The sequence below is a fragment of the Ovis canadensis genome, chromosome 23 (assembly GCF_042477335.2).
Source record: "Ovis canadensis isolate MfBH-ARS-UI-01 breed Bighorn chromosome 23, ARS-UI_OviCan_v2, whole genome shotgun sequence".
In the NCBI taxonomy this organism is placed as follows: Eukaryota; Metazoa; Chordata; class Mammalia; order Artiodactyla; family Bovidae; genus Ovis; species Ovis canadensis.
The window spans coordinates 47,153,744-47,297,922 of record NC_091267.1 but is presented as its reverse complement, the minus strand read 5'-3'; the positions used below and the strand labels follow the sequence as shown (position 1 = coordinate 47,297,922).

Sequence of the window (144,179 nt, the reverse complement as noted above, 5' to 3'; positions counted from 1 at the left end):
TCTGGCCTGGAGAATTCCATTAACTGTGTAGTCCATGGGTCCCAAAGAGTTGGACATGACTAAGCAAATTTCACTTTCACTTCAGAAACAAAATAAATATTAATCAATATGAAACTAGCTGTGAAAAAGAATGAGACATCTCTCTTTGTATTTTTATGTAGAGATCTCCAGAAAATATCAGTAAATTAAAAACAAGGTGCAAATCACTGTATGTAGTATGTTAACTTTTGTGTAAAAGGAAAGAATAGTAAAATATACACACACTTGCTTTCATTTTCAACATGAATTAATGAAATGCTAAATTGAGGAGGAAAGTGTTATACTGCTCAGTCATGTCCTGACTTTTCCTGACTCAGGAATCAAACCCGGTTCTCCCAAAATTTCGGGCAGATTCTTTATCATTTGAGGTGGCTCAGGAGGTAAAGAATAGGAGACCCGAGTTCAATCACTGGGTGGGGAAGATCCCCTGGAGGGAATGGCTACCCACTCCAGCATTTTTGCCTGGAGAATCCCATGGACAGAGGAGCCTGGTGGGCTACAGTCCCTGGGGTTGCAAAGAGTAGGACAAGACTGAGTGACTAACACAAACTATGAACAAATATAAAGGATATTCAGGGCATGGACAGGTTATTTTTGTTTTCTTTTGTTTTGTTTTTTTTTGCAACACAAGTCAAGCTTTATTGAAAGCTGCAGTATTCAAATTCTTATTATAATAAACATGCTTTAAAATTTTTAAAATCTGAGCTCATCAGATTGCATAAAAAATTAAAATAGCATGAATTTGTGCATATTGGAATTGGCTCAGGATAGATGTCCATTCTTTTGTAATGAAAGGGCATGGGAACAGAATTTCTCTGTACTTTATTTTACAGCATCAAAAGAAAAAGGAGTCACTCTGAAGAGTTTTCACTGGACAAAGGACATTTTTAGCATGAAAAAATAATACTGTCTCCAACCAGTTAAAGTCCAACAAATATATATAAAACTAATTTTAAAAACATCATTTGTTACCATTAGGGGTTTGCTAAGGCACACAAACTTATTATTTGAAAAAAAAAAAATCATGAATAAAAGGAAAGAATCAAGCACTTACCCTGCTTCCATACATAAATTCTATTTTAGAGAACCAAAAAATTGATAAGGAAAAGCTTTTCTTTATAGAATTCCAGCTAATCCATAACCATTTTGGAACCCTAGTGAAATAATGGATGCAAGCAACACTCATCAACGGGTGCTAACCTAAACCCTAGGTTAAAAGCAAATGGAAGTTTTCTAGTGGGTGGATCAGGCAAGCAGCACTAACAATGGGATAATTGTTAGTTATCTCCTGATGTGACGTAATAGGAAGCAAAAGACACCATCCAAGAAACAAACTCAGTTCAGTTCAGTTCAGTTCAGTTGCTCAGTCGTGTCCAACTCTTTGCAACCTTGTGAACTGCAGTACACCAGGTCTCCCTGTCCATCACCAACTCCCGGAGTATACCCAAACTTATGTCCATCGAGTCAGAGATGCCATCCAGCCATCTCATCGTCTGTCATCCCCTTCTCCTCCTGCCCCCAATCCCTCCCAGCATCATAGTCTTTTCCAATGAGTCAACTCTTTGCATGAGGTGGCCAAAGTATTGGAGTTTCAGCTTTGGCATCATTCCTTCCAAAGAAATCCCAGGGCTGATCTCCTTTAGGATGGACTGGTTGGATCTCCTTGCAGTCCAAGGGACTCTCAAGAGTCTTCTCCAACACCACACTTCAAAAGCCTCGATTCTTCGGCACTCAGCTTTCTTCACAGTCCAACTCTCACATCCATACATGACCACAGGAAAAACCATAGCCTTGACTAGATGGACCTTTGTTGGCAAAGTAATGTCTCTGCTTTTGAATATGCTATCTAGGTTGGTCATAACTTTCCTTCCAAAGAGTAAGTGTCTTTTAATTTCATGGCTGCAGTCACCATCTGCAGTGATTTTGGAGCCAAAAAAAAACAAAGTCTGACACTGTTTCCACTGTTTCCCCATCTATTTCCCATGAAGTGATGGGACCGGATGCCATGATCTTCATTTTCTGAATGTTGAGCTTTAAGCCAACTTTTTCACTCTCCTCTTTCACTTTCATCAAGAGGCTTTTTAGTTCTTCTTCACTTTCTGCCATAAGGGTGGCATATGTCATCTGCATATCTGAGGTGATTGATATTTCTCCCGGCAATCTTGATTCCAGCTTGTGCTTCTTCCAGCCCAGCGTTTCTCATGATGTCCTCTGCATATAAGTTAAATAAGCAGGGGGACAATATACAGCCTTAACGTACTCCTTTTCCTATTTGGAACCAGTCTGTTGTTCCATGTCCAGTTCTAACTGTTGCTTCCTGACCTGCATATACATTTCTCAAGAGACAGGTCAGGTGGTCTGGTATTCCCATCTCTTTCAGAATTTTCCACAGTTGATTGTGATCCACACAGTCAAAGGCTTTGGCATAGTCAGTAAAGCAGAAATTGATGTTTTTCTGGAACTCTCTTGCTTTTTCGATGATCCAGTGGATGTAGGCAATCAAACCTGATTATAAACAAGTCAATATAACTTAATACCAGTGTTCAGGAAGTGCGGGATATAGAAGAACAAGTTAAATGACACCAGGAGGTAAAAAATGTGCCAAATGCAGAAGATTCTAGGGAGGAATGAACTGGTTTGTCCAACTAATCAGAAAAGACGAAGAAGTAGGACGATTACAGATTAAAAGAAACTTGGGAAATATAACCACCTGACACAATATATAGACTTTGGATCCTGTTTTCCTATTGCTGCTGTAACAAATTAACAGAAATTTAGTGGTTTTAAAACAACACAAACTGATTACTTTGGGCTTCCCAGGTGACTCAGTGGTAAAGAATCTGTCTGCCAATGCAGGAGATGCAGGTTCAATCCCTGGGTCAGGAAGATCCCCTGGAGAAGGAAATGGCAACCCACTCCAGTATTCTTGCTTGGGAAATCCCATGGACAGAGGAGTCTAGCAGGCTACAGTCCATAGCATCACAAAAGAGTTGGACATGACTTAGCGACTGAACAATAACAACAACCAATTATCTGATAAATTTATTAACTTCTGAAGGTCAGAAGGCCAAACATGGGCCTCTCATGGTAAAAAATCAAAGTATTGGGACTGCGTTCCTTCTGGAGACTTCAGTGGAGAACCAGTCCCTTACCTTTTCTAGCTTCTGAGGGCTGCCTACATTCTCTGCTCACTGGTCCCCTTCCAGCAATGACATCACCCAACATTTACTTCTGCCATCATCTCCTTCTGTGACTCCGACTTCTTACCTCTCACCTCTCTCAATAAGGGCCCTGTGATTACACTGAGCACCCAGATAATCCAGGATAATGTTCTCATCTCAAGATCCTTACGTTAATCATATCTGCAAAGCCCCTACTGCCATGTAACACAGGTTCCAGGCTTTAGGATGTGGACATTTGATGGGAGGTGGGGGGAAAAAAAGGGCACTATTCTGTCTACCACAGATTCTGATTCAAACAAAGAAACTGTTTAAAAAGACACTTTTCACAGAATTGGCAAATATGATCATAGGTTGGGTAACATATATAGGAACTGTTAATTTTTAGGTATGATCATGGCATTTGGGTTGTGTTTTTAGTGTAAGCAATCTGTTGGAGATGCTTACTGAATTATTTATAAATGAGATAATGTGATGTTTGATATTTGCAATAAAATGCATTCTAAAAGAATAAGAAATGAAAACAGCAAAATGCAAAAAAATTGTTAGAGTTGAACTTTGATGACATAGGATTCAGAATATTTTTCTCTCTACTATTGTATATATTTGAAAATGTCCACAATTTTAAAGGTTTTTCTTTTAATCAAAGATAATTTAATGCAGTTTAAAAGAAAAGGAATAGACAGGAAAAGGGAGAATTAAATGCTCCAATGAAGAGTTTTTGTCTATTTATCTTTACATACCAGTGTGAATATATGGTAGGATAAATTCTTAGGCACAGAACTGCATTTAAGATGTTGATAGTAACCTCTTTACACGTATTCTGAAGTTGAACAGTTAAGCCAACAGAATGTGGATGAGCCAGATTTCTCACTGTCAGAGATGAAAGAGGCAGATAAACAAGAAGCGAAGGATGGAATGAACCCTGTGGTGCTGGATCAGAGTCTGAGACATCAGTAGGAACTCATGTTTCAATTAATGTATACTCAGAGAGATAGATACAGACCAATTATAAGTGTACATGCAACATGGGTTAGTATGCATACGTATTAATATATTACCCAGCTCAGTCTACTAAGAGGACCGGGAAACAATCACACCTCCGCAGCCAAGAACAAATGCAGAACCTACTTCTTGGTTTCCAAATACCATTTTCCAATAAAAGGAACTAGGGATCCTTGGGGAAATGGTTAATTCTGGAGTAGGGGCAGGAAATAAAATAAAAGAGAAGTCTGGAGTACCTTGTAGTAACAGAAAGTAAGGAAGCTGACAAAAAACAAAAGACTGGGGCATGTCAAGGCAACACAGGAGCCCACCTGAAAGAGGTCCCATTGGCCAAAGCTGGAACTCTTTGAGCACCAAAATAAATAACCCAGTGTTGGATTGTAATCCCAAACTATAAAATAAATATACATGAGTCACTATTAACATACATAAATGGTTAAATAAACACAGTGAATGGGGACACAAGACAAATTGTACTTATTGTGCATAAATTTTTCCTCAATTAAGTTGAAAAGGAAAACGTAATTGCTGAGTCAATTTACCAGTAGTGTTTAGAGCTTAAGTAAAACTCTTCAGACAGTTTGTATAAATTATATATTCAAATATTAACACCAGGATATTGGAAAAATAGAGTTTTTACCTTTTTCTATCTCAAGGAGTTCAGAGTGCTATTCCCCATGTATCTAGTGTGTAGCCCTTTACTTCAGTTCAGTTCAGTTCAGTTCAGTCACTCAGTCGTGTCCAACTCTTTGCGATCCCATGAATCGCAGCACGCTAGTCCTCCCTGTCCATCACCAACTCCCGGAATTCACTCAGACTCACATCCATCAAGTCAGTGATGCCATCCAACCATCTCATCCTCGGTCGTCCCCTTCTCCTCCTGCTTCCAATCCCTCCCAGCATCACAGTCTTTTCCAATGAGTCAACTCTTCGCATGAGGTGGCCAAAGTTTTGGAGTTTCAGCTTTAGCATCATTCCTTCCAAAGAAATCCCAGGGCTGATCTCCTTCAGAATGGACTTGTTGGATCTCCTTGCAATCCAAGGGACTCTCAAGAGTCTTCTCCAACACCTTTACTTAGTGGACATTAAATAGGAGTTTTGAAATCAGCCAGCTCAAGCAGAAAGCAGGAACCTTTGCTCAAGCACAGCTATAAAAAAGAGAAACTGCGCTTGCATTTAGGTTCCATTCTATAGTCCATGTCAACACTGTGGCCACCATGTTATAGAGGACTGCTAGTAGTAACATGAATACCAAAGTCTGGTCTAAAAGCTACAGGATTCAGTTCAGTTCAGTTCAGTTCAGTTCAGTCGCTCAATCATGTCCGACTCTTTGCGACCCCATGAATCGCAGCACGCCAGGCCTCCCTGTCCATCACCAACCCCCGGAGTTCACCCAGACTCGTGTCCATCGATTCAGTGATGCCATCCAGCCATCTCATCCTCAGTCGTCCCCTTCTTCTCCTGCCCCCAATCCCTCCTAGCATCAAAGTCTTTTCCAATGAGTCAACTCTTTGCATGAGGTGGCCAAAGTACTGGAGCTTCAGCTTTAGCACCATTCCTTCCAAAGAAATCCCAGGGCTGATCTCCTTCAGAATGGACTGGTTGGATCTCCTTGCAGGCCAAGGGACTCTCAAGAGTCTTCTCCAACACCACACTTCAAAAGCATCAATTCTTCAGCACTCAGCCTTCTTCACAGTCGAACTCTCACATCCATACATGACCACAGGAAAAACCATAGCCTTGACTAGACGGACCTTTGTTGGTAAAGTAATGTCTCTGCTTTTGAATATACTATCTAGGTTGGTGGTAACTTTTCTTCCAAGGAGTAAGTATCTTTTAATTTCATGGCTGCAGTCACCATCTGCAGTGATTTTGGAGCCCAAAAGAATAAAGTCTGACACTGTTTCCACTGTTTCCCCATCTATTTCCCATGAAGTGATGGGACCGGATGCCATGATCTTCGTTTTCTGAATGTTGAGCTTTAAGCCAACTTTTTCACTCTCCTCTTTCACTTTCATCAAGAGGCTTTTTAGTTCTTCTTCACTTTCTGCCATAAGGGTGGTGTCATCTGCATATCTGAGGTGATTGATATTTCTCCCAGCAATCTTGATTCCAGCTTGTGTTTCTTCCAGCCCAGTGTTTCTCATGATGTCCTCTGCATATAAGTTAAATAAGCAGGGGGACAATATACAGCCTTGATGTACTCCTTTTCCTATTTGGAACCAGTCTGTTGTTCCATGTGCAGTTCTAACTGTTGCTTCCTGACCTGCATACAGATTTCTCAAGAGGCAGGTGAGGTGGTCTGGTATTCCCATCTCTTTCAGAATTTTCCACAGTTTATTGTGATCCACACAGACTGGAATGTGAAGTCAAGTGGGCCTTAGAAAGCATCACTACGAACAAAGCTAGTGGAGGTGATGGAATTCCAGTTGAGCTCTTTCAAATCCTGAAAGATGATGCTGTGAAAGTGCTGCACTCAATATGCCAGCAAATTTGGAAAACTCAGCAATGGCCACAGGATTGGAAAAGGTCAGTTTTCGTTCCAATCCCAAAGAAAGGCAATGCCAAAGAATGCTCAAACTACTGCACAATTGCACTCATCTCACATGCTAGTAAAGTAATGCTCAAAATTCTCCAAGCCAGGCTTCAGCAATATATGAACCGTGAACTTCCTGATGTTCAAACTGGTTTTAGAAAAGGCAGAGGAACCAGAGATCAAATTGCCAGCATCCGCTGGATCATGGAAAAAGCAAGAGAGTTCCAGAAAAACATCTATTTCTGCTTAATGACTATGCCAAAGCTACAGGATTATCAATCCTAAAATATCAAGTAAAACTGATTTTGAAATTGTTAATTCCTCCAAAAACAGCTTTTTCACACAACTGAAGATATGTGCACTTATTTTTTTAAATGAAGTTGCAACATCATAGAGAAAGTCTACAGACACAACAGAATAATGTGTTTCACAATTAAGTTCAGATCAGTTACATTTGGTAAATTGAACAAAGAGGCAATAATACACATCCCCCAGTGTGTTACAGTCCTCTTTTTAACCAACAAAGAATTGAGCACTTTGTATTAAGCAAAACACTGGAATTAGAGTAAAGAGGATAGCTGATTATTCGCTATTTTTATATAGAGTTTCTAACATTTACAATGGAAGATGAAATTTTTATACCTTTAGACATGAAAGGAATAGGAATAATGAAATCGTAAAATACGCCCTGTATTTACTGAAGTACACCTCAGTAAATGACAGAAAAGGGGGATTATGCAAAAAAAATCTAGAGATATGAATGACAGTAAGGAACTACTTGAAACTTCAAATTACACAGCTAGAAAGTAGAAACTTTGATTAGTAATATCAATTACTGTCTTTTGCATTGAAGAGATGAAGTCTTTAAGTAGTCCTGTCCTCCTTCCCCGCTTCTCAGCTATAGCTTGCCCAGTGATCTGAAATGCATACCATCCTCATTCTCCAAGGAATAACATGAAAGTGATTGTTTGAAAATAAAATGAGGGTTTGAAACCTTATACTTCAGAAGACAGAATCAGTTACCTGACATTTAATCCCAGTCCTCACTGTGTTAAGAATGTCAGTGTTTCACATTCCCTGCTCAGGAAAAAGAGTTGTTTCAAGTACACGCTTCTGTGGTTTCATTCAGTTTGGTTACACCTCAGGGAGTTTAATTTCATGCAAAGCTTTCAGATAGTGCTTTCCAGTGATAGGAGCAAACACAGTATTCTTAGGCAGCAGTTGGAAGTTTTGAAAAAAGCAAAAGCAACCCAGACTGCTAATGCTTCAAGAGAACTTTGGCCTTGTCCTGGAATTAGCCTTCAAGAACTGAGAAAGATGTGGAGTGTCGGCAATTTCAGAGATAATAAAAAATGTAAACATACTGGGATGAAAGACAATCTGGTTGTATGTGGGGCTTATCTTACGGCCATAACGAGAAATGCCAATGAGAAGTGGATGTCAGAGATCTGACTTAACTGATTTCATGAGAGGCTTAAGAGTCAGCCTGACTGGAAAAAGAGACGTAAAACACCTGCGCTACTAGTCCACACACGAACAATGCATTTATTTTCAAACAAAGAGCAGATAATGCTCAAGCTTTCGAAGGGGAGATCCATTCTTCAGAGAAAGTGTGGACACCTGAAAGAAACACAAGGAGCATTGTGTTTAGGAATGAAACATGTGATCTAGGGAAATGCCAGTTTATCCAAGCTTTGGCTGGGTTGCTGCTTTGTTAAGAGAAGGGACATATTTTTGAAACAACTGTGATTAACTGAGGTTTAATGTGCCTTCTTGTAATTACCTATAATTTTCAAAGATTACATTGCAGCTTGTAAGCCTAGTTAAAGAACAAATCAGGTGACGTTTTCTTAAAAATCCTTCATATGTGTTTATCGTCTAGAATTTATCCCCAAATACAGAGGAACTCTTATGTTTTGCTAGTACTAATTTTATTAATACAGTAATTTTGTTGATTCAATCTGGTTTCTCTCTCTGCCTTTGGTTTCTTAATATGGTCATATTGCCATCAGTTATTCCATATTTCTCCAAGTTTATTAGTCATGGTAAGTGACTAAAAAAATCAGTCTGCAAGATTGTGATTTCAAGTAAGATAAGCTTTCACAATTTATCTTGAGTGGGTCTTTTTAAAATTTCTTATTATTTTTTCCTGACTGCGCTGGGTCTTCGTTGCTGCTTGCAGACTTTCATTGTGTCGAGTGGCAGCTTCTCATTGTGGTGGCTTTGCTTGTTGCAAAGCGCGGGCTTCAGGGCACATGGGCCTCAGTAGCCGCGGCGCGCAGCTCAATAGTTGTAGTGCATGGAGTTTAATCACCCCGAAGCATATGGAATCTTCCCAGACCAGGGATCGAACCTGTATCCCCTACAATGGCAGGCAGATTCTTAACCACTGGACCACCAGGGAAGTCCTAGTGGGTCTTCTTGCTCCATGTTCTCCTTAATTCAAAGGATAATACCTGAGTGAATTTTTCTTATGCATTCTAGAGCTCATAGACACAAGAACCCTCTGAGTCACAACTTAACTCAAAGACTGAACATAGACTGCTGGCATTGCTTTTTAGATCTCACGCTATTTCTGAACAAGGGAGTATTCTTCTGGCTCTAGTCTTCTTCAGCTGTGTGACTTCATGAAGTTTGATACCTCACCTCTCCTCCCTTCCTTTCTCCATCTGTAAAAATGGAGAGCCACCTACCATACAGGAGTATTCTTAGTATTATCTTTTTATGGTTAGCACACAAAAATTTACCAATACATTTCATTCTTTTCTTCTGTGTTCAGTTTTCTTCTGACTAAAGTCCATTGCTCGGGTTCTTCTGTCACCCATGCATATCCCATGGGACTGAAAGATCTCTGCTTTAACCTAGTCCTATTCTTGACCCAAACCACCTGATATTTGTCAAAGATGTGTTTCAATTACAACTCTAAAGGAAACACAGTCAACTGCCCTGAACCAGTTCTGGCTGCAAGAGCAGCCCCAGTGCAGAGGAATCCTAGAAATGTCCAAAAGTTGCCTTTGCTTCATTACCCTGCTAAGATCTTTGCCCAAGGCCTTGTATCTTGCTAGGCATGATATCTTCCTTGCACATTAGTGCCATATGCAAGGGAGCTTGAGGGACTGCACGTGGCCCAGCTATTTCTGGAAATCTCTACCCTCTCCGTCAATTTCTTATGACACATCTGCCTTTTACCCCATAAAATTCCCCACTGGGAGAAAAAATTCCCTTCTGGGAGAAAGGGTCTTTATGAATAAAGCTTCTGCTCTGCTTTGCTAAACCTGGTCTTGTTCAATTGGCTCAACTGGCACCAGGCAAGAGAAGGACCAGTTGGGGCCCACCTGGTCTGAGACAGTTGATAACACTTTCAAAAATGATCTGTAACTATATATGATGATGGATGTTAACTAGACATTATGGAGATCATTTTGCAATATATACAAATATCAAATCACCATACTGTATATCTGAAGGTCATATAATGTTATATGTCAATTATACTTCAATTGAAAAAAAAAAGCAGTACATGGTTCACAAAAGATGCTCAATAAAATATTTGCTGAATGAAAAAACTTAAATCTAATCAACAAACCTCTGCCAAGTTCTCATCAAGTATAGAATTGCTAATACTATGAGAAAAATAACATACAAGACTAACTTGCTAGAGTTAACCTCACTCACTGAATAATACTTGAAGAGGACTGTCTAGAAAGAAATGTGACGGATGTCTAGGTCTCAACTTGATGTCGAAAATTTTTTTAATAAAAACAAGAGAGATCTCTAATCAACAACCTTTTTACAACTTACTGAACTAGAAAAAGAAACAAACTAAATCCAAAGCTAGAAGAATGAACAAAATAATAAAGATTAGAGCAAATATAAATAAAATAGAGACTAGGCAGTGGCACCCCACTCCAGCACGCTTGCCTGGAAAATCCCATGGATGGAGGAGCCTGGTGGGCCGCAGTCCATGGGGTCACTAAGAGTCAGACACGACTGAGTGACTTCACTTTCACTTTTCACTTTCATGCATTGGAGAAGGAAATGGCAACCCACTCCAGTGTTCTTGCCTGGAGAATCCCAGGGATGGGGAGCCTGGTGGGCTGCCGTCTATGGGGTCTCACAGAGTCGGACACGACTGAAGCGACTTAGCAGCAGCAGCAGCAGAAACACAATACAGAAAATCAATGAAACCTGAAGTTGGTTCTTCAGAACAATCAACATGACTGAAAATCTTTTCGCTAGATAGACTAAAATTCAATTAATAAAATGAGAAATGAAAATGAGGATATTATTACCAATTCCACATAAATAAAAATGATTATAAGAGAGTACTGTGAACAAGTTCATAGCAGCATTATTCATGCTAAGCCACAGAAGCAATCCAAATGTCTATTGACAGATGACGAGATAAGGAAAGTGGATAAGTGTACAATGGAATGTTATTCAACCTAAAAGAGGAAAGAAATTCTACAATATGCTACAACATGGATGAACTTTGGAGGTATTACACCAAGTGAAACGAGCCAGTCACAAAAGGACAAATGCTCTGATTTCACTTCTATGAGATACTTGGACAGCAAACAAGGAAATGGGGATTTCAGTCATACAACCACAAGAAACCAAATTCTGACACAGCCATATGAGCTTGAAAAAGGATCTCAGCTCTGGATGAACAGATAGTCCAGCCAACACTTGGATCTTTAAACTTGTAAGGCCTTGAGTAAAAGAACAAACAAGAGAATGTGGCCTATAGACAAGAACAAAACTAAACAGTCAATATAAATCAATTTTTTTAATATAAGTCAATTTTGAGATGGTCCAGATGTTGGATTTAATGAAGATTTTCAGAAGCCATTATAAACATATTCATTTATGTAGAAGAAAATATATTCAAAGGGAATATGGACTTAATATGTGAATAGATAGTAAATCTTAGAAGAAAACATAAGCTATTAAAAAAATAAAATCTGTTCTTAGATTAGGCAATGGATTCTTAGACATGGCACCAAAATCATGAGCAACAAAAGAAAATTAGACAAACTAGGAATAATCAAAAATAAAAACTGTTTGTGCTTCAAAGGACCCTATTAAGAAAATAAAAAGATCATCTGCAGAACAGTAAGGTATAAGATTTATGAATCACATACCACTTTTAAAGGTTTTCATTTTATATTGGAATATGGTTGATTTACAGCTCTGTATTAGCTTCAGGTGTACAGCAAACTGATTCAGTTATTCATATACATCCATCTATTCTTTTCTTGTTTAAGTACAGAATATTGAGTATAGTTACCTGTACAAATTATGTATCTGATAAAGGATTTATATCTAGAATATATAAATATCTTACAACTCAATAGTAATGACAAATATCCCAAGTAAAAAGTGGGCAAGGATCAGAACAGAAGATAAACGAAAAACCAAGAAGCATTTGAAAAGATGCTCAACGTCATTAGCCATCAAGCAAATGGAAATCAAAACCACAATGAGAAATCACTCCACATCCACTAGGATGACTTGAATTGAAAAGTCAAATAATTACTACAAGTGTTGGTGAGAATGTGGAGAAATCTGAACCCTCCCATGCTACTAGTGGGAATATGAAATAATGTACCTGCCTTGGAAAACATACTTTCTCAAAAGGGTAAACATAGAGTTAGCGTGCTGCTGCTGCTGCTGCTAAGTCGCTTCAGTTGTGTCTGACCCTGTGCGACCCCGTAGACTGCAGCCCACCAGGCTCCGCCATCCCTGGGATTCTCTAGGCAAGAACACTGGAGTGGGTTGCCATTTCTTTCTCCAATGCGTGAAAGTGAAGTCGCTCAGTCGTGTCCAACTAATTCCACTCCTAGGTTTCTACCCAATAGAAATGAAAATATATACTCACCCAAAAACTTGTCCATAAATGTTTTAGCAATATATTCTTAATAGCCAAAAGGTAGAAACAATTCAAATGTCCATCAGCAAACAAATGAGTACACAAAATGGGGTATATTTATATACTGGAATATTATTTGGCAATATAGAGGAATGAAGTTCTGAGAAACACTGCACCATGGTCGGACCTTAAAAAAAGAAACAAAAAACCATTTTGTGTTTCAATTTATGTGACAGGGCCAGAATAGGCAAATCCATAGAGACAGAAAGTAACTTAATGGTCTAGGCTTAGGGGGGTGGGGTGCTGGAGGTGATAGTTAAAGGATACAGTACTTCTTTTTGAGGTTTCAAAAATGATTGCAGTGATTGATGCACAGAGTTTTGGTGTCATATCTAAAATCGATTGGATGATCCAGAGAGATGATATGGGGTGGGAGGGGGGAGGGAGGTTCAGGATTGGGAACTCATGTACACCCGTGGCTGATTCATGTCAATGTATGGCAAAAACAATACAGTATTGTAAAGCAAAATAAAGCAAAAATAAAAATAAAAAAAAAATAAAATCGATTGAGAGACTTCCCTGGTGCACAATGGATAAGAATCTGCCTGGCAATGTAGGGGACACAGGTTTGATTCCTGGTCCTAGAAGATTCCACATGCCTCGGAGCAGCTAAACCCAGGGCCGCAACTACTGAGGCCCACACACCTAGAGCCTATTTTCTGTAACCAGAGAAGCCATCACAGCGAGAAGCCTGTGCACCACAATGAAGAGTAGCCCACTCTAGCTGCAACTAGAAAAAGCCTGTGCAAAGCAACAAGGGCCCAGCGCTGCTGCTGCTGCTAAGTCACTTCAGTCATGTCCGACACTGTGCGACCCCATAGGCGGCAGCCCACCAGGCTCCCCCGTCCCTGGGATTCTCCAGGCAAGAACCGTGGAGTGGGTTGCCATTTCCTTCTCCAGGCCCAGTGCAGTCAAATGTAAATAAATAAACAAAATTAAAATCCATTGAATTGTACACTTTAAATGAGTGAATTGCATTTTGTGAATTATTTCTCAATAAAGCTATTGTGAGCATAACAGCACACTGGATAGGACAACTGAAAGAGTCAGTGAACATAAAGACAAATCAATAGAAATTACACACTGAGAAGAACAAATATAAAACAATGTAAATACACAAAGTGGTTGAAAGTGAAAGAAGAGAAAATATATGCTATGCAAGTAGGAAATGTAAGAAAGCTGGTATGGCTATATTAATGTTAGACAAATTAAGATTCAAAGAATATAACAAGGGATAAAGTGGGAAATTTCCTGATGATAAAAGGACAGTTCAGAGGGCCTTCCCTGGCTGTCCAGTGGTTAGGACTCTGCTCTCACTGCTAAGGGCCCAGGTTCAATCACGGGTCAAGGAACTAAGATCTCACAAGTCATGTGGTGCAGCCAAAATAAAAGGATGGTTCACTAGGAAGACCTATCAGTCTAAATAAGTACATACCTACTAAGAGCTTCAAAATTCATTAAACAAAAATTAACAGAAATTTTTAAAAAATTTGTTAAAGGAATAGCCAAATCCACAAACAGTATTAAACATTTTTAATAACACTCTCTCAGTAACTGATTAGCCAAGTAAACAAAAAACTCAAAAGGAAGTATCTGATAAATCATATTGACCTAATCAATGTTGATAAAACACTCTAGTCCATAACTACAGAATGCACATTTTACTCAAGTGTACATGGAAAGTACACAAAGGTAAGATACATAGTAGGCTATAAATAAATCCTCAACATTTTCCAAAGGTTTAAGATCTTACACAATTAAATTAGAAACTAACTATAATAAGATATCTAGGAGACCCACAAACATTTTTAAATTAAATAACACAATTTTATGTAATAGTAAAGTCAAAGAAAAAACTCACAGGGTAAATTTAAAACATTTTTGGTGTGCTCTGTGACACCCTTCTGCTGCCTTTTCCAGGGGCAAGGAAACAATGGAGACAGGCTGATGAAGGTCTAATCTAAATTATCTTTGCATTCTTTTAACCTTTATTTTTAAATAATCACAGACTCACAAAAAGTTGCAAAGGTAGTACAGAAAAGTCTCATCTACCCTTCACTCAGTTCCCTCTAATAGTTTCACCTTAGTAACTCTATGTGTTAGTTGCTCAATTGTGACTCTTTCCAATGCCATGAACTATAGCCTGCCAGGCTCCTCTGTCCACACTGGAGTTGGTAGCCACTCCCTTCTCCAGGGGATCTTCCCAATCCAGGGATGGAACCCTGTCTCCTGCATTTCCAGCAAATTCTTTACTGTCTGAGCCTCCAGGGAATCCCCAGTAACTAACTGTATGCTGCTGCTGCTGCTAAGTCGCTTCAGTCGTGTCCAACTCTATGCGACCCCATAGATGGCAGTCCACCAGGCTCCCCCGTCCCTGGGTTTCTCCAGGCAAGAACACTGGAGTGGGTTGCCATTTTCTTCTCCAATGCGTGAAAGTGAAAAGTGAAAGTGAAGTCGCTCAGCCGTGTCTGACTCTTAGCGACCCCATGGACTGCAGCCCACCAGGCTCCTCCATCCATGGGATTTTCCAGGCAAGAGTACTGGAGTGGGGTGTCATTGCCTTCTCCAAACTAACTGTATATAGTTACCCAAAATCAAGATAGTGACATTGTCACATGAATATATTCCCATGTGTACATTTGATCACATATATATTCATGGGGCCATCACCACGTTAATAACTGAACCATCACCCACAACTAAGTCTCTTGTGCTACCCCTTCAGAGTCACACCCTCTCCCACCATCCCTGAACCCTGCTGCTGCTGCTGCCGCCAAGTTGCTTCAGTCGTGTCCGACTCTGTGCAACCCTATACATGGCAGCCTATGAGGCTCCCCATCCCTGGGATTGTCCAGGTAAGAACATTGGATTGGGTTGCCATTTCCTTCTCCAATGCATGAAAGTGAAAAGTGAAGACACTCAGTCGTGTCCGACTCTTAGCGACCCCGTGGACTGCAGCCTACCAGGCTCCTCCGTCCATGAGATTTTCCAGGCAAGAATGCTGGAGTGGGGTGCCATTGCTTTCTCCTCCCTGAACCCTGGCAATCACTAATTTGTTATCTCTATCTCACAATTTTGTCATTTCCAGAATTTTATATAGCTGAAATTCTATAATGTGGCCTTTTAAGACTGATTTTTTTTCACTCAGCATAATGCACTTGAAATCCATCCACACTATTGCATGTGTCAATAATCCATTCTTGTTTATTGCTAGGTAGTATTCCCTGGTATGGATACACCACCATTTGCTTAACTCATCCCCTATTGTAGGACATTTTGATTGTTTGGAGCTCTTACAAATAAAGCCACTGTGAACATTTATGTAAAGTTTTTTGTGTGAAGATAAGTTTTCATTTCTCTGGGATAAATGCCAGGAGTGTGACTGCTGGGTTACATGTTAAATATATGTTTAGCTGGGTAAACACAAGGTGGATATTGAGCTAGGTAGGATTTGGATAGGCAAGTAGCAAGGAAAAGCATTTTGAGCATATACTGTTGTATGTACTCTGTCATTAAGAAACTTTAAGGAGAAAAAAGGAAAAAAAGAAATTTTAAGGAATGCAGCTTCTTACTTAGTCAAAAATGTATAACCAGAATAAAAGATAAGGAGATATGAAGGACAGGCCACACAAATTTCATATAGAAAACCCCCCTGAAAAGGTCCTTTATAAATCTATTTCTCCCAAAACTCACTCCCTCTAGTAATTGCCATATCTTTTCAAGCTCTACTCCTTCTTTTCTTCTCTGCAGCCCTTACACATCAATCTGTCTGTCTTCTCCTTTAGGAAAAGGAGAGTGTTACTTCCCTAACTCCTCCCAAACTCTTCTAACATCAGTCCACAAAAAGCAAAAGGATTATATCATAACTTTCACCCTTGAATGTTAGGAGAGGAAACAAGTTCTGTACGATATGTGAGGTAACCTGAGGGAGGAGCAGAACTTTTACAGATAGAAAGAGATTTTTTTTTTTTTACCAGATTTCAGTATACGGTAGTATATTTCTGTCAGCTACTGCACCTGCTAAGTCGCTTCAGTTGTGTCCGACTCTGTGAGACCCCATAGAGAGCAGCCCACCAGGCTCCTCTGTCCCTGGGATTCTGCAGGCAAGAACACTGGAGTGGGTTGCCATTTCCTTCCCCAGTGCATGAAAGTGAAAAGTGAAAGTGAAGTCGCTCACTCATGTCCGACTCTTCGAGACCCCATGGACTGTAGCCTACCAGGCTCCTCCATCCATGGGATTTTCCAGGCAAGAGTACTGGAGTGGGGTGCCATTGCCTTCTCCATATTTCCGTCTATATGTGCCTAATTAAGTGCATTTATGAATTACTAAACATAACCCTCAAATGATGGCTTTTAAAGGCAAAGGAAAGGCAAAATGAAGATAACACAAACAAACACAAAACCAAACAAGGAAGCAGATAAGTCTCTTCTTCATCAGCCTACCTTCATTTAAAAACCAAAACAGTACAATCAAATCTGGCAAGAAGCCAGCCAAAATAATTTTTAAATTACTTCTTCAATTATTTAAATAATTCCAATTATCATTAACAATGAATTTTATTATGTACTGCGATTTTACCAGTAACAGAGCTACATGTATATAGTTTATGAAGAAATAAAGACTCTGATGGTAGAAAAAATTGTAGGCAAGAGGAGAAGGGGGCAACAGACGATAAGGTGGCTGGATGGCATCACCGACTCGATGGCCATGAACTTGAGCAGGCTCTGGGAGACGGTAAAGAACAGGGAAGTCTGGCATGCTGCAATCCATGCAGTCACAGAGTCAGGTAAAACTCAGTGGCTGAACAACAACAGCAAAGATCAACAATCAGAAAGGTTTAGACACTACTGTGCTAGCACCATTCTCTCCACCTCTTACCCTACCCTACTCCCACACATTAGATTCATTAGATTCATTAGAAGCCTTCACAGATCCTTTGTTGTTGTTCAGTCGCTCAGTCACGTCCGACTCTTTGTGACACCATGGACTCCAGCACACCCTGTGCTTTGCCATCTCCCAGAGCTTGCTCAAACTCACGTCCATTGAGTCGGTGATGCCATCCAACCATCTCGTCTTGCCTTCAATCTTTCCCAGAATCAGGGTCCTCTCCAATGAGTCAGCTCTTCACCTCAGGTGGCAGAAGTATTGGGGCTTCAGTCTCAGAAAGATCCATTGATTTCCTAAGTTCCTCTCTTCCCTCTTCCCACAAGGTGCCTGGAGGAAGTCTGGCCTTGGGTATCAACTGAACAATCTGACACCTGTTTGTCTTTGCCTCAATTCTAGATAGGTTGCCTGAGTTTTCTTTTCACATTCTAGCTCAACTTCCAAAGCTGGGACCAGAGCCAGTCTTCTAGGTTTGTATGGTTCATTATTTTGATACCCACCTGGCTATCCTCTCCCTGGTACCTAGGAAAGAGCCTGGCAGACTGTGCAGCTGGGACAGATCTCAGCACAGGGCAAAGGACAACACCTATAGTTCTAATGAGTCATTTACAATAATTTGCTCTTGGGATAAAGTTCTTAAAATCTAGAGATAAGAATAAACTTTATTTACAGGTGCTTTTAAAAATAATCATGTAGCCTTAATGGAAAAACTAAGAACCAACTGTCAAGTACCAAACGCCTTCCCTATATAAAGATACATTTACACTGATACTTTCAGAGTCTCAAACTCTGTTGGTCTGTGTTCCTTCAAGAGGGACTGTGCTTCATGCATCTTTGTTTCCCCAGGCCTAGCACTGAAAATAATATTTAGCATTATTTGTAACTCTTGCTACTACTTTTAAAACATTGACCTCATGCCAGACTCTTGCTAAACACATTGCAGATATCCCATTTAATCCTTTTAATAATCTTATTATCCCTCTTCATGGATAATGTGACTAATCTCAGAAGCCCAGTAATTTTCCTAAGAATTTAACAACTAACACAGGGTTGAACAGGGATTTGAACCCAAGCCTTTCTCGTTTCGAAGCCCAGGTTCCTACCAACTACACTACGAGGCCAAGGAGGAAAGACCTGGAGTGGTAGGAAGAGAGAAGTTTGCCACTGCCTTCTAAGCCAGAAATAAAAGCACGGTGCTACTTAGAAAATGTTACCTCCAGCCATGTTTCCAAGCTAATTATAACTTCTCTGGCACTAAAGACACTTGGTTATTACACTCTCAGACACTGGAAATCTCTTTCTAATATGTGTCACAGCAAAAAATACACAGGCATAAAGTAAAAAAATATATATATGATATATGAACTTTTATAAAGGTGGCTGAGGTTACCTTTCCTTGGTGAGTCTAGTAATTACTGCTGGCACGTAAAGTGAAGCTATTTGCAAATTCATATCTCTTAATTTGGCACAAGGTAGCAATTTAAAGGAAAAAACTATGGGTGGAAAAAAAAAATCACTGCTTACAGCAGCATTTAGAACCACAGTGATGCAATTTTCATTGCATGTCTCCTCAAGTTGGAGAATTCATTAGCACCTATGTAGTACTTAGGGAATTTTGCACAAAGCAAGTTGCAATATTTAGCCATAAGTTCAGTTTGCTTTGTAGTTCCATGACTTCACATTAGAAGTTTAAGTACACCAATTACATCAACATTAAATACAGATATAAAATACCCAGTTCACCTTCTTTCTCTTTTAAGTCTTGATCAATCATAAAATGTTCTCACTAATAAATTCTCAAGGGTTTGTTCTATTATTTGTTAGTTTTAGTCATAAAAATTGGAACATATACAATATTGCCCTTTTCAGTTCTAAGTACATTTTAATTTACACTATTTATGCTGGTTTTTAATGGTTTTGTTGTTGTTCAGTCTCTAAATCATGTCTGACTCTTTGCAACCCGTGGACAGAAGCACACCAGGTTCCTCGCTCCTCCACTGTCTCCTGGAGTTTGCTCAAATTCATGTCCATTAAGTCCATGATGCTATCTAACCGTTTTATCCTCTGCCACCTCCTTCTCTTTTGACTTCATTCTTTGCCACAAACCACAGTCATTCAGGTAGGCAAGGTTTTCACATCTCTTATATCTTGTGTGTTTTTTTTTTTTATTTTTAAGACTTTATTGAATGTGTTACAGTATTGCTTCTGTTCTGTGTTTTGGTTTTTTGTCTGCAAAGCATGTGAAATCTTAGCTTCCCAACCAGAGATAGAACCCCCTGCATTGGAAGGCAGATTTTGGACCACCAGGGAAGTCCCCCTTGCCTTTAATCTTCCCCAGCATCATAGTCTTTTCCAATACGTCAGCTCTGCACATCAGGTGGCTAAAGTACTGGAGCTTCAGCTTCAGTGTCAGTCCTTCCAATGAATATCCAGGGTTGATTTCTTTTAGGATTGACCGGTTTAACGGTAGATAATGCTTAAGGCTGTATATTGTCACCCTGCTTATTTAACTTATATGCAGAGTACATCATGAGAAACACTGGACTGGAAGAAACACAGCTGGAATCAAGATTGCGGGGAGAAATATCAATAACCGCAGATATGAAGATGACACCACTCTTATGGCAGAAAGTGAAGAGGAACTAAAAAGCTTCTTGATGAAAGTGAAAGAGGAGAGTGAAAAAGTTGGCTTAAAGCTCAACATTCAGAAAACGAAGATCATGGCATCTGGTCCCATCACTTCATGGGAAATAGATGGGGAAACAGTGGAAACAGTGTCAGACTTTATTTTTGGGGGCTCCAAAATCACTGCAGATGGTGATTTCAGCCATGAAATTAAAAGACGCTTCCTCCTTGGAAGGAAAGTTATGACCAACCTAGACAGCATATTCAAAAGCAGAGACGTTACTTTGCCGACTAAGGTCCGTCTAGTCAAGCCTATGGTTTTTTCCTGTGGTCATGTATGGATGTGAGAGTTGGACTGTGGAGAAGGCTGAGTGCTGAAGAATTGATGTGGTGTTGGAGAAGACTCTTGAGAGTCCCTTGGACTGCAACCAATCCAACCAATCCATTCTAAAGGAGATCAGCCCTGGGATTTGGAAGGAATGATGCTAAAGCTGAAACTCCAGTACTTTGGCTACCTCATGTGAAGAGTTGACTCATTGGAAATACTCTGATGCTGGGAGGAATGGGGGGCAGGAGGAGAAGGGGACAACAGAGGATGAGATGGCTGGATGGCATCACTGACTCGATGGATGTGGGTCTGAGTGAACTCCGGGAGTTGGTGATGGACAGGGAGGCCTGGCATGCTGCAATTCATGGGGTCACAAGGAGTCGGACACTACTGAGCGACTGAACTGAACTGAACTGAATGCTTAAGGAGACTGACTAGCTCCTAACTATTCTCACTTCACTGGAAATGGTCTCTGGTCAACCATGATGGGCCCCATCAGCCTGATTTGTACTAAATAATCTCATGCTGGTCAATGCTGACTGATCACAGATGGACATGTTCATAATCTCAGTTCTGTCAATCTGATCCTCAAGATTTGGAATTGGAACCCAATTCCAATCAAATAAAGCTGTTGCTTAAACTGACTTCCTATAGGCAGGACTTTTTCCCCCCAATAAGCACTAAGAAAAAAAAGTAACAAAGATAGAAATTATACTATTTTAGAGACAAATACCAGTGCTATGAGCTGATTTATGAGTCCCCCACCCCTGCTCAAATTCGTGTGTTGAAATAATAATTTTCTGTACCTCAGAATGTAACTGTATTTGGAGATAGATCTTTTAAAAAAAAGCAGTTAAGTTAAAATAAAGTCATTAGGGTGGGCCCTAATCCAATACGATGGGTGTCCTCATAAAACTACGAAATATGGAAAGAGATATGTACAAAAGGAAGGTGTGGGGAGAAGATATCCACCTACTAGCAAAGGAGAGAGTCCTGGAACAGATTCTTCCCTCATGGCCCTCAGAAGAAACCAAGCCTGCCTACAGACTGAGAACAGAAATGTCTTTTTTTAACTCACCTAGTCTGTGCTATCTATTATGGCAGCCCTTGATGTTCAGTCACTAAGCTGTATCCAACTCTTTGTGACCCCATGGACTGTGGCCCACCAAGCTCCCCTATCCTTCACTGTCTCCTGGAGTTTGCTCAGATTCATGCCCATTGAGTCAGTGATGCTCTCTCACCATCTCATCCTAGCAAACTAATAAAACCATAAAGGGATGTGTCTTTGTTTGAGTTGCTTAGGTCAGAGCATAAAACCCTGGAACTTCCCTGGTGGTCCATTGGTTAAGAATCCACCTTGCAGTGTAGGGGATCCCTGGTTGGGGCACTAAGATGCTATGTGCCCCCAGAGCAACTAAGCCCACACACCACAACTACTGAACCCACACGCCACAACTAGACAGTCCACAGCCAAAAATCCTGCAAGACAGAATGTGTTGGCTGCAACTGGGACCTGACACAGCCAAACAAATCGATATTTTTTAAGAACCCTGAGGGCGTAAGTATCAGAAGAGACAGAAACAAAGGAAATAGTAAAGCTACTTGGCCTGACATCAGAAAAAATTACTCCCTCCTGAAAAGAGACAGAGAAAGAATTCAGCAGGGGAAGTCTGAAGTGGAAGGACTATGGTGAGTGAAGGGCCAAAGGAAATTTCTGCAGGAGTGGTTCAAGGTAGGTATTCTCAGCAAACAGTACTGATGATATTGCTGTGATGTAAGCCGCCCCCAAGTCTTCAACAGAGTCTATGACATGTAGAAACAGGGGCCCAGAGCCAGGGGTGACCAGGTGAGCCTCAGTCTGACATTCCCCAGCCCCTTATCTCACTGCCCCTCACCCAGGAATCTGTAGAAGTCACATGGAGGCCTCCAGAGTCTCCACTGGTGCGGAATGTGGTTCCTGCCAACAGTATCTAAATCTCAGATGCTGGGATACTCTAGCTGACATGTGGATCTGCGAAGAAAGAAAAATGAAGCAGATAAGTGAAGAAATGAAAGATCATGTGCTCCAAAGAGGGAGAAAATGAGAGTCATGAGGCTTTCTATTTCCTGGTTCAAATTCCTCATTTGACTAGACTGACTCCCTGCTTTTGAAATACCTACGTTTCTTTATTCTTCTTAGGATAACTTTATAACCTCAAAATAAATCTCTGCTTTTCTTTTTGGCTTAAAATATCTCTAGTTAGTTTCACTTATAACAAAAGAATTTTAACTAAGATTTGTAAAATCTTAGGGCCATGAAAAATAAACAGCAAAACCAGGTAGGTAATCATGGGAGATTTAAATCATGCCTGCTGCTATTCCAGGGAGAATATTTGATATTACAGCAATACAATGAGTAATGGTGCTGTCTAGTTTTTCCAAACTAGTGTCCCACAGACTACTTCACACAGTGGTGGGTAGGAGGTTAACAAGTATGATAGTATGCTATAAAAAAAAGTATTCTGAGGTCAAATATGTTTGGGAAATACTAACACAGAATAAATAGCATGTAAGCAGTAGAAGAGACTTTTTTTTTTTTTTGGAAGGGGGTGAATATAAAACCTTTCTTTCCTACTCATTGAGTGGCAGAAAAAAAGAAGGTATGTTATTGAAAGGAACTTTAAAAGTAATTATCTCCTTAACAGTAACAAATATAAATAAAAGTAGCTAAATAATAGAAAAATCAATTTGAGGACCAAAATCTAGTTCACCTCTAGGGCAGGAAAATGTAATGATTAAACACACGCGTTCTAGCGATAAGCTGCCAAAATTTCTCTACTTCCTCATTCTAAGTAACATGCTTGCATGCTAAGTCGGTTCAGTTGTGTCCAACTCTTTGTGACCCTGTGGACTGTAGCTTGCCAGCTTCCTCTGTCCATGGGATTTCCCGGGGAAGAATACTGGAGTTGGTTGCCATTCCCTTCTCCAGGGGATCTTCCCGATCCAGAGATCAATCCCAGGTCTCCTGCATTGCAGGCATTCTTTACTATCTGAGCCACCAGTGAGGCACTCCAAATAATGACTAACTTAAAACGCTTTACGATTAATTACTGAGTTACTATATAAAAATTGCTTAGAAATGACAGACCTCCTAAAATATTAGTTATGATTATGAAAAATTTATAGTCCCAATACAACATCGAAGGAGAATGAAGTTGGAGGACTGACACTTTGTTGTTGCTGTTGCCCAGTCGCTAAGTCGTGGTCGACTCTTTGTGACCCAGTGGACTGCAGCAGGCCACGCTCCTCTGTCCATGGGATTCTAAAGGCAAGAATACTGGAGTGGGTTGTCATTTCCTTCTCCAGGGAATGTGGGATCTTCCTGGACCAGGGATCAAACCGGTGTACCCTGAATTGCAAGGTGGATTCTTAACCACTGGACCAAGGGAAGTCCCATTGTAGTTTCTTAATGATCCTTAGGATTTGTTAGTTTTAATGTTTCCTTTTTCACTTCTGATTTTGAGTGGTCTCTTCTTTTCTTAGTCTAGCTAAGGGTCAGTCAATTTTTTTTAATCTTTAGAAAAAATAGCTCTTAGTTTCATTGGTCTTTTATATTGCCCTTTTAGTTTCTATTTGCTTTATTCCTGCTTTGATATTTGTTATTTTCTTCATTTTGTTAACTTTGGGCTTTTTATAGTTCCTTAATATATAAAGTTAGGTTGTTTTATTTGAGCTTTTTCTTTTTCCTTAATATAAGTGTCTGTCTCTATAAACTTCCCCCGTAGAACTCCTTTTGTCACATCCTGTACATTTTGGTGTTCTGTGTTTCCATTTTCATTTGCTTTATGATTTTATAAGTTCCCTTTTGAGTTATTCTTTGAGCTGGAGTGATTGTGGGACTCGTTTGTTTACTCTTTCTCTAGAGACAGCTGTTCTCTGTTGACTGATGTACAATGTCTTGAAAACTATTGTTTTATACATTTTACTTCTTCTTCTTTTTTAGGTGGTAAGGGTAAATCTGATTCCTATAACTCCATCTTGGTTGGAAGCAGAAATCTTAATCCTTCACTTTTAATGTTATAGCACCTATAACCTTCTTCAAAGGAATATTCTCAGGTTACTAGAACCACTTCTAGTCGAGAAATGAAAGTGCCTGGAAGTCTACAAATTTCTGGAGCACCCAGGACCCAGTGACTGGTTCGGGGGTATGAAAGCCTGGTTCCTTTGCCTCTCGGTAGGATAAACTCTTTACAATGTATGCTACAGAATTCCCTGGGACCAGGCTGATGCTGAAATCATACCCTTGCTTTTCTTATTCTCCTTTCTGGCCCTGCCTTCCTGTCTCCCTAACTAGTTTCATATCGGAGCACATTTCTAATAAATCACTTGTACGTGAGTACATATTTAAGTGTTAACCTTTGGAGAAAACATCCTAAAATTAAATTGCATTTTTAAATTGCTCTTCTGTAAAATGTCTCCTTGATTGGTCTATCTTGCTTTTGCTCTCACATTTTTTTGAATTGTTCACTTGCCCCAAAGAACTTTAGAATAAAAGTGTTGAGTTGAATAGATATCTAGAATATATCCAATCAAACTCACTCTTTTAATAAACAAAGCAATTGAGGCTCAGGATGTGAAATAAACAACTAACCCATGTTTCCATACTCTAAAGAGAGTTGAGGCAAGTTTCAAAAACGGGTTTCCTGATTTGGCCTTATACAAGTAAAACACGCTCTTAATTTCACTGTGATCAGGTTTTACTAGCTGTTGGGTAGTATGTTGCAAACCTTTATTTATGAACATTGGCAGATATGAATGTTTGTGCAAACTTTTTCTGCAGGTGCAGGTTTGTACTTGTACCAGTTTGTCTGCTTGCCTCATTTTATGATCTGTGAATCTTAACCCTTCGTAAAGTGTAAAGTAAGTGACTACTTGCATTTAAGGAAACCTTTTACATTTAAATCTATAACCGAACACTAATCCTCAGATCTCTTTCTCTCCTCTTCTCTCTTTTCTCCTTCCCCCTCTCTCTCTCTGTCTCTCTCCCTCTGGCCCCCTTCCCTTTTCTTCCCTCAATCTTAGACAATGTGAATTTGAAGTAAAAGTCATGGAATCTTCACACTTCAAACTTACTAGTGTGCTGTGGTCTTAGAACTGGTAGTTGGCCATGTTGAACTCTAAGCAAAGGAAGAAATTGAGCTACTTCCAGATTCCATATTTTCATCTTTTCCAATTTATTCTTATTTTGTGACACATCTTTCAGTACTTTCTTAATTTTACTTTCTGGTAGATTTCCTTAACTGTATCTTCCAACTCGTGTTGACTTAATTTCTGCCATCATATTTTTACTTTCCAACATCTCTCTTTTTTTTAGTAGTCTATTATTTTTTTAATTGGATCATAATTGCTTTACAATGTTGTGTTAGTTTCTGTTGTACAATAATGTGAACCAGCTATATGTTTATATATCCCCTCCTTCGTGAGCCTCCCTCCCACCCCCATCAACTGACTCCTCTAGGTCATCCAATATCTCTTTTTTATCCTCCAGAAGTTCTACTTCTAGATAAGATTCTGTTCTTATTTCATGTAATCAATATCTCCTCTTATTTCTTTGAAGAAATTAATATAGTAGATATTTAAAATTATTACTATTCTATTCCCTACACTGACTATTTTCTGTAAGTTCTTTTTATCTACAGGTTTCTTTTTGTCTCCTTCATGTTAGATACTCTCTATATCTTAGAATAAGGCACAAAAATGCTGATTTGCAAATTTGTGTGCCAAGGCGGGACTTACTTGTTTATATTAGGGTGATGTTGACTGGTAGGCTTAACATTAGAGTAGAGTTTCTCACCTTTGGCACCACTGACATTTTGGATCAGATAATCACGAGAAGAGGTAGTGAGGGAGGTGGAGGATATGCTGTCCTGAGCATTGTAGGATGTTTAGTAGCATCCCTGGCCCCCATCTGATAGATGCCAGTACCATACACCTCCCCTACTTTCCCTGCTGTCGACAATAACAAATTTCTCCAGATATTGCCAAATGGCACTTGGGGGCGAGATCATCCTGGGTTAATAACCCTGGCCTTAGGGTGATGAGAGTTTTGATTTTTGGAGGGAAATTCTCCAGTTTTCTGCTTTCGGAGTGAGGAACATGAACCTGGTCATCAGCATTCAGAAGCCAAGCAGAGGAATGGATCTGGGCATCTCACCATTCAATAGAGAAACTTTGACCTAATCTCTAAGGGAGGCAGAAAAATGGTCTCTCAAAGATGTCCACATCCTCATCCTGGAACCTGTGAATATGTTCTATCATACAGTAGAGGAGAATTAAGATTGCAGATAAAATTAAGATTGATAATCAGTTTACCTTAAAATGGGGTGAATACACCAGAATATACAATTGGATTTAAATATGAAAGAGGAAGGCAGCAGAACCAATGTCAGAATGATGCAATGTAAGAAAGACTGGACTGGCCATTGCTAACTTTGAAGATGGAAAAAGGCCATGAACCAAAAGCACAGGCAGCCTTTAGGAGTTGGAGAAGACAAGAAAACAGATTCTTCCCTGGAGCCTCCAGAAGAGAACTCAACCTCACTGACTCACTATACCTTAGAATGTCAGCCCTGCTGACTTCAACCCAGTGAGACCCATTGTGGACTTCCAACCCCCAGCATTGTAAGATAATAAATTTGGGTCCATTTAAACCACTAAATTTCTGGCAATTTGTTACAGCAGCCATAGGAAACAGATATAATCTCATTACCATTCACCCTCAGCTCTGTCTGCCATTCTCAAGTCCAAAACCAACCTGAGACGATCTCTTCCAGCATGATTCAACAGATGCCGCCTATTGTTCATCAAGGTTGAAGAGGGGCAGTCTCCAGGCTTCTGGACTGGGAAGGGATCTAGGGAGCAAACTGTTCTTTAAGTATATTTTCAACTAATCCTCCATTTTGAGTGTGCCCTCCCCCCCACCTATACCCCAAAACTGTTTAGAAGAACCTGTACCTCCAATTCCTGAAGGTTTCCAAGATTTTGCAGAGGAGACAGACCTGCTTTTATTATTGTAAGTAGACTTCCTCTTTTTCTATCCTGCTATTATCAATGACCACTCATCTTCATTCCTTCTTTCAAAATGTATGGACACTTCTTGCCTGTTACTTCTCTCATTCTTCTTGATCCTTAAGAGTTTATGCTGCTTTTCTATGTGTAGTGTTTTTTTTGTTTGTTTGTTTGTTTGTTTTTACTGCACTGGGTCTTTCTTTGTTGGGATACTTGCACACGCCTTCTCTAGTTGAGGCGAGCAGGGGCTACTCTTCACTGCAGCTTGCGGGCTTCCCATTGTGGTGGCTTCTCGTTGTGGAGCACAGGTTCTAGGTGCAAGGGCTTCAGTAGTTGCAGCATGCGGGCTCAGTAGTTGCGGTGCATAGGCTTAGTTTCTCTGTGGCACATGGAATCTTCCCAGACCAGGGCTCAAACCTGTGTCCCCTACATTGGCTGGAAGATACTTATCCACTGCACCACCAGGGAAGTCTGAGTTCATGCTGTTTTGATTCTTTACTGTCATTTTATCAAATTTTATGAGATAATGGAAGTAAACATCCATGTTCAACTACCATGTTTAACTGGTCTTATTTTTAGCTGACTTTTATTGGACCCTCACTGTGTACTAAGCAAAGAGTCCGACACGACTGAGCATGCACGTGTGCACTCACACACTGTGTACTAAATTTTTGGATAAAGCCTCACGTGAATTATATTATTTGAACTTCACAGTAACCCTAAGGGCTAGTTCCTGTCACTTTCATTCACATAGTATAAATAAAAGGGTTTCCTGGTTTAGGTGACAAAGCTAATATGGAAAAGAATCGGGATGGAATCCAAGTCTTTTCGACTTACAAGCCTATTTTCCTAATCAATTATATAATCTTGTTAATTTTCACAAGTTACACTCTAGAGCAGGGGTCAGATCCAGCCTGCTATTTGTTTATAAAATTTTATTGGAACACAGCCATCCTCATTCATTGACTACCCTTTATATCTGCTTTTGACCTACAATGTTAGATTTGAATAGCTAAACCAGACACAATGTTCCCACAAACCCCAAAATAGTTCATCTCTAATCCTTTATGGAAAAATTTGCTGACCCCTGCAACAGAAAATAACCTTATTACTAAGTTTTGAGGTCATGGTGTACTCAGGTAGCTACAACTTTTGTTGCTATATCAAAGGCATTCCTTTTATTGTTCCTTCAACCTTTGGTTATCCTGCAGATAGCAATCTTTGGTCATGATTAAAAAGGAAAGTCTCTAAACCAATCTCCTTTGTGAAGTCTTTCCCATACTCAGTCACACTGACTCCCTTTTCTTTGTTCCTATCTCAATTATTCTAATTATTCTACTTAATGCAGCTTGATTCACATAACACTAATTGTGATTCCCCCTAGGATCTAGCAATGTTGCCCCTGACTACATATTTACTCAACAAGCATTTATTAAACACTTTCTAAGCATCTGTGCTAGACACCAGAAATATAAAGATGACTATGGCAACCTGTGATTAATATCTAGTCTATTTAATTAGGTACAACAATACAAAGAAGCTGAGCAATGGAGGCTGAGCCTATGTCCCTACAACAACTGCAGCAGGATCACTGTAACTGCTTTGGTAAATCTCTACTCATCAGGATCCCTGTCCATGGGATTCTCCAGGCAAGAATACTAGAGTAGGTTGCCATTCCCTTCTCCAGGGGATCTTCCCAACCCAGGAATCAAACCTAAGTCTCCTGCATCACAAGCAGATTCTTTACTGTCTACGCCACCAGAGAAGACATAAGTAAATAAGTGGTGGTAAGGTCCAGTGTAAACTTCAGATTATACTTTAGCAAGAATGTTGTAGAATCACTCCATCAGTAGATAGGAAAGACTATTTCTAAATGTGCAAGTATAATGAAAGAGTAAGAATAAATCTCATATGATCTCCCTTAATACAAACCAATTTCTGTCAAAATGTGATCTTGTGTACAAATGAACTTAATTACAAAATAGAAACAGACTCAGAACAAACTAACAGTTACCAGGGTGGAAGACTGAGGGGATTGGATAGCTAGGGACTTTGGGATGGACATGTACACTTTGCAGTATTTAAAATGGATAACTAACAAAGACCTACTGTACAGCGCAGGGAAATCTGCTTAACATTCTGTGGCAGCTTGGATGGGAGGGGAGTTTGGGGGAGAATGGATACATGTATATGTATAGCTGAGTCACACTGCTGTCCACCTGAAACTATCACATTGTTGATTGGTTATGTTGTTATTGTTTAGTCACTAAGTTGTGTCTGATTCTTTGTGACCCCATGGACTGTAGCCTGCCAGGCTCCTCTGTCCGTGAAATTTTCCTGGCAAGAATATTAGAATTGATTGCCGTTTCCTTTTCTAGGGATCTTCCTGACCCAGGGATTGAATCCGAATCCCTTGCATTGCAAGCAGATTTACCACTGAGCCACTGGGGAAGCCCATGAAAAGTTAAAACAACTTGTGATCTTGGAAGTGATGTTGCTTACTTCCTCCCCCCAAAGGACCAACAGACAAGCTTCACTGGGAACCTGGACATTTTCCCCATCTCTTACCAAATTTGTCCTTTTTCGCCATTGTAACCCTGGACCTGGCACAGTCTGGCACATAGTAGTTATCAAGAATTTGCATTCCACTGTTGACTATCCAAAGAAAATCCTCTCTAAGTTGTCCCAGTACATAGAACAGGAGTTTTTCCAACTTTAGACTGGAATGGTATGAGGCTCTTTGAGTACAAGGAAGGTAACACCCCAAGCAAATGTTGGGTCCACCCACAGCTTGTTTTCCTCCCTCTAGAAATGCTTCCTTCAAACTCTCAGGGCCACTGCCCTCGTGGGGAATACAAACACCCCCTCAAGGCTGAGCTAGACCAAGTGGACCGGTGGAAAGGCCAGGCATTATGGATTCTTCTTCACTGTAATCTCTTTCTAGAGGCTTTAGTCCGAAGAGCCTTGAAGTAAATTTTTAAAAAGGATTACCTACCTCTGAGGATGAGATATACTCAAGTTATCTACAATGAGAGGTTTATAACAATGGACTCTTGCTGTACCTGACACAGATCTTCCCCTCCCACTGGGACTCTGAATTATTTTGCTGCAGGCTACAACATTCTGAGCAGTATGTTGGGAGTTGACGGGAGGTGGGGATAACTCACCTGTATGAGCTTAGCAGAGCTGAGCCGCTGCAGCTTGTTGGGCTAGCCTTTGATGCAGACTGGTTGGACAGGTTCTGGATCTACAGAAGAACCGGTCTGACTGGCCTGTTGTGCCAACATATTCTGGTTTGATTCCATGTTCCACAGACGGCAGAAACCTGCCCAGCCAGTTAAATGAAAGGCAGATTAGGTTATCCATTGCACACCTTATATAGCTTAGATGCAGCAGAACTCTTCCACACAGCAGTGGTGTCTAGCAGACTCTAGCATGGTCCAGAGAGGTGTCTCCCACTGATTACTGTGTAAGTTCATAGCTTCAGGGAAAGTCCGCAGTGAAACACCTGCTTTTGACCAAGAGCAGAAGTTTTCTAAATAAATTGAAGGGTAAGTTAATATATTTTTTTATCTTTCTCAATTTTCTATGTACTTTTAGAAGGTTAAGAAATTAAGTTTAAGATGATATCTTTTTAACATGGCAATACCTGCATTGCCTCTTTTATATAAATTTGCTTAAATGTTGTTTTATAGTACTTGCATACATATATTTTCATTGATTTGTTTGAATAAAGATTACTTGGCATATAATATACTTTTCTATACTTTTTTGGTAAGTCATGCATGGCTATGGTCATTAAGAAAACTGGGTTGAATAATTTTGCTAAATATATTTCACCTATTAATGTAATGATTCATCTTAAGCCATCTACTCCTTTGATAATATACTATTATGTTTTACAGGCTGTTGCTATATGGTAACATTTTATATGGCAAATCTAATTGTGGATAAAATAATGACTGCCTTTTTAAGGCATTAAAAAAAAAACAGTGTTATTCTTCTTGGTGATCCTCAGCACATTAAAAGAACAATTCACAGCAAGTGAGGAGTGCGAAAAACAAAGACTGCGGAATCTGGTAACTGATTAACTATTGGAGCTCAAAAGCACTTGCTGAGCTGAATAGAAAGGAATGAAGACAGGTTTTGTCATGTCTATTAGGTCTGAAAACCTTTTTAGGTTAAAGAATATTTAGATCTTCTTTTAGTTTATATTTTAAAATAATTATTTTACCTCTCTTTTTCATTGATCCAATTAATTTATCTTAGTAATTTGTGTCATTTAAAATGAAAGTTACCAATCCCTTTAGATTTATGTTGGCATACCAACCTACTCCTTAGTTATTAGTATTAGATTGAACTGAATGCACACATCTTCTGGGCAATTTAATGTAACAGCTGACATATGAACTTTATTGTAGAATTAAAAATTACTTTAAAAAATAGATTTATACTAAATACTTTCCTCTCAAAGACTATCTGCAGATCATCATATGACTCACTTTGAACTGAGCAAGACTGATGCATTCTTTTCACTGTCCCTTTAGAGTCTTCACTTTGTCATTATTTTCAAATTCAAAGGCTTTAAGAGTTTCCTCAGGATGATACTAAAGAATTTTTTTTTTAAGTGAGTAAATGTTCAGATGAGATTCAGCTTTTGCAGGGAAACCTTTTAGATGCTTGCCTACTCCAAGGCAATTCTGCATAAAGCTTCTGATATTCAGCTGAATTTATAAAAAGCTATGTAATGTTGAATCTGCAAAAGGAATGTGCTGATTCAGCAAAGCAAAAAATTAATTTTATTCAGCATAAACTATAGTATGACAATTTTTGAAGAAAATATGGATCAAAAATTTCAGTTGATTGAATTTTTCTCTTTTAAATTAGTTTTCAGGCTAAATATAGATATATGTCAATAGCATATACTTACACTGTTTCTGGTAAATACCTAGTAACTTAAAATTTTTAAATCTTACTATATTTATAATACAGAGCTTATTCTTTAAAGATAAACGTGATTTGGGATTCCACCTTATTTACTAGGTATTTTTTATGTTTATGGTTTTGAGGAAAGCTATTTAGGAAGTAGATATATATTTCATACAAAATTTGTGGGTAAAATTTCAAGTCTAATATTACATTTTGGAGAGGGAGTCTTCAGTTTTCACTTAATGAAATTTTTAGTTTCAAATCTATGATTTCCTATTAAATGTGACTTTTATATATTTTCCATAAATTGATTCCTTTAAAATATTGATACATTGTGATAACTTTGATTAAAAGTAAGGATATACAGATTTATCAATCAAATTAGGAATCTGTGTATGCATCTATATTTTATATAGCCCTGCATTATCTGAGGTCCTAGGTCAAAAACTGTTCTAGTCATTTAATAACCTTTTTACTCTCTAAGTCTAGCTGGGGATGCATTTCTTTATCTTTACTGCTGGCCACACAATTTCACACAATGACTCTTCTTGTCAACCATGCTAGCTTTCTTAACACCTATAACCTTCTTCTTTCCTGAATGTATTCATGGGTTTCCTATCAAAAGCGCTTAGAATCATGACATTTCTAAGCTAGAAGGACTCTTTAAGAATAACTGATGAATTCACTTTTTAGTTGAATGAAAAGCCCCAAAATGTAGCTGAATAACATAGTCTAAGGGTAGAGGTGGTACTAGACCATCCCAGCTTCCTGATACCAGCCCAGACTAATATTTTTTCAGCACTCTACATTGATTCTTCTGACTACTACATAAAATCTACTCTGTGTTCTAAAAGATTCATAAAAAGGTAAAACTGTATAAATTATGTTAAGGAGTATCTGCTGAACCAAGAAACTCTTTGCTTTTGTATTTTAATCTATTTAATTATTGCCCCTGAACTTTTTTGGTATAGTAGTCAAATTTATGGGATTGCTATTGGTAAGCAAGATGACTACCTCTTCAAACCCTAATCTCATAAGACCAACACAAAATGTTGTATCAAACTGATGAGTATCTCACATTACTCCATCTTTATCCAGATTATTTGTGGATAGTGCTGTCATTTTTTAACTTATTATTACTTTATACTGTTTCAACTGTTTATTTTCTTAGTATGTGTATAAGTATATATGTATTTTTGTATTGTTTTAGTCACTCTTACATGGATACAGTTTAGGATTTGCCTAAGAAGGTTGTACTTCTAAAATTTGGTTAGAACTGACAAAAACATTCCAGAAAGTATATGAAGCCCAGGATTACAGGACTCAAAACCCATCTTAAAGGTGAGAGAACCTGTTATATAAAGGGCGATATCTTAATACAGCACTTTGTACACAAGCACTCAAAAATGCTTTAAGTGTTTTTAACTTGAGGAATTCCAAGGTAATATAGGACCACAGAAAGCTTGAAAAAAAAAATGCTGAAAATTTTCAATTCTGATTCTTCAAGCTAAAAGTTAATTCGCCTACGCTTTTTATCTTTTCACAGGTAAAATCTTACCGGGGGATGTTTCTAAATTTGGTAAATTTAGTTCAGTCCAAGTGGACTCTGGAAAATAATTTGTTTCTTATCTTCACACTCAAGAGAAAAGGTAGTATATTGAAAAACATATGGGTTTTTGGCCCAAACTGAGATGGATTTGAATATTCACTCTACTACAAACTAGTTTACCCTTGGGAATTATTTAATGCTGAGTTCTCTTTTCTCCATCAGTAAATGAAGGAAATGGAAATCATTCTCTAAGAGTAGTTGGAAGAATCATATGAGATATTGTATGTAAATACTTAGGAGAGTTTCTAGAACATAGTAGGTATAGCAGTCAATACTCTTCCCACCTTTTTAATAGAATATATAATAAATTTCAACAAATAGCTTAAGAGAAGTCAAAGCTTTAACTTAGAATATACATTTTTGTCAGAGATAAAATTTAATTAGCAATCTTGGAAAACATTAAGATTTAATATTTTAATCTTGTTAAATTAAAAAAAATTAGAAACCCATATAATTGAACCCAATTAAAGAATCATTTCAAAGATATCTTTGTTAAATGTATTTTGAAAGCAATATACCAATGTGATTAAAAGGCTTGGATAACTTTTAAAAATTCGGTCATCTCTACCAAAGGAAGGATGTGACAAAGATAGTGCAAATTATGCCTTATTCGTACCTAGTATCTGTTCTTCAAAGGCATTTTACATCTATTTATATATATCATTTAACATGACATCAGATTAGTTGGCCAAGGGTTTTTATGCGTTCTAAGGATTGTGCTTTCTACTACTGATTGAATTATTTCTTCAGGGCTATAGAGTATGTTTTTTCCTCCAAAAGATTCTCTGATGAATTAACTTACTGTAGATTAATGTGAAATTATATTGCATTCCCTTGATAGTAGACAATGATAGGAAGAGTGTGTCCAAAATTGGATGTAAGAAGTAAGATACAATAGGATTCAACATGTTCTAAAAATAATATTAAATTAGCCACAGATTGATAAACTGATTAGGAAATGGAGCCAATGAACAAAGTTCACTATTGAGATATCTTATCTCATTAGTCAGAAGGGAGTTCAGAATAGTATGATAAAACATTTTAAAAACTTATCTAATGGAAGTTGGGTCAACTGATACATCTTCCAATGTGTGAAGAAGGAACAGGAAAGAGATTATGACTTGATATTAAAATCAGCAAATAGATCCACTTTCTAACACAAACTGATCTTACTGGGCCTTTGCAATCAATTTTAACTTCCTGGAAGCCGTTTAACTGCTATACAAATAAGCTTTATGGGAACAATATAATTTGAATTTATATCCATGGTAAATGCATTAAACTGAAAAGCTTATGTGTATACCTAAAAACAAAAAAACCACTTCACCAATTTAGCCCACTAACTATACATTTTTACTAAAAATATTACATCCATAAGCAATTTAACCTTATATGACTATTCATTAAATTAACATTTAATTTCCATTTAATTTTCATACATTCAAAGTGGATATTACTCTAAACAATTGAAAAGCACACATGTAATTTTTAAATGTTTCTCTATAAATAGTTAATTTGAATAATACAGGACCAAACAAATACAAATAATACAAATAATACAGCAACCAAACTTGCTATGCATCAAAAACTAACTGGGAATTAGAGAATGGTATAGCTCATTATGTTAAAGACATATAATTTTAAAAATAATCAGAAAACTATTAACTTAGAAATTATGTATTATTGACAAAGTGGAAATACAACTTATGAGATGGCTGGATGGCATCACTGACTCGATGGATGTGAGTCTGAGTGAACTCCGGGAGTCAGTGATGGACAGGGAGGCCTGGCGTGCTGCGATTCATGGGGTCGCAAAGAGTCGGACATGACTGAGCGACTGAACTGAACTGAACTGATCTCCTAAGTCTATTCCCTTGAAGGTTCTGCATCTGTTTCTACAATGATTTAAATTAGGAGTGAGAAACACTTCCAACATGAAAATAGTTTAAATGAATGAATTTCTTGAAATGAATAAATGAATCTTAAAACATTAAGAAATAAGGTTTTGATAACTTTCAATAACATTAAGAAATAATGATTGATAACTTTCTGTAGCTTGCAGTATAATATTCATGGACATAGAGCAATATTACAGAGTTCTGTGATGAGGAAAAAATTTACATTTAACATATATAGATTTTCCTCAACTTATAATGATTTGTCAACTTAAGTCTCCATGAATTCACTGTAAACTGAAAATATCACAACTCAAAAATGCGTTTAGGGACTTCCCTGGCAGTCCAGTGGTTGAAACTCTGCTTCCACTACACAAGTTCAATTCCTGGTTGGGGAACAAAGATCCCTCATGCTACATGGTGTGGCCAGAAAATAATCTAAAAAAAATTTTTTTTAATGCATTTAATACATCTAACCTACTACATACACATCATTGCTTAGCCTAGTCTACCTTGAATATGCTCAAAATACTTAAAATAGCCTACAGGTGTGCAAAATCATCTAACACAAAGCCTACTTTATAATAGTGTTGAATATCTTAAATAATTTATTGAATATTGTACTGAAAGAGAAAAACAGAATGTTGGTCTGGGTATGGAATGGTTTAAGGCCACCGACTATTAACCCTCATGATTACATGGCTGAATAGGAGCTGCAGCTCAAGGCAGCTGCCCAGCATCATGAGACAACATCATGCTGCATATTGCTAGCCCGGGAAAAGATCAAAATTCAGAATTAAAATTATGGTTTATGCTGAATGCATATGGTTTTCACAACATTGTAAAGTCAAAAAATCATTAAGGTCAAATCATCTTAAGTCAAGGACCATCCATACAGGTCTACATTTGGAGGTCTTCTAACTGAAAGTAGCTGAAATGCACTCTGAGATAAAAGGATTATTTGCATTTTTGAAAATATTAATATTGTGATCAGTTTTCAATCATATATTGTAATAAGTGTGCATGTATGCTCAGTCCTCAACTGTGTCCAATTCTTTGTGACCCCACGGACTGTAGCCCATCAGTCTCCTCTGTTCACGGGATTTCCCAGGCAAGAGTAACAGAGTGGGTTACCATTTCTTTCTCCAGAGGATCTTCCCCACCTAAGGACTGAACTTTCATCTCTTACATCTCCTGCAACGGCAGGTGGATTCTTTACCACTGCACCACCGGGAAGCCCTCCAAATAAGTACTGAATGGCAAATACCCATCTACATAGAAGTTTAGTGAGCCCTTATCTTCTGCTCTAGTCACTGTCCAAGAACTCGTTTGACAAAAGTTAAGAGATAAATGTTGCTCAGGAACAAGTATACTGTCTTTTAACTGTAATACAGAACCAACCACTAGAACCTGACTATTGGCCAGGAACCTGAACCCTGGACCTGGAAACAGGCAAGAGGCCATTCAGCAAGAAAAACTGAATTTCATTTCAGCACAACAATACCAACCTCTTTTCCCACAGTTTTACTTGTTAAGTTGAATGACGTCATTCTCGTTCCACCAGTAGGTGTAAATTAAACACATTAGTGTAAATTAAATTCTCAGCACTTCCTTTGGTACCACAAAAAACCACATGTTAATACTAAACGTTAAAACCAGAAGTCAGGTGAGGGCTGTCAGGTCCTGGTAGGCACTGCAATGACTGGAGCAGCCTGGGCCCAGGAGGAGTCCAGATACATTACAGAATGAATATGGCAAAACTATTTTTTCGTTAGTTTAACAATATATGTTTAACTAATACACTGTACAACTAAAATGGATTGTTTGAGGAATGAGTATAGCAATTTCAAATGGAAAGTGAGGAACTTTAGCCTATTTTTGTCTGATGTATTTGATCCATTCCCACAAAACCTGAGACGCACGGAAACTTGATCTTCTGTGAGAAAGGTATTTTCTAATAAACTACATTTCATTTCCTGAATTTGGCTGCCAGTTTTTAAAGAGCCAAACAGTCACAGAATGAACAATCAGTATGTACTCTATAAATACTTTTATGTCCAGCATTGATCTGAAGACTTTATTGTTTAAGTCTACATTGGTAAAACTGTAAGCAAAAACAGATTGACTACCTTGCATCCTCAAATAACACTTATCACTATAGTAAAACACAGAATTTTGAATACTACAAGTTTGTCTTGGACTATTTTCAATAGGGTCTGGTTACAAGAACTAATTCATTATAACATTTAATGTGATCCTGGAGCATGGCTCTGAAAAATATGTTAGATGAAGGCTCTAATCAAACTGATTAAAAATAGAAAACTGAATAGCTAGTTATATGCTCTAATTGAGTAAATACCATATTTGTCTGCATAATGATAAGAAATTTAGCTTAGAGAAAATGAGGAAGAAATAGGTACAATTGAAAACGAAATCTGATTAAAATCATATTCTCTTTTCATTTAATTTGAACTATGTCAGAATATAATAATTATCTGAATTTTTTTTAAATAACTCTTAGAAAGTGGTTAAATTAGCTAATGAACTGAAAAAGGGAAACTAGACTGAAGAGGCATTGAAATAAGAAAAAGTGGGAACATAAACTGCTGAACAAAGTCCAATAATAGCAGATACTATTTTCAAAAGGAGTTATCAAACGTACTCAGATCTTCACTAAATTAGCTCAGATCACAGTCAACTTGATCCCAATGTTCCCTCTCCCAAGAAGCTGAACAGATCATAAATCTCTGTTAAATAAATGACTCCTTACAACAATCAATTTCTGAAATAAATGAATAAATTAGTTTCCCCTTTCCTTACAATTCTGCAGTTGGGCAGTTGTTAAAAACCCCCTAGAGAAGAGAATGGCTACTCACTTCAGTATTCTTGCCTGGAGAATTCCATGGACAGAGGAGTCTGGTGGGCCACAGTCCATGTCATCTCAAAGAGTTGGTCACGATCGAGTGACTAACACTTTAACACTTAGAATATAACAGAAATAATATAATAACTACCTGACTATTTAACTACCTGACTTATTTAAACTTAATCATTTGAATCAAGTAAGATATGTAATACCACTTAATAAATTATTATTTAATCCCTTCTATAGTTATAAATCTCTCAAAATTTACATACCAATTCAACAATTTTACTACAATTACATAACATTAGCAATTGGAAACATCTTTTTGATTAGCTATAGCTCTTAAATTTATCTACATTATTAACAGCTTCTTATACTATCTAAATACATACATATAACCATTCAGGCTTACCTGATGGCTCAGTCAGTAAAGAGTCTGCCTGCAACGTGGGAGACCTGGGTTCGATCCCTGGATTGGGAATATCCCTTGGAAGGGCATGGCAACTCACTCCAGTATTCTTGCCTGGAGAATCCCCATGGACAGAGGAGCCTGGCAGGCTATAATCCATGGGGTCTTCAAGAGTTGGACATGACTGAAGCACAGCACGACACATATAACCATTCAGTCCTTAACAATCCTGTGAAATATCCACGGTATATATTATTATCTTCATATCACTGATAAACAACTGAGGCACAGATAGGTTAAATTACTTGCTTTAAAGAGGATTATAGTTAAAAATTATAATTCATTCAAAAAATTAGGTGGAGCTGCTGCTAATTTCCCACTATCAACCTATACAAATACATTGCACGCATGCGTGCTAAGTTGCTTCAATTGTGTCCAACTCTTTGTGACCCTGTGGACTTAGCCCACCAGGCTCCTCTGTCAGGGGGATTCTCCAGGCAAGAATACTGGAGTGGGTTGCCATGCCTTCCCCAGGGTATCTTCCCAACACAGGGATCAAACCTGTGTCCCTCATATATCTGGCATTAGCAGGCAAGGTCTTTACCACTAGCGTCACCTGGGAAGCCTACATAAATACATTACGGTACACTCACAGTTTCTAGAACTCAGCGATTTCCCATAGCAGGACATTTGCACATGCCTTCTGCCTAGAAAGCCTTCTACCACTCTGTTCCCAATAGGCAAGCTGCTTCAAACTTCTGTGATGTGTTCTCCAAGACGTTTCAAGAATAATGTCTCATTTTTACAACAACCCTTTTGGACACAGTGAGGATGAGTAGTCTCATTTTCCAGTTGAGGAAGTAAGACTTGACTAGGAAACATACAAATAACCCGAGGCAGGGCCAGAGCCTAAATCCTGGTCACCTCTCAGCTCAGGACTCACACAGTACCACAGGCTGGGAATATGGCCATATGCCATCAATAACTGTAGAACAAGGCTACAGCTTTTTGGAGCACTTCCTACTCTGGTCCCTTCTGAGGTTACAACATAATTCAAGGCCCTTCAATCTATTTAGTTTTCAAATAGATTGAAAAATCTTACTACATGAAAAATCTAGCTAGGAAAGCTAGAACAAACACTTTCACTAATTCCATTAGAAATCAATTTGTATTCCTCTTTCAAATGTCCACGTCTATTGTAAGCCAAGTGAAAGAATACATGTGCCATAGTTACCAAGAAATAAAATTGTTTTTGCAAAACAGTCTTTAAAAACTGAGATAAAAGTGCTTCACTCCTACCCTGACCAAGAGAACCCCGTTTATTTTCCTTTTTCTCAATGAGACTTAAATTGCCATCAAATTTAAAAGTCCTTTTAGTAAACTTGTATAATGCAAATCTTTCTGAAGTAAATAGGAAAATGCACTGTAACTGTAAATTAGCATTTAGGTAATAATAATTTCTGAATAATTTTTCAGAAACTCTATTTGGTTATTTTCTCAAAACTGTTTTCTAAATTAAAAACAGAAAAATGCAGAATAAGTTTCATATAGAGTCTATTATTAAAAAATAGCAGAGTGTACTGAAAAGATCATAGATACAGGACTCATGTTCGGAAAACTCGGTTTGGAATCTTAGATCAACTTATCTACCAGTTTGTACATATAGTGCTAGTCACGCCACCTAATTTATCAACTTCTCTGAAAAGATGAAAACTGCACCTGTTCTACCTTTATGACATAATTATTTTTAGGTTCAAAAGAGAAGATAAGTAGGAACAGTACTTTGTATTTTTATCATCATAAACTCTTCTTAAATCCATTTTCTAACAGAATTAAATAAACCACTTCTCAACTAATGGGAATTTCAAAGTACTATCAATAAATCAAAAAGTGTAATTCTTTTATGGCTTACATTATCTATATCACAATATTCTTTAAAACAAGTTTAGATAGAGCTGTATATAGCTGAGAGGGAAATATTCCTGCCAACAAAAGGGTCACTTGAATCTTCCCTTTTTTATTATGCTATATTTCAAATTCCCTAAACCTTCTGACCATTTGACTTATCACTCAGCTCAAACCAGGATATTTTTTAGAGTAAATGGGAGCCCTGTTAATAGCTAAGCCAGAAGAATAGACATTAACCAGAACTGTTGATGGTAAGCCAGGCATATGAGCATTGTATATAAGAAGTGTACTAGATTTGGGAAGAGGAATTCTATCTATCCTAAATAGCCTGCAAAACCAAATTGTCTTAAAGGGTGAGAAGTGAATTAAAACATAATTTAATTTCACTTTTCATTTATAATAGTTCATATTCCTAACAAGTAAAATTGAAAAGTATTAGCTAAAACTGAAGGTCTCTGAGAGCTGAATTTTGAACATAAAACATTTTTGAAATGGTAACAATCAAAGCTTCCTTAACCTAAGACTAACATATGGATTAAGAAAAGGAAAAAGTCATTATTTTTTAAAAAGTCTATTTTTCTCAAACATAGTTAGAATAGGGAAAATACGGGGGGGAAAAGTCAGCCAGTGTGTTTGAAGACATAGCTATAATTTGTGAGGCATGAACACACATTAAAGGTCACGACTATTTGCCATCAGTGCATAAATTCACCAGTTTACTGATGGAAAAACCATTATTTAAGATGTGAATCATTATATTTTTAAGTGGAAAAAGCAATGACTATTAAAAGTGCTTGCTTTTGTGAACCTATCAAGGAATGCTTTAATTAATAGACTACAAGTGTTAGTGATTTGTTCCTACAGTTCATATTATTTTCCACTTACATTACTGTAAATAAATATTGTTCCCATAGCTGCCATCATGGTAGCATTATTCATATATATATGTTATATATGTATATATATATTTGTATTTTTATCATCATAAACTTTCCATAAATATATGTATATATATGTGTATACATTATACATATATATGTGTATATATATATCTACACACAGAACACTGTTGTATAGAATGACATCTGCTGAATTAAAATATTAGTTTTTCAAGATTCTGAAAATACAATCCATCTTAATTATGACCTCTACAGATCACCCTACAGTCTTAGTGATCACTCTTAAATTCTTTTATCATTTCTGTAGCAGTTGAGCTCTGAGGTTCTTACAAATGTCAGTGTTACAAAAAGGGTCTAAGGCTTATTCAACAAAATTTCTGGACTTTATAAATCCATATGCAGAGATATAAAATATTGCCCAAGCAGCCACTATATAGAAACAGATGATCTGGAGGAAAAAGACACCCCTTTCCATTAACAATAAATCACTTTGCAATACCAGATCATAAACATTCTTGATCAGCCCACCATCATTTAAACCTATGCCAACAGGCAAACACACGGTATACTGTATAAGACTATCAAGTATAAAGAGATAGTTCCAAAATTGGGAAAACTATGTATTTAATAAAACTTTGCCCATTGCTGATGTGAAATGAAGTAGCTAAGTACTTAAAAGCACAAACAACTTTAATAGCTTATAATGGGAAATGAAGATGCTCTATGTAGCCACAGTGATAATCAAAATAAATAAAGCTTCTTTATCAAAATAAAGTTGGAAGTTGGCTAGACTAATGAAGCTAATTTTTATAATTAGAAAGCAAAATAATAATAATAATCAAAACTATCAAAATAAAAACCGTGATACTGACATCCTCCATGAATGTTAAATATATCTTTAAAACAATTATAAAACTGCTCAACCTAACTGGAATCTTGGCACCATCCACTCAAATCATAAAACATTTTGGCACTTGGGGCAAGATCACTAATTGATGTATACCCCTTCCCCAAAACAACACTTAATAATTACTGTAAACAACTTTTAAAAAATTAAATCAAGTGTTCATTTAGGTTGACATAAATTTTGACAGTTAACATAATTTTCTATTATGTTAATACTTCTCTCTCCTCTTATCTCTTTTATTATACTTAACCTCATTATTTTTATCTCTCTCTGTCTTATTATCTCCTTTGTTTTGCTCTTAAAATAGTTCTGACTCTAGGGATACAGCTCACCCCTAGTATTGTGTGTTCATGTTAGAAGTGCTGGACTTTATTGTAAACAATCATAACGGGTTTAATCACTAAATTTTTTGCCTGAGGATACAGGCCTCAGTGCTGGGAGGGGAGGAGAACATGATGTATAGAGAGGGAGAAGAGATGGGAAATGGCCAGCACAAATAGCAGAAACAGACTATGAATCAGTTCCATCCTGAGTCACCAGGTAAACCATGGAACCTCATTTGTTCATTATATATGATAGTCTTGGGCTGTCCAATATGGTAGCCACTAGTCACATGTGGCTTTGATCACTTGGAATGTGGCTAACCCAAATTAAATGTCCTATAACAGTAAAAGACACATCAGGTTTTGAAGACTCAAATTAATGAAGAAAATTAATGAAAAAGGTCTCATTGATAAATGTGTACATGGATTACATGCTGAAATAATATTTTAGACAAACTAGGTTAAACAAAATATATTAAGTTAATCTCACCTGCTGTGATTTACCTTTCTAAATGTGGCTATTAGAAAATTTAAAATCATATATGTGGCTTTATTAGATAGTGTTGTGCTAAGACTGGAGAAGGGATAGGCTACCCACTCCAGTATTCATGAGCTTCTCTAGTGGCTCAGACAGTAAAGAATCCAATTGCGATGTGGAAGACGTGGGTTTGATCCTTGGGTTGGGAAGATTCCCTGGAAGAGGTCATGGCAACCAACTCCTGTATTCTTGCCTGGAGAATCCCCAAGGACAGAGGAGCCTGTTGGGCTATATAGTCCCTGGGGTCACAAAGAGTTGGACACAACTGAGCAACTAAGCACACACACACACACACACACAAGACTCTCTGGTAAGAACTAGGAACATTGAGAAGAATAAAGAAAGCACAGTCTCTGCTATCAAGGAACCCCTTGGAGTCTAGTTGGGTAAAAGCTGTGAAAATAATTACAATATAATGTCATTAAACGCAGTGATAAAACACATACAAAGAGGAGTATGGGAGAATGAGGAGGGCTATTTAAGGAAGAGGGTAGGAAGGAACAGCAATGAGAGACCTTATAAGGTAGTCTCCTGGAAGCTACACTGCCTGAGCTAAGTGTTAAAGGCTACGTAGAAATATAAAGTATCTGCGTGGAGGTTATTTCAGGAGAAGAGGGTTATATGAGCCAAGACAAAGAAATAGCAAGGAGCTGGAAGGAGGAATATAAGCAGTCTTCCTAGTTGGATGGCATCACCGACTCAATGGACGTGAATCTGAGCAAACACCGGGAGATAGTGAAGGACAAGGAAGCCTGGCGTGCTGCAGTCCATGGGGTCATACACAGTCAGACACAACTTAGCAACTGAACAACAACAACAACCTGTTTTAGAGGGAAAGGATGATGTGGTGGTTAGAGGTGCAAGGTTAAGGGGAACTTCTTTGACATTTTTTTAAATTGTCAATTTTATTTTTTAAAATATTTATTATTTATTTATTTGGTTATGTTGGGTCTTAGTTGCGGCACTTAAGATCTCCAATTCTTGTTGAAGCATGTGGGAACTATTTCCCTGACCAGGGATTGAACCCAGGCCCCCTGCACTACAAGCATGGAGTCTTAGCCACTGGACCACCAGGGAAGTCCCCAGGGATTGAATTTTAATCTTTAGGTAATGGGGAGTTTCTGAAGGGTTTTAAGCAAGGGAGTGCCAAGATCAGAAACAATAGTTGGGTTCTCTGGCAGCTGTGTGGAAACTACATTTAGGAGCAAGATTGGAAGCATGGTCTAGGTAAGAAATATCAGAGCCCAAGCTAGGGCAATAAGAGTGAGGAGGAAAGGAAAACACTAGTTCAGAACTCTATGTAGAAGATAACATCAGTAGAATACAGTAATTGACCTGTCCTGATTCCACAGAAAGGGAGTTGCTTTTATTCTAAAGTGATGGAAAGACCTTGGAATGTCTTAAGCAGGGGAGTATCACGTTCTGACTTAGGTTTTAAAGAATCATTCTGACTGCTATTGCTGAATACACTGTAAAGGGAAAACAGTGTAAGTAGAAAGATAGTTGATTTTTTTTTTTTTTAAGGAAGGCTATCGCTGCACAGGTGGCTCAGTCATCAAGAATCCACCTGCAATACAGGCAGGTTCAATCCCTGAGTCAGGAAGATCCCCTGGAGAAGGGCATGGCAACCCACTCCAGGATTCTTGCCTGAGATATCCCATGGACAGAGGAACCTGGCAGGTTATAGTCCTTGGGGTCGCAGAGTCAGACATGAGTTAGCAACTGAGCATGTATTGCTTCAGAAAATGCTTGAGATGATGGTGGAGAGACCCAGATTGGGTACAGACAAGGTGATGAGAAGCAATTGGATTAGGGTTGCAATTTCACTGCAAAATGGTATTGCCTGATTCAGAGTTGAGAAAGGAAAAAGAAAGTTCAGGAAGATCACGCTTGTAGAGACTTGTTTAACCAGGAGGTGAAGATGTTAGTTGAGAGTGAGTACTCTGTAGAGGCTTGAGGAAACAGTGAAGGTTTGGAAGACAGCAAAGGAAACAGAAGGAACTGAATAAAGGCTACCTGAGAGATTAATTGGTGCCCTATATGAGGTCTAAAACCATGTAATTTTAGTGATGTCAGTCTAATCTGTTATGTGATTTTTCCTTCACAACCCTCAGCTACCCAGCTATAGGAGTTAAGCAGATTGTAGAATGAATCAACAGAGTTTCAGTTGTAAAACGGCTTGAGTTAGATGACTCCAGGGTTTCCCTGGTGGCTCAGTGATAAAGAATCCACCTGTAATGCAGGAAATACAGGTTGCATCTCTGGAAGATCCCCTGGAGGAGGAAATGGCAACCTGCTCCAGTATTCTTGCCTGAGAAATCCCATGGACAGAAGAGCCTGGCAGGCTACAGTCCTTAGGGTTGCAGAGTCAGACATGACTTAGCAACTAAGCACACATGCAGATGACTTCAAAATCTATAGTTTCAAAAGTGTACACTTCTAAGAATCCTAGAGTTTTTAGCGCATGATTTTTCTTATTTCGATTAAATGTACATATACAATTTAACCACTTTCAGTTCAGTTCAGTCACTCAGTCGTGTCCGACTCTTTGCGACCCCTTCATACACATTAAAAATCAAGCATCCTAAGGGCCTCTAATAGGTTATACATATACTAGGAGAGATGGGAATACCAGACCACCTCACCTGCCTCTTGAGAAATCTGTATGCAGGTCAGGAAGCAACAGTTAGAACTGCACATGGAACAACAGACTGGTTCCAAATAGGAAAAGGAGTACGTCAAGGCTGTATATTGTCACCCTGCTTATTTAACTTATATGCAGAGTACATCATGAGAAATGCTGGGCTGGAAGAAACACAAGCTGGAATCAAGATTGCCGGGAGAAATATCAATAACCTCAGGTATGCAGATAACACCACCCTTATGGCAGAAAGTGAAAGCCTCTTGATGAAAGTGAAAGAGGAGAGTGAAAAAGTTGGCTTAAAGCTCAACATTCAGAAAACGAAGATCATGGCATCCGGTCCCGTCACTTCATGGGAAATAGATGGGGAAACAGTGGAAACAGTGGCAGACTTTATTTCTTGGGGCTACAAAATCACTGCAGCTGGTGATTGCAGCCATGAAATTAAAAGACGCTTACTCCCTGGAAGAAAAGTTATGACCAACCTAGATAGTATATTCAAAAGCAGAGACATTACTTTGCCGACTAAGGTCCGTCTAGTCAAGGCTATGGTTTTTCCTGTGGTCATGTATGAATGTGAGAGTTGGACTGTGAAGAAGGCTGAGTGCCAAAGAATTGATGCTTTTGAACTGCAGTGTTGGAGAAGACTCTTGAGAGTCCCTTGGACTGCAGAGAGATCCAACCAGTCCATTCTAAAGGAGATCAACCCTGGGATTTCTTTGGAAGGAATGATGCTAAAGCTGAAACTCCAGTACTTTGGCCACCTCATGTGAAGAGTTGACTCATTGGAAAAGACTGATGCTGGGAGAGATTGGGGGCAGGAGGAGAAGGGGACGACAGAGGATGAGATGGCTGGATGGCATCACGGACTCGATGGACGTGAGTCTGAGTGGACTCCGGGAGATGGTGATGGACAGGGAGGCCTGGCGTGCTGCGATTCATGGGGTCGCAAAGAGTCAGACATGACTGAGCGACTGAACTGAACTGAACTGAACTGAGGAAGTTAAACTCCCAGACCTCAAGGGGGCAGTGCTGGGCATGAGGTCGCTAGACTCCTAATTTCTGTTGCTCTGGGTGGAAGCAGTCTGATCGGTCTTAAAATAGGTAATACAAGTATTCATTTCCCAGGTACCCAATAAGCTTGGAAAGCATTGTTCTAAGTTATAAAATTTGTGAAACGCAAATACTACAAAGAGTTCAAATATCTGCTTCTCTGTTAAAGAAGTTTTCTCAGAGATCTTCAGGATTTCGTAATTTATTTCACCACGCGGGTCTTAAAGCTCCTTATTGGGGGCAAAGATCTAGCGTATGCCCACTGTTTCCACCGTTAAAGAGATTATCCTACAATTCCATACTGAGAATCTAAGGATTTTGAATGGATTCAAAGATACTCTCTGCTTAAATAAAAAGAGGAATCCCTCAACGGATGCCCAATTCATTCATATTTACACGGAGATTGCCTCTCTGGCAGGTACTGAGTTAGTTTCTGGTGATTAAAAAAAAAAGTGAACAGGATGTGGTTTTGATCTTAGGAAGCTTGAGTCTGGTGGAGAGACAGAATTAAATAATGAAAACTGTAATAAGTGTCAGTAGTACAGGGTGTTGTAAGAGGATCTAATCAAAAAGATTCAAACAAGATAAAATTTGGAAATGAATTCTCTAGAGTTGCTTTAGCAGGGTAATTAATGAATGTTCAGCAGCCCCAACAGCATTTGCTAGTATGCTACAGAAACGTCCTGTTATGCTCACTCCCAAGGAGTAAGCTGCGATATTCACCCCTTAAGACTGGGAAAGAATGGGAAAATTACCTTTACATTTTATACCTATGATTTCCTAAATACAACTTTTTTTTTTTTTTACAACTTAACTTTTTAAAGTTTATGATGTTATCCTCTGTGTTCCTCCCAGGTCTTATAAGTATTAAAGTATTTAGTTTAAAAGATATTGTGATTCTTGTCTATTCTGCTTATTTTCTTCACCTTTATTTACAGAATTTCTGATACTAAAAACGCTTCTTTTGGAAACCAAAATAATTAGGAAAACATACTAACAATTTCAGTGTTTACAAACAAGTCCCGACAGAAAACGTCGACTTAAAAAGATTATCTAACAGCGTGTTGTTCCAGTACACAATGCGGAGCTTCTGATTCCGTCTCATTGCAGGTTCGTCAGAAACCGTCTTGAACCTGAGCATAATATACACAGCGTTTATTTTGCTACACGGCCTCGCCACCCAGTCCTGTCACGTCGCATCACTAGACTATAGGTAAGAGCTACGTGGCGGAGAGCGACGTTAGACTGATACATGTCCCTTAACTCAATTATCTTTAACTTTCCATTTGGTACAGGCCACTCAAACATGCTTTCCCAGAAATGGGCTTAAGTCCGACACGTTTGAAAATGCCTCAGGAGAACTCGAAGCTCCGCAGTCAGAACAGCGTGAGCTTTCCCCGGGGTATCTCAAAATCGCTGTGGCGGCCGCCAGCTCTCGGAGCCCCTTCCGACCGCTCAGAGGCGGCGCCCCACCTCGCCAGTCACCGCCCACCGTGGTGGGACTGCTCGCCGACCCGCTCCCTGCCTGGGAGCGACACCTCACACCGCCACGGGAGGAGGAGAAAGGGGCGTGACGTCGCGGGAACTCCCACGCGACGTTGCGTGACGTCACGCGAGGTCCGGGCGGGGCGAGCGGGGTTGGAAGCCCTCGGGCCCTCCCCCAGCCCGGGAAAGCGCGGGCTGCCCCGAGGGGGCGGCTTGGCCGCCGCCAGTTTTGTAGGTTAGTCAGGGAGCGAGGAGAAAAGCAAACGGCCGTCTCAGACTTTCCAGTCTCACAGCGTGTCTGCTTCCCAGCTGGGGGCTTTGGAGAATCTCGAGGCCGTCTTGTAAGCTGTGAGTAGAAGGAATCTTCTTTCCCCCGACCCAGAGCGCTGGGTCCTAGCGACTACTTCCGGTCCGCAGTTGCGGGCTGACCGAAGGCGTTTGGCCCCGGGGTGAGGATGGCTGTTTGGTCATCGGTCTGAGTCGAGGAGTGGGCTGGGGCAGGCCTAAACTCAGCGGGAGGTGGACCTGAGCGCTGACGGGGTACCGCTCGGTGCAGTCCTTGGGTCTCCTCACCAGCTGAGAGCTTGGCTGCCGGCGCGAGCCCGCCCCGCGCATGCGTCGACCTGCGCCCGGGTCGCCCCGCGCGGTCTGGGCGCCAGTCCGGTGGATTGCTTCAATGAGGGCCGCCCACCAGCTCGAACCGCGGGAGAAGCGGCTGATGGCTAAGGGTGCTGGGATGGGAGACTCTGGATCTCTGCTCTGCCCGCGAGAGGACGACTCAGGGTCCCTGTTCAGTGTGTTCAGAACCCTTGTGTGACCCTTACCTCACCTGTGTAAGCATATGCGTGATGTGACAGGAAAGAAATCTCTTGAGCACATTCAGTGTGATGGTTTATGATTTACACCGCAGCAAGATGCGTGGAAATGTGCTAAATGATTGCCGATCTTTCAGCCCAGAATGCAACTTGAGAGGAAAGATGCACATTTCTGAGAAATTGAAGGGCAACGTCGTGCCAATAAATAACGGTTCAATATCAAAAGAGATGCCAGCAATAAGTGCTAAGCTTGCAAACTAGAGTGGAGAGGGTTTTGTGATCCAGACTTTGCAGGTTTAGTATTGATACATTGTTATGTGAGGGGGGGAAAAACCACCTTTTTACTATCTCTGAAGATATATTTATTAAAGGAAGTTTATTTTACACTATTGGCTTTAAACCATTTAATACTAAAATATACAATTTTAAATTGTTCATTAAAGTAACAAATATTGATTTGAACTTTTTTATTAATAGAAGTAATTAGCTTACTTTTTTTTTTTTTTTGGCTTCTTAGAAGTATTTTGGAATTCACTGACATCACAACTTGAGTTCCAGCCATGATGTAGCCTCATAGTGTGACCTTGGGCAAGTCATTTAATCTCTTAAACTTGTTTTCTTCAACTCTAAAATGAAATTAGTAACAGTGGCTATTTCATGCAGTTGCTCTGACGATTAGATTAAAAGAGAATAGAAAATGGCACACTCCATGGTATATGCTGTTGCTGCTAAGTCGCTTCAGTCGTGTCCGACTCAGTGCGACCCCATAGACGGCAGCCCACCAGCCTCCCCCGTCCTCGTGATTCTCCAGGCAAGAATACTGGAGTGGGTTGCCATTTACTTCTCCAATGGTATATAGTGAACACTTAATAAATGGTGGCTTATATTGACGATAGAAGAGACCCATTGCTTTATCTTTTAGAACAGGCCTCTTTGAAGATAAAGCTGTATTAATTCAACGCACCCACTTTTAAAAACTTTATTATATAAATAATATAGTAATGGATTACTATAGTATAGTAATAATATTTGTAATACTTAATATGATGTATATTGTGTAAATGATAATAATATAATACACACTAGAGAAACACTAGAATTATGAAACCTTCATATACCTATCTGGTTGTCCAGCTTCAATAATTATGATAGTTCAACCCTTCTTGATTTATCTGTCCACCCAACATTTATTTATTTTCACTAGAGCATTTTAACACAAGTCCCAGTGAACCATCAGTTTACCTATAGAGACCACAGTATTTATCACTTTAATAGATAAAGAAAGGGCTTTCTTTTTAACATGATCATCTTATTATCATAAACAAGAAAATTTAAAAATTAACATTATCTAAAATCTAGTACTTGTTCATTTTCACTATCTTTAAAAAGTGTAGTCACGATTTTGGAAAGGCTTAATAAATGTATTTTTATTTCTTTAGTGCTTTATAGTTTACCAAGTGACTCTGCACATATATTGCTCCCTTTGGAAATGGCCATTGCTTATCTTAGCCTCTTCATCAGAGACAAGAAATAGCAAGAGACACTTAAATCTATTTGGGTACTTGTTAGCAATGGTAAGGCATTGGCTAAGGAGCCAGATGTGAGGTTTAATAGACTTGTTAATCATTTAATTTTTTTTAGTAGTAACTAGTTAATGGTTTCAGTGTAAGAACACATATTAAAATATTTATTAATTCACTTGAACTTCCTAATAGCCTTTTGCTTCCTTCAGGGGTTACACAAATAATGATCCTTCACTTTTACGCTGAGAGGCACAAAATAACTTTTCCCTAGTTGCTTTATTATTAGTTGTTTCTGTCTCCATAGATCTTTGCTGTGTTTCTTGTTCACGGATTTCTCTTATGAAAAAGCTGTTCAAATACTTGCATTATGTCAGTCATCTTTCTTGCTCTTTTACAATGTATGTGTGTGTCTAGATGTGAATGCCTAAGTCAAGAATACTTCAGAATGCTTTCCAGTTTTTGGTTCAAAATGTTGTATTCCCTATCAGCTCAGAAGTTTAAAAAGCAATAAATTCTTTAAGAATGGTCAATTGGTTCTGACCATGAATGATTACAAACCTCTCTATGTAAGAGTCCTTTCAGTATAACACAATGTAGGTAATTTCTTCCTTTTTGGCAAAATAAGAAAAAATTCACCTGAAAAAACTGTGTGTGACTTAAGGCCAGATAACTGAAATTGGGACTTTTCTCTCCATAATCATCTTTTTTTCCTAACTTCTGCCTCCTCAAATTCTAAAGTGATTGATCATAGGTTAAGAAAGAAAACTTGAGTATAGCTGGGCTTAGCTTGAAGTCATCCTGTTTTCAAATTACATAAAGATAAATGTAGAATTCATTTATGTTGTAACCTGTTGTTTCAGATATTTCGACTGGCTAAAGGCAACTTCAGACTTATATAATGTAACAGAAAAGGTCAGGAAACATTAACCAGTAGAAGCGTGGAGGATATTAAGCAAGATGAACCTCTCAGGAAGCAGTTGTGGAAGCCCTAGTTCTGCGGATGTATCTAATGATTTCAAGGATCTTTGGACAAAACTGAAGGAGTATCATGATAAGGAAGTACAAGGTAATTTTTTTTCTTAAATACCTATAGCATTATCTTGCTGAGACATAGTAGTAATAACTAGTCTGTGTGACCGTTCAAAGATCTCCTTCTTAAGGGACCTTTACTGTTCTAATTTTGGGGGATTCATATTCATGGTTGAGTTGTTGCTTTCTGACTACAGATAGTACCATAGGCTGTAGCTCTTGCACAACTTGTAGTACTTGCGTTAATGTGTATGGCGTGGTGGAAGGCGCATAGAAATGGTTGATTGAACATCTTTATTTGAATTCTGATTTCATTTATCTACGTGCTCTGTGATCTCAGCCAAGTTATATAACTGCTACAGTTAATTTTCTTCTGTGAATTTATTTACAGGATTTTTTTATACACTTCTTAAGTCCAACAAACCTTGAGAATTTGTTTCTCAGTGCTTGGCTTTGCCACCAAGCCCTGTGATCCAAAAATAAATAGCAGTTTGCCTTCAGAGAGCCTGCATTTTGGTAGAGAGAAAGTCATATGAACAGATAATTACAGTGTAATAAGAACTAAAACATTTATATGAAATGTAGTGAGCTTACGGATGATTGAGCTGTTGTGGCTGGATAAGTATATAAATATTATATGTGATTGTTAAAATGTACTATGAAAGCTGATCTCAAGTTTGATATTAAACCTTAGTATACCTATCTAATTCTGTGACTTTAATGTAATACATTTGTCCCATGTGTGGAAATGCTTTGTTTTACATGTTTTTCTTGATTACGTGTTGCCACCGTAGGTTTGCTAATACAGTGCTTTGTAAGTCACATAGCTTTTTCTTTTTTTAACTGAAGTATATTTAATTTACAGTTGTGTTGGTTTTAAGTGTACAGCACAGTGATTCAGTTATACGTAAATATGTATTCTTTTTCAGGTTCTTTCCCATTATAGTTTATTATAAAATGTTACTCACCTGTGCTACACAGTAGGTCCTTGTTGTTTACCTATTTATAGTATATATAGTAATGTGTATGTGTTAATCCTGAACTGTTAATTTATCTCACCCCATCCATCCTCTTTGGTAACCATAAGGTTGTTATTTGTGTCTGTGACTCTCTTTCTGTTTTGTATCTGTATCATTTTTTTTAGATTCAAGTATAAGTGATATGATATTTGTCCTTCTCTGACTTATTTCACTTAATATGATACTCTCTAGGTCCATCCATGTTGCTGCAAATGGCACTGTTTGATTCTTTTTTTATAACTGAGTAATATTTCATTGTATATCTGTACCACATCATCTTTAACCATTCATCCGTCAGTGAACACTAGATGCTTCCATATCTTGAGTATTGTAAATAGTGCTGCTGTGAACATTGGGATGTATGTATCTTTTCAAATTAGTTTTCTCCTGCTGTATGCCCAGGAGTTGGATTGCAGGATCATATGATAACTCTTTTTTTAGTTTTTTAAGAAAACTCCATACTCTTTATTTCCCTAATGATTAGTAATGTTGTCTTTTCATGCTTATTGGCTATATTATCTTTTCCTGTTTATTGGCTATTTGTGTACATTTGAAGAAATGTCTGTTCAAATTTTTTGCCTATTTTTAATCAGATTGGGTTTTTTTGTAGTTGAGTTGTAGAAGTTCTTTGTATATTTTGGATATTAATCTCTTATCTAATACGTGATTTTCAAATATTTTCTGCCATTCTGTGAGTTGCTTCTTCACTCTGTCAATCGTGTCCTGTGATGCATAGAAGTTTTAACTTTTGGTAGAGTCTAAATTATCTACTTTTTTTATTTGTTGCCTATACTTTTGTCCCAAGAAATCATTGCCAAATCCATTGCCATTAAGCTTTTCCCTTGTGTTTTCTTCTAAGAGTTTTACAGTTTCAGCTTTTATGTCTAGGTCCTTGATCCATTTGAGTTAAAGTTTGTATTTAGTGTAATTTAAGAGTCTAACTTCCTTCTTTTGCTTGTGAATATGTCACTTGCCCAGCACCATGTGTTGAAAAGACTGTCCTTTCCTCTCTGAATGGTTTTGGAATCCTTCTCAAAAACCATTTCATCATATCTGTAAGAGTTTATTTCTGGGTTGTATTATAATTGGTCTATATGTCTATCCTTATGCCAGTACCACATTGTTCTAATTATTGTAGCTTTTTATTTTGTTTTGAAGTCAAGAAATATGTGGTGTCCAGCCTTGTTCTTTTTCAAGATTGTTGTGGTTATTTGGAGTCCCTTGAGATTTCATATGAATTTTAGGACAGATTTTTCTAGTTCTGCAAAAAAAATCATTGGGATTTCAATACAGATTACATTGTATCTGTAGATCACATTGAGTAGTGTTGACATCTTAACAATGTTAAGTCTTCTGTTCCACAAACATAAGATGTCTTACCTTTTTAAAATTTCTTCCAGCAATGTTTTGTAGTTTTCATCACACAAGTCTCATCTCCTTAGTTAAGCTTATTCCTTAATTTTGTATTGGATGCTTTTGGATGCTACCGTAAATGGAATTTTCTTGATTACCTTTTCAGATTGCTCATTGTTAATATAAAGAAACACCACTGATTTTTTTTATTATTATTATTTTTTTACTTTACAATATTGTATTGGTTTTGCCATACATCAACATGAATCCGCCATGGGTGTACACGTGTTCCCAATCCTGAACACCCCTCCCACCTCCCTCCCTGCACCATCCCTCTGGGTCATCCCAGTGCACCAGCCCCAAGCATCCTGTATCCTGCATCGAACCTGGACTGGCAGTTCGTTTCTCATATGATAGTATACATGTTTCAATGCCATTCTCCCAAATCATCTCACCCTCTCCCTCTCCCTCAGAGTCCAAAATTCCGTTCTATACACCTGTGTCTCTTTTGCTGTCTCGCATACAGGGTTATCCTTACCATCTTTCTCAATTCCATATATATGTGTTAGTATACTGTATTGGTGTTTTTCTTTCTGGCTTACTTCACTCTGTATAATCGGCTCCAGTTTCTCCATTGTGTATATGTACCACAGCTTTCTTATCCATTCATCTGCTGATGGACATTTAGGTTGCTCCATGTCCTGGCTGTTGTAAACAGTGCTTTGATGAACATTGGGATACATGTGTCTCTTTCAATTCTGGTTTCCTTGGTGTGTATGCCCAGCAGTGGGATTGCTGGGTCATAAGGCAGTTCTGTTTCCAGTTTTTTAAGGAATCTCCACACTGTTCTCCATAGTGGCTGTACTAGTTTGCGTTCCCACCAACAGTGTAAGAGGGTTCCCTTTTCTTCACACCCTCTCCAGCATTTATTGCTTGTAGACTTTTGGATCGTAGCCATTCTGACTGGCGTGAAATGGTACCTCATTGTGGTTTTGATTTGCATTTCTCTGATAATGAGTGATGTTGAGCATCTTTTCATGATGTATGTCTTCCTTGGAGAAATGTCTGTTTAGTTCTTTGGCCCATTTTTTGGTTGGGTTGTTTCTTTTTCTGAAATTGAGCTGCAGGAGTTGCTTGTATATTTTTGAGATTAGTTGTTTGTCAGTTGCTTCATTTGCTATTATTTTCTCCCATTCTGAAGGCTGTCTTTTCACCATGCTTATAGTTTCCTTTGTTGTGCAGAAGCTTTTAATTTTAATTAGGTCCCATTTGTTTATTTTTGCTTTTATTTCCAATATTCTGGGAGGTGGGTCATAGAGGATCCTGCTGTGATGTATGTCGGGGAGTGTTTTGCCTATGTTCTTCTCTAGGAGTTTTATAGTTTCTGGTCTTAAATTTAGATCTTTAATCCATTTTGAGTTTATTTTTGTGTATGGTATTAGAAAGTGATCGTTTCATTCTTTTACAAGTGGTTGACCAGTTTTCCCAGCACCACTTGTTAGAGATTGTCTTTAATCCATTGTATATTCATGCCTCCTTTGTCAAAGATAAGGTGCCCATAGGTATGTGGATTTATCTCTGGGCTTTCTATTTTGTTCCATTGATCTATATTTCTGTCTTTGTGCCAGTACCATACTGTCTTGATGATTGTGGTTTTGTAGTAGAGCCTGAAGTCAGGCAAGTTGATTCCTCCAGTTCCATTCTTCTTTCTCAAGATTGCTTTGGCTATTTGAAGTTTTTTGTATTTCCATACAAATTGTGAAATTATTTGTTCTAGCTCTTTGAAAAATACCGCTGGTAGCTTGATAGGGATTGCATTGAATCTATAGATTGCTTTGGGTAGTATACTCATTTTCACTATATTGATTCTTCCAATCCATGAACATGGTATATTTCTCCATCTGTTGCTGTCCTCTTTGATTTCTTTCACCAGTGTTTTATAGTTTTCTATATATAGGTCTTTAGTTTCTTTAGGTAGATGTTTTCCTAAGTATTTTTTTCTTTTTGTTGCAATGGTGAATGGAATTGTTTCCTTAAATTCTTTTTCTATTTTCTCATTATTAGTGTATAGGAATACAAGGGATTTCTGTGTGTTGATTTTATATCCTGCAACTTTACTGTATTCATTGATTAGCTCTAGTAATTTTCTGGTGGAGTCGTTAGGGTTTTCTATGTAGAGGATCATGTCATCTGCAAACAGTGAGAGTTTTCTTTTTCTGCTCTGATTGCTGTGGCCAAAACTTCCAGAACTATGTTGAATAGTAGTGGTGAAAATGGGCACCCTTGTCTTGTTCCTGACTTTAAGGGAAATGCTTTCAATTTTTCACCATTGAGGATAATGTTTGCTGTGGGTTTGTCATATATAGCTTTTATTATGTTGAGGTATGTTCCTTCTATTCCTGCTTTCTGGAGAGTTTTTATCATAAATGGATGTTGAATTTTCTCAAAGGTTTTCTCTGCATCAATTGAGATAATCATATGGCTTTTGTTTTTCAATTTATTAATGTAACACCACTGATTTTTGTGTGTTGACTTTGTATCCTACAACTTTACTGAAACTATTTCTTAACTGTAGTTTTTAAATTCGTGGCTGAGATAAACATTAAAAACTCTTTAATTTTATTATGAAAGGTTGGAGTTTCAATACATCTCCCAGTTCACTTGCATACTTTACTGCTCTGTTATGCTCATTCTTTGATAAATTATTCTGATCTGTGTTTCCTTTAAAGCTCTCTTTCAGCATATTAGGATTGCTGATGTAGTCTTGGTACATTAGTGTTCATTTAGAAATACGGGTATCAGTGGAGTTACTCTTGTTTGTGTTTTTTTAATTATTATTTAAACTTTTTTTTCTAAAATTGTCTAAGTACAAAATAAACAGTAAAAATTTAGCCCTGTCCTCCCCACACACTAAAGGTAACCACTTTTTATTACCTTTTGTGTTATTTTCTATTTTTTTAATTTGAATTTTAAGGCTAATTTTAGGAAATATTACCCACTTACAGAAGTAAAGACAATTGTATAAAGAACTCTTGCTTACCCATCACTCAGCTTCAGCCAACATGGCCAGTCTTTAGCCATATTCCATTTGCATCTTTATCCCTCTCCTACTCAATTATGTTGAAGTTTCTGACATAATTTCATATATAAACATTTCAGTATATTCCAGTCATGTTCAACTTTACCCAGTTACCTAAAATGTCTGTTTATAGTTAGTTTGTTCTAATCTGTATCTAAAACATATCTCCATGTTGTATTTTATTAACATATCTACTGAAAAGTATAGTTTTAATTTATATTTCCCTTATGAGTGAAATTAAGCATCTTTGCTTACATTTGAGGGTGGTTTGCATTTCTTTTTAAGAACTGTTTATATACCTGATTATTGGATTGTTGGCCTCTTCCCTATCAATTGATAGGAGCTATTTATATCTGAGGCATGTTATTGACTTCAAATATTTAAAAATTTAGAAATTCAAATTTGTTGTTAATGATAAAGATCTGATTTTAAAGTGACTACACTTGTGGTCATATGTCCAGGGACAAATATGAGTATTTTACATTAATTCTACTCTTCACTTGACTACACTATTTTCCCCCAGAAAATATAGTGTGAAATATTGAGGAAGGATTCTGAATTTTAGTACTGACTTGCTATTCATTCAGTGAGTAGTTACTGAATTATGTACTGGGAATCATAGCAGTTGCTGACAATATAACCATGAAGAAGATACAGTGGGTTTCGGGAGCATTGTATTAATTTCTCCTTAGGAAAATACTAATACAGTATAATTATATAATGAAGTGATAACAAAAATAAGCCCAATATAAGATAGTCTGTCTTGGTTATACTAATAATAACAATGAAATCAGCTGCATGAGTTTTTAAATCTGCAAAGGAATAACATCTCCCAACTTCTGTTGAAGAGCAGCCTTATCTTCCTCTTGGTTTATAATACTGTGACCCCACCATGCAAGTTTACCTGTAGGAACAACTTGAAGTTTAAACTATTGTAGGAGCAATACACTATATAAAAGCTTATTCTTTGTGACCTGGAGGTAAAACAAACATAGTATCTCCAAATGATTTAAATAGGACCAGATATACTTGAGTTTTTATTAAACATTTGATAGAGAATTAGCATTCTGCCATCTTCAAGCATAAGGTTAAATTCTTTATCCTTCAAATAATTACTTTCTGTTTTATAACTGCTTTTTAAGATCATTAAAATTTTATCATACAGAGTCCATATCTTACTCATCTTTCTACTTGTATTTCCATAGGTAAAAGTGCTTGGCACATAGTAAGAAATTAGTAAATGGTATCTGAATGAATTGCATAGTTTTTATCTGCATCAATGGAGCATTTTCTTGAACATAAGTTTTCAAAATCCTATAAGAGAATTCCTTGGTTCTCCAGTGGTTGGGACTCAGAGCTTGCACTGCCGTGGCCTGGGTTTAGTCCCCGGTCAGGGAACTAAGATTCCACAAGCCTGTGGCATGGCCTAACAAAATTTCCATAAGATAATGAAAATATTAAAATTTTTTGTCTCTGAAACCCTGAAATACTTTACTACTCATTTACTTTAAATTTTTTATTTTTCGGTGATACTGTACAAGCATCATTTTGTAAGAATGACAGTTGTCTATTCTTTTCTAGTTTTAAGAGAAATGTATGTAGCTTATTGTATTCTTGTGATCTATGTACATACTGTTTTATGTGTGACTTATTTTTGCTGTTATTATTAACCAAACTACTTGTTTTTCATGTGGCACATAATCATCACCATTTTAGAATTTTTATGCATATCCATTTAAAACTGGGACAGTTTTATTTTTTAGGCTCATAACAGGGATAAAATATATGTTAGATTTCTTCATGTTTCTTGGTGTTTCAGGTTCTTCAGGAAACTGTGTTAATATCTGTGTTTTTATGAATCATTTGATATACATGATATATCAAACATCTAACATTGGATATATGTTTGAGTTGAGAGAGGATAACTTCTGGCACATTTTAATATATTGATTAGGCAACTTTTACCAATTTTGAAATTACTTAAAGATTCTTAAAGATTTTAAAAATGATCAAGCACTATTTTTAAAAAATTAGTATTTGGGCTTCCCTGGTGGCTCAGATGGCAAAGAATCCACTTGCAATGTGGGAGACCTGGGTTCGATCCCTGGATTGGGAAGATCCCCTGGAAAAGGGCATGGCAACCCATTCTAGTATTCTTGCCTGGAGAATCCCATGGACAGAGGACCCTGGCAGGCTGCTGTGCATGGTGTCACAAAGAGTCAGACATGACTGAGTGACTAAGCACACATATGTTATTTAAAAATATTTTGGTGGGGCCTGGCAAATTTGCTGAAAGGAAGACTCTTGACAGTCCCTTGTCAGTGTGTTCCACATAGTTCCGTGTAAAATCAGGTCCTATGACTCTTATTATAACATCAAAGACATGCCTGAAGGATACTTTATTTTTTTGTTTGAAAGTAGAGGATCCATTTGGAGAAACCAGTGTAAGAGGCCACTTGAAAGACATCAAACATGGACTTGTCCAGACTTCGCAGGTTTTAAAGTATATACAGGAATCAAAATTGACTCATTACTTCTAAACCTTCATGTCCAGGTTAAAAAAAAAAGGAAAAGTTATTAATGTAATACTTGAGTTACATAATTTTTTTTAGATATGCATACAAACTTAAATACATTTGAATGCAGGGGTTTTTTTTTTGTTTGTTTGTTTTTGTTTTACATTTTAAAATCCCTGTCAGTATCTGGTTTATTATTTTAAAAGCACAAGTTATAAGATGGAATTTAGAATATTTTTCAGAGTGCTACCATTTTAATAGTTTTTTGTCCATGCTACATTCTGTCATCAACATCTCATAATATTTTCTGTATCTGGTAAATATGGTAATCAGTTTCATAGAAAGTGAGGCAGATTTGTGAGGACATAAGTGGATCCCTTTGAAGAAACGGAAAGTACGGAGGCTCTAATATGACAGGATAAATATGTCTTGATTCACTTTTGGATTGCTCCGTTTATTTTCCCATGTTTCATCAAAAATTCCAAAAAGCTAAAATTCGTGTTAAGACTACACAAATTAGCAATGAAAGGAATGACAAGTAATTTTGGTCCATAACAACAGTGTCCTGTTCATTATTATGAAAAGCTAGTCATCAGGAAAATGCAAATCAAAGGGGCAATGAGACATCACCACATACATGTCAGAATGACTTATCATAAAGAACACAACAAATGTTGGTGAGGACGTAGAGAAAAGGGAGCTGTCACACACTGTTAGTGGGACTATAAATCAGTGCAGCTACTGTGGAAAACAGTATGAAGGTGTCTCAAAAATTTGAAAGTAGTGCTACCATGTGACCCAGCCGTTTCATTCCTGGGTGTATATTTGAAAATAAAAACACTAATTTGGAAAGGTAAATGCACACCAGTGTTCACAGCAGTGTTATTTACCATCGCCAAGATATAGAAACAATGTAAGTATCCATCAGCAGATGAATGGATAAAGATGTATGTAAATACACACACACACACACACACAGTAGAATATTGCTCAGCCATGAAAAGAATCAAACGTTGCCATTTGCAGTAACATGGATTTGCTTAGAGGATATTATGCCAAGTGAGAGAAGTCAGACAGAGGGAGGCAAATACTGTATGGTATCACTTCTATGTGGAATCTAAAACATTAAACAAATGAGTGAATATGACAAAAAAAGATGCAGACCCACAGATATAAAGAACAAATTAGTGGTTACCAGTGGGGAGAGGTAAGAGGGGGTCAATATAAGATAAGGGATTAAGAGGTATAAACTATTAGGTATAAAATAAGCTACAAGTGTTTATTGTACAACACATGAAATACAGCCAATATATTATAGTAACTATAAATGGAGTATAATCTTTAAAAATTGGGAATCACCAATTATACACCTGTAACAACAACAACATAATATTGTACATCAGCTATAATTCAGTTTAAAAAAGAATACTGTCATTAACTGTCACATGTATTATTTTCCATTTGTATTAACATAAATTCAATAAAATCTGCAAAAAATTAATTTACCCATTTTGATATAATTAAATCTTAAGAGTAAACTAAGCACACCTTAAAAGTGGCTGCATTTTATAAAGACAAATGTCTTTACTTTGGAGTTGAAATTAATTAGGCAGTTACCGAAATACTAATAGTAATGTTTTTGGTAGAAGTTTAATTATTTAAGCTATATGTAAAGCCACTATTTGTCAAGAAAAATATTATTAGACTTACAATTTATCATTCAAAACCGTAAATAATTTGTTTTACAGTGACAGTATATACATAAATGGTTCTGGGTAGCAAACAAAAATGAGTATAAATTAAGATCGCAATGACTTTGTTTATGACAAGTTGAATTCTTGCCTTATTTCTGAATTCTTACTTAAATTTGTTTCTTCTGTTATGTGAGTACACATGTGGGCCCTTAATTGTTTCATTTTGTCCAAAATTCGTGTACACGTGGGTGTTGGCCGTACAGTGCTTTTGGTCTTTGAGCACTGTTTTCTCATTAGGTGTCTCAGGTTTCCAGTGTTAACAATCCCAAATACTTTTTTGAACAGACTGCCTGTTCATACAGGAGCTGCCTTGTCGTATAGCCTCATTCCTTCCGATGGGTGTGGAGCAGGATTAAAGCACACTTTATAGGGGTTCTAATTGTGGATGCCTAATTGACTTGATGAATAGCAAATGCTAAAATTTAAACACACATACATACACATACAAACATAAACCTGCTTCAGGGCTGGTCTGCATGACAGAACAAATGCCTCGCAGGTGTTGAATGCTTATAAGATAAAAGAGTAGTCTTTCCATGTTTCCCAAGAATTTTCTTTTGAAGTTTTTAAGGATTTTCTATCTCATTGTTCCTTTTCATAAAATGGTTCATAGCAATAATCCATTTCATCTTGGGTGCTACTTTTCACTTCTAAAGGCAGACCCGAGTTTTAGAAGTCAGTCAAAATTAAATTTTCACACACTTTGGGGAGGGTAGAAGAAAGTGGAAAACTGCTAACTCTAGTCTTTGGCCTAGTGGGGTCACAAGTTCTTTTCTTAATTCTTCAAAAATGAGTTAGTGCTTTACTAAGTACTTTAAAAGTCTTCTGAGTAGTCATCATCACCTGAAAAAGAGGAAATCTTCCCCAGCTAGGGAACTAACTAGACAAATGGAGAAGACTTTTTGAAAATCAAAAGATCATACCAGTTTTTATTTTTAACATTAAAACATTTTTCCTTTTATTGTAATGCTTTACATTTTCACAGTATTCCAACTCTCTCAATACTTTTCCATAAATTTTCTTTATTTTGAACTTATTATAGATTCACACTGTATGTATACTCTTTACCCAGTTTACCCCAGTGGTAATAACATCTTGTATGGGCTTCCTGTGTGGCTCAGTGGTAAAGAATCCACCTGCAATGCAGGAGACGCAAGAAACATGGTTCCATCCCTGGGTCAGGAAGATCCCCTGGAGTAGGAAATGGCAACCCACTCGCATATCTTGCCTGGAAAGTCCCATGGACAGAGGAGCCTGGCAGGCTACAGTCCATGAGATGGCAAAGAGTCAGACATGACTGAGCACAGCACAGTAGCATAGGAAGTAGTTTTATATTTTGTTATCTGACTCAAAATTAAAAATACATATAACACATGTAATACATATCTTGAACTAGATACAGTAGTGCCTTTTGTTAAGTACCTTGTCAGCAGTTGTGTTCCTAGTCCAGGACTTCCTGACACAATCTGTTTTAATCCCAGAAGATTTGAGCCTATATAAGCAGTATTGCTATTAGCAAAATACATAGGTTATGCCAGAACATAAACCTTCATTCATAATGAACATCTAATTATATGCTTGCTCATGCTATTAGGAAGTAACTTTAGATGGAGAAAATTTCATTCTATTTGGCTGTCATTCAATAGACTCGGAGCAACAATGTTGCAGATATTTTGTGACTTAAGGGTGCGAGTAAGGGAAGTATATTCTTCAGACTAATGGGACTTGGCTCATTGTTCAGAGACCAGACTCAAGTGATTTAATAGTGTGTCATTAGAGTCATAAAGAAACTTAGATTAACTGCTTTAGAAGTGATAAAATGTATAAATAAAATACTGTGGGTTTTTTTTCTCTTTTTCAGGTTTACAAGTGAAAGTAACCAAACTGAAAAAGGAACGAATTTTGTAAGTATCAGTATATATAATACTGGTGTCTTATTTATAAGGTAACTGATATTGATGTCCTATTTGACCTACTTAGTGTGGACCTTGTATAGTTGACAGCAAGTTACTCAAAATTCTAAAGGAAAAAGAATAATAATTTATCAATAATTATAAGTAATAAGAGTATAGCTTTAGGTATTGTTTTAATATATTTATATTTTAATATAATTTTAATATATAATCTTTTTCCTTGTACTTATTAAGATGGAAACTGATCTATATATCATTTTGATCTGTTAATGGCATTTTTTTTCTCACCTATGGTTAATACCTGTAATTTAAGATACTACAAGATGGGGAGCAGAATAATTGTGGGATTTCTAACTCATAAGAAATGGAAACTAAATGGATATTTTGAGACCCCTTTTAACTAGTTTGAAATTCCCAGCAGTTCCCCTGAATTGTTTTGGTTATTAACCCCAGAATCAGACCTGATTTTCTAAGTCAGGAGCAGATTTTACTCCTGTTTTTTTAGAATGTCTACATTCAGAAATCTGAGACAGATGGCCTAGTAGAATATTATTATTCATGACAAAATTAAACATCATTGTGACTAATAATATTATACTTGTTCTACAATATATATACCAGTAGGTCTCATTTCTTTCATATTCCTGAATCTTCCAAGGCTTTAACCAGAAGCTGGAGTTACCAACTGCTCATCAAAACATGCCTCACTGTTTTTTCTATTATAATCTGAAATTGGAAATTGTGAAGTTTTCCATTACAACTAGAAAGTGATGTTTGGAAGATGACATAGATACAGAAATATGAAATCATAAATTTTTAAAAGTTTTTTTTTAAGAATAATTTTATGATTCTTAATTAGTGGCACTTTTAAATAGTTTGCATGTTGAAAATCAACATGTTCCTACCTTAAAGATGTCATTTTAAACATTTAAATTTCAGGATGTGTATCTTATTAGTTAGGACATATTTTTTATACAAGAGGTATTTCTCCACATGTCTAACCAAACAACCACATGAAAAACCTTAAATTTGTAAATGACTATTGAATATTACTTTCTCAAAAGTCACCTATAACATTTCTAAATCTATGCTTTACTTCACTGTATGTTTCACAGTCATTTGATCTTAGCAGCCTTTTAATATATATTGTGATTACTCTGTGTCTTGCCTACCTCAGGTAGCTTGGGGTTACACATTTTGGAAGCATGGGTAAGTAAGTAAATCCCTCTGAGTAATCAGAGAAGTAAAAGGATGCTTCATTTTTCAGAAGGCTAGGTCATTGCTTTGTGGGACCAGGAACTTGGGTTTACCTGTGTTACCATACCTCCCTTACCAAGTATATTTTGCAATAGACAACCATGGTACAGTAACAAGATCTCTGGTCTCCATATTGTTAGAACAGCTTTATTTGTAAAATATCTCAGTCCTTAGGAATTCCCACCTGGAAGAAGCAGTTAGAAAAGAAATCAATAACTATACTATATTTGTCTATCATGTAATTGCTTTAGGCCTGTGTTCTAATGTTAAGTTGTCTCTGTACATAGCTAATGCTTCTCTTTTACACAAATTCATTTACAAAATGATACATGTAGAAATGTTGACTGTTGAATTTTTGCTGAAGGCTTCCAAAATAGGATCAGTAAAAACCTAGTGCTGCTTCTGAATTAAATATATTTTCAAGAAGTATTAGAAGTTTTTTAATTACTAGTTTCAGCTATCTGTTACTTCCAAAATTTAGTATATATACATATGCTATCAGAACAATATTTGTTATATAGCAGGAAACCACTCTTAGATGTACTGGTTTGTCATTCAATATCAAATATTCAACCAATATTTAAGACATACCCTCATTGGTATCTGACATTTTGACTTAGTTGTTTTGCCCATGTGTTTTTTGCTCATACTACATTCATTAGCAATTTTGATACCATCATATGGACATCTCCTTTTTTGTCACCTTTATTTGATTTGATATTTTTGACCCTTGAGAGGTCTTGGGGAAGGTGTTTGAACCACTCTATTATATTGTATTTTCAGCTTCCACATCACACAGAATCCCAATTCAGTTTCTAATGGGTTTTCATAAAATAAATGCATATTTTATATATGTGGTTTTTTATTTTCTGAAGTGTAATGACAGAGGGGTAAAATATGGCACAGCCTTGGAAAATAACTAGATAGTCTACCAGAAGAAAATTTTAGATGTCTTTGTTTTTTCCTGACCATATCAAATAGAACTTATTAAATAGAACTTACTATTTGCCAGCACTGTTCTGCATGCTTTATGTTCATTACTACTTACTCAGTCCTTGCAAATGCCTTATGAGGTAGATATTAATGTATCCACATTTTGGGGAGTATAGAGAGTTTAGATTACTTGCACCAGGTCACAGAGTTGGTACCTGGCAGCTGAGATTCAAACCTAGGAGGCATCAGAATAGGGTTGGTTTGCATCTACTTCACAGTAGACCCTGGCTTAAAAGTAATATCAGGTAAAAGTTTAAGCAACACAAAACTTCGTAAAAACACAAAGTATCAATCCCTCATAGTTGGAATAGAAGCAATATAAGTAAAGTTACCTGCTATTTATATTGATAAATATATATAAAATAATAAAAATAACCAGTAAGTGTACAGTTTAATAGCAGTTTTGACTATGTTGAGTCAGTGGTGGCATCAGAATTCACTCTGTGTTCCAGCATTGTGTAATGAATACCTGATGCTTAGGAAGATACTTCTATAGAACATAAAAATACTGCAGAGCAAATTCTAGTATAATTTGATCTCTGATTGACAAAATATTCAAATCTCACCTTTTATGTTTGTTTTGATACAACAGATTCATAATATGTAAGTGGTGGGATCATGCTTTGGAGTTCTTAATGACAGAACAGTCTTGTTAAGAGTGTTTTTCCCTTAAAAAGGAAAAAAACAACTTACTGCTTGACTTTCAGAGATGCACAAAGACTAGAAGAATTCTTCACCAAAAATCAACAGCTGAGAGAGCAACAGAAAGTCCTTCATGAAACCATTAAAGTGTTAGAAGATCGGTGAGTCTGGTTCTTGGGTCCTTTTGAGTAAGAGGTGGTTTCCCTCTTAATAGAGAATATACATTGGTGTTCATTTGTAATCAGTTCTGAGGCTTAATTAAAGTGATCTTTTTTCCAACTTTAGGTCAACTTTGGATAAATAGCTTATGAAATTAAGGATATTCTCTTATAGGTTTTTTTTTCATTAATTACAGCAACCACATCAGTTTATCCTTTAAATGATGTTTCTTTATCTGGTGTTTGATGTAGGACAAGCTCAAGGGTAGCAGTGTTCTAATGCATTTGGTGCTTTAATTCCATTTTTACTGCTAAATAGGTGGTAACTGCTTCACAGTTCTGTTCTATCTAACTCCTGTCCTGCCATTCTCTTTTCTTCCTTGCATATTTCTCCACTTTCAGGCATTCTAAGGATTCTTTTTACTGAGAATTCCCAAGATAATGCTATTCACCTCCACCTATCAACTTTCTTTTTTCCCACTTCTATGAAGTTAACACTACATTAGAAAAGACTTTGAGATTTTGCTGTTTTCCCTTGTCTGAACTGTAAGTGCTATTTAGGACCTTGAACTATGTACAACAAACAGTGTCTCTTCTTGCTTTATTTATAGTTAATGGTTTTCCTTTATTACCATTTCTGTGTATGTTACAAGAGGGCTGGTGGTTTGATTTTGCTGCTGTGCCTTTACTGGTGGAATAATCTAATATTCCGTATGCATGAAAACCAAAGTTGAGTACTCTGTCATCTACGACTACTATTTCTTTGGATGTACACTTACTGGAATAAGCAGCCTGTTCTGGAATATATAAAACTCCATATGCTTTAAAATCAGAGATACAAATTTGAATTCCAATTTCACACTGTAGCCTTAATTAAATTTAACAATAAATAGTTGAGCCCTGTACCATGTTCTAGGTGTTGCTCTAGGGGCTAGGAATAATACCATCCCTCTAAGTATACCATGGACCTGTCAAATATCCATACATCTAACCCTTTTGAAAAAAAGGGAAAAAGGAAGCTCTTAGGCTGCATTGTATTTTAGGAAAGGTTTGACAAGGCCAGTTGGGGGTTCTGCTCTGCTCATTCATTGGCTGACTTCTGACTGAGATGCTTGGTGTGGTCACCTGTCTGAACAGGTGAAGGATTTCAGAGCACAACAGTTGGAGCCAGTGATTTTACTTCCTACAATAGGAGATATGTTTTCATGGTTGCCACACTCAAAGACTGATTGTATTTATTTCTAGCACTCTTTCTGTTTAGTTGATCATTCACAAATTGCTTAGGACTCAAGGTTAGTACACTGAAGAAAAAATCACAAGGTAAAATTTTCATTATGTTTTGCATGAATTGGCTTAATACAGTTGGCTCTCCATTTCATCCTCAAGCTATAGTCGTCTTCCATTTTAGCTTTTGAAGATATTCCTTTGTAACATATTCAGAACATTTCTTCACTTTGTGATTTAAAGTTTTCACTGTTCTGTTATTCTTTGCATCTTGTGCTGCTTTTCTTAAGCGAGTTGAAATGACAGTGGATGAGTGCCTCTTTCCCGTAGAAGTATTTTCTAAATTACTCTCCTTTATTTGGTGAATACATTTAATTGTTAAAATTACCATTTTTATTCTGCAGTTTTTAAAAATGATTCTTTTCTGTTTATTGGTTGTGGTAACTGATTTCGTGTGGTGTTACACTTCTCCACTGTTTCTTATTCCTAAATGTTCTTGTTGCCTTTCATTCTGATCACCATTGCATTTTTAGGCAGGTGAGCCTATAATTCACTACATGGTGTTAATTTGGGGGTAGGACAAGGAGGGTAGCTCATTTCTTTTTTCACATGCTTTTTCTCTCCTTCAACTCTAAAATTTCCTTCTGGGATTATTTTAAGGTTTGTCCCTCATTTTATGAAGCTTCTTTTAGTGAAACTGAGAATGATCTAGATCTGACCATTATTTTTTTAATGTAGGATGTGATAGGTTTGAGGGCTCATGTTATACCCAGGTATCCAGCACTTGATCTCCACCTTCACCCTGTGAGGTAGATGATAAATCAGTTTTACAAATGAGGAAACAATGCTGACAAAGAGTTAAACTTTCCCAAGATCACATAGCTAATGAATAATTAGGTTCAATTTGATCCCCAAACTTCCGATTTCTACTGTTTGATATGTGTTGTCTTAATTCTATAAATGTTGTATAAATAAATTACAACTTAACTGATTATCTCAGAGTATTTATGTTTGATATCAAGTTACTAAAACAAGTACTCTGAAATATTAAGTCTTCAACATTGCCTGTTATCATAGTCTTGTTTTATTGGAAGGTTGGTTTGTTTTTGGTTATTTTCCTTTTAAATTGCTACTAATTAAATGCTACCTTTAAATGTCAAAGTAGGTACCATTTAGTCAAGTTCTACTTACTTAAAATTTTACTTTAATTTTATGTCATATGTAAGAATGAATGATAGTCTAGAGCAAGTTTTTCTGAGACCTTTAAAAAATAACATATATTTCATTAAAATTTCTTAATGGTAATTCTGCAACTTGCTGTTTTCTCTTCATAAGATGAAGTGATTCTTACTTCGTAGCCTAATATTGTGAAAACATCAAGAGATGTTTAGATGAAAGGAATTAATGCAATAAAGATAAATTAGACAATAAAATGTTCTAATTTAATGTGGCTTGCTTGTTTGTGTTTTACTACTGTTATTATACTTCATTTATAGACTTTCCCTCAAGGAAGCAAAGTATTTCCCTTAATCTAAGGGACAGTCACTGTGCCAAAGAAGTAGAAGACATTTTTTAAAAAATAAAAGAACTAAGCAGTTAAACCATGGTTGTCTGATAGATTTTAACATCTTTAAAAGCTCTTTTGGCAGTCATAGGAAACGCATGTTTCAACCTTTGTTAAAAGGGAAAATCAGTACTCATAATCAGAGGATTTGTGGTTCTCTAGTTTTCAAATACTGAACCAAATGTCTTCTTTTGTCTTGCTAAGTCTTCTTACTCATAGATTTGAATTTAAATGTATTCTTCAGGAGACCTTCCCTGACTTCCTAGACTAGGTTTAGTTCTGCTGTGTGCTCTCATAGTATCCTGTATTTCCACTTTAATGTGAATCCTATGTATGCATGTGTCTGATCAGTCGTGTCCAATTTGGTGTGACACCATGAACTGTAGCCCACCAGGCTCCTGTGGTTTTCTAGGTAAGAATACTGGAGTATGTTGACATTTCCTGAGCCAGGGGGTCATCCTGACCTAGGAATCAAACCCACATCTCTTGCATTGACAGGTGGATTCTTTACCACTGTGCCACCTGGTCATGCTTTATTTTAAATACTTATTATTGTCTGTCTTTTTCTAGTAGACTGTAAGCCCTTTAAAAGAAGTGACATTATCTTGGTCACTGTTGTATTTTAGCACGGACAGGTGTTTAGTGAAACCCTTTTGAATGAAAATGAATAAATCTGAGGAAGTCTTTTTAGGGTATAGCAAACAATTGAACATACTTGTTTATATGGTAAGTTTTACTGCAAAGTAAACACTTTTATTTCTTCATCTCTATGAACAAGGTGGAGTATAACTCAGAATGCCTAACGGCTTTTTGGCCGTTAAAAGTAGAATTACTCTTCTTTCCCTTTTAACCTGCTTATAGCTACTGAAATTGTATTCTTCTGTGAAATTGAAGCTGTTTTTTCTTTCTCTGAAGTAGCAGTTAAAGGTAGGCAAGAGGAAAGAGGTGGAATCCTACTGATGGAAATAGGAGCTATCCTATTTTCTCACATCCATTTAAATTTAAGCTAGGACCAGTGAACGATCAGGAGTTGACTCTTTACAGATACTTTAATACTAAAAGTGGCAGTAAACTGGAGAAAACTAGAAGTAATAAACAAGCTGGGGAATATTCCTTCATTTTATAACTGCCTATATCAGTGACATTTTTAAGCTTGGAAACTAAGGGTTTCAAGAGGTTGTGTTCCATGATATCTTAATGATATTTAATATATCAGAGTTGAATTCTTGGAAACAATAAGGAAAATGGTAGGGTAATGTTTTAAAAATACTTCGTTAGAATTGATTAATGCCACTTAGCTCCTTCAGTGTTTTTCAGTGACCTTTCAATGCCAGTGCTCTTTTTGGCCTCTAGATTTAATAGTTCTAGAGTTTAATAGTTTAAAGTGAATAAATTATTTACCTACAATCAGAACTATTTGAATGTTATTGCATGAAGCCCAAGCTATTAATTTGAATAGATGTTGAAAGAGAAATATGAAATGGGAAGTATTTTTTTTAATAGTTAAAATTAAGTTTCTTCTTATAACAGTTTAACAGTGTCTTGGTTTGGAATAGTTTAGAGAGAACTTTGTCTTTATTTTCCTTTGGAATTTTAAAGGCAAATAGCAAGAACAACAGTAGCAGCAGCTGTTAAGTACAGGATCACAACTAGAGCACCTAATCCTCTGTTTTTATCTTCTCTCTTATTAGTATAATTTATTAAGTTGAAATAGCTTCACGTGGCTTGTGGCTACTATTTTGAACCAGAGTTCTAGACTTTTCCCAGTACTGACTTACGATTCCACATTCTCAGGTTAGTTTCTATTTGTCTACCAGCTCATTGCTTTCAATTTGTCTGTTTGTTTTCTTTCCCATTTCCGTCTTCATGGTCTTGTGTCTTTAAAAATATATATATATGTGCGTGTGTGTGTGTGTGTGTGTGTGTGTATACCTTTACTGTAGCTTTGTGGGATTTGGGGAGGGAGCCATAATAGATGCAGATGTTCACTTTGTCATCTTTTCTTAGATCTTAATTGTCCTAATTCCTGTCTCTAGAATCTACTCCAATTAAACCATGATGCCCAGTTCTTTATCCTTTGTTCTAGACATTTTAGTCCTATTAATGCAACCTATGAGCTCTAATCTTTATTTTTTATATCCGTATCAATACTTGTTGAGTTTTACTTTTACCTAAAAATCTCTAGGTTCTTTTTGTTTCAGTTGTCTAGTTTTTATCTCTTTGTTTTAAAATTCATGGAATGTCCTACCATGCTATTACTTCCATAGACATTTATGTATACTTAGTATCTTTTTAAGTTATTGAGTGAAAATTATTATGTAGAATTTATATTTGCTAAATTCCTTAAGTGGAATGTGTGTCTTATTTTTAACCATATTTTTTTCCTGGTTATATAAATAATGAAATTAGAGAAATTTTGAAAAATAAGCAAAATACTAAGAAGAAAATCTTCTATGTTGGTACTTATAACTATTACTAACATTTTGGAAAACACCTTTCTTTTCATCACCCACTCCTTTCATGTATGTATTCCCTCTTCCTTTCAGCCCTTAAAATAATTAGTAAAATCTATTTCATAATCTAACATTGGAGTCTTTTTTTATTTTTTTATTTTTAATATAAATTTATTTATTTTAATTGGAGGCTAATTACTTTACAATATTGTATTGGTTTTGCCATACATCAACATGAATCCACCACGGGTGTACACATGTTCCCTATCCTGAACCATCCTCCCACCTCCCTCCCCACTGCATCCCTCTGGGTCATCCCAGTGCACCAGCCTCGAGCATCCTGTATCATGCATCGAACCTGGACTGGCGATTCACTTCACATGATATTATACATGTTTCAATGCCATTCTCCCAAATCATCCCCACCCTCGCCTTCTCCCACAGAGCCCAAAAGACTGTTCTATACATCTGTGTCTCTTTTGCTGTCTTGCATACAGGGTTATCATTACCATCTTTCTAAATTCCATATATATGCTTTAGTATACTGTATTGGTGTTTTTCTTTCTGGCTTACTTCACTCTGTATAATAGGCTCCAGTTTCATCCACCTCATTAGAACTGATTCAAATAGATTCTTTTTAATGGCTGAGTAATACTCCATTGTGTATATGTACCACAGCTTTCTTATCCATTCACCTGCTGATGGACATCTAGGTTGCTTCTTGGAGTCTTTTTTAAAACTGAAAGAACATAGCTTTTTTTTAAACTTTGTATTCTTTGACCTTTATTATTCATTCAACTAAAAAAGTTGTTGCATTCATTATGTGTGATATGCTATGCTAGGCAAAGTAGATGCAAGTTTGCATCCAGTCCATTGGTACTGGACTGGGTTCGATTTTTGGGTCTAATAAATTAAAAAACAAGATCAGTTTTTTCAGTAAGTAAGTTCCCCTCAAAGAGTTTAAAATTAGCAGATTTTTATAGAATTGCACTCCGAATTACAGCCTGTAGAAAATGATACAGCATGATTTCAGCCTATATGGAAATATGTGAAAGGCATTATAACTAATTAATTTTCTCTGTATTTTCCAAGTCAGTTCTTTAATTATTCCTAAAGTATAAAAATCCTGAAATTAATATATGGAGCAGTATCTTTTAGTAGTTGAAAAATTTTTTTTATTTCAGTTTAATTGAGGCATAATTGATAAATAAATTGTTTTTAAATGTTTATCATGGTGATTTGATAAATGTATACATTGTGAAAGGATCCCTACCATCTGGTAAATTAATACATCTATCACCTCACATATTTTTATGTTTATTTTTTGATAAGAACATTTTAGTTCTACTCTAAAAATACTTTGTTTTTGTTTCATAGATTAAGAGCAGGATTATGTGATCGCTGTGCAGTAACTGAAGAACATATGCGGAAGAAGCAACAAGAGTTTGAAAATATTCGGCAGCAGAATCTTAAACTTATCACAGAGCTTAGTGAGTTTGCTTTCTTCACATACTAAGTATTTAAAACATAGTATGCTACTGTTAAACACCTATTATTAAATTGGTTACAACCGGATGGGTTGTTTACATGTTTTCTTCATTTAGACACAAGGTCACATGTCGTTTTTTTTCCCTTTTTGTAGATTTAATCTCATGCTTATTTTAGTAAGAAATAGGGTATAGATTGTTTGTTGTTTCATGATCCCATGGACTGTAGCTCCACTGGATAGACTCCTCTGTCCATGGAATTTTTGAGGGTGTAGAAAGGTTGTACAAATACTGTCCATGTTGGCCTTAAAGTCTTACCAGCTGTAAGACAAGAAGCACATTTTCTTTGGATATATCCATATTTACTTCTTTGGTTTTATTTCATGTAATTTGATTATTTATATTTAGTAAATATAGACACAAAGCAGACAATGTAGAATTCTACAAAGATGTGTACTTTCCTGATTTTCACTATTTTTTTACACACTGTTACAAGTATATCATTTCATATTAGTCTACTTACCCATTTCATGTAGGATTATCTTACATTTATCTTCCTTTCCAAACTATATTTCCAAATTATATTGCTATCCTCTGGTTACTCAAACAGAATATATGAATATATGCTCATTATTATAAAATGAGATAGAAAAAACATAGTTTTGTTTTGCTCCCAGAGATAACCACTATCAAGAACATAATAAATGTCTTTCCAGGTCCAGGTTTATCTTTTGTTTACCTCTGTCCCTCACTTTACCCCCTCCTCTCTCTTCGTTTTTAAATTTTAATAGAATCATCTCCAAAATATTCTTCTTGTTCTGACATACATTGTTTTGGACTGTAGGAAATCTTTACATATTTATATAGTTCAGTTCAGTCACTCAGTCATGTCTGACTTTTTGCGACCCCATGAACCACAGCATGCCAGGCCTCCCTGTCCATCACCAACTTCTGGAGTTTACCTAAACTCCTGTCCATTGAGTCAGTGATGCCATCCAACCATTCCATCCTCTGTCATCCCCTTTTTCTCCTGCCCTCGGTCTTTCCCAGCATCAGGGTCTTTTCAAATGAGTCAGCTCTTTGCATCAGGTGGCCAAAGTATTGGAGTTTCAGCTTCAACATCAGTCCTTCCAATGAACACCCAGGACTGATCTCCTTTAGGATGGACTGGTTGGATCTCCTTGCAGTCCAAGGGACTCTCAAGAGTCTTCTCCACGGTTCAAAAGCATCAATTCTTTGGTGCTCAGCTTTCTTTATAGTCCAACTCTCCCAACCATACATGACTACTGGAAAAACCATAGCCTTGACTAAATGGACCTTTGTTGGCAAAGTAACGTCTCTGCTTTTTAATATGCTGTCTAAGTTGGTCATAACTGTCTTTCCAAGGAGTAAGCATCTTTTAATTTCATGGCTGCAATCACCATCTGCAGTGATTTTGGAGCTCCCCCAAAATAAAGTCTAACACTATTTCCACTGTTTCCTCATCTATTTCCGATGAAGTAATGGGACCAGATGCCATGATCTTCGTTTTCTGAATGTTGAGCTTTAAGCCAACTTTTTCACTGTCCTCTTTCACTTTCATCAAGAGGCTTTTTAATTCCTCTTCACTTTCTTCCATAAGGGTGGTGTCATCTGCACATCTGAGGTAATTGATATTTCTCCTGGCAAATCTTGATTCCAGCTTGTGCTTCTTCCAGCCCAGCATTTCTCATGATGTACTCTGCATATGTTAAATAAGCAGGGTGACAAGATACAGCCTTGACGTACTCCTTTTCCTATTTGGAACCAGTCTGTTGTTCCATGTCCAGTTCTAACTGTTGCTTCCTGACCTGTATACAGGTTTCTCAAGAGCCAGGTTTAGACCCATAGATTTTGTGGTGTGTCTGAATACTTGTATGCATGCATTTATTTAGGAATATAAGATTATCAGTGAGTAGAAAACTATTACATTTTCATTTATGACATTAACTTTTGAAGAAGTAGGACTGTTTTCCTAAAATTAAGCCACCCTCTGAATAATCCTCATCATTTTCTTTACCTTGTTTCTTTATTTCCTATAAAATAGAAATTGGATCTGAAAGCTTGATAAGTCCAGATTAAACCTTTTTGACAACCGTACTTCATAGGTAAAATTGTCTACTTTATATTGCATCCTATCAGGATATAGGTATTGTCAGGTTCTTCCGCTCTTTGGGGGCTGATTGTTAGACTTCTCCATTATACAGTTGAATCTTCCCCTGGTACCAAGTAGTCTGAGTTGGAAGGATGGATGTGTGAAATTTTGAAATCTTGCAAAAATACAGTTCTCCCTCAATCTTTAATAATTTTAGTATCCATTGGTGATTCTGGCCTGAATCAATTATTTAATTACAGATTACAAAATGATAATTTTCCATTTCTGTTATTATTCTTACATTCATCAGCTGGTATTTTTCTGTAAATAAGAATTCTCCCTCATCAGTTAGGGCTGCTGGTTACCATAGGATGTAGTTCCTACTAGAAAGGCATGATACATCTTAATATTTTCCCTTTAATTTCCAGTTGTCAGAATTAGATCTTATATATTAGTTACCTATAATGGTGACAAATGAGGTGTTGGGTGTTGCGTATGGTATGTTTTGTTTTGCTTTGGAGGTGAGTGGGGCTTTCTCTGTTTTGAGCATAATAGACACTTGGAATTTTATGTATTTAGTGTGTCAGTTATGTTAATTACTATATTGATACTGATTACCTCAGTCTTGTCTGCGTACTCTCTTTTGGTAATCATTTCTATCATGTTAGTTTGAGGCTTTCCATCTTTTAAATCTTTAAACACTTTATTATTATGTAAAGCAATGCTGTTATCTGAAATACTTGGGAATCTATATATGAGTCATTTTGTACTGACTGTAGTGGTCATTGAATTAGGATCACTCTGGCTCCATTCCAGGAGTTCAGGCTTCAACTGGAAATTTCAAGTTCAGTTCCTCCATGAGTGCTGCTATGAACAACTGCTTGCTTACTCTGCTCGGATTTCACTCACAATTTGTTTTTGTTGTTGATTGTGGCAGTGGTGTGGGAGTCTCTTGGATATCTCTTTCTGTGTCTGGCTCAGGTGTCCTCTCGGATCCTTTCCTGATTTTCTTAACAGCCCAAAGTAAACCTTTTTTTCCTTGGAATTTCATTTAGCATTTTATCTGTGCTTCTCTTAACACCTTTGTTACTTTCAGCAGTTAAAAAAAAAGTTTATATAATATCTTGTGTCTTATTAGACTATACTTTCCTTTAGGTCACTATCATATCTTAAGGTTTTTGTGGAGTTTTTTTCCCGAGCCTCCAAAGGAGGCAGTTTAGTAGCCCTCACATATTGTATATAGTCAACAAATTTTTATTTACTCAATGTAAGAAAATATGTTGAGATTTTAAACCACTAAATTATTAACAGATTTTTGGAGTGTGACTAACTTTCTTTATTAGAGGTTAATTGTACTTATTCTGACTTGATGTCTTTGATATATTCCTCCTAGTAAAACACATGCTTAACCAGTGACATAATATCAAGGATTAATAAAAATTTTGTTCTGGCAGCCATAGGAATTATAGCCCCAAACTGAGTTTTTGCTTCATAGATAAGGATGATAAGAAAATTTAGTCAAGGTAGAGTCAAACAAGGAGATGCTACTTCAGTGGTATATAAAGTTACTGGCGCCATAATTATTCATGCAATATAGAGTATGACTAAGAAAGAAAATCTACTTAAGTGTGCTTCTGTTATAAAAAATTACACTGATATTCACTGTTATATTTTATGATTAGATTTATTTTGAGATAAATGACTCACTAAAATGGTATTGGAAATTAGTAGGACTGAGTAACCAGGTGGAATGCTTTCTTGTCCTCAGTATGAATAATTAAACTATACTGCCCAGTACATGAGGTCCTCTTTCTTTTTTGCCCACAAGCATTACATAAAATTATCAGTTAATCATTTCTGTGAAACTGGCACAGTGTGAGATGTAGTAATCACTACCTAGTAACAAATTAGTTTTGAATAGTAGCATTAACCCTGACTAACATTCAACTTAGAATTTGAAATCCTAATTTCTCTATGACTGTTGAAATTATTGAAAGAGCCTGACATGCATACTAATATAGCTATAATTTATGCTTTCTTTCCATGTTATATTTAAGTGAATGAAAAGAACACTCTACAGGAAGAAAATAAAAAGCTTTCCGAACAGCTGCAGCAGAAAATTGAGTAAGTATTTTTTCTTGATTGTGGCAGAAAATTGAGTATTTTCCCCTATCTTCTCTTTCTTCATTTTGCTTAGCTATGCAAACTGTAAAGGTATATTAAGAATCAAAGATTTCTTTTTTAAAAATTATAAAGTATTCTGCAGTTGAAAATATAAGAAAAATCACTGTATTTTTGTTTCAGAAGTATATATGAAGACTTTGCATGCATCTCTTATCTTATACTTTTAGAATAGTATAAAGAGTATAAAGTATATAAAGAGTATATGCTATAAAAAAAAGTATATGCTATAAAGAGTATAAAGTATAAGAGTATACTCACAAGAGTATACATGTGAATGTATAAATTATCAAAACATTTTAATTTAAAGCATTTTCATTTTTATAACTAATTATAAATAAATTATTCAAATAAATTATTTGAAATACTTCTATTTTAAATAAATACTTGAGTTTTGTTACCACCTTTCCAGCTCTGTCCTAGAAACTTAGTAAAAGTAGTATGAATGATTATTTCCTCTTACATGTTTCTCAGGCCTAGAGAACTTCCTCCTTTTCCTCTCCCCCAGTTTTTGTTAATAAAAATAATAACTTTTATCCTATATACCAGTTACTCTTCTTGGTGTTCTGTGTTTAATTATTTCTAATCCTCACTGTGATTCTTCAAGGTAGTTTTATTGTCTCTACTTTATGGACAAGGAATCCACATCTTACAGAAGTCAAATAACTTGCCATGGTCTCACAACTAGTAGCTAACAAGACATCACTCAGAACCCCATCTTCTGACTTAGAAGACTCTGTTCTCTCTATTATTTGACAGTGTCTCAAAAAAAGAATCCATTTTTCTGGGTCTAGTCTGATACAGAGCAAGAGATATCAAGTTTATGTAATATCTTTTAAGAGTTATAATTCAGGACAGTCTTAATGGTTTCCAAGGTTTTTAAAGACTGTTGAATTTAAGTGGACATCTGCAAAAACTTTGCTAAACTATGTAGACATAACATGATTTTGCCTTAGTTATTGTCTTATGTATAAACACATCTCACAAGTGGAATTAGCTTCTTTAATCATATCACTGCTTTTCTAAGTAGTTGGTGTCCAAAAAGATTTTTATATTTTTGCCATGTTAGCAGTCCACTGAATATTGGTAGGCAAGGAGAATTTTGAGGGGGGATAACAAATGAGGAAAGAAGGATTTGGGGCCAGACTGAGGTTATTAAACAAGTGTGTATGAAGATGTCAGCACTTACTGATTTTACTTGTGCTGAATATTGAAGTGAGGCTAGAACACAAATTCACAGTCGTTTCTATATGATTCCAAAGCCTCAAATGGTTTTTTTGAAACGTTACAACATACCCTCACCTCAACTGACAAGATACTTTTTATTATTGTTGTTCAGTTGCTAAGATGCATCTGACTCTTTGTGACCCATGAAATGTAGCCCACCAGGCTTCTCTATCCTTGGGATTTAACAGGGAAGAATAATGGAGTGGGTTGCCATTTCCTTCTCCAGGGGATCTTCCTGACCCAGGGATCAAACCCACATCTCCTGCATTGGCAGGCAGATTCTTTACCACTGAGCCACCAGGGAAAGCCCAGTTTTTATTATAGTCTTCCTTATTTGTCCCACTTCCTGTGAGCATTCCTGTGCTTTACTGTGATAATATCATTGTGCTTGACTGAAGGGTGATACCTCAGGCTCCACTGAAAGTGTTTTGTAACAAACTGTATATTCTCTGTATTACCCTTCATTTAAAAAAAAAACTTGAGTTCTGAATTGCATCTGGTTCAAAATTTCAGATGAGTGGTGGTTGACCTACATTAATTTATGTTCTGTGATGTAAAGGTCACCCCAATCATATCAGTGAGTTTAGGGCATGTATCTTTTATTTAGTACATGCCTCCCTCAGGACATTATAGGGGATAATCTGTTGTGTCTTTCAGTTCTATCCTGAAATTTAAGACAGCTATTCACATAAGCCAGCTTATTCTCCTCAAACATATTCTCTTTTGCTTTCAATTGGAAAAAAAGCAAGTATTATCTTGTCTGAAGTTTCTCTGAACTTTAGAAAAAGTATTATTTATATTTTTTCTTGCTAAATGTGGTAATTCTGATTCACCTAATCTGGATTAGATGTTACAGATAACCTTTTAAGGTAGGACAGTTGTTCAGTGACAGTATAGTAAATTATTCAGAAAAAGGTTTGCTGTTATGAAATTAAAAATATATATTCAACTGTACCAGTCACAGAAAGAAAATAATTAAGTTTTGAGGACATGACTCACTTTGTTTTGGGAAATGAATGTCCTGGGTGAGTGAAAGTCAGTTTTTTTTTTTAAACCCTCACCCTCAGCATTGAAAGTGCAGAGTCCTGATCACCGGGCCAGGGAAATTCCCTCAGTGTTCTCTTTTAAACTGAATTCCTTGTAAATCACCATTGTTTAAATACCGTTTATATAGGTTCACCGTCTCCCAAGTGAGATGATACTGTTGGTAAGTTCTAAGTCTGGGTAGAGATCACTTTACGGAGTGAAACTTGTTGATTCTGATTTTAACTTCTGGGACCATCTGGAACAAGTTTACCCCTCCTTCTACTTGATGGCCCTTTGTGTGCATTAAAGATAGATATGGGGCCTTCCTGAGTCTTCCTCATAAGTAGGTAAATATGCAGAGTAAATATTTTCTGTTCATTAACTATTCCTCATGAGACATTACTTGAAGACTCTTCAAATTATTTCTCTTTAATGTTTCAGTTTGTCAATATTTTAATTAAGTCAATCCTCTAGGTATAGTCTGACCAGTAGAGTAGTACTGCCCACTCCATTTTTCTGTATCTTTTTACTTACATTGTATGTGCTTGCATGCTCAGTTGTTCAGTCATGTCCAACTCTTTGTGATCCCATGGACTGTAACCTATCAGGCTTCTCTGCCCATGGGATTCTCCAGACAAGAATACTGGATTGGGTTGCTGTTTCCTCCTCCAGGGGATCTCCCTGATGTGGAGATCAAACCCGCATCTCCTATATTTCCTGCATTGAAAGGCAGATTCTTCACCAGTGACCCACCTGGGAAGCCCTAATATTAATGTGGTCAAGATAGATATATTTTGACCTTACTGGGTTTACTGCTAACTAGAACCTTCAAATCAAAGTCTTCCCTTATCCTCTACTTGTAGACTTCTTGTGGTGGTATAAAAATACAGGACTTTAGAGTCATGACTTTGTAGTAGTAGTTGGCGGACACCTTATATCAAAGGAGTCTTCATTGTAAATAAGTGCAATATTGATTAAATACTATTTTCTGGGTGTTGCATTATGTTTTTACATATATCATTTCTTTCAACTTTTCCAGAAAAATGAAGTAGGAAAGTACAGTACTGTATCTACTTTAATAGATGAGGTAACTGAGACTCAGAAAAGTTAACTAACTTACCCAACATGACTAGTAAGTGTGGCTCAGATGGTAAAGAATTCTCCTACAATGTAGGAGACCTGTGCTCAATCCCTAATTAACCAAAAGGTGTGGCATAAACTTTTAACTTTTCTCAGAAAACCAGAATGAGACAAAATGCTTTAAAGAAGAAATTTAGTTAAGATATGGAAAGTTGTATTTTTCCGTTTTTCTTTTATGACAAAGGACAAAGGAGGACAAAGCCAGCACTTGTTTACTTAGTTTAGACACCTCTAGTTAGAGCTGGTTTTTTTTGAGGGGGGGTTCCCTTTTGTGATCCCAGCTACTTCTAGATTGACTGCCAGAAAACCAATTTCTTCTCATGACTCATTCATGTTTCAGGTTGAATTTTTATGACTAATAGGCAGGTAGCCTGTGACGTGATTAGTTAAAGCAAGGTCAGATAGATTTCACACTCCATTAATTTGTAAGAGTTTCTCATATGACTTTAGCTTACTTTGTTTTTTCCAGAATAAAATGGTAATTGTAGGTAGGTATTAGCTCTAAAGATTTTCCTTGGAATGGAGCATAGGATTTAGACCACAATAATACTGATATTATTTAGAAAATTAAGATATAAATCTGTTAGGAAAAATTAATCTCAATTTTAAAAACTGTATTGGTCATAGTTTATAAAAATCTCATTCTTTGGAAATACATAGTCATACAAATTGATAGGACTATATTAGAAAAGACTGGTTTTGTCAGCCTGACAGACTGATAAAAATTATTGGCAAATAAGGTCAACAGTGGTTTGACATGGGAAAGTCAGTTGAGTTAAAATGAATTTATTTTACTCAATACCCACAATTCAGTCATAACCCAGTCTTTGTGTACCTTCAGTCTTTAATTGAATTGGGCAAGAACCTATGCCTAGATCAGTACGAATTTATTTTTCTAGTGGAATCAGGAATCTTCCATATTCATTCATTCAACAAATACTTATTGAGCATGTACCAGGTACCCACTATTGCAGATACTCGTGATGTATCAGTGAGCCAAAAAGAGCCTTAGCCTTTTGGAGCTCACAATTCTGGCCAGTGAGCAGTAGACAGATCAGTTACGTACTAGGTTAGAAAGCAGTAACTGCTATGGATAAAGTAACAGCGGAATAATAATAAGGAATGGGAGTACTAGGGTGTGGGAAGGGGGTTGCAGTTTTAAATAGCATGTTTAAGGCAGGCAATGATAAGAAGGTAAAACTCCAGCGAACACTTGGAAAAGATGAGGTAATTAGCCTTGTGATATCTGGGAGTGAGCATTCCAAGCATATGGGACAGCTGGAGCAAAGAACATAAAGTAGGAACATGCCTGATGTGTCTGAGGAGCCTCGGGGAAGCAAGGGTGGCTGGAGTAGAATATAATTTGAAAGGGGTCAGATGGGTAATAAGGGGAGGGAAATCAATCATTATAAGGACTTTGGCTTGTGTTTTCAGTTAAGTGGGAAGATGTGGCAGGTTTTAATCAGAAGAGTGACATAGTATGACTTGTTTTAATGGAACTGTTTGAGTCCTACTTGTAGTCAGTCATTAGTCCCATGGTCTATACCAAGGATAACGGTATTGTCTTTGGGAGTCTGGCTGCCAGGGTTTAGATCCTATTTCTGTTACTTGCTTTTATTTTAGTAAGTCACTTAATCTCTATATCTTAATTTTTCCCTTTGTAAAGTGAGAGTAATACCTTATGCTTAAACTGATATATGTAGCACTTTGAAGAGTACCTGCCATTGCAAGCCTGCAACTAACATTGGTGCTATCAGTGTTGGTATTACTTCAGTTCAGTTCAGTCACTCAGTCATGTCTGACTCTTTGCGACCCTATGGACTGCAGCACGCCAGGCCTCCCTGTCCATCACCGACTCCCGGAGCTTACTCAAACTACGTCCATTGAGTCGATGATGTCATCCAACCATCTCATCCTCTCTCATCCCGTTCTTCTGTCTTCAGTCTTTCCAGGCATCAGAGTCTTTTCAAATGAGTCAGTTCTTCTCATCAGGTGGCCAAAATGTGGGAGTTTGAGCTTTCAATGAATATTCAGTACTGTTTTCCTTTAGGATGGACTGGTTGGATCTCCTTGCAGTCCAAGGGACTCTCAAGAGTCTTCTCCAGCACCACAGTTCAAAAGCATCAGTTCTTTAGTGCTCAGCTTTTTTTGTAGTTCAACTCTCACATCCATACATGACTACTGGAAAAACCATAGCTTTGACTAGATGGACCTTTGTTGGCAAAGTAATGTCTCTTCTTTTTAATATGCTGTCTAGGTTGGTCATAATTTTTCTTCCAAGGAGCAAATGTCTTTCAATTTCATGGCTGCAGTCGTCATTTGCAGTGATTTTGGAGCCCCCCAAAAATAAAGTCTGTCACTGTTTCCATTGTTTCCCCATCTATTTCCCAGGAAGTGATGGGACCAGATGCCATGATCTTAGTTTTTTGAGTGTTGAGTTGCCAACTTTTTCACTCTCCTCTTTCACTTTCAAGAGGCTCTTTAGTTCTCCTTTGCTTTCTGCCATAGTGTAGTGTCATCTGCATATCTGAGGTTATTGATACTTCTCCCAGGAATCTTTATTCCAGCTTGTGCTTCTTCCAGTACAGCATTTCTTATGATGTACTCTGCATATTCATTAAATAAGCAGAGTGACAGTATACAGCCTTGTATTATTTAAGACACTGAATTTGTTGTTTACCAGTCTTACTGGTGTATGCAGGTCAGGAAGCAACAGTTAGAACTGGACATGGAACAATAACTGGTTCCAAATAGGAGAAGGAGTACGTCAAGGCTGTATATTGTCACCTTGCTTATTTAACTTATATGCAGAGTACATCATGAGAAGCACTGGGCTGGAAGAAACACAAGCTGGAATCAAGATTGCCAGGAGAAATATCAATAACCTCAGATATGCAGATGACACCACCCTTATGGCAGAAAGTGAAGAAGAGCTAAAGAGCCTCTTGATGAAAGTGAAAGAAGAGAGTGAAAAATTTGGCTTAAAGTTCAACATTCAGAAAACGAAGATCATGGCATCTGGTCCCATCACTTCATGGGAAATAGATGGGGAAACAGGGGAAACAGTGTCTGACTTTATTTTTTTTGAGCTCCAAAATCACTGCAGATGGTGACTGCAGCCATGAAATTAAAAAGCATTTACTCCTTGGAAGGAAAGTTATGACCTAGACAACCTAGACAGCATATTAAAAGGCAGAGACATTACTTTGCCAACAAAGGTCCATCTAGTCAAAGCTGTGGTTTTTCTAGTAGTCATGTACGGATGTGAGAGTTGGACTATAAAGAAAGCTGAGTGCCGAAGAATTGATGCTTTTGAACTGTGGTGCTGGAGAAGACTCTTGAGAGTCCCTTGGACTGCAAGGAGATCCAACCAGTCCATCCTAAAGGAGATCAGTCCTGGGTGTTCATTGGAAGGACTGATGTTGAAGCTGAAATTCCAGTACTTTGGCCACCTGATGCAAAGAGCTGACTCATTTGAAAAGACCCTGATGCTGGGAAAGATTGAGGGCAGGCAGAGAAGGGGAGGACAGAGGATGAGATGGTTGGATGGCATCACCAACTCAATGGACGTGAGTTAGGGTAGACTCCGGTGATGGACAGGGAGGCCTGGCGTGCTGCAGTCCGTGGGGTTGCAAAGAGTCGAACACGACTGAGCGACTGAATTGAACTGAAATGAAAACTTACTGATTCTATTTAATACTGGTCCCTTCCTTTCCGTTCCTATCTTCAGAATTCCAGCTCAAACCCACAGATGCTCCTGCCTAGACTATTACAGCCACTGCCGCCTTTCTTTCTGTCCCACTAATCTTGCACAGTCCTGCTGCTAGATTGTCACATTACTGCCATCTCTAAAACCTTAGGTCCTTTCCTCTTGCTTTCTAAATGATGTGCATACTTAACTCTAGGTTCTCCTTCATGTAGTTCCAGTGTGTCCCTCTCTAACACAAGTACATGGTGCTACTGCCTGCCTTTCTCAAACTTGCAGGATCCTCTTTGGATTTTCTCTGCCATTTAAAATTCTTTTAATTTTCGCCTCAAGTACCACCAGCTATACTTTCTACTTCACCACTTTCTACTTCACCTCTCACAATAATATTTTCCACCTGGTATTCTGGTCATTTGAGTATATCTCTGATCCTTGTATTTAGGAATGTTAGATGCAAGGAATTATTTCTCTTCCAGCTTCATACCTGTGTTTGGCTGCTGCTGTTTATTCACTGTCTTCATGTCCTACTCTTTTGCAGTCCCACGGACTGCAGCCCACCAGGCTCCTCTGTCCGTGGGAGTTTCCAGGCAAGGATACTGGAGTGGGGTGCCAAGTCCTCCTTCAGGGGATCTTCCTGAGAGTGTTCTGCTATAGCTCATACCATATGGTAGATGTTTTAATAAATAATTGAACTAATCTATTAATTGTCCTATTTTCCTCTAGGAATGATCAACCACATAAAGCAACTGATCTTGAATCTGAGGAAGATGTTATTCCAGATTCACCAATAACAACCTTTTCATTTTCTGGCACTAATCGGCTACGAAGAAAGGAGAACCTCCGTGTCCGATATATAGAGCAAACACATGCTAAACTGGAGCACTCTGGCTGTGCACATGGTGAGGATTAGAGTTGTAGCTTAGTTACCTAGTTCTGTTAAAAAAAAAAAAAAGAGTTTTCATCTTGTTAGGAAGATAGTCACTGTTCAGGGTAACGTACATTACAACTGTAACCTTAACTTCCATCAGTGAAGTGACTGGGAAGGTATCTTCTGCCTGTGTTATATATAGACATGATTTGCTCATCTGAATATGTAAACACTCAGCATTTTACAAATGTAGGGAATAGTTTTTTCCTTTTGGTTTAAAAAATATCCCTATGTGTATATCTGAGTGGGATACAATGAAAGAGGAAGGTAGGCTAACACTGAGTTCCTCTCCTGTATGCTGGTTATTATGCTGAGTGATTTGAATACATTATTACTGTATTTTAATTCTCATGACAGGTTTGTAGGGTAGCTTCTAGCACCTTCGTTTTATAGATGAGGAAAGATTGTTCCTAAGAGGAGTTAAATAGCCTGTCAAGTGGATGAGTAAAAATTCAAATATAGATCTTCCTGCCTCTAAATTTTTGTGCTTTGGAAGTTTTATCCATAGCTACTCCCATCAAAGCTTTAACTACCTATTTTTAATTTTTCTAATGTGTAGCACTTGGTGGTAAATCAGGAAATGGTTTTATAATGTTTCTAGTTTGTGGCTTATCAGTGGCGTATTTCTTAATTCCAGGCACCATTTCTGGTAAATGCTTTGAAACTAAATTTTCATGTAGTCCTGAAATTTATCCTGTGGTGTGTCACAGTGTTCATTCCTTTTAATATTGATCTAAGTAAATCAGTATTTAGAACTTCCATCTTTAGCCTAAACTCTTTGTAACAAGGAAAGCATTTAAGGAGAAGGAGTATATCTAGTCTTAGAGATATTTTTATAATGCAAATAAATTGTTGACAGTAGCTCTGCCTTTTAAAAAAATAGTAATCTTATATTTTGATATTATAAAATTGACACAGTTTTTCTCCATTTTATATGAGCTTGCATCACCATCTAGTGGAAAACAAAAGCATTGTTAAAAATCTTATACATAATTAGGAGCTAAAGTAAAATGTAACATCTTGGATCTAGAATGAACATATGTGGGCCTTTTAGTCTGGTATCATATAGGACATGAATAACTACAGATAAGCATCAGCATAGTTTAGATCATGTTTAAATCTATCTGAAAGAATATCCAGAAAAACAAATCACAGCAATTTTCTTTTTCAGGAAAGTCATCTTGTACAAATGCTCTTGGTTTATCTCTTTGTTGTATGAGAATAACTTGTAACTGTTTAAAACCATGTCAGTTTTAATCTTGTTCTGATCATTTTTACTTGGACAATGAAATTTTGGTTTTAAAATATCACTTTTGAGCCATGCAAATTATTTTAAAACTAATTTAATGACTAGTTACTCCTTTTCTTTTTCTAACACCCATGCTTGTTTATTTTGAAATGTTTGTTTGTGTGTTAACCACTCAGTCGTGTCCAACTCTTTGCGGCTCCATCGACTATAGCCCACCAGGCTCCTCTGTCCATGGAATTCTCTGCACAAGAATATTGGAGTAGGTTGCCATTTAGTGCTTTGTAAGGATAATTTCTAGTTATAATTAGTAAAAATCTATTCCCCTTTACTTTGTCCTTCTTTTGGTTTTCTTTGAATTAAATCCTTAAATAGTGGAATGATTTCTGATAAAGCATGTTTCAGATTTCCTTCCAGAAAGTGAAAACTCTGAAATAAAGACTGAAAAACGATATGATGCAGTATTCATTGCAGATGAACCCACTGATTTCCACAAGGAAAGGTCACCTTAAAATATTACAACACTAGAAGGCTTAGGTCAGAAGAAGTTTAGATAAACTTCCAGTCCTCTTCTCCCCCACTGTCTTAACTTCCAACTTTTTTTCTTAGTGAAACTAAAGGAATAACCTCTTTATTAGACTGTTAAAGTTATGTCAATAAAATAGACTTCCAGTGCATTTAAAGATAGATTTGTATTGGCATATTAATTTTATCATGATTGTTTGTTTATTTGTAATCTCTCCTTTGTTTTTCCCTTAGAATTGAGAACAGTACCAAAGTCTTCAGCTCATCCACAACATAAACCTCAGGAAAGTGAAATTCTAGTGGCTGACACTTGTGATCAGAGTCAAGCTCCAGTGGCTAGTAAGCAAGATACTAAGATTATAAATTGGTGGGCAAGAGTGGCCAACCATGTGAATTTAGACAATATTTTAAAATACTTTCCGTATAATTTTGTTTGTATTACTTGTTTAATAGTCTTTTTCATATTGGAAAGTAATGTGTCCTGTTTATTAGTTCCTATTAATATCCATGGGCTTCCCTTGTGGCCTAGATGGTAAAAAATCTGCCAGCAGTGCAGGAGACCCAGGTTCGATCCCTGGGTCAGGAAGATCTCCTGGAGAAGGGAATGGCTACCCACTCCAGTATTCTTGCCTGGAAAATTCAATGGACTGAGAAGCCTTATCCATTTTAATACAAATTGTTAGTAATTTTAATAAGGCTTTACTGTGGTTTACTCATTCATTCAACAAATATTTGAGTGCTGACTGTATACTGGGCACTAAACAAAATGTTTAAACTCATAGAGCTTACGATCTCGTTGGGGGAGAAAGAAAGTAAGTATATGTTAGATGAAACAGGAGCTCTAAAGAAAAATAAAGCAGGGTAAGAAGAGATTTTAGTAAGTCTCACCTTAAAAAAAGTAACATTTGAGCAGAGACTGAGAGAGCAGGTGAGTCATGTGGATTTCAGGGCAAAGGGCATCCCAGGTAGAGACATCAGTGAGCACAGAGGCCTTGAGGTGAGGGTGCTCTTTGGTTTGTTTGAAGAACATTAAGGAGCCCTTTGTGGGCAGGACAGAGTGAGTGAACGGGAGATTGTTTTGGGCAACTCTTAAGAGGAAAGAGACTGGTAGCTGGAGGTTTGCAGGATGGAGCTGAGGGTTGCAGGATGGAGCTGAGGGTTGCAGGATGGAGCTGAGGGTTGCAGGATGGAGCTGAGGGTTGCAGGATGGAGCTGAGGGTTGGTTAGAAATCCGGAGTTTGTTTTTGAAAATATATTGTTTCAGATACTGAGTAGACATTTCAGGTAAAGATTTTGATGGGTAGGTGAATGTGAATATAGATGAGTCTAGGACAGAGGTTGTTAGCATGTAGGGGAGATCTGAAGCCATGAGACTGGGTGAGATAATGATGGGAGAAGTAGTTCTGATACTTAGACACAAGGCTGTCCATCATGGAAAGGAGTGATTCTCAACTGTATTGTATTGTCACTCCCAGTCTAAAAGCCGTTTTAGACTTTTTTTCCCCTCCAATTACTTCCTCCATGGAATTTTAATATAGCACAAGAAATCCATTTAATTATATATTTTTAATGATAATTTTTTCAGTGGCAGTAAACCTGCAATGTATTGCAATTTATAGTAGGTATTTTGGGCTTTATAAAACAGAATTTTTAAAATTGTTCAGTGCCATTTTGTAAAGTGGTCCATTGAGCTTTTTCTTTGCTTTTTTGGTATGTTTTCATATGGCTAGTTTCTACAATTGTATAATTGTGTTTTTTTTCCTTAAACTTAGAACCACATGGAAAAAGCAGTTATCCTCCTGATAATTTAGCTACAGTAGTTGCTGAAACACTTGGACTTTGTGTTCAAGAAGAATCTGTAAGTAATTGTTTAGTTTGGTAATAAATATGAAGTAATTAGTGTTCTTTGAGGTCAGTTTTTAGAGAATTAAGAGAAAAAATTTTTTACCCAAAAATTATTAGATAAAGGCCTAGAACAAAATTGATGTCACTAGAAAAGGCCCATTTATAGTATTCACTCCAGGCAGTTGCAGAAAACTCTATCAAGTCTTAGAATTCTTGGGATATAGGTTATGGGTTGAGTCAGAATTTAGATGATTTAATAGGGAACTCTGCTCAGTGTTATGTGGCAACCTGGATGGGAGGGGAGTTTTGGGGAGAATGGATACATGTGTATATATATGGCTAAGTCTCTTTGCTGTCCACCTGAAACTATCACAACATTGTTAATTGGCTATTCTCCAATAAAAAGCTAAATAATGAAAAAAACCTTAGACAGCTTAGAGGGTTTAGCCAAACCTCTTCCCTGTCCCCTCTCCTTTCTACCCTGTTCCAACTTAAAGAGAAGATTTAAACCTTTAGATTGAGTTCAGAATTTATTGGGTCTTTTTGACATCCTTTAAACTGGGCTTTGATTTGGAAAACAGACTAAATTCTTGGTTCTACTAAAGATGCTTTAATTCTTTGTCCTTACAAATGCCAATCCAGTTAGACCACATCCTTAGGGATTGAGTCAGAAATTAACCCCATGATTTTCTTTTCATTATTTAGTGCTTCCTTACATCAGATACATTCACTATTTTTCATAACCAGTCTCTAAAAAATAGAAGCCTTGAATTTGTCAATCTTAAGGAAGCTTCATTTTGATACAGCTTTGAAACATATCCCTTTGCTTTAGTCAGTAAATGCATATAGGCTCTTATAAAGTTTTCTTGCTGTTGAATTTCCAAAATTGAATTGACTTTTGACTACATTTGAAATTTTTTTTTTGTGGCGGGGGTGGGATGAGGTTCTTTCTAGTTTTAAAACTGACTTCAAGTGATGGTGGTTAGTTTTTACCCTTTGAAATCTAAACATGTTTTAACTTTTTAAAATCCCCTTCTACCAATAAACTTGGCATGTCAGTAGTTTAGACACCAAACCTATTGAGGGAACTGATCTCTAAAGATTGCTGCTCAAAGTGTGATCCACAGGCCAACAGCATCTTCATCCCTGGAAGTTTGTGTGAGAGAGAAAATCTTGAATCCAGCCCAGATCTACTGAAAGAGAACTTATGTTTTCATAGGATCCTCAGTTGATCTGTGTGTATGCAAAAGTTTGGGAAGCACTGCTCTTTAAATATCCTTTTAAATTCATCTCCTATAAGTATAAATAATCATCTCTGTTCCCTTCCTCTCATCTAACCAACCTGGTTTTTTAGAATTAGCAACTATCAGTCTGCTTTCTGTCCTTAAGAATTTACGTATTCTGGATGACTCATTTAAATGGAATTATATGTGTCTTTTGGGTCTGGCATCTTTCACTTAGCCTGTTTTCGAGTTCATCTGCATCACAACATGTATCAGTATTTCATTCCTTTTTAAGAATAATCCTCCATTGTATTTATGTACTTTATATTTTATTATTGAAGGAATCTCGAGGCCCTCGGAGCCCTCTTGGTGATGAGCTCTACCACTGTCTGGAAGGAGATCACAAAAAACAAGCTTTTGAGGAATGTAGAAGAAATAGTGAAGATAATTTAAGGTAATTTGGGGCACTTTGGTAAAAACTTATAAACTGTTAATGATATTCCATTGCAGCGAGTTCCACAGATTTAAACTATTTCTCTCCCTCAGCTTGTTATTCTGGTTGTATTTTTATTAAAAAAAAATAATTCCCCCAGTTTATGACCTGTTAAGGGCTTTTTGCGTTACAATAGAGATTGGGATGTTACTTTCTGTACTTCTGACAAGCAGTGCTTCAGAGGTCCCAGCCTCATCTCTTTTTAGGTTCCAGTCATCCCTCCTGGATTTGTATTTTCTAAAACTGAATGTTGTATGAAATCCATCATTAGCTCTGATGAGCATTCAAGATTGGGATACACTGTTGCTTTTACTAATTTTAGAACATCCATTAACTAACAATACTATATTTACGTAGCATTTTGCTTCTTTTTTAAATACATACATCACATTTAATTGTCATTATACTAGGTCATTAAAGTAGGTTTTATTACCCCCATATTTTACAGTCAACAAAAATAAAGCCCCACAGAAGTTAAATGTCTTTAAGACCACACAACTATTAAGTGGGCTTCCCAGGTAGTGCTAGTGGTAAAGAACCTGCCTGCTATTGCAGGAGATGTAAGAGATGCGGTTTAATCCCCGGGTCGGGAAGATTTTCCCTGGAGAAGGGCATGGCAACCCACTCCAGTATTCAGTATTCTTGCCTGGAGAATCCCATGGACAGAGGAGCCTAGTGGGCTACAGTCCATAGGGTCACAAAGAGCCGGACATGACTGAAGCGACTTAGCCTGCACGCACAACTATTAAGTAAGAGAGTCGGAGCTCTTAACCATTCCACTTCTTCACACTTAACCCTAATGATCTTTCTACTACCCCAGCTGTCTGCTACAGGCAGGCTGGGTCATGAGTTATGTTCTGTAGTATAAGAATTTTGTTTCTTGGAGTTACTCTTGATAAGATTTCATAACAACAAAAGAATTTGGGATTTGTTCAAATATTTTCTTATATAGTGAATTCATTTAAGTTACTTTGGAAAAATTTTTATAGATAGGAATATCATGGTTATTGAGGTAGGTTTGCTGTATCGTTTCCCTCTGCTTTCTGTCAGCCAAATAAAAGAGAAGCCAGCAACTGTATCTTAAATTTTGGTCAATGATCTGCTTCTAATATGTGGATAAAACCTTACTGTTAATAATTCTGTATTAGCAAAAGTTTTCTCATTATGCTTATCTTTCCATTTTTACCCTGTTTCTTTAATAGGAAAAAAGTTACCACTCTTTTTACCACTCTTTATTTTTTTAGGTTTTCAGATTCAAAGACTCCTCTTCAAGAAGAATTGACTACTCGGGTATCATCTCCTGTATTTGGAGCTCCCTCTAACGTGAAAAGTAGTTTAGGTTTGAATACAAGTTTGTCCCCTTCTCTTTTAGAGACTGGGAAAAAAACCCATCTGAAAACCGTGCCCCTCAGCAATACTTCTGCTTCTGGACCAGAGAAACCTAGATCAAAATCTGAAGATGGAGCCCTTGTCACACATCATCTTCTTGGGACTGAAGTGAACAAGATCCCTAGTCAGTCATCTTCTAATAAGCAGATACTTATAAATAAAAATACAAGTGAACCTGTAAGTGAGCAGGATAGTATTGATCACATTAAAGATACTGATAAAGATAAATATGTGGTACCACTGAAGTCACTGGGAGGCAGAACCAAAAGGAAGAAAATTGAGGAAGAAAGTGAAGATGAAGTAATCTGTCCCCAAGCCTCCTTTGATAAAGAAAATGCTTTTCCTTTTCCACTGGATAGTCATTCTTCCATGAATGGAGACTACGTGATGGATAAACCTCTGGATCTGTCTGATCGATTTTCAGCTATCCAACGTCAAGAGAAAAGCCAAGGAAGTGAGAACTCTAAAATCAGATTTAGGCAGGTGACTCTCTATGAGGCTCTGAAGCCCATTCCAAGGGACTCTTCCTCAAGCCGCAAGGCCTTGAGCGGGAGCTGTGGGCTAACCAAAGACTCCCCGGAAGAACCCTGTTTACAGGAGTCCCTTTTCCAGTCCTTGAGTAAATCTCCAGATAATAAAACACTGTTACAAATAAAGGAAGAAAACCCAGTATTTAAAATCCCTCTTCGTCCACGTGAAAGTTTGGAGACAGAGAATCTTTTTGATGACACAAAGGTATGTGTTCAATATTCAAAGCCTTTGATTAAAATGGTAGTTTGTGATTTTTCCTAGATGCTAATAATTTTTTCTGTTTTAGGGTGCTGGTTCTCATGGGCCTATAAAGATGAAAACCAGATCAGTCCGTGGAGCATGTGAAGTTGCATCAGTTCTTCAGTTAAATCCATGTAGAATTGCTAAAACAAAATCTCTACAAAACAACCAAGGTATGTAAACTATAAATAGCATTTCCACTCTCTTTTTAATGAATTTATATTGAGTATTATAATTTATTATTTACATTCTTTGGATAGATTTCATTGTTTCTGGAAAAAATAGTTTATCTCTGTGTGTTTCTGTGTTTATAGTACAGTTCTTACTGGTTTCACCTTAAAATTTTCCTGCTCTTCTACTTTTTGAAAAAATAAATTGACATCTTTATACCTACTTTTATAGGTGATTTTATAGATTTAATTCTTTTATGTAGTTGTTTCTTGTTTTCTTTACAAAAAGAAAGCTTTAAAAATTTAAACTATACAGATTTTTAAAGGATAAAAAATAGAAATTTATCATCCAAACCTTGTTCCTCACCATATAGATAGCCAGTCCTTTTTTTTGTATTTACATATATATATATATTATCAGTGGTACCCCACTCCAGTACTCTTGCCTGGAAAATCCCATGGACGGAGGAGCCTGGTAGGCTGCAGTCCATGGGGTCGCTAAGAGTCGGACACGACTGAGCAACTTCACTTTCACTTTTCACTTTCATGCATTGGAGAAGGAAATGACAACCCGCTCCAGTGTTCTTGCCTGGAGAATCCCAGGGATGAGGGAGCCTGGTGGGCTGCCGTCTATGGGATCACACAGAGTCGGACACAACTGAAGCAACTTAGCAGCAGCAGCATGTATATCTCCTAACTATTTGTATATATAAATTTATATGGGTTTTTAAACTTCTTGTTTGAAAACATTGTTTGCTCTTTCATAATTTTGCTGTGTTTTGAAGTCTTTTTGGTTTTTTTAGTGCCCAAATATTTCTGTACTTTATATGCAGTATTTATTCCTTATTGGAAACTTATTCCTTCATCTGCGTTTATTTTCCTTTTTTCCTGAAGCTCATTCTTTAGTAATTCTTCCAGTGAGGGTTTCAGTCTCTATATGAAAACATTTTTTAAACTCTTATCCCTGATTTTTTTTTTAATCTTTTTGTTTTTATTTTTATTTTTTCCATGGTTGCTCTAGGGATTGTGGTGTACTTATTTAACCTTTCACAATCTACTTTGAGTTTATACTGTACCACTTTATGCTCTATAACTGTACCTTATGTAGTTGTCATCTATATTAATGTAATTGAAACCTCCTCCAGTGTTACAGTTTTAACTTAAATTTTTTTTATTGAAATAAAAATCAGTCATTAAAGTGTACAATTCGGTGGTTTTGATGTAGTCACAATTGTGTCACCATCACTGTACTCTTAAGTTTAGAACATTTTCATCACCATACAAAGAACAGTACCTGCTAGCAGTCACCCTCCACTTCTCTCTTGTCTTCACCGGTCCTAAGCAGCCACTTAATCTACTTTCTGTAGCTATAGATTTGCATATTCTGAAGTATTCATATAAATGGAATTGTACAATATATGATATTTCATGACTTCTTTCACTATTTCAGTTTTTCACTGTTACAAGTAATGCTGGTTTGAACAGTTATATACAATTTTGTGTGGATGTAAGTTTCATTTTTCTTGAGTTATACCTAAAAGTAGAATTGGTGGGCCACATGCTAACTCTGTGGCTTCCCTGGTGGCTCAGATGGTAAAGAATCTGCCTGCAATGCGGGAGACCTGGGTTCAAGCCCTGAGTTAAGAAGATCCCCTGGAGGAGAGCATGGCAACCCACTCCAGTATTTTTGCCTGGAGAATCCCCATGGACAGAGGAGCCTGGTGGACTACAGTTCACAGGGTTGCAAAGAGTCAGACAGGACTGAATGACTAAGCACAGCACGCACATGCTAACTTCTCTTTCCAAAGGAGCTACATCAGTTTATATTCCCACCAGCAGCATGTGAGAGTTCCTGTTTCTCCATATTCTCACCAACACTTGTTTTCATTGTCCGTCTTTTTGATTCTAGCCATCCTATGGGTGTGAAGTTATTCATATGTCTCAACTGTGCTTTTGGTTTGCCTTTTCTTTGATGGCTAATGATGTTGAGCTTCTTTTCATGTGCTTTCTGGCCGTTTTCATTTTCTTTGAAGGATTGTCTATTCAGGTCCTTTGCTTATTCTCAGTTGGAGTAATTGTCTTATTATTGAGTTGTGAGAGTTCTTTATGTATCCTCAGTACAAGTCCTGTTTTAGACACATGATTTGGAAATATTTTTCTCATTCTGTGAGTCCTATAATGTTTTAAAGTGATGAGAATTTTAAAAATCTGTTTTTAATTGTGTATTTTTTTCTCCTTATCTAAGATGTATCCTTTGAAAATATCCAGTGGAGTATAGATCCAGGAGCAGACCTTTCTCAGTATAAAATGGATGTTACTGTAGATGATACAAAGGTGAGTTAGAAAGTAGAACCAGAGCCCATGTGGTTATTTCTAGTGTATTGTTAGTAACCCTGCCCCCCTGATTCATTCTGTGACCTTGAGATAGCCACACACTTCTTATAACCTTCATCTATTTATTCAGAAAACTACAAAATAATAACATTTATTTTCCAATTTTATGGTATTTTTGAAAGGGTAATAATACTTTCTGACTTTTTAGAGACGTTTGCTGAAAAATATAGTTTTAAAATAATGTCAAATGCTAATTACATATTAAATAATTTTATTTTTTATCAAAATAATCTATTGTAAGCATTGATTAACTTAACATACCTTTCAAGAAAAAAATTTCATTTTTCCTAGTTGGCTGTTTCTTTAAATGTTGTGTATTTTCTTTTTAGTTAAAATTCATAGCAGAAATTACTTTTTTGGCTTGTATTTAGGTTCTACATAGTTTGAGAAGTTCTCTTGCACATGGTAGCATATTAATAAAATATTTAACAGTTGCTAGAGTAATCCATAGCCATCAAGAAGTCAAATTTGACTTACGAACTTTTCAGTGTATATTGATGTTCATTTCTGTGAAGCAGATTAGGGAAGAAAGGAAGCTTCAGGGATTTTGATAACATACAGTTCTCTCTTCCTTGGCAGCAGTCCTTTTCCTGGACTTGAGAGATGATGCTTGTATATCAAAGCTTGTAAAATATAATATATCTATATTCCTTTGGGTAAAAGTAAATACTACTTAATGCTACTAAGTGTAAGTGTACACTTAAAAAATGGTTAAAATGGTAACACATATGTTATGTATATTTTTACCCCCCCCCCAAAAAAAATAACTATAAGGTCATAAAGGGATAATGGTTAAAATTTTGAATTTTTAAATATTTTTTCAGGATGGCAGTCAGTCAAGATTAGCAGGAGAGACAGTGGACATGGACTGTACGTTGGTTAGTGAAACCATGCTCTTAAAACTGAAGAAGCAAGAGCAGAAGGGAGAAGAGAGTCCAAGTAAGATTTGTTTTGTTTTGTTTTTGTTTTTTAATTTTAATACAAAGTGAAAGGAAGTTTATAGTCATACCATTGCAATGAAGAGCATAAATGACCTTTTCACCATAAACCAGTTTTTTCCCCCTGTTCTACTAATAGTAGACTTCTCTTTAGTAAAGCTTAGTTTCCATATTTCAGAAAAAAAAAAAAAACTTTAGTAAAAATAATTTTTATTTCCAAAAGAATTCAAGTTGTGTCCAGGGGTCAGCAAACTTCAACCACCTGCCAGTTTTGTCAGTAAACTTTTGCTGGAAGCCAGCCTAACTCACTTGTTTAATTCATTGCCTATGGCTGCTTCTGTGACACGGCAGCAGAATTGACTAGTTTCTGCAGAGACCTTATGGCCCCACAGACCTAAAATATTTACTGCCTGACCCTTTAAGAAAAAGTTTCCTGATTCCTCATTAAGATAATTTTTTCATAAAAGGTGTAAAGGGAATCTTGAGAGTCCTGTTTTAGATATATTATTTTCCAAAGCAATTTGATAAGGAGAAAAAGGGGGGATTCTACTAAGAAGTATTAGTTGTTGTTCAGTTGCTAAGTCTTGTCCTGCTCTTTTGAGAAGTATTAGTACAGATTTGCAAATGAGCAGTAAACTCAGACTAATAGTGACGTGATTCTGCCATTTTCTTTTTCTGTAGAAAAGATTTGACTAAACTAGGGGTCTACAGCCCTTTGTAGTAAGAAACTGATAATTCTTCATCTAAAGCCTTGATTTTCTGAAAAGGGTGGGAACCGTGGAAGGATTTGGGTTGGCACCACCTTAGCAATGTTCCTGACTATAGAGGCATGTGACATGAGATCAACTAGACTGTGAATAGTTGTCACTCATCACCCTCAAAGGTTGAAGAGTTAGGACCTGCCACATCAGGATGCAAGGCTAAAAGCAGAGGCATTTTCCCATGATCCTCTGTTAGAAACTGAGGACACTCAGAGTGTGTGTGCATTTCCTGTATTCTGCTGCGAATTCTCCAGTCTACCTGCTCAGGGTCCCAGGTCTTGTTCTTGCTTCTTATAAAACATGTTATTTCTCACTGCAGTAAATGAGAGAAAATTTTAACAGCCTTTTCCTTAATTCTTTGTTCTTTAGTAACAAATGATTATCCATACAATCAAATAGCTGGCTGCCTACAGTGAAAAGGACAGTAGTTACTAAAAGGAAAACCTTAACAGTGACTTAGTCTTTTTATAGTGAATGACACATCACTTTCTTCTTAAGAAGATGACTTTGCTTTTAAGATTATTTTGTTCCTGGTACCAGTTCCTGATGTTTTCCTCAGTTTTGTAGAAAAGGGCAAAACTAAAGTATGGCAGCTTTGGCTTCTAATTTATCTAGTTAATCTAAGATGATAGCTTCCCAAATATATTTGAAACAAGTAACTTATGGAGGTGAAATTAGAACTTAAACTAATGAGTGGAGATAACTTTGGCTAAATAAGGCATAATGAATACTGTTGCTACACAAGAAGTCACTCCAGTAAATCAGAGGATTAGAACAATAACCATTTTTTTTTTAATGTTTCATAGTTTCTGTGCCTCAGGAATTCAGGAAGGGCTGGGCTGGATGGTTCTATCTCAGGGTCTCATACAGATGGTGTCTGGAGCTGGAACAGCAGAGGACTAGACAGATGGGAGACTCTTGGCTCCTCTCTCATCATTCAGTCTCAGGGTTTCGCCATATAGTCTTTCCATGTGGGCTAGTTTGAGTTCCCTACTGCACAGAGACTAGGTTCCCAGAGTAAGCATCCCCAAAGAGCAAGGTAGAGGTGCACAGCATTTTTATGATCTGGACTCAGTAGTTGCTCAGTAGGAGGAGTGCCACTATCACATTTATAAGAACAGCAGGTGGGATAGGAGATATTGTTGAGCCCATACTTAGGAAAAAAACAGTCTGCCCATTCTACCCATAAGGTAGATCTTTTTCATACTTAGAATTGATGAAATATAAACTTAAAGATGAAACATACCGTTAAATGGTACTGCTAATATTCAATTCCAAAAAAAGATTTTATATCTGTGTTCAACTTAGTATATCCTTATATATCAAAAAAGGATGTAGTCTGTCCTCAAGCATTTTACAGTCAGAAGTCAGCAACAAAAAGAAATCATTAAATCATTAACTTACTATGATTTACTGACAGCATATACAGAATGCTTTGGGAATGCCTAGTGCACAGGAATTATTTTTACTTACAAATTTGATCCTCAGAATGAAAAATGAACAAATGTTTCATCATTGAGTAATTATGGAGACACAATTCTATATCAGGAACTGGAGCAAACAGAAAACAAAAGTACCTGCCTCTCATGGAATTTACATTGTAATAGGGGAGAAACAAGCATTGTGTGCTAAATGATGGCAAGTGCTGGAGAAAGATAGCACAGGATGAGGTGCTGGAGCATCTGCCCGGGGGAGGTGGTTGGTGGTGATTATATAGAGTGACCTTGGCAGGTTCCAGTTTTGTCACAGTTGTTAGCCAACTGAATTTCTTTCTATTTTTGGTAAACTGGTATTTTTTTAAAATGTATTCAGTTCAGTTCAGTCGCTCAGTCGTGTCTGACTCTTTGCGACCCCATGAATCGCAGCACGCCAGGCCAGAGTTCACTCAGATTCATGTCCATCGAGTCAGTGATGCCATCCAGCCATCTCATCCTCTGTCGTCCCCTTCTCCTCCTGCCCCTAATCCCTCCCAGCATCAAAGTCTTTTCCAATGAGTCAACTCTTTGCATGAGGTGGCCAAAGTACTGGAGTTTCAGCTTTAGCATCATTCCTTCCAAAGAAATCCCAGGGCTGATCTCCATAGGTTGGCCCGAAAGTTCATTCGGGTTTTTCCATACCATCTTACAGAAAAACCCAAACAAATTTTTTGGCCCACCTAACAGTTAGTACTCTGAAGATGAAATTAGCATTTGCATATCAAATATGGAATTGAATTCATTATTTCTATAACTGAACTACCAGGTGTTCATAATAATGCAAGAAAATACTTTTCTGCTACATTAGAAAAATACAGAACAAAACACTATAGAGGCTTTTATGTCAGTTATTTATATACAGTTTATTTAAACCATATTTTTCACCATTTATTATGCTGTATTTTTCTCTTCCTCACAATTCCTTTGGTAGTTCCTTTTGGTTTACTATGAATTATACATGAGCTGATAGAAAAAGATGTCTTAACATTTATAATAGTAAAAAAAACCCAGCATTCTCGTCACATAAATAAAGGACAGTTGAAGGCATAACATTAAAAACCTTTGGAAATGTACAGTAATTACCCAGACTTGGGGTTTATTCTTGCCTAATACACATCTAAATTATTCTGTGGCAGTTCTTAACAAGTTTCTATGTATTAGTCTACCTAGAAAGCAAAACACTTACTTGTGGCCTAAGCTGATGCTCTTTCACATAGATGGAGAAAGAAAGATGAATGATAGCTTGGAAGATATGTTTGATCGGACGACACATGAAGAATATGAGTCCTGTTTGGCAGAGAGCTTCCCACAGGCAGCAGATGAAGAGAAGGAATTGTCAACTACTACAAAAAAAACAAACAGTAAGGCAGTTTTCCTTCAAATTGTGTTTTTTTTTCCATTACACTGAGTTTAGTAAAGTAAGTTGTCAATCTTATTAACAGAGGCCTAATGAGGTATCTTAACAGTTAAAACTTGATGTTTATTGAATAAATTTTTTTCAGTTTTTTTTAAAGATAATTTCAGATTAGTAGAAGAGTTACCAAAAATAATTCAAAGGGTTATGCTTCAATGAAAAGAAGTATTTGAATGGCCAGTAAGCACATGAAAAGCTGGTCAACACTCTTGAACATCAGGGATGGTAACAATACTTCATACCCACAGAAATGGTTGGATAACATGTATCTCTAGCAAGAGTGAAGAGCAGCTGGAACTCTCGCATTGCTGATGGAGTAGAAAATTGGTTATACTTTGGAAACCAGTTCAGCAGGGGGCTTTTTAAACAGCTTTATTGAGATCAGTCAGTTTTTTGTAAAGTTAAGCATATACCTGTGTTGTGACCTAGCAATTCCACTGCTCGGTATATACCCACAAAAAATGAAAACATGTTCATACTACTTCACAATGAAAAGGAGGTAACTACTAGACTCAGCAACATGGATTAGTCTCCAAAATTTGTTGAGCCAGACAAATGCAAAAGATGGAGAAGAATATATGGTATATCATCTCATTGATATGAAGTTCTAAAACAGACATAACTAAGCTACAGTGATAGAAATTAAATGAGTGACTGTAGAGGAGGGAAGAGACATAAGAGAATGTTCTTGTGCGTGAGAGACAATAGAATAGGTAACTTGCATGGACATGTTCACTATCTTGGTTTGGGTAGCAGTTAAACTGGAATATACACTAGTCAAAATTCATCTTAGTGCACTTAAAATCAGTATGTGTAAATTATGCCTCAATAAAGTAGATGGTTTTAAAGTCTTCAGTGGCTTCTCAGTGCACTTAAAATTCAGACTCCTTCTCTTGGCTCCCAAGACCCATCATGGTCTGGTACCTGCCCACGCAACATCTAACTCTGCCCCCGTCTTTCCCAACACTTCCCTTTTTTGGCAAATTAATCACACTGTCCTCCTTTTACATCATATAATATACCAGACTTTTTTGCCATTGAGGACCTTTACCTAGAACATTCACCATTCGTACTCTTGTCATGACTGACTTCTCTTTAATCATCAGTTATTACCTGAGATATTCAGGTAGCCTTAGCTGTCTGCTTGCTTAATGTCTAATTGCTTCACTGCAGTGTAAATTCCATGAGGACAGCAGACCTGGCCTCCCCTGTTCTACATTAGCACAATGCTCAATAAATTTTCATAATTTGAACAGATGATAGCAATTAGCTATTTCTGAGTCGAGACAACTTGAAATTCAGGTCCATGGGTTTTCATTCTTATTCTGTCACCAGTTTTCTAATAAAATTTTAAAATCTTTTTATTTCCTATTTATCAACTACCTTAAAGTCACATTACAAAAATCAACAGTACTAAGTGTACAGATTAAAACCTATCTTGTTATTGTCATTTGGTGCCAAATGATAATAGGCATCTAAGTAGTTCTTTTAAAGTCTAAAATACTTTTTGTGGTTATGATTTTCATCTCTTCAGTAATTCTGAGGTGAGATAATCAGCACTCTCACTAGGCAGACGAAAAAGAAAGGAAAGAATTCATTACAGAGAACTTAAACTAATTGCCTAGGGCCTAGAGTATGAAATCCAATAAAAATAGATGTTTTGGCCTATGTCTTTTTTTTTCCCCAAAAAGAACCAAATTACTTTTTAGTAAGTTCTACATTAAGTTTGTGGTATGCTTGTTTTGTTTATAGCTCCTGGTGATAAACAAGATAAAGTCAAACAGAAAGCATTTGTGGAGCCATATTTTAAAGGTGATGAAAGGTATGGTGGCTTTGGTTAATACCAGCAATATGATTAGAAGTACAATAGAACTATCTTTGTCAGAGCATCTCTGAACTGTGAAAATTGCTACTTTGGTTAAAATCGAATGCATATCATTTACCTTCTGACCATAACAAAAATGGAACTCAGGTATAAAAAATGACAAATTTTTAAAATAAGGAATTTTTTTATATCACACTTTTTTTTGGATGGTGGTGACAGTTATTTTTTCTGCTTTATTATAACATACTTTATTCTTATCCTATTTTATCATGAACTTTATTTGAACTTCAGGAATTTGTTGAATACTGTAACGTGGGCTTCCCTGGTGACTCAGCTAGTAAAGAATCTGCCTGCAATGTGGGAGACCTGGGTTTGATTCCTGGTTGGGAAGATCCCCTGGAGAAGGGAATGTCTACCCACTCCAGAATTCTGGACTGGAGAATTCCGTGGACTGTATAGTCCATGGGGTCGCAAAGAGTCGGACACGACTAAGTGACTTTCACTCACTAACTAGGTGGCAAACCTTAGGTTTGTGCTTCAGAGTTATTTTAGGAGAATTTTTAAATCTTAAAAAAAATTTAAACAAAAACAGATGAGATTCTGAGCAAAGGACATGACTAAATTCTGTATAAACTTAAGAGTCCATAAACTGTTTGAAAGAAAATATAGTCATAGCAATATTGTTTTATCTCTTCTTTCTTAGTCTTCCTCTTTAAGTTCAGTGTTGATCCATAATTGAGAGTTGTTGGATTTAGCACAGTAAGGACCTAGAATCTTATTTGAAATAAAGCACTTAGAGCTTTCCTTTGAAGAACAGCACTTGCCAACTATCAAAATACCTTAAAAGAGTAGATGTGATACCCACAAGTCATTTTAAAATATCCATTTTTTTGAGTCAGATTGATTAAATTCACTGGGGTTATTTCTATTATAAACAAATTATGATGTTACATAAGTCTTCACTTATAAGTTTGGAGTTTTCTATATTGAACTTCTTAAAGCAGGATGTAAGTATATTAATTAATTAATTCCTGATTGCTTTTTCTGACCAAAGTACTGCATACCTTATTGATCTGTAATACCTCAGTAGCTTTGACCCTTCCTAGGTTTCCAGTGGTTTACAGTAGGATCTGATCCATTTAAAGTGAAAGTGTTAGTCACTCAGTCCAACTCTTTGCAACTCCATGGACTGTAGCCCACCAGGCTCCTCTGTCCATGGAATTCTCCATGGCAATAATACTGGAGTGGGTAGCCATTCCCTTCTCTGGGGGATCTTTTAGATCCAGGGATCAAACCTGGGTCCCCTGCACTGCAGGCGGACTGTTTACTATCCGAACCACCCAAGCACAAATGATAGTTGTGCCTAATATTTTGAAGAATTTAAGGTGGACAGAAGCAACAAAAGAAACCGTTAGAGAAAACAGCAAATTACATGCAGACAAATGGATCTGTTCTTTGGGGAGAAGCAGGTTAGCCCTGATACATGGTTTCATAGTACTAGAAACTGAGTTAACAGAGACAGTAGTCTCTCTCAGTTATATTATTGAATACCAGTTACTGAGTTTAATAATACAGCATCCCTTTTTAATTAGGTTGTTTTATATTTTACCACACAACCTAATAACTAATTTCAGCCAGCCAGAGGGAAAAATAGGAAGTAATAGTTATCTTTTTCAGTTAGAAAAAAGGAGTAGGCACTTAATATTTTAGTGAAGAGAGAATGAAGAAATGCTTTTATCTCTCACATACTGAGGAAGCATTTCAAATAAAATGAATGAATGGGGATTATTTTTCCTCTGGATGCTCACGTTTGCTAATTTAAGATGTAAACCAAAGGTCTCTATAGTAACAGATAAATTTATTTTTTCCCCAGAGAGACTGAATTACAAAATTTTCCTCATATTGAGGTGGTTCGGAAAAAAGAAGAGAGAAGAAAATTGCTTGGACACACATGTAAGGAATGTGAAATTGTAAGTACAAATGTAAACACTGTCATTTGGGGTTTCTTTGAAGATATGACTTCATGTGCATGATTTTAAAATCATAGATATAAACCATATTTGTATCTAGAAGCAAGTTTGAGCCAAGAATAACAGAATATTATAGAGTATACAGACTGGCTGGGACCTGAGAGAGATGAATAGATGGAAAGGAAAGCCTTCATTTCTCTTAGATTCTCTTTAATTGAATGTGGGGCCTCAGTACTAGTTCTTAGTTCTTACTTCCAGCTTAAGACATTTATGCCCTTTTCTTTTTCTATATTTATTTGTATTTCTTTTAATTTTTTCCCCTTGTGTTATAGTAGAGACAAATACATATACTATTGGGGAAAATTTTGATATTTCAGTCAGAAACTTTGCTGTAATATTTTTTACTTAAACACCAGCACTCTCAGGAAATGAGGTATACTCATAATTGTTTTTTCTAAACAACCAGTACAACCATAAGCTCTTTTTTTTTCCCTGAACATTTTCCTTTCTAAAAATACAATGAACAGACTCCACTCTATTCTTAGAACCCACCTGCATTTCCCTTGTTTACTTTGGGTGTCTTGGACTAGATGTGTATCTTGAAGTAGATTGTACTAATTGTCCTCTTACTGAAGAGTCCTGGGCAGGTTCTGTGCTTTTCTGAAACTTGCTGTTTTTTTCTTCCCTTGCTATCCTTTAGCTGTTGGATTGTTTCCAGCAATGTATTTATTTCCCCCTTAAATTTTATTTTTAAAAACCATAGCTAGAAAATCCCATGCACAGAGGAGCCTGGCGGGCTGCAGTCTATAAGGTCACACAGAGTCGCTCATGACTGAAGTGACTTTGTGCGTGCACACGTGCACACACACACACATACACACACATACACAAGCACATTAAAGTTACGTGTGAATAGGTTACAGTGCAGGTAAGCATTTGGTGAGACAAATGCCCTCATAAAATAACAGTGAGAGTGTAAATTGAGATCACTAATTTGGAAAGCAGTTTGGAGATAAGAAGCAAATGTATCTTGAGTATCAATGTATCATGAGTTTTCATAATACAAATTGAATATACCATGATTTCTTAACTAAGGAATATGATCTATACTAACTGAACTTCCCGTTTTTAGTTATTACTGGAACTAAAATTACCAATTAGAAAAGACTCTTTCACTGGAAACTCTTACTTTCCTTCTCTGAAATCATTTTTTGGTGCTGTTATCCAGTCTCTGAAGACATTGTTTCATGCGTTTTATTCCTTCTTTTTTTTTTTTTTAGTTTTTTAAGATAGAGGTTAAATCTGTTCCCTGTTATTCCTTCATGACCAGGAGTGAAAGTGCCAGTCACATGTATCTAAATACTGTCTGTCTGCTTACAGTTCTGAAATATTTCCTATGTCATATTCCCTGTGAGATATTAAGTGAACATGCAGTACACGTGGCTGTGTAATAGTCAACTCAAATTTCACATCATAAAGTGAGCATACACTTGCTACCTCCAGTTCTCAGACCTTACCTCTGAGCCTTCTATATGTCCATTCCCCTAGTTGTTTAAACCAGAGATCTTTTAGATATCTTCTTTCATCTCTCATATCTCAGTAATGGATCTATCAGCAAATCCTATTGATTGTATGTTCAACACAGCAATAAATAGTCTCTTCTTCCAAATGATCTTTTTAGAATAAAAGTTAAGTCATGTCAGTCTTCAGCCCAGAATCCTTAAATGTCATCTCCTCTAAGAATGAAATCAAAGCCCTTATCAAGGACAACAGACTCACCCCCCATTTCCTCTCTGACCTCATCTTCTTGCACTCTCCCACCTGCTCGCTGTGCTGCAGCCACCCTCACCTACTGTTGTCTTGTCTGTGTGAAAGAAAAATATATTAAAAACCCTCACTTAAAAAAAATTCTGATCCTAGTCTGCCACTTGCAATAGGTGATACCATTGGTAAAATATCACTTTGATCTTCAGTTCCTCAAGTGTGAAACAGAATTAGCTGGATTGTGTGATCCAGTCATCTGTGTTTTATCAAACTTTACACCATTGCTTTGTTTTCTTTGGATCTAGAGCTTAAAGACCTGTATAGTTTTCACATATAAGTTTTATCTTTCTTTGCACGAAGTTTAGGTTCTTTATGGTCACAGTTGCAAAAAATAATATGTCTTTGATCCTAATTGATAGATCTAGTTTAAAAGAGCAAAGTCATGAAGGCTACAACCTTCAAAGCTAAACTTTTGTTTTTAAAAATTGTAGTGAAAGGAAAATTACTTCAAAACACACACTATATCCAAATGACAGTTGAGAAATGTGCTGTTCAGAGCACACGCCTTGGCTTTTTTGTTACTGGTCTGAGAAAAATTAAAAGTTTGTATGTATGTAAATCAGCTATACGACTGAGCACACTCACTGTAAAGTTCAGCTGGCTTTTTTTTTTTTTTTCAGCTGGCTTTTTTTTTTAGTTGTAATACTATTGATGAAGAGTACAGTATGTTGCCTTACACTGTGATACAAGCCCTCTTCTTTGTGGAAAAAACATTTCACAGACCACTAATTATTATCAGTAATTTATAGGTAGTAATTTACTCGTAGGTGGTATAACTTACTAATATTATCCATAAGAATTCATTTTCCTTAGCATGCTGAATACTTTAGTAGTTTTTTCAGCTTCTGGTATTTAATCCGTAAGCATAACACTCCATTTATTATTCCTCAGTGGAAAACCTAACCAGTTTTATTATCAGTATTATGCAGATTTTCCAGCAGAAGAAAGAGAAAAGAAGTTGGCTTCCTGCTCAAGACACCGATTTCGCTACATTCCACCCAACACGCCAGAGAATTTCTGGGAAGTTGGTTTTCCTTCTACTCAGACATGTATGGAAAGAGGTGAGAGTATAGCTTACGACATTTTGGAACTTAAAAAAAAAAAATACTGTGTATAATATATATACCCAAGTCTAAACAGTAAACTTTTTCTTCATGGTTCTCTACCTTCTGCTGTAAGTTGAAAGCCAGTTTTGTGGCACAAATACAGTTTCCTAAAGATAAAAGGCTTACGTTTAACTCTTCAAATAACTTCATTGGAATCATTATTTATAAGCATGTTAATGAATTGTGTATGTGTTACCCTGCTTTTTTTATCATTCAAATTTCGGAAAGTAATTTCTCTTCTGTCTAGTCATTGAAATGACTTTTAATAAAGTAACTTTACAAAAGTTGCCAAAGTTACATTGTTGAAAAGCATCTCTTTTTTTTAAAGAGGCTGCTGTGAATTTGGATGTTAAAACTTTACTTATCAAGAATGCTAGTTATTTATAAACCATATTTGAGTAAAAAAGACTTTTGTTTGGGAAACTGTTAACATGCAACTCAGTCCTTCAAAGATAGCACTTACATTTAATAGAATTGAAGAACATATGGGAGCTTTAAAGCTCCAGATTTTTTAGCTGTAAGAAGCTTTTCTAAAAGATGCAAAGTCTATTACAGCTGTTACCATACTTCCACTTTCCCTTTTAGCAGGTCCTCTTTGACGTGACATCTCTGCATCAGATAGTTAGTCTGGATATAGCCTGTGTTTGTACCCCTGATAGGTTCTCAGGGTATGGCAGACACAGTCCTCCCTGAAAAACTGCATCATGGATCAAATAGTCTGAAGAGTAAATACAGGGACCATGTCATCTCATCTAATAGCTACTGAAAAAAAGTCTTCTTAATAAGCACCGAAATTTATCCTAACAATCGAAAGATCATGTTTAACACTTGTCCCCATTTGCACCCAATGGAAGGTAGACTAGGAAAGTGCCTAAGCGCCCCAGTTCTGGAGTCAGATGTTGGCAGAGTCCCCACTCACTTCCTTCCCAGCTTTAGGAACTTGAGTGAGTTATTGGACTTCCCTGGGTCTCCATAAGCTCAGCTGTGAAATAGGCGTAGTGGAAGCTACTGCAGAGGACTGTGAGTTATCCCAGACAACATTGTATATAACACACTTGATAAATGTCTGCTGTTATTTTTAGTACAAATGAGAAAACTGATGCTAAGTAATAAAATCATTCATCATCACAAGCGGCTAATAGAAAAATCATGTGAACTTAAAAGGCATGACATGAGACAGATGTTGATTGGAATATATGCTAAAATATGTATGTTGCAAATACAGTCTTCTAAATTTGTGATTTATTTTTAAGGTTACATTAAAGAAGACCTTGATCCTTGTCCTCGTCCAAAAAGACGGCAGCCTTACAATGCAATGTTTTCTCCAAAAGGCAAAGAGCAGAAGACATAAATGTTGAAGCAAAAACAGAAGAGAGGACAATTTTCTTTTTAGTTATTTATAGTTAAAGTTGGTGTTAAACCTTGATTTTTTTTGATCTTCTGTAAACTGGTTTATAAATCATTTTTCTATTGAAAATGTTTTTAAATGGCATTTACTCATCACACAGACAACTATTTAAAAATGTGGATAAGTTTATGTTGTATTTTCTTGCTTTTGCACCTTGAAAATAAGGTGCTTTTATTTTGCACTCTAAATTAAGAGTTGTTTATTACTTTATTTGGTAATACCTAATTACAATTTTGAAAATATAATTGTTATAGTCTGATTTGTTTCCTCTCTTCTTTTTACTCCATCTTCCCTTGCTATGTACATTCAGCAGTGACTTCATGTTAACATTACAGATTTTTATTCTCCTTTGTAGATCATTCTAATGCCCAACTTTCAAGTCTTTTTAAAAATGCTGAATTTTAATAGTCCTTTAACTTTTCAGCTTCTTTCGTTCATTAACTTGAAGTACTATTCTGTTGGAGCAGGAAATGGCAACTCACTCCAGTATTCTTGCCTGGAGAATCCCATGGACAGAAGAGCCTGGTGGGCTATAATAGTCTTATAGGGTTGCAAAGAGTCAGACACGACTTAAGAAATTTAGCATGCATGCACACACTATTCTGTAGTGAATTCCTTTCCAAGTGACTATAGATAACTTTCTTTCCTTTGCCATGTATTATAGATTAACATCCTATGATCAAAATATTCCAGCCTCATCTTCCTCATTGATCAGGATTTTCATGTGAATTAAATGACATCAGTTTTATGTTTTCACAGGATTAGAAATCACTTATATTTAGTATCTACTTATATGTTAGACCCTCTTTGTACATTGTTTGGCTCTGAATGTGATCTTAGTTCTTTTTATAAACAGCTCTATCATAGCTTCTAGTCAGCACTTCTCTTCCCTTCCCAGATTGTTTATATGTTTGATTTTTGTTCTGTGCTGGCAGTCAACTAATCTCTCCCAATAGTAGCCATTCACTGGTCACCTGCTATATGCCAGGAACTGTGCTACACTCTTCACATAGTTTTTTTCTTTTAATCTTCAAATAATCTTGTGAATTTATGAATCAAGTTAATACTAAGCTGTAAAAAAAAAAATCAACCCCCAAATCATATTAAATAACATGACTAGTTTGTTTTTTTTTTCTCATGTTGAAAAGTTTGGAGATCAGTGGTCCAAAGCTGGTCTGTGCCCTCATGGTAGACCCAGATTTCTTCTAGCTTTCTGCTCTTCGATACTTTATATGTGGCCTCCATCCTTTTATTAGTTATGCCACCTCTAGCATCATGTCCATGTTCTAGGCAGGTAGAAGAGAAAAGAAAAAAAAGCACACATCATTTGTTTTTGTCCCTCTTTAAAAAGTTTTCCAGAAGGCCCTTCCCAGTGACTTGGCTACCTCTAATAACAGATGAAGTTACAGCTCAGGGTTGCCTGATTCAAGAATCAGCTTGTTTAGTGCTTCTGACAGGTGGGAGTCAGAAACACCCGAATTGGGAGAGGGCACCACAGGATGAGCAGTTAGAGCTGTATACGTCTAGTGATTTGTTTTGTTAAAAGGTAACATGAGCAGGGACAATAGGAGATTGTCTACCTGATAGTGGCTTGACAGCATTCCAGCCCCTTAAGCAGCATTTTTCATTTTTCCTTAGTTACCCTGTGAGATTGGGTAAGCTGAGGTCTCTTACCCACCGTTGATCAGCTCTACCTTTAAATGAAGTAATAGACACTTTTTAAAAAACACTTGTTACATACATTTAAATGGAGAAGTGCAGTTTGGTATTTAATATGTATGAAAAGACTGTCTTCATTTGTAAAGCATCATAGATGTTAAACAGTATTTTCATACAAACATGTATCAGTCACTGTATGTAGTTACATAGTTTCAAGTTGCCTGTGAGCTCTTCAAAGTTGAAGACCTGTGATTAAACGTTTGAAAATATGCAAAACCTCTATGTTAGCACTTAACATTAGATTAACAGCTTTCCTGCCTTTGACAGCCATTCTGATTAAACCATCCGAAACCTAAGGTTGTCAGAGGTAGCACTCTGAATGAGTTAATCATGGTACCCAGATACCTACAGAAGATAATAACATGCTACCTACCTAGAGAAAAGAACAAGTGAAGCAGAAGAATATTCCTAACACCTTTCATTTAGTGAAAAATTTCCCCAGATCCAACTGGAAAGGCAGCTATTAGTAGGCTTAACATATTAGTAACTCAGAAACTGTCAGACTTTATTTTGGGGGGCTCCAAAGTCACTGCAGATGGTGACTGCAGCCATGAAATTAAAAGACGCTTACTCCTTGGAAGGAAAGTTATGACCAACCTAGATAGTATATTCAAAAGCAGAGACATTACTTTGCCGACTAAGGTCCGTCTAGTCAAGGCTATGGTTTTTCCAGTAGTCATGTATGGTTGTGAGAGTTGGACTGTGAAGAAGGCTGAGTGCAGAAGAATTGATGCTTTTGAACTGTGATGTTGGAGAAGACTCTTGAGAGTCCCTTGGACTGCAAGGAGATCCAACCAGTCCATTCTGAAGGAGATCAGCCCTGGGATTTCTTTGGAAGGACCGATGCTAAAGCTGAAACTCCAGTACTTTGGCCACCTCATGCGAAGAGTTGATTCATTGGAAAAGACTGTGATGCTGGGAGGGATTGGGGGCAGGAGGAGAAGGGGACGACAGAGGATGAGATGGCTGGATGGCATCACTAACTCGATGGACGTGAATCTGAGTGAACTCCAGGAGTTGGTGATGGACAGGGAGGCCTGGCGTGTTGCGATTCATGGGGTTGCAAAGAGTCGGACACGACTAAGCAACTCAACTCAATTTAAATTGCATCTAGCTTATGTATTTAAAAAATCGGAGAACATTCTTAGGCCCTCTAAAACAAAGATTTAATATCCCTAGGGCATCTTTAATTCATAATGTAATTGCCAAAAAGAAATAGTGTTGCAAAAAGCTGTTACATAACACTAGTAGGTTTAGGTAGCATCACCGACTCAGTGGACATGAATTTGAGCAAACTCTGGGAGATGGTGGAGGACAAAGGAGCCTGGCAGTTCATGGGGTTGCAAAGAGACACAGTTTAGTGACTAAATAACACATTTCTTAAGCACTCATCAAAGCACTTTTATCTTTACCAGGTATAATACATACAAGTATTAGGATCAGGCAAATCTTGACTATTTTTTTTTCCAACGGGGCAAGTTTTAAAGAACACACCTAAGAATCAGTTACTCCTGACCCTAACAAGCATGAGTTTAATTCTGACAAATGCCACTTCAGAATAGGCATTTAAAATAACTCAAGTTTTACCATTCAGGTGTGTATTCTCAGCAAGCCTAGCAGTTTAAAACATCTCAAAATCTTTCTCTTCGCTGAGTTGATGTTAGAATGGTTCCTTAGAAAACTGAAGTGTGCTTGCACTTGGATGCTTTACTATGCACTTAAGGAATTAGTGAAGAAATTGTCTGCTGTCATACCAGCAGAGGCCACAAGAGAGCTATTTTTGGAAAATAATGGGAACTACCGGCTGAACACTTATAGAAGGAAGTTTATAGGCTAAGTGAAGTGAAATTGCTCAGTCGTGTCCGACTTTTTGCGACCCCGTGGACTGTAGCCCTCCAGGCTCCTCCATCCATGGGATTCTCCAGGCAAGAATACTGGAGTGGGTTGCCATTTCCTTCTCCAGGGCATCTTCCTGACCCAGGGATCGAACCCAGGTCTCCCACATTGCGGGCAGATGCTTTAACTTCTGAGCCACCAGGGAAGCCCAAATTTATAGGCTAAATAGGATATAAATTAGAAACCCTTGGTACAGTAATGAGAGCTCAGTTAGCAAAAAGCTTTCAACCTAGTTGCTGTTGATTAAACCAATAACAGGCAAATAATTCATGGTCCTGACAACAAACATGTACTTACTAAGATCATGGCATCTGGTCCCCTCACTTCATGGCAAATAGATGGGAAAACAGTAGAAACAATGAAAAACTTTATTTTGGGGGGCTCCAAAATCACTGCAGATGGTGACTGCAGCCATGAAATTAAAAGACGCTTGCTCTTTGGAAGAAAAGCTATGACCAACCTATACAGCATATTAAAAAGCAGAGACATTACTTTACCAACAAAGGTCCATTTAGTCAAAACTTTGTTTTTTCCAGTAGTCATGTATGAATGTGAGAGTTGGACTATAAAGAAAGCTGAGTGCCAAAGAATTGATGCTTTTGAACTGTGGTGTTGGAAAAGACTCTTGAGAGTCCCTTGGACTGCCAGAAGATCCAACCAGTCCATCCTAAAGGAAATCAGTCCTGAATATTCATTGGAAGGACTAATGCTGAAGCTAAAACTCCAATACTTTGGCCACCTGATGTGAAGAACTGACACTGGAAAAGACCCTGATGCTGGGAAAGATTGAAGGCAGGAGAAGGGACGACAGAGGATGAGATGGTTGGATGGCATCACCAACTCAAGGCACAAGAGTTTAAGTAAACTCTGGGAGTTGGTGATGGACAGGGAGGCCTGGCGTGCTGTAGTCCATGGGGTCGCAAAGAGTTGGACACGACTGAACTTACACACTGGGCATTTATATACAACAGATACGTGACATCAGTTATTATCCAGTAGAAGACCAGACATCAACATACAAAGATGCCCAAGAGGTCAAAGAAGCTTGGACTGAGTGCCAAAGAAATATTAAGGATAATTAGAACTTGAACCATGCCTTTGGATGAGTTAACCTCAAGAAAAAGAGAAAACACAATCTAAGTTGGGAAATGAACCCAAATGTGGAAATGCTAAAATACTAAGGAGTGAAAGTGAAGTCGCTCAGTCGTGTCCAACTCTTTGCGACCCCGTGGACTGTAGCCCACCAGGCTCCTCTGTCCATGGGATTCTCCAGGCAAGAATACTGGAGTGGGTTGCCATTTCCTTCTCCAGGGGATCTTCCCAACCCAGGGATCGAACCCAGGTCTCCCACATTGCAGGCAGACACTTTAACCTCTGAGCCACCAGGGAGCTCTAGACATAATTTGGTTCTGGCCCCTCACTTTATAATGAGGAAAGAAAAGCCCAAAGAGAGTGACTTGCAAGGTCCCAACAGCCTGGGACAAGACTAATCTGGGGCCTCAGTCTGGTGCTCTTTCACCTTGAAGCATACTGCCCAGAGATAAATTAGAGCTTGAGAGGAGGGCCATGTGGCATTATTACTGAGAGACAATAAACTTGCGTTTTAAAGGCAAGTCTTATAAATAGAGTTTGGACTTGAGTCCGTAGTCCTGTGGTTTTCAAACTGTTAATAGCAGATCCCATTATTCAAATTAAATCAGTTTACATAGAATATCAGTAATCAGTATTTTAAATGCACATATTTATGTTAAGCATTCAAATCTGTCCTCTTATAAATCTAATCAGTGTTTGTGTGCCCGCGCGCATGCGCACACAGTCATATCTGACTGTTTACAACCCTATGGACTGTAGCCCGCCAGGCTCTTCTGTCCATGGGATTCTCCAGGCAAGAATACTGGAGTGGTTGCCACTTCCTACTCCAGGGGATCTTCCCAACCCAGGGATGAAACCCACGTCTCAATGCATCCTGCATTGACAGGCAGATTCCTTACCACTGAGCCACCTGGGAAGCCCAAATCACTGAGGCTAGATAAACACAAAATTCTGAGATAAATTATGGACAGCTGATTACATCAGCCTCAGCATCCATGATATCCTAGTCAAATGCTCCTTGTGCCCCAATTCAATTAAATCAGAGTATCTGGGGGTATGATCTAGGCATCAGTTTTCTGGTTTTTTTTTTTTTAACCTTCTTAGGTGATTCTAGTGTGCAGCCACATCTGAGAACCACTACCCTAAGTCACTGTTGCAGGCTAGTTACATTGTATTTGAACTTTAGTGTAGATCAGAATCACATGGAAGATTTATTAAATCATATTTCTTGACCCCAAAGTGCTAAGGGGCCCCAAATTTACATTTTCATACTGTTCCCAGATGATACTAATGCTGCTAGTATAATAACCACAAGTACGTAATTATGAAAGTCACCCAGATACTTAGTAGAGATTCTTGGGCTCGTCTTGTGAGAATTTTGATTCAGGTGTAGCTTGAGCATTTTTAAAAATTCTTATATTATTATGAGTCAAGCCTAAGAAATACTGCTTAAGACAACAGCAAAAACTAAATAGCAACATGCTGAGCTTTCAAACATCCTCTGACAAAAAGATTGAGTTGGGTAATAATGTGTTCATTTAGATATAATCTTCAGGCAGCCATATACATAAGATGAGTTTGGTGAGGGACAAGGAGTAATCACACGTATTACTGCTACTATTTGGTGTCCGGCTGGAAGGACTGAAACAAGCTCTAATACTTTGGCCACCTAAGGCACAGAACTGACTCTAGAAAAGACCCTGATGCTGGGAAAGATTGAAGGCAGGAGGAGAAGGGGACGACAGAGGATGAGATGGGGGTGGCATCACCAACTCGATGGACATGAGTTTGCGCAAGCTCCAGAAGATGGTGAAGGACAGGGAAGACTGACATGCTGCAGTCCATGGGGGTCACAAAAAGTCAGACACAACTGGACAACTGAACAACAAAAACAACAAATTTAGTAATCTGCCAAGGAATCGGGCTTCCCAGGTGGCACTAGTGGTAAAGAACCCGCCTGCCAATTCAGAAGACATAAGAGACGTGGGTTTGATCCCTGGGTTGGGAGGATCCCCTGGAGAAGGCAATGGCAACCCACTCCAGTATTCTTGCCTGGAGAATGCCATGGCCAGGAGCCTGGTGGGCTACGGTCCACAGGGTCGCAAAGAGTCGGACACAACTGAAGAGACTTAGCATGCACACCAAGGACGAAGAACATCTAGGCCAAGAACATGGCAGTAAGAATGGGGAAGAAATTTAAGCCAACACTTTCTGGTTGTTACCAGAACTTGGCAGCTGAGGGAGGATGTGAAGATGAATATGACAGTTTCTCAGTGAGCTGATAACTAACTGAGTGGTAACAAGGGACATAACAGAATCAGTGGGATGGGGTCTACTAGAAATGGGGAGAGACCCCAGTTTACATCATTTATACCGTGAAACACTTCAGTTCAGTCACTCAGTCGTGTCCGACTCTTTGCAACCCCATGAACCACAGCATGCCAGGCCTCCCTGTCCATCACCAACTCCCAGAGTCCACCCAAACCCATGTCCATCGAGTCGCTGATGCCATCCAGCCATCTCAGCCTCTGTCGTCCCCTTCTCCTCCTGCCCCCAATCCCTCCCAGCACCACAGTCTTTTCCAATGAGTCAACCCTTCGCATGAGGTGGCCAAAGTACTGGAGTTTCAACTTCAACATCAGTCCTCCCAATGAACACTCAGGACTGATCTCCTTCAGAATGGACCGGTTGGATCTCCTTTCAGTCCAAGGGACTCTCAAGAGTCTTCTCCAACACCACAGTTCAAAAGCATCGATTCTTCTGCACTCAGCTTTCTTCACAGTCCAACTCTCACATCCATACATGACTACTGGAAACCATAGCCTTGACTAGATGGACATTTGTTGACAAAGTAATGTCTCTGCTTTTTAATATGCTGTCTAGGTTGGTCATAACTTTCCTTCCAAGGAGTAAGCATCTTTTAATTTCATGGCTGCAATCACCATCTGCAGTGATTTTGGAGCCCAGAAAAATAAAGTCAGCCACTGTTTCCATTGTTTTCCTATCTATTTGCCATGAAGTGATGGGACTGGATGCCATGATCTTCGTTTTCTGAATGTTGAGCTTTAAGCCAACTTTTTCACTCTCCTCTTTCACTTTCATCAAGAGGCTTTTTAGCTCCTCTTCACTTTCTGCCATAAGGGTGGTGTCATCTGCATATCTGAGATTATTGATATTTCTCCCGGCAATCTTGTTTCCAGCTGTGTTTCTCCCAGCCCAGCGTTTCTCATGATGTACTCTGTATATAAGATAAATAAGCAGGGTAACAATATACAGCCTTGACGTACTCCTTTTCCTATTTGGAACCAGTCTGTTGTTCCATGTGCAGTTCTTTTTTTTTTTTTTTTTTAGTTTTTTATTTTTTAAATTTTAAAATCTTTACTTCTTACATGTGTTCCCAAACATGAACCCCCCTCCCACCTCCCTCCCCATAACATCTCTCTGGGTCATCCCCATGCACCAGCCCCAAGCATGCTGCATCCTGCGTCAGACATAGACTGGCGATTCAATTCTTACATGATAGTATACATGTTAGAATGTCATTCTCCCAAATCATCCCACCCTCTCCCTCTCCCTCTGAGTCCAAAAGTCCGTTATACACATCTGTGTCTCTTTCCCTGTCTTGCATACAGGGTCGTCATTGCCATCTTCCTAAATTCCATATATATGTGTTAGTATACTGTATTGGTGTTTTTCTTTCTGGCTTACTTCACTCTGTATAATCGGCTCCAGTTTCATCCATCTCATCAGAACTGATTCAAATGAATTCTTTTTTACGGCTGAGTAATACTCCATTGTGTATATGTACCACAGCTTTCTTATCCATTCATCTGCTGATGGACATCTAGGTTGTTTCCATGTCCTGGCTATTATAAACAGTGCTGCAATGAACATTGGGGTACATGTGTCTCTTTCAATTCTGGTTTGCTCGGTGTGTATGCCCAGCAGTGGGATTGCTGGGTCATAAGGTAGTTCTATTTGCAATTTTTAAAGGAATCTCCACACTGTTCTCCATAGTGGCTGTACTAGTTTGCATTCCCACCAACAGTGTAGGAGGGTCCCCTTTTCTCCACACCCTCTCCAGCATTTATTGCTTGCAGATTTTTGGATCGCAGACATTCTGACTGGTGTGAAGTGGTACCTCATTGTGGTTTTGATTTGCATTTCTCTAATAATGAGTGATGTTGAGCATCTTTTCATGTGTTTGTTAGCCATCCGTACGTCTTCTTTGGAGAAATGTCTATTTAGTTCTTTGGTCCATTTTTTGATTGGGTCGTTTATTTTTCTGGAATTGAGCTGCATAAGTTGCTTGTATATTTTTTAGATTAGTTGTTTGTCAGTTGCTTCATTTGCTATTATTTTCTCCCATTCTGAAGGCTGTCTTTTCACCTTGCTTATATTTTCCTTTGTTGTGCAGAAGCTTTTAATTTTAATTAGATCCCATTTGTTTATTTTTGCTTTTACTTCCAGAATTCTGGGAGGTGGATCATAGAGGATCCTGCTGTGATTTATGTCTGAGAGTGTTTTGCCTATGTTCTCCTCTAGGAGTTTTATAGTTTCTGATCTTACATTTAGATCTTTAATCCATTTTGAGTTTATTTTTGTGTGCAGTGTTAGGAAGTGATCTAGTTTCATTCTTTTACAAGTGGTTGACCAGTTTTCCCAGCACCACTTGTTAAAGAGATTGTCTTTACTCCATTGTATATTCTTGCCTCCTTTGTCAAAGATAAGGTGTCCATATGTGTGTGGATTTATCTCTGGGCTTTCTATTTTGTTCCATTGATCTATATGTCTGTCTTTGTGCCAGTACCATACTGTCTTGATGACTGTGGCTTTGTAGTAGAGCCTGAAGTCAGGCAAGTTGATTCCTCCAGTTCCATTCTTCTTTCTCAAGATTGCTTTGGCTATTCGAGGTTTTTTGTATTTCCATACAAATCTTGAAATTATTTGTTCTGGTTCTGTGAAAAATGTGGCTGATAGCTTGATACGGATTGCATTGAATTTGTAAATTGCTTTGGGTAGTATACTCATTTTCACTATATTGATTCTTCTGATCCATGAACATGGTATATTTCTCCATCTATTAGTGTCCTCTTTGATTTCTTTCATCAGTGTTTTATAGTTTTCTATATATAGGTCTTTAGTTTCTTTAGGTAGATATATTCCTAAGTATTTTATTCTTTTCGTTGCAATGGTGAATGGAATTGTTTCCTTAATTTCTTTTTCTACTTTCTCATTATTCGTGTATAGGAATGCAAGGGATTTCTGTGTGTTGATTTTATATCCTGAAACTTTACTATATTCATTGATTAGCTCTAGTAATTTTCTGGTGGAGTCTTTAGGGTTTTCCATGTAGAGGATCATGTCATCTGCAAACAGTGAGAGTTTTACTTCTTCTTTTCCAATTTGGATTCCTTTTATTTCTTTTTCTGCTCTGATTGCTGTGGCCAAAACTTCCAGAACTATGTTGAATAGTAGCGGTGAAAGTGGACACCCTTGTCTTGTTCCTGACTTTAGGGGAAATGCTTTCAATTTTTCACCATTGAGGATAATGTTTGCTGTGGGTTTGTCATAGATAGCTTTTATTATGTTGAGGTATGTTCCTTCTATTCCTGCTTTCTGGAGAGTTTTTATCATAAATGGATGTTGAATTTTGTCAAAGGCCTTCTCTGCATCTATTGAGATAATCATATGGTTTTTATTTTTCAATTTGTTAATGTGGTGAATTACATTGATTGATTTGCAGATATTGAAGAATCCTTGCATCCCTGGGATAAAGCCCACTTGGTCATGGTGTATGATCTTTTTAATGTGTTGTTGGATTCTGATTGTAGAATTTTGTTGAGGATTTTTGCATCTATGTTCATCAGTGATATTGGCCTGTAGTTTTCTTTTTTTGTGACATCTTTGTCAGGTTTTGGTATTAGGGTGATGGTGGCCTCATAGAATGAGTTTGGAAGTTTACCTTCCTCTGCAATTTTCTGGAAGAGTTTGAGGAGGATAGGTGTTAGCTCTTCTCGAAATTTTTGGTAGAATTCAGCTGTGAAGCCGTCTGGACCTGGGCTTTTGTTTGCTGGAAGATTTCTGATTACAGTTTCAATTTCCGTGCTTGTGATGGGTCTGTTAAGATTTTCTATTTCTTCCTGGCTCAGTTTTGGAAAATTGTACTTTTCTAAGAATTTGTCCATTTCTTCCACGTTGTCCATTTTATTGGCATACAACTGCTGATAGTAGTCTCTTATGATCCTTTGTATTTCTGTGTTGTCTGTTGTGATCTCTCCATTTTCATTTCTAATTTTATTGATTTGATTTTTCTCTCTTTGCTTCTTGATGAGTCTGGCTAATGGTTTGTCAATTTTATTTATCCTTTCAAAGAACCAGCTTTTGGCTTTGTTGATTTTTGCTATGGTCTCTTTTGTTTCTTTTGCATTTATTTCTGCCCTAATTTCCATGTGCAGTTCTAACTGTTGCTTCCTGACCTGCATATATATTTCTCAAGAGGCAGGTGAGGTGGTCTGGTATGCCCATCTCTTTCAGAATTTTCCACAGTTTATTGTGATCCACACAGTCAAAAGCTTTGGCATAGTCAATAAAGCAGAAATAGATGTTTTTCTGGAACTCTCTTGCTTTTTCGATGATCCTACAGATGTTGGCAATTTGATCTCTGGTTCCTCTGCCTTTTCTAAAACCAGCTTGAACATCTGGAAGTTCACAGTTCACATATTGCTGAAGGCTGGCTTGGAGAATTTTAAGCATTACTTTACTAGCGTGTGAGATGAGTGCAATTGTGCGGTAGTTTGAGTATTCTTTGGCATTGCCTTTCTTTGGGATTGGAATGAAAACTGACCTTTTCTAGTCCTGTGGCCACTGCTGAGTTTTCCAAATTTGCTGGCATATTGAGTGTAGCACTTTCACAGCACTGTCTTTCAGGATTTGAAATAGCTCAACTGGAATTCCATCACCTCCACTAGCTTTGTTCGTAGTGATGCTTCCTAAGGCCCACTTGACTTCGCATTCCAGGATGTCTGGCTCTCGGTGAGTGATCACACCCTCGTGATTATCTGGGTCATGAAGATCTTTTTTGTACAGTTCTGTGTATTCTTGCCACCTCTTCTTAATATCTTCTGCTTCTCTTAGGTCCCTACCATTTCTGTCCTTTATCGAGCCCATCTTTGCATGAAATGTTCCCTTGGTATCTGTAATTTTCTTGAAGAGATCTCTAGTCTTTCCCATTCTATTGTTTTCCTCTATTTCTTTGCATTGATCGCTGCCCTTAGTCCTCACAGTTCATCCACCCTTAGTCCGAAGGCTAGAGAGGTGGTATACCAACCAGCCACAGGTTAATATTGTACAGTGGTGCCTTTCTCCTGAAGTGGACCTAGATTATTTTAGCAGTCTTACATGGGGCCAAGTAGAAGACAGGTGAAATCTGTAAGTCCCTTTCTAATCCTCTTCCTCTGGGGCAACAAACACAAAGCACTGGGACTTACCTGCCAATCCCAAGGCCACTTTATAACATGTTCCCCTGGCGGGTAGACCTACGGCGAGGACAAAGGTAAGATATTGTCCTGACCAACAGTTGGCAACAGTCCTTCAGTGGTCAATGGGTGATCTCGGCTTGTGTTGACAAGTTGCTTCTGGGTTAACGCGGTGGAGGCTCTTGCTCCTGGACTCTTGCTCCTGGAACATGTCTCATGTTGAGAGCCTGGTTCCTGTCTCATCATTAAGTAATCAGTAAGCAGCCCATCCACTGCCTAGAAGCAGGGGGATAATATCAGCCTATTCCTGAACTTCATGCTCAGTAAAGTGGGTTCCTTGGTCCCTGTCTATGTCCATAGTGGTGGTGGTGGGTGGAGGGGGGTCCCATATGTCATGCACAGCTGTTTTAGCCCCACATGGTGGGTTTTTGTGTTGCTCAACAACTCAAGTAGGCCTTTTGTAACATCTTTCACCTGTTGTGACACACTGTAGGCAACACATGGCTATTGTCCCATCACACTCTGTTGCTGCTCTGCCCCATTTCATAGGTGGGACCAGAAGCCCAGGAATACTCATTCATTGTTTTGCCACTGCCTCAGGCCCCCACCAGCCCCTTCTGGCCTCATCCACAAGCCTGGCCCTGGGTTAATATCCCTAAAGCCACTGTCTAATTGTTTAGGACCAGTGGGTCTGAGGGGTATGCTTGTCTCACCTGACCAAGGAACATCCGATTATTTGATAGACAATCCAGATCCTTGCATTTGGTCTGTATTCACCGGCCATCACCCCACAGTCAGATGAGCTACAAGCCACAGCGCTGCTACTTTTAAACTTGAAAGAGACTCTGAGGTTAACAGGATATCATCAGTATAACGGAAGAGCTTTCATTTCCATCATCTCCCATAGAGGTCAGCGGCCACAGGGCCCCACATGCTAGTAGACGGCCACCTCAGGATTTCCCCAGCAATGTTCCATTCCCCATCCTTATTTCCCACCACCTCAGGGTTTACAGAAGTTTCCTCAGCCTCCTATTTGCTCACCAATTGTTGGGCTGCACCCCAAAGGTCTGAAAGCCTTATGGCTGCCCAGCCTTGCAGTTAGAGAAAAAGCCCAGAGACAATGACTTATCAGACAGGGGGATCTTACACTTCCAAAACAAAGGGTCCTGGAGTGACACTCCACCCTCTCCGGGCAGGCGGGCCATGGTAGCAACTTTGCCACCTGGAGGAGGAGGCTACCATTTATTTACAGGGGAAATTGACCTCAGATTGGCTCATCAGTTACCAGGGCAAACTACCAGGGCAGGTCTCTCCCAGCCCCTCAGATTAACCACCATCACAAGGGTGGATATTTCCACTTCAAAAACTAGCAGGTGGAGTCGTTCTGGCCTAAAGACTAGAACAATCACTAGCCAGGGAAGAGGGCAATCCCATTCATATAAGCAGGATGCTAGTCCATAAAGAAGACAACAGCCATCTTGAGTGGCCTGACCATACAAGACCATACGATCTACTTCAGTAAGATAGCTGAGAGGAAAAAAGTGGACTCAAAATAAGGGTGAAAGGGGTTTCTAGTAATCCAGGCAATAGTTTAACAAACCTAAGCCAGTAATTCTTGGGAAAAGAGAGAAAGGCGAGCTAGGGAAATCCTCTACATTTAAATGAGAGAAGGGAATTCAGGCTTCCAAGTGGGACAGATTGGAAAAAAATATCATCTCTAAGCGCTCTAGAGCTGCTGAAGAGACAATGGCTGAAGATACTAAGGTTATAGAGAGATGAGATGCCAACAGGGGAGCTGTATTCTGCTATCCGTGTTTCCCTGGGGAGGAGGCTGAGGCCTCCAGACCTCGCCCCAACAGAGGGTCTTTTCCAGGAAGAGGGGAGAGCCCAACAGGACCACCGGGGGTCTCCCAAGGCTGCCGTGACAGAACTGGAGACTGAGGAGCCTCCTTCAGCTTTCCCCTCAAGGTGTCAGTCACATGTTGAAGTTACATTAGAAGAAGGCTAAAAGCTGTGCTAAAAATCTTAAGATAATGGCTAAAATGGTAGCTTTTATGTATTTTATCACAATAAGAAAAAGTTTTTTTAAGTTTTCAACAGACTATCTTTGATGCTAATTTGTGGTTGTGGTTGTTTTAATCACGAAGTCATATCCGGCTCTTTGCGACCCCATGGACTATAGCCCACCAGGCTCTTCTGCCCATGCGACTTCCCAAGCAAGAATACTGGAGTAAGTCACCATTTCCTTCTCCGAGGGATCTTCCTGATCCGGAGATCAAACCTGTGGCTCCTGCACTGGCAGCCGGATTCCTGACCACTGAGCCACAAGGTACTAAAAAGACCAACAAAGTTCAGGACTTCCTGGGGCTCTTAGTTGACACAGTTATCTAACTTACCAGATTAACTAACTACCATACTCTTAGCTGGAAAGCCTGGTGGACTATGACATAGGAACAGGGGCTGTGAGGGAAGGCCTTGCTGAGAAGATCAGAAAGAAGAGAGGTGAACGTGGGAATCTATGGGAGAAGATCTTCTCAAACAGAATAGCGACATGAAGCCCACGCGGTAGGGGCGTGTTGTTGGCATGTTCAGCTCTTACCTGGAGCAGAGCGAACCAGGGACTCTGGGGGGAGATGTGGTCAGAAAGAAAGGCAAGGACAAGATGATGTGGTGCCTTGTGCCCAGAAAGGGCTTGGCTTTAGTCTAAGTGATAAATGGAGTCGTAAGGAAAGAGGATGTGATTTGACCTGGCCTATTTTATTATTTATTATTTTTTTTTTTTTTTTTTTTTTTTACTTTACAATACTGTATTGGTTTTGCCATACATCAACATGAATCCCCCACGGGTGTACACATGTTCCCAATCCTGGACCCCGCTCCCACCTCCCTCCCCATACCATCTCTCTGGGTCATCCCAGTGCACCAGCCCCAAGCATCCTGTATCCTGCATCAAACCTAGATTGGCGATTCATTTCTTATATGATCTTATACATGTTTCAATGCCATTCTCCCAAATCATCCCACCCTCTTCCTCTACCACAGAGTCCAAAAGACTGTTCTATACATCTGTGTCTCTTTTGCTGTCTCACATACAGGGTTATCGTTACCATCTTTCTAAATTCCATATATATGTGTTAGTATACTGTATTGGTGTTTTTCTTTCTGGCTCTGTACTTCACTCTGTATAATTGGCTCCAGTTTCATCCACCTCATTAGAACTTATTCAAATGTATTCTTTTTAATGGCTGAGTAATACTCCATTGTGTATATGTACCACAGCTTTCTTATCCATTCATCTGCTGATGGACATCTAGGTTGTTTCCATGTCCTGGCTATTATAAACAGTGCTGTGATGAACATTGGGGTACACGTGTTTCTTTCAGTTCTGGTTTCCTTGGTGTGTATGCCCAGCAGTGGCTTATTTTAAAAGGATTATTCAAGCTGATATGAGAAAAGGCTGAGATAACGGGAGGGGGGGAGGTGGCACACAGTGGGAGCAAAGAGTCATACATTACTGCCGCTATCCTGAGCAAGATGGTGGTTTAAGAGTTGGTTATTTGAAGGCTGAGCATCAGTAGGATTTACTGGTGGTTTAGTCACTAAGTCACGTCTGGCTTTTTGAGACCCCATGGACTGTAGCCCGCCAGGCTCCTCAGTCCATGGGATTTCCCAGGCAAGGGTACTGGAGTGGGTTGCCATCTCCTTCTCCAGGGGTCTTCCTGACCCAGGGATCAAACCCACGTCTCCTGTATTGCAGGTGGGTTCCTAAAGGACTAAGCTACCAGGGAAGCCCTGAATGATTTTAAAAGGTGGCATGCTGTGTTTCATGGGGTTGCAAAGAGTCGGACACAACTGAGCGACTGAACTGAACTGAACTGAAGGTAAACGAAGAGTTAGTTGTTGTTTAGTCACTAAACCATGTCCAACTCTATGCAGTCCCATAGACTGCCACATGCCAGGCTCCCTCATCTGGAGTTAGGGGTCACTCCAGAGTTTTTGGCTCCAATGTAGCTGCTGAGTGTGAGACAGGCCGATGACCAGGGTTCCACACTGGGGCATCAGTGGTGCATGGCACTTCTGCACAGAGCCACACTCAGAGGAGGCGGGGGCTTCACTCCAGCCCTGTTCTAAGGTAGCTTTGGGTGTGGCTTCATTAGGCTCACAAAAGGAGCCCTCAGAGAGCGTGCAGCAGGAAAGACACTCAGGGTTCAACACAGTGCCTTAAATGTGGGAGGATTCAATACATGTTTGTTGAATGAAATGATGAGCAAGACTGAGAATCAGAAAAACTGTAAAATGAGAAGAGTGGACAATATGACCTTGGCAGTCCCACCTAGCTTCATCGGCTTCTCACAAAGAAACGACTGACACTTTTCAGGAGGGCAGACTGAAGAGGCGTTAAAAGAATGGCCTTCAGAGCCAGACAAGCCAGGGCAGGAGTTACACAGCTCTCTCACTTAGAGTATGACATGGCCAGTGCATGCAAATTCTCCAAGTTTTCTGCACCTTCAAGGTACAAGGTTATTGCAGGGATTGAATGAGATGCTACAGGAACTTACTACAGGGCCTGGACCACAGTAACTCTTGTGCTGAGAGCTGTTATCATTATTGTCAGTATCGCAGAGGTGGTAGTGATGAATCAGAAAGCCTCTTGGAGAAGTCAGAATTTGAGCTGAGCCTTAACAACTAGGTAGAATTTAGAGGGGACTTCCCAGGGGGTGCTAGTGGTAAGAAACCTGCCTACCAAGGCAAGAGATGCAGGAGATGTGGGTTCAATCCCTGGGTTGGGAAGATTCCCTAGAAAAGGGCATGGCAACCCACTCCAGTGTTCTTGCCTGGAAAATCCCATGAACAGAGGAGCCTGGCTGGCTATAGCTCATGGAGTCACAAAGAGTGGACACAACTCAGCGAGTGAGCGCGCACACACACACACACACACACACACACACAGGATTTACAGAGAACCAGGGGAGCAAGATGAGAGAGAGGGGTCATACAGGGAAAGGTTCATGGAGGCAGGAAAATAGGAGGGGTACTTCAGGCAGTGGTGGGGGCTCCAAGGAAAAGAGAATTACCAGGTAGAAGAGACCAAGAAAGTCACAGCCCAAGGCCACACATGGGTGCTTAAGCTGCGATCTCTAAGGAAAATTGCACAAAGAAGGCTCTGTGACCCCAATACTCTCTAAGCCACTGGATCCTCCCCACTTCCTAAATGTTCAAACTCTGGAGGATGGATACAGAGCAGGTGTCACTTCTAAGCCATAGAGTCATTTAAAATGCTGCCATTTTTGAAAAATTAATTTAGTTCTACAAACCTTATTCCACAGATATGAATTGACCACTACTCATTAGCTCATATTTAAGTCAGCAGAGACCAAAGGCAAAAGTGGAAATGTCTTCCCAGACCCAGATGAAAAAGACCAAAGTAGCACTTTTAGAAGAACACACACAAAGGGATTTTCCAAAACATGTACAACCTTGTTTTATAATTCAGGGCTTGAAAGAGAAGCCAGGTGGCCTATCTGCAGAAGCAGCACTCAGGAGGCTGATAACTCAGCTCATGGGTGTGCATTTCAGGTACAAAGTGTCTGCTGGGGTGCCCAGGAAAATAAGTTGGGGGACAAAGGTAGCCAGGTTAACCTGACACAGCTGCTGAATTATCCAGACGCTCCCTGGCACAACCTTTGCCCCCTCTTTTGACACAGAAAGCAGACGAAAACCTCCTCATCAGGAAAACTACAGTGGGAGGCAATATCAAGGAGACTGCCCCCCAAAATACTAACCATGACCTACATAAGTAACGTCCAAACACCTCCAAGGGCTTCCCTGGTGGCTCAGATGGTAAAGGATCCACCTGCAATGCAGGAGACGTGGGTTCGATCCCCAGGTTGGGAAGATCCTCTGGAGAAGGGAATGGCTACCCACACCAGTATTCTGCCTGCAGAATCCCATGGACAGAGGTGCCTCGGTGGGCTATAACCCATGGAGTTGCAAAGAGTTGAACACGACTGAGCAACTAGCAAAAAAAAGAAACACCCTCAAGGGAAAATAGTGTGGAAATGTTACAAATACGATCACCCAGGAAATCAGCTATCTAAGTGAAGATGTACATCGTGGATCTATGTGTCCTTTGACCATGTATATATTGCATGTTTTTCATTCATTAGCGGCTGAAATAAAAACCTACGGCCTTTCATCACAAGGAGATAACCCACTGCTGTGTGAATTTTTTTTCTCCCTCCTCCAATCATTTAATCAGTCAATTCCTCTGACTTGCTCTCAGCTGTCAGACCCTTGATGTCACTTCAGGGCTCCAGAATTGACCCCATATGCCTGTGATCCTAGTGACCTGCTCCTTGTCACAGAATTCTTTCTTTCTGGTCGGTTTCCTACAGAACTCCAGGAGGCTCCTGTTCAGATGTGAGCGTGCCTACCTCCCACACTGAACACACTAATAGTCATTCTCACCTGGACAGCAATTCATTTCTCAGGTAACCATCTGCCACGTTGAAAAAGGAGAAAAGCGTCTTGGGGCAGGGTTTTCTGGATGGTGACAGCTGAAGAGAAGAATACGAGGTCCAGTGTACTCTCTGTGGAGCAGTGAGATGAGGGAATTACCCAGAAACTGCAGTGGAGTGGAATCCGGCCCGAGAGCTGCAGTTCTTGAGCCCTCATTCCTAGGGCCCATGCTCCACGAGAGACACCGCTGCAGTGAGAAGCCCGCACACCCCCACGAGAGAGCAGGCCCTGCTTGTCACAGCCAGAGACAGACTGCACGCAGCTAGACCCAGCACAGCCAGCAATAAACACACCACAAATTAACTTCTTAAAGTGTCCTTGCTGAAGCAGTAAAATATCTATATTAATTGTATTAAATTTTATCATCTTTGTAATATTCTGTATAGGGATGGTTGTCTTGAGGTAAAGCACTTGTACAATTGAGTTGCAAGCCCAACTGTCACACTTAAGATTTATGCTCTTTTAGTGAAAATTGTAATGACATAAGTGTGGCTTCACATGCAGTTGTGAGAAAGAATACACAGAGATCTCATGAACACTTAACTCGGGTTCCCATGATGGTACCATCTTGCAAAACTACAGCCCAGTATCACAGCCAGGATACTGCCGTCAACACTAGCCTCCCATCTTAGTCAGATCTCCCTGGTTTCATCTGTACACCTGTGTGTGTGTGTGTGTGTGTGTGTGTGTATTTAGTTCTACAGTTTTATCATATGCTCAGGTATCCACCACAGTCATCTGACAACTGTTTTCCATTTCTAAGCTTTTCTCATTTCAAAGATGTTACATAAAATGGAATATATAACCTGTAACACTTTGGGACTGGCTTTTTTCACTCAGCATAATTCATCTAAATTGTTGCATACATCAATACTTCATTCCTTCTTATTGCTGACTGCTGTTCCACAGTGTGGATGTACCACAGTTTGTTTATCCTGTTGAAGGACATCTGGGCTGTTTCCACTTAAGGGCTATTACAAATAAAGCTGCTATGAACATTCACGCACTGATTTTTGTGTGAACACAAACTTTCATTTCTCTGGGAAAATGCCCAAGAGTGTCATTACTGGATCATATGATAATAGCATGATTTGTTTTATAAGAAACTGCCAAACTGTTTTCCAGAATGGTTGTAACTTTTATATTCTCATCAGCAATGTATGAGTGATCAACTTCTCTTCATCCTTGTCAACAACACCAAACATCAAATTGTTGTCACTATTTTAGGCACTCCAGCAGATATATAGTGATAGCTCATTGTGGTTTTAATTTGCATTTCCTTGAAGGCTAATGATGCTGAACATCTTTTCATGTGCTTATTTGCCATCTGTATATCATCTGTATTCAGAACAGCTCTTGCCCATTTTCCGATTGGATTTTTTTTTTAACTGTTGAAAATGATTTTTATTGAAGTGGAAATTTGCTTCTTTTCTCAATAGGAAGTCCATCTTGTAAATTTCATTTAACTGGAAGTTAGCTTTACCTTAGAGCAGTTTCAGAGGTGGTGCTGAGGGTTGTTTATGCCTGCTAGGTAAGTACTGCTAAGTTGCTTCAGTCATGTCTGACTCTATGCGACCCCACAGACGGCAGCCTACCAGGCTCCTCCGTCCCTGGGATTCTCTAGGCAAGAACACTGGAGTGGGTTGCCATTTCCTTCTCCAATACATGAAAGCAAAAAGTGAAAGTGAAGTTGCTCAGTCGTGTCCGACTCTTAGCGACCCCATGGACTGCAGCCCACCAGGCTCCTCTGTCCATGGGATTGTCCAGGCAAGAGTACTGGAGTGAGGTGCCATTGCCTTCTCCAAAGTAAGTACGAGGGGGTTTTTTCATCTTTTTTTTTTGGCTGCGCTGTATAGCCACACAAGGGCTTTCTCTGGTTGCGGTACCTGGGCTTCCCATCGCAGTGGCTTCTCATGCTGTAGAGCACGGGCTCTAGGTTCACAGGCTTCAGTAGTTGCATCCCCGGGCTCTAGGACGTGGGCTCCATAGCTGCGGCGCAGGGGCTTAGTTGCCCTGTGGCACGTGGGGTCTTCCCAGAGCAGGGATTGGACCCGTGTCCCCTGCAGTGGCAGGCAGATTCTTTACCACTGGACCATCAGCGAAGTCCTAGTACCAGTTTTTAAGATAGGATCAGAAAGCAATAAGGCATGTTGACGCCTTAGATGCTTAGGTTTTCCCACCTTCTAGAGGTAAAGATTCACACATACACACACACCCCTCCCACGACTCTGCTGATTTATACCCATTTCTCTGAGCAAAAGGGTGCCAAGCCCAGGTGAAGATAGAGACTGAAGAGGCTTGTTTCTGCCCAGAGCACCTGCCCACTCAGTTCCACAGTGATGGGCTTGAGGATCACCTGGGCACAGCTGAGCAGGTTCCTCCGGGTGATCACTAGCTCACTCTATAGAAACTGGGCCCAGAACAGACTCAGTTTCCAGAGTCACATGGCCAGGGGATGTGGACAAGAGTTAAGGAATGCAGATGCCTGTAAACTCAGGGTTTAGAGGCTAGGAATTGGAGAGCAGTCGGCGTGGAGGAAGGTGACTGGTGCGTATTATCCGACCTTAGTCAGCAATCCCAATCCTTCAGTTCTCTGCTGCTACCTACCTTATCAAGGCTTTTAACGTATCAGCACCAGCCAGCACTCCACAACACAGAAAGCTCTTCTAAGCCTGACAAAAGACCTTAAAAATGTATCTGGAAGTGCTCTTCATTGCAAGCTTTGATTCCACTGTCCACCCATCCTTTGATGTCACATAAAAAGATTCGTCACGCTGACCTTGTCCTGCTGAACATGACTCTTACCACTTGCTCAGAGGAACTGAAGATGTCTGCTTTCTCCTTCAGAAAAAAAAAAGACAAAACTTTTCCCATTTGCACTCTCTTTTCAGTTCCTCTTAGGAGATATGTGGACAGGGAAACACCCTGATTGGTTATGCTATTTTTAAAAGAATTTCTAATAGCAAATAATTTGTTCCATCTGGGAAAAGGCCATGGCATGTTCAACCACCAGGCATGAATCAGGCTGGATTATTTCCAGCATTTTTTAAAAAAAGTATATTTAGATCCACACTGCACTGGTCATTCAGTGTCATTGGCATTTCCTGACCCTAAAGAGGGGCCAAGCCCTTGGCTGCTCTTCTCATCCCCTGAGGTTTCCCTGGTGGCTCAGCTGATAAGGAATCTTCCTGCAATGCAGGAGACCCTGGTTTGATTCCTAGGTCAGGAAGAGCCCCTGGAGAAGGGATAGGCTACCCACGCCAGTATTCTGGCCTAGAGAATTCCATGGACTATATAATCCATGGGGTTGCACAGTCAGACACGACTGAGCGACTTATAACCCTCAACCCTTGAGGCCACTTGCCTATCACAATAACAAAGACATTTCGTTCACCACCCCTCCACTCCTCCGTGGTTTCTGCCAGCAGTTTCAGGGTGGCCGTGGTGGTTCACACTGTGGGGCTCGTGAACTTAACCCAGCCATCAGCAAAGGCATGAGGTGGTGTCACGCACCAGTGGCCAGGCTTTTGGCCTCTCTGGGTGCTGTTCCTGAAGCACACAGCCTCTCACTGGAGAAGAGGGAGCAGAAACAGCCAGCAAGTGTGTAGGAATTACAGAGATAAGATGGGTCCTGGGGCCTCATTCTGACCCATCTAGCTCTCATCTGCCCTCCAGGGCCTCCAGAATTACAGGCATTCATAAAAAGCAAGGGAAAAGCAGTCACTTGTACACTCACGTTTATAGCAGCATATTCACAGCAGCCAAAAGGTGGCAACAACCCAATTGTCCCTAAATGAATGAATGGATAAACAAAATCTGTGGTATAACTGTTGGTGGGAATGTGAATTGGTGCAGCCACTAGGCAGAACAGTATGTGTGCGTGCCTGCATGCTAAGTCACTTCAGCTGTGTCCGAATCCATGCAATCCTACTGTACCTCACCAAGCTCCTCTGGCCATGAGATTTGCCAAGCAAGAATACTGGAGTGAGTTGCCATGCCCTCCTCCAGGAGATCTTTGCAACCCAGGGATCGAACCTGCATCTCTTATGTCTCCTGCATTGGCAGGTGGGTTCATTACCACTATCGCCGCCTGGGAAGCCCGGAGAATAGTGTGGAGTTCCCTTAAAAATCATGATCCAGCAATTCTATTCCTGGGTATATATCCAGAAAAGATGAAACTCTAATTTGAGAGTTACACCCCAATGTTCACAGCAGCACTATTTATAATAGCCAAGACATGCAAACACTGCCCTTCAACAGAAGACTGGAAGATGTAGTATAGATGGAAAATGGAATATTACTCATGAAAAGAATGAAATATTACCATTTGCAGCAACATGGAAGGACCTAGAGAATATTATATGTAAGTGAAGCAAGTTAGAGAAAGACAAATATTATATGACATCACTTACATGTGGAATTTAAAAATAATGCAAACAAATCTATATTCAAAACAGAAACAGTCACAATTTATGGTTATCAAAGGGGAATATGGAAGAAGGAGAGGGTGTAACTCAGTGGTAGAGAGCATGCTTAGCACCCATAGGCCCTGGGTTCAACTGCCAGCACCTCCAGGTTTGATTGATAAAAATAATAATAACTTTGGGACTTTCCCAGTGGTCCAGTAGTTAAGACTCTGTGCTTCTACTGAAGGGGTCACAGGTTCAATCCCTGATCAGAGAACTAAGATCCTGCATGCCACATGGCACAACCAAGGGGAAAAAAGAAAGCAAAGTGGAAAGTGGGGTGGGCAGGTGAAATAGGGAATATGGAATTAACAGACAACTACTATCAGTTCAGTTCATTTGCTCAGTAGTATCCAACTCTTTGCGACTCTATGGACTGCAGCACGCCAGGCTTTCCTATCCATCACAACTCCTGGAGCTTGCTCAAACTCATGTCCTTTCAGTCAGTGATGCCATCCAACCATTTCAACCTCTGTCATCCCGTTCTCCTCCCACCTTCAATCTTTCCCAGCATCAGGGTCTTTTCCAATGAGTCAGTTCTTTGCATCAGGTGGACAAAGCATTGGAGTTTCAGCTTCAGCATCAGTCCTTCCAATGAATATTCAGGATTGATTTCCTTTAGGATGGACTGGTTGGATCTCCTTGCAGTCCAAGGGACTCTCAAGAGTCTTCTCCAACATCAAGTTCAAAAGCATCAATTCTTTGGTGCTCAGCTCTCTTTACAGTCCAACTCTCACATCCATACATGACTACTGGAAAAACCATAGCCTTGACTAGACGGACCTTTGTTGGCAAAGTAATGTCTCTGCTTTTTAATATGCTCTCTAGGTTGGTCATAGCTCTTCTTCTAAGGAGCAAGCATCTTTTAATTTCATGGCTGTAGTCACCATCTGCAGTGATTTGGGAGCCCAAGAAAATAAAGTCTCTCACTGTTTCCATTATTTCCCCATCTATTTGCCATGAAGTAATGGGAACAATGCCATGATCTTCGTTTTCTGAACGTTGAGTTTTAAGCCAACTTTTCACTCTCCTCTTTCACTTTCATCAAGAGGCTCTTTAGTTCTTTGCTTTCTGCCATAAGTGTGGTGTCATCTGCATATCTGAGGTTATTGATATTTCTCCCAGCAATCTCGATTCCAGCTTGTGCTTCTTCCAGTCCAGCATTTCTCATGATGTACTCTGCATGGAAGTTAAATAACCAAGGTAACAATATATAGCCTTGACGTACTCCTTTCCCTATTTGGAACCAGTCTGTTGTTCCATGTCCAGTTCTAACTGTTGCCTCTTGACCTGCATACAGATTTCTCAGGAGGCAGGTGGTCTGATATTCCCATCTCTTGAAGAATTTTCCACAGTTTTCTGTGATCTACATAGTCAAAGGCTTTGGCATAGTCAATAAAGCAGAAGTAGACGTTTTTCTGAAACTCTCTTGCTTTTTTGATGATCCAATGGATGTTGGCAATTTGATCTCTGGTTCCTCTGCCTTTTCTAAAACCAACTTGAACATCTGGAAGTTCACAGTTCACGTACTATTGAAGCCTAGCTTGGAGAATTTTGAGCATTACTTTACTAGCATGTGAGATGAGTGCAACTGTGCGGTAGTTTGAGCATTCTTTGGCATTGCTTTTCTTTGGGATAGCATGGGTAATTATATTCAATATCTTGTAATAACCTATAATGGAAAATAATCTGAAAAATATAAATATATAACTGAATCACCTTGCTGTACACCTGAACACAATATTGTAAATCAGCTATGCTAAGTTGCTTCAGTCATGTCTGGCCCTTTGCAACCCTATAGACTGCATCCCACCAGGGTCCTCTGACCTTGGGATTCTCCAAGCAAGAATACTAGAGTGGGTTGCCATGCCCTCCTTCAGTGGATCTTCCCAACCTAGGGATCTATAAATCAACTGTACTTCAATTTTTGGAATGCAGTGTATATATACCATAGAATATTATTCAATCATATAAAAGAAAGGAATTCTGATCTTTGTTATAACATGGATGAATCTTGAAGACATCGTGCTAAATGAAATAAGCCAGATACAAAAAGAACAAATATTGTATGATTCCACTTATGTAAGGTAATGAGAGTAATTAAATTTGCAGAAACCAAAAGTAGACTAGGCGTTATCAGGAGCTGGGAAAGTGGAGAATACGCAGTTGTTTAATGGGTAGAGGGTTTCACTTTGATGAAATGGTCTGATGATGGTGATGGTTGTGCAATAATAATGTGAAGGTACTTAATGCCACTGACCTACACACTTAAAATGGTCAGAATGGTGGACCTTAAGAGGGATATGCTAAGTGAAATGTCAAAAACAAGTACCATATGATTTCACTTACATATGGAATCTAATAAACAAAACAAATGAAAAAAACAAAACAAAATCAAACTGATAGATACAGAGAACAGACTGGTGGTTGTCAGAGGGAAAGGGGGGTTAGGGGTTAGGCCAAATGGATCAAGGGGGTCAAGAGATGCAGACTCCCAGTTATATAAAAAATAAGTCAAAGGGATGTAATGCATAGCATGGGAATCATTGTCAATAATATTGTTTTGCAAATCTGAAAGTTGCTAAGAAAGTAAATCTTAAAAAAATATTTTTTCTTGTAATTTTTCTCACCACAAGGAAAAAAAAAATTGTAACTTTGTATGATGACAGATGGTAATTAGACTTATTGTGAACATTTTGCAATGTGTATAAATGTTGAATTGTACACCTAAAACTAACATAACATTGTATGTCAGTTATACTTCAATTAAAAAGAAAAATCCAACTTTAGAAACTTGTTATTTAACTTAAAAAATAAAAATAAGAAATAATATTATTCCTCATTATAGATACCTACACATACCAATTCCCATAAGATAAATATGTCAGAGAAAAAGAAAAAAATGGGGACTTCTCTGGGGGTCCACTGGCTAAGACTCTGTGCTCCCAATGCAGGGGACAGGGTCTGATCCCTGGTCAGGGAACTAGATCCCACATGCCACGACTAAGAGTTTTCATGCCACAACTAAAGATCTCCACATGCTGCAACTAGCCAAATAAATAAACAGATATTTTTTTAGAAAGAAAATAGACTTTCTTCATTTAAAAGAAAAAGGAAAACATAGTTAAAATGTTAAATTTTATGTTATGTATCTTTGGCCATGACTTTTTTAAAAGGAAATTAAATATATTTATGTTTTTCACTGCCTCCAGGTCCTTTTCTAAAGGAAGGCTTCTGGGTGCCATGGTTGCTAAGTGAAGCAATGATTAGTGACTTAATCACCCAGGGATGCGCTGGTAAATGTTTAACAATGTGCTCTCAAACAAGAACAAAAAATACTCGTATACAAGTATTGGTACACTAGTATAAATTTTACTGATGTCAAGGATAATGAGTCACCCAATTTATTACTGCTACTAACAAGAAAACATACAACATTCTAAGTTCCACATAGCAATTGATTTTCATGGAATACCACTGACTTGCGGAACTCCTGTGTCTGCAGCCAACAATAGTGAAAACTGATAAACAAGCACAGTTCTACCAAAAATGTTGACTGATATTTTCATGTATTTTAATAAGACACAAGTGAAATGATGTAATGATGTAAGCAATTTTTCGGACAAATCAGATGAAGGTTTTTGAATGCTGGAAAAATATTTCCTCCATTTTTTGTGTTATTCAGAATGTAACGGCCACATGCACAACATGGTTGTAAGCTGAATCTATATTGTCTCCACCATATTACTGCATCTAGGCAATCAATAAAACACTATTTTAAAGCCTCGATTTATAGCCTTTGCTGACTGGCATAGTGTAAATACTTCCACTGTGGCTGATTTCAATCTACCAATGTGAAGTCACTCGAAGGCAGAGTCAGGGAGGGGTCACAAAGAGTCCGATATGACTGAGTACCTAACACTTGCTCTTCACTTTCGTGCAGTGACAACCGCTGCATAGTATTTTCAGTATTTTCACAACAGACGTAGAGTGATAGATGTATAGGTAGTAAATGTGCTAAAATTATTAGAACATGGTGAGTTTTTAGTATTATGTGTTTTAAATATAATGTATTTAGTTGCACGTGCATGCATGCTAAGTTGCTTAAGTCGTGTCCAACTCTTTTTGACCCCATAGGCAGTAGCCCGCCAGGCTTCTCTGTCCACGGGATTCTCCAGGCAAGAATACTGGAGTGGGTTGCCATGCCTTCCTCCAGGAGGATCCCAGGGGTGGCTGCCCTTTAAATGGGGTTTCATTATTGTGAGAAGATAGCACAGAAGGAACCAGAGGAAAAAGTTAGTGAGCCTGAGGGAAGGTCCTTGACCCCACTGGCCACGCACTCAACGTCTCTGAGCTGATCTTGCCCCACCCTGGTGTCCAAACAGAAGTCTCTTTGAACTGCTCGGCCGCAGCGGACTTGAGGGAAACTTGGGGGGGTGAGGTGCAGGGAGACCAGCTCTCCCAGCTCTCCCACTGCTGTCAGGCCTGTCCTGCTGCCACTTCTGCCTTTCCACACAAGCACTCTGCATAGCTGCCACCTTCTTGCAGAGTTGCAGGTGGAAAGAGAGATGTGATACCTCGGCCTCCTAGCTCCAGGCCTGTCTGAACGTTTTTCTGCAGCCCACCCCCTACCCCGGCTTCAGCCCAGGAAAAGTCTACCCTGCAGTTCATCCATGCTTTCTTTTCCTACTTCCCCTCCTTCAAAAACCTCAACGACAGACCCTCCAGGGGAAAAAAAAAAAATGTGCAGGTTTGTGGTATTTGCCAACTTCTGTGCTAAAGACACTTCTGCCACGGCTGATTTCAAGCTAGTGGACATGCAGTTGAACAGAGAAGTCTACAGTCAGCTCTCAGGAACAGGTGCAGGCACACCCCTGAATGTTGAGGCCACTGGTTATTGATGGTCAAAGCCGAACTTCCAGAATTTAAAATCCTTCTCTGTCTTAAAAATCCAGCTCTTGACAACAGAAGCCTTTGCTTTCAAGACTTTTGTCCTGTGGTGCATCTACTTTACCTATTTTAGAATTCAGAGCTAAGACTTTGTCTGTTAACTCTCTCCTACCCCGTGTCCCCAGTGGTAAGAGGAGGTCAGTAGGTACAAGAAAACATGGAGAAAAACAGACCTTGGGACTTCCCTCATGGTCCTATGGCTAGGACTCTGCACTCCCAATGAAGAGGGCCTGGGCTCCATCCCTGGTCAGGGAACAAGATCCCACATGCTGCAACCAAGGGTTTGCACGCCACAACTAAGATCTGGTGCAGTCAAATAAATAAATAACTACTAAAAAAACCAAATTACTATCTCAAAACATCATCCATCATCCACTTACAACTTTTTTTTAGGATTTAAAATAGCAACTACACTGCCAATAGAGGCTACACTAACAAATCTCTAGCAAACTTGGGATGAAATTAAAGGAGAGGCCAGGAATCCTCCATGAATGAAGGAGGGAAGGATGGAGGGAGAGGGTGAGGGAGAAAAGAGAGAGAATGGATACAGAAGAAGGGAGGGGAATTAGAGGGACAGGAGAAAGAAGAAAATTGCTATGTGCTATGAGTTACCCAAAATGTGATATATTTTGTTCACATTTAACAAATCAATGGTTTCAGCACAGGCACTTGCTAGGTACAACTAGGTATGCCTAACCTCATTTGCAGCTGTCATAAGACTAGACTGGCGCTCATGAAGAAGGCGAGGCGCAGGTCACCGAGGGGCCCTCCCTAACCTTCCCCTACCCTCAGGGCCCATGGCCACTGCAGGAACGGGAGCTGAGCCGCCATCAAGTCAAAGCTCAGTTTTTGCTCCCAGTGCCTCCCCTCTTTCCTGTCCCTCCTGAGACTGGAGGGCCGAGTTCCATACCCCACCCCCAGCTTCCAGCCTGGTAGGAGACCCCAGCAGTGAGAGAGTCAGGCTATGGATACTCTGGTCCTCTGACACCTGGCCCTGGGATGTCTAAGACCCCATGTGGAGAATAAAAAGTAAGAGAATCTTAAATATCGGGACTGTCTTCTGATCACTTGCAAATTGTCTCCTTTCCTGCCCCTCTCACTCTGACACACAGAGGGCTGTCTGAAGTACCTCGAAGTGCCTTTGACTTTAAACAGTGAGAAATAATTAAAAGTGAGAAGTGACAAAAACATCAGATTCCAATTAACGTAACTGCTGATTCCTTCTGGAACCTGGGGAAACCATGGGGGCAAGCCCAGGGACGTCTCTGTCTACTAGTTGTGTGACTTCGCAAAAGTTGCTTGGCCTTTCTTAGCTGTGGTTGCCCCATAGCTAAGTGGAAATGATGCTTATACTATGAGGTCAACGTAAGGAGTAAGTGGGGCTTCAACAGAGGTGGTAAAGAATCCACCGGCCAACACAGGAGACTCGTGATCCTTCCCTGGGTTGGGAAGATCCCTTGGAAAAGGAAATAGTAAACCACTCCAGTACTCTTGCCTGGAGAATCTTAAGGACAGAGGAGCCTGGAGGGCTACTGTCCATGGTATCGTCACAAAGAGTGGGACAGGACTTAGCAACTAAACAACAACAAAAGAGTAAGTGACAGTTTACACAAAAGAGTGATCTGCAAATCAATGGGTTCTGTTTGAGCTTTTTATTTTTTATTGTTTCCCCTTTCCAGTGCCTCCTATTCTAGTCCCCTCTCTACAAAGTCACTGTTAGCAATATAATGTATATGCCTCCAGGCTTCTTTTTAAGGAGTTGCCTCTAGGAGAGATATCTGTGTGTGTGTGTTTTAACGGAAGTGATCCATCCATTGTTTCATTGAACAATGTGGCTTAGACAACTTTCTCTGTCAGTACAATTAGGTCTACCTCATTTTAGAATGTAGCAGCACGGTCTTCTATAAGAGCGGTGCACAGTTATCTATTTATTAAATAACTGTTTTATGGATATTTCTTGTTGTTTTGAATTTTTCCACTGTTATAAATAACACTGCAGTGAAGAAGATACTTGTATTTGCTTCCTTCAGCACATGGTTTAAGCTTCTCCCGGGGATAGTGATTAATAGTAGAACTTCAGGGTAGTGGGTTATACAAAGTGATCTCTTTTTTAAAGACTAAATATCATTTATTGCTGTTTAATTTCAGAGTGACTTCTTAAGTGGCTGTACTCACACCCATATTCCCTCCAGCTGAGCATAAGTATACTCAATGAATTTGAATTTCCTCCATTAAAGTGAGGCTGAGCACCAGTGTATATAAATCTTGGTCATTTTACTATTTATTCTGTGAATTACTGGTTTATAGCCTTGGCCCATTTTTTCAATTAGATCCTATTTTTCTTTAGATGATGTGTTGATTGTAATCCTTAGTTTTGTGTGGTTGTTGTTGCTTGTCAAAACTAAAGCTCCGTACAGACCAATGTTACCCTTATTCAATGCTAATTTCCTTAAAGATGAGAGGTATTTTATCTTTTAACCACAGCATCAGCAGAGAGCCTCCTCCAGAACCACCCTCCATGAATGCTGGTGGACTGAAGTGTCTCTAGAGGTTGGACGCCCATGCCTCCTGAGGACTGTAACTTTTTTCTTTTTATTTTTTGTATCGGTGCATTTATTTATGTGGCTGCACCTGGTCTTAGCTGTGGCACACAGGAACTTCGATCTTTGTTGGGGCACGTGGGGTCTAGTACCCTGACCAGAGATCAAAAGATCAAACTTGGGTCATCTGGATTCAGAGCTCAGAGTCTTAGCCACTGAACCACCAGGGAATTCCCTGGAACTTTTAAAAAATGACCTATTTTATCACATCATGACTGACTGCTCATTAGAAGGATGGGGCTATGTATGAATTCTAGAACTGGGAGAGCAAGCCAGAGGTAACTACTGGCCGGTCAGTGTTCATCCTGTGCTGTAGATACTATCTGACAGATCACAGGATAAAAGGAAAGCCAATGCTTATAGGACACTTACCATACGTGCTGGCTTCCCCGGTGGCTCAGACAGTAAAGAATCCACCTGCTATGCGAGAGACCCATGTTCGATCCCTGGGTCAGGAAGATCCCCTGGAGAAGGGAATGGCAACCCACTGCAGTATTCTTGCCTGGGAAATCCCACAGACAGAGGAACCTGGCAGAATATAGGCCATGGTGTCGCAAAGAGTCGAACACACCTGAGCAACCAACACTTTCTTTCACTTACTGTATGTGTCAGGTGGAGATAAGTAAGTTTTATACCCACATTCTCATTTAATCCCCACAAGCGCATGATGAGGTAGGTTTATGCATCAACCTTTTGTGAGTTTGATTAGTAGGATCGGTCTCCCAAAGCCTGATTTGCCCTTGCAGATCTGATAATGCTGAGACTGGGGAACGTGGTGACTCTGCCAACATACAGTCACCCTGAGGGTGCCAGGCTGAAACAGATGGCTGGACTCTCTCTTAAATTTCTTGATTACCAAAGAGATCATCTGTTCCAGCCCTTGGTTGATCTGGGGAACTAATCAAAATCATGCTTTCCTTGCAAGATGCAAGGCTCCAAATAGGCAAAACCCAAACTGCAGGAGAGAAGTGATAGGTGGAGTTCAAACGGCCAGTCCCTGCAGAAACTCAAACTGTTTCAATCTAAAAGTTTTACTTTCATGTTTGCCTTTCATAAATAGAAACAAAGATGCCTTCCACTAGATACAGTCAACAGATCTCAAGCAAGGGGTAGGGAATGCATTGGCAAGGATCCTAACTTCCCAGGAAAGAAGAGAAACCCCCATTCCCCGCCCCCCCCACCAACACACACACACACACACACACACACACACACACACAAAGTCATCGATGGAAGATTTGAAGCCTGAACCATTGATACTATACTCCTACTACAAAATGTAAATCTCCAAAAGAGAATTATAGTCATTCTGACATGATACAGCTTTCAGCCTCATTTCAGACTGAGCTGATGAGTCCCGAGCTGATGGCCTGTGGCATGTGGATCACCCGTTCGCTGCCCTCACATAATCTAAACCAGCAGGCACAGGAGGGTCTGGCGTGCTGTTAACCGCACTAAGAAGAAAGTGGCTGCTGAAGTGAGTCTGGCTTCGTAATTAGACACTTTATTGTAGCTCTCAACAGTAAAGTGAGGCCCAACAACTTTCTTTGACAGTAAAGTATTCCTTCTTTCTACCAGACATCGACACTGATCTAAGAGGTCTATGCTTATAGCAATGAAAGCATAAAATATGGAGACTGAAGATAAAACTCAACAGTACACACTAATGATTTGAAGGACAATGCAACCGTCTCCAAATAAATTCTTAGGGATGGATTAATAGAGACCCCATTGCATCGACATGGGTGTATTTTTAAACTATTAAATGTATCTATATTTATTATATTTCATTTATACATATTTAGCATATATATTTCCTAAAGGCTCCTTTCCCTTCTAATCCATATCTTCTTGAAATTCATGATGATACAATATCGTGGTGTCCTCATTCACTCAACCCTCCCATTTATCCTCAATCAGATAAGATTGTAAACAATGAGCCTGGTGTTTGTGGTTTTTCAGCTTAAAGATGTGGGGAGGTGTACAAAAGGCCATCTATTTGTAAGACTGTGCCTGCACACACAGGGGCAGAATCCTTCCAACCACCATTCCAACTGTCTCTTTCAATCAAACCAAGCGTGGTGATCTGTCCGCGCCCCAGTGTGATCGGAACATCTAATCCTTCCAAATCTCCATGGCCGTGTAGACAGAAAACATCGATCAATCGAGCAAAAGCTACAGCCAGAACAATTCCTGGGATGTCCCTATTGCAGTTGTGTTAAGAAGCAGTTTCAGAAGGATGGCGATGACAAACTGAATGAAAGTTTGCAGACCAATGAAAATAATTTATAGGAAGAAGATGGTTTTTAATTTTACATTTTTTAGCGTGGTTTTTTTTTTTTTTTTTCTGATTACTAAAGTTTGCTTCCCTGGTAGCTTGGATAGGTTTCCCTGGTGGATCAGATGGTAAAGACTGCGTGCACCACAGGAGACCCAGGTTCAATCCCTGGGTCCAGAAGCTCCCCTGGAGAAGGAAAAGGCAACCCACTCTAGTATTCTTGCCTGGAAAATCCCAAGGACAGAGGAGCCTGGTAGGCTACAGTCCATGGGGGTCACAAAGAGTAAGACACAACTGAGCAACTAACACATACATACAAACAAAGTTATACTGCTCATTGCAGAAAATGCAGCAAAGCACAAAGGAAAAAGAAAAGAATCACAAATAACCTCCTCCTACCTGGCTGTGAACAGCTTTTCAACCTAAAGTTAAATAAATCTGGAGCCAAATGAACCTTCTAGGATCAAGAAATGTCCTTAAGTGTTCTCGTGTCTGCCCTTCATTTCAAGGGTTCCTCATCCACAGTCCCAGAGCCCTTGTTGATCCTTCCTGTGTCAGCCTTAGTCTTAGGCAGAGCTGGGAGCCCCTATAAAGTGAATGTCCAGGGTCCCCAAGGAAGCTTGTGTCTAGACATACCTGTTTCAATCTACTCCCTACAACCAAAACTCAGGAAATAGAACTTGTCATTTCACAGTGAAATCTGGCTAAGGACAAATACCCACTGTCTTAAATTCATTCACACTATAATGTAAATGAGGTCTGTTTGATGTTTCTGCAAGGGGAAGTAGGGGAAAGCTCATAACTTTAGGCATCTGAGTTAGGAAGCAGGATGCCATGAAAGACGGTCCTCATTCAGGAACAAGCCATTCTAATATCAGGCAGTCCTTCTTGTTAGTGACTTTTAAAGCCTGAATAGATCTGTTGTAACTTGAAACATAGCTATTCTGTGAACCAGCCACCTAAGGGGCTTGTTCTCTGTGAATTGGCTCTCTGCTACCTCCATCACCTGGGAAAGCTGGCCTGGCACTCACAAGTCAAATCACAGACATCATTTCTTTTTTACCGTCTTCTCTTTTGAAAAAAAAAAAAAAAAAAAAGCTTCTTTGTCTCATGTTTTCTAACTGTTCAAGTGAATTCAAACAGGAGGGAGCCCTATCAGACCAAGCTGTCCAGTTTCACGTGAGAATTTCTCATCTTTCCATGGACTTCTCAGCTTGTTTTCGTGCTTGAATTAGACATGGCTTAGGGGTCACTGAACCCCAAATGGATTAAATCCCTTAAATTATCTTTGAGAAAGGGTCATCTTGTGTATTTATTAAATAAAATTATCTAGTGTCTTCTTTCAGATTCTTTTACAATGAACAAACTCCCTTGTTTCTTGGGAATTCTTTGAAGTTCCAAAAGCATCTGGCATATTTTACATGAGACTTTTCTAGGTTCTTCTTCCTTAGAAACAGGAAGTTGACAAAAAGCCCCAAACATTTATTTTAGTTTTCCAGAATGGGAAGGGAGATGTCCAATAGGTTCTAAAAATAGTAAAAGCCCTTCCACATGAATGTGGTCTTTACCCAAAGAGTCACTGGATTTAAATCGTCTGAAATTTGTCCAAAACCCACCTGGAGACCTCTTTGCATTCAGTATTCTTAGCCCTGAAAATAGTACACCTGGAAAATGGCTTTATTTCTGTTCCTTGATAGGATAAATAATTATAACAACAAACATGCTTGACAATAAAAACTCTGTCATTGAACCACCCTATTCTCTCTCTTGCAACAGGAATTGGCATATTATTGTCCATGGGCCATATGCACCTTGTTGCCTGTTTTTTGTTGTTGTTGTTGTTTTTGTTGTTTTTTAAATAATTTGTTCGGGTGAAATTCATGTAACAGGAAATCACCTATTTTAAAGGGAGCAGTGCTGAGGTAGTTAGTACAGCCGGTGTTGTACACCACCACCTCTTTCTAGTTCCAAAACATTTCCATTGTTCCAGAGTAAAACTCTGTACCTATTAAGCGATGTCTCCCCTGCCCCCCTTCCCTAGCCCTAGGCAACCACCAATCTGTGTTCTGTCTCTGTTTATTTACAAGTAATAATTATTATTATTTACTTATAAATAATAAGAGTAAATAGACTTGGAGGTTTCATATAAATGAAGTCACACACATTTAGCATCACAGCTTGGAGGTTCATCCACATTGTGGCATGCGTCAGTACTTCATCCCTTTTTATGGCGGGATGATATTCTCTTTTGTGATATGCTCTTGGA

The 144,179-nt window shown here is 38.3% G+C and overlaps 1 protein-coding gene across 6 annotated transcripts; it reads left to right on the top strand.

Annotated features, from left to right (window-relative positions):
• Positions 1 to 30,827: 30,827 nt before the first annotated feature.
• RBBP8 (RB binding protein 8, endonuclease) lies at positions 30,828 to 109,172 on the top strand. Of its 6 annotated transcripts, none has more exons than XM_069568891.1 (22): positions 30,981 to 31,127; positions 31,482 to 31,655; positions 33,716 to 33,846; positions 48,664 to 48,766; positions 52,237 to 52,442; positions 63,988 to 64,030; positions 66,997 to 67,092; positions 73,708 to 73,820; positions 77,988 to 78,054; positions 85,934 to 86,109; positions 88,144 to 88,248; positions 89,682 to 89,767; positions 91,319 to 91,431; positions 92,715 to 93,594; positions 93,677 to 93,803; positions 96,046 to 96,134; positions 97,019 to 97,133; positions 100,586 to 100,729; positions 102,535 to 102,604; positions 104,481 to 104,577; positions 107,321 to 107,462; positions 108,761 to 109,172. In XM_069568891.1, the coding sequence occupies exons 5-22, from the start codon at positions 52,334 to 52,336 to the stop codon at positions 108,856 to 108,858; spliced, it is 2,670 nt and encodes an 889-aa protein (XP_069424992.1). In that variant the 5' UTR covers positions 30,981 to 31,127; positions 31,482 to 31,655; positions 33,716 to 33,846; positions 48,664 to 48,766; positions 52,237 to 52,333; the 3' UTR covers positions 108,859 to 109,172. The 6 variants fall into 6 exon arrangements, with proteins under 6 accessions (XP_069424991.1, XP_069424992.1, XP_069424995.1 ...); XM_069568894.1 differs by having other exon boundaries at positions 31,482 to 31,738; XM_069568890.1 differs by lacking the exons at positions 31,482 to 31,655; positions 33,716 to 33,846 and having other exon boundaries at positions 30,828 to 31,127.
• Positions 109,173 to 144,179: the final 35,007 nt, after the last annotated feature.

Coding starts and splice junctions, on each gene's coding strand:
- RBBP8 (XM_069568890.1), top strand. CDS start 52,334: ATGAACCTCTCAGGAAGCAGTTGTGGAAGCCCTAGTTCTGCGGATGTA. Junction 93,804..96,045: donor ATCTCTACAAAACAACCAAG/GTATGTAAACTA, acceptor TCCTTATCTAAG/ATGTATCCTTTGAAAATATC. Junction 107,463..108,760: donor TCAGACATGTATGGAAAGAG/GTGAGAGTATAG, acceptor TTTATTTTTAAG/GTTACATTAAAGAAGACCTT.